At 35.6% G+C, this 125,806-nt stretch overlaps 14 protein-coding genes across 15 annotated transcripts; 7 read left to right on the top strand and 7 right to left on the bottom strand.

Moving 5' to 3' along the window:
• Window positions 1-5,220: 5,220 nt before the first annotated feature.
• LOC110718430 lies at window positions 5,221-7,211 on the bottom strand. The gene is made up of 3 exons (XM_021897263.1): window positions 7,119-7,211; window positions 6,495-6,960; window positions 5,221-5,897 (listed from the first exon to the last, which is right to left on the bottom strand). Exons 2-3 carry the CDS (start codon window positions 6,937-6,939, stop codon window positions 5,557-5,559), a joined length of 786 nt encoding a protein of 261 aa, XP_021752955.1. The 5' UTR covers window positions 6,940-6,960; window positions 7,119-7,211; the 3' UTR covers window positions 5,221-5,556.
• An 18,831-nt stretch (window positions 7,212-26,042) lies between these two features.
• Window positions 26,043-27,165, bottom strand: LOC110718939. The gene is made up of 2 exons (XM_021897876.1): window positions 27,012-27,165; window positions 26,043-26,368 (listed from the first exon to the last, which is right to left on the bottom strand). The coding sequence occupies exons 1-2, from the start codon at window positions 27,163-27,165 to the stop codon at window positions 26,043-26,045; spliced, it is 480 nt and encodes a 159-aa protein (XP_021753568.1).
• A 2,661-nt stretch (window positions 27,166-29,826) lies between these two features.
• Window positions 29,827-34,693, bottom strand: LOC110718585 (50S ribosomal protein L17-like). The gene is made up of 6 exons (XM_021897446.1): window positions 34,437-34,693; window positions 34,284-34,338; window positions 34,080-34,130; window positions 30,834-30,925; window positions 30,645-30,722; window positions 29,827-30,146 (listed from the first exon to the last, which is right to left on the bottom strand). The coding sequence occupies exons 1-6, from the start codon at window positions 34,490-34,492 to the stop codon at window positions 29,996-29,998; spliced, it is 483 nt and encodes a 160-aa protein (XP_021753138.1). The 5' UTR covers window positions 34,493-34,693; the 3' UTR covers window positions 29,827-29,995.
• Window positions 34,694-35,340: 647 nt separating this feature from the next.
• On the bottom strand, window positions 35,341-35,997 carry LOC110718938. Its single transcript, XM_021897875.1, has one exon. It carries the CDS (start codon window positions 35,995-35,997, stop codon window positions 35,341-35,343), a length of 657 nt encoding a protein of 218 aa, XP_021753567.1.
• A 1,041-nt stretch (window positions 35,998-37,038) lies between these two features.
• Window positions 37,039-43,456, bottom strand: LOC110718584 (triosephosphate isomerase, chloroplastic-like). Its single transcript, XM_021897444.1, has 9 exons — window positions 43,123-43,456; window positions 42,446-42,472; window positions 41,439-41,508; window positions 40,898-41,021; window positions 39,309-39,393; window positions 39,074-39,206; window positions 38,786-38,959; window positions 38,193-38,275; window positions 37,039-37,366 (listed from the first exon to the last, which is right to left on the bottom strand). Exons 1-9 carry the CDS (start codon window positions 43,336-43,338, stop codon window positions 37,310-37,312), a joined length of 969 nt encoding a protein of 322 aa, XP_021753136.1. The 5' UTR covers window positions 43,339-43,456; the 3' UTR covers window positions 37,039-37,309.
• Window positions 43,457-44,032: 576 nt separating this feature from the next.
• On the bottom strand, window positions 44,033-47,543 carry LOC110718583 (transcription factor bHLH121-like). The gene is made up of 5 exons (XM_021897443.1): window positions 47,354-47,543; window positions 46,327-46,518; window positions 45,281-45,408; window positions 44,717-45,196; window positions 44,033-44,562 (listed from the first exon to the last, which is right to left on the bottom strand). The coding sequence occupies exons 2-5, from the start codon at window positions 46,433-46,435 to the stop codon at window positions 44,437-44,439; spliced, it is 843 nt and encodes a 280-aa protein (XP_021753135.1). The 5' UTR covers window positions 46,436-46,518; window positions 47,354-47,543; the 3' UTR covers window positions 44,033-44,436.
• Window positions 47,544-51,988: 4,445 nt separating this feature from the next.
• On the top strand, window positions 51,989-57,751 carry LOC110718581 (U3 small nucleolar ribonucleoprotein protein MPP10-like). Its single transcript, XM_021897441.1, has 14 exons — window positions 51,989-52,128; window positions 52,455-53,210; window positions 53,372-53,427; window positions 54,004-54,184; window positions 54,273-54,383; window positions 54,500-54,637; window positions 55,557-55,625; window positions 55,720-55,761; window positions 55,897-55,965; window positions 56,637-56,708; window positions 56,815-56,868; window positions 56,986-57,127; window positions 57,221-57,283; window positions 57,379-57,751. Exons 2-14 carry the CDS (start codon window positions 52,479-52,481, stop codon window positions 57,390-57,392), a joined length of 1,743 nt encoding a protein of 580 aa, XP_021753133.1. The 5' UTR covers window positions 51,989-52,128; window positions 52,455-52,478; the 3' UTR covers window positions 57,393-57,751.
• Window positions 57,752-57,878: 127 nt separating this feature from the next.
• LOC110718582 lies at window positions 57,879-61,492 on the bottom strand. The gene is made up of 6 exons (XM_021897442.1): window positions 61,334-61,492; window positions 61,072-61,146; window positions 59,347-59,451; window positions 59,004-59,259; window positions 58,627-58,704; window positions 57,879-58,524 (listed from the first exon to the last, which is right to left on the bottom strand). The coding sequence occupies exons 2-6, from the start codon at window positions 61,108-61,110 to the stop codon at window positions 58,388-58,390; spliced, it is 615 nt and encodes a 204-aa protein (XP_021753134.1). The 5' UTR covers window positions 61,111-61,146; window positions 61,334-61,492; the 3' UTR covers window positions 57,879-58,387.
• An 843-nt stretch (window positions 61,493-62,335) lies between these two features.
• LOC110718429 lies at window positions 62,336-64,293 on the top strand. Its single transcript, XM_021897262.1, has 3 exons — window positions 62,336-63,311; window positions 63,780-63,845; window positions 63,935-64,293. Exons 1-3 carry the CDS (start codon window positions 62,456-62,458, stop codon window positions 63,970-63,972), a joined length of 960 nt encoding a protein of 319 aa, XP_021752954.1. The 5' UTR covers window positions 62,336-62,455; the 3' UTR covers window positions 63,973-64,293.
• A 1,058-nt stretch (window positions 64,294-65,351) lies between these two features.
• LOC110718580 (protein XAP5 CIRCADIAN TIMEKEEPER-like) lies at window positions 65,352-72,386 on the top strand. Its single transcript, XM_021897440.1, has 12 exons — window positions 65,352-65,696; window positions 67,885-67,950; window positions 68,029-68,093; window positions 68,202-68,311; window positions 68,600-68,678; window positions 68,760-68,836; window positions 68,926-68,987; window positions 69,081-69,212; window positions 69,312-69,365; window positions 70,355-70,420; window positions 71,363-71,437; window positions 72,028-72,386. Exons 1-12 carry the CDS (start codon window positions 65,526-65,528, stop codon window positions 72,076-72,078), a joined length of 1,008 nt encoding a protein of 335 aa, XP_021753132.1. The 5' UTR covers window positions 65,352-65,525; the 3' UTR covers window positions 72,079-72,386.
• Window positions 72,387-73,552: 1,166 nt separating this feature from the next.
• On the top strand, window positions 73,553-77,881 carry LOC110718579 (translocon-associated protein subunit alpha-like). The gene is made up of 8 exons (XM_021897439.1): window positions 73,553-73,787; window positions 74,096-74,266; window positions 74,368-74,418; window positions 75,365-75,453; window positions 76,259-76,336; window positions 76,484-76,687; window positions 77,255-77,326; window positions 77,445-77,881. Exons 1-8 carry the CDS (start codon window positions 73,730-73,732, stop codon window positions 77,487-77,489), a joined length of 768 nt encoding a protein of 255 aa, XP_021753131.1. The 5' UTR covers window positions 73,553-73,729; the 3' UTR covers window positions 77,490-77,881.
• Window positions 77,882-79,914: 2,033 nt separating this feature from the next.
• Window positions 79,915-81,603, top strand: LOC110718578 (proline-rich protein 4-like). The gene is made up of 2 exons (XM_021897438.1): window positions 79,915-80,280; window positions 80,368-81,603. The coding sequence occupies exons 1-2, from the start codon at window positions 80,136-80,138 to the stop codon at window positions 81,279-81,281; spliced, it is 1,059 nt and encodes a 352-aa protein (XP_021753130.1). The 5' UTR covers window positions 79,915-80,135; the 3' UTR covers window positions 81,282-81,603.
• A 1,290-nt stretch (window positions 81,604-82,893) lies between these two features.
• LOC110718576 lies at window positions 82,894-108,495 on the top strand. Of its 2 annotated transcripts, XM_021897434.1 has the most exons (32): window positions 82,894-83,269; window positions 83,350-83,523; window positions 85,291-85,386; window positions 85,999-86,068; window positions 86,507-86,640; window positions 87,298-87,438; window positions 87,539-87,696; window positions 88,426-88,597; window positions 88,670-88,768; window positions 88,988-89,065; window positions 89,164-89,223; window positions 90,629-90,786; window positions 92,070-92,271; window positions 92,729-92,848; window positions 94,112-94,197; window positions 94,289-94,399; window positions 94,559-94,657; window positions 95,179-95,264; window positions 97,227-97,375; window positions 98,284-98,427; window positions 98,519-98,626; window positions 99,352-99,462; window positions 99,885-99,992; window positions 100,243-100,353; window positions 101,283-101,464; window positions 101,617-102,088; window positions 103,082-103,189; window positions 104,240-104,298; window positions 104,934-105,318; window positions 106,148-107,689; window positions 107,841-108,048; window positions 108,141-108,495. In XM_021897434.1, the coding sequence occupies exons 1-32, from the start codon at window positions 83,138-83,140 to the stop codon at window positions 108,239-108,241; spliced, it is 5,964 nt and encodes a 1,987-aa protein (XP_021753126.1). In that variant the 5' UTR covers window positions 82,894-83,137; the 3' UTR covers window positions 108,242-108,495. The 2 variants fall into 2 exon arrangements, with proteins under 2 accessions (XP_021753126.1, XP_021753127.1); XM_021897435.1 differs by lacking the exons at window positions 82,894-83,269; window positions 83,350-83,523 and having other exon boundaries at window positions 85,340-85,386; window positions 86,003-86,068.
• Window positions 108,496-111,789: 3,294 nt separating this feature from the next.
• On the top strand, window positions 111,790-112,689 carry LOC110718577 (peptidyl-prolyl cis-trans isomerase 1-like). Its single transcript, XM_021897436.1, has one exon. The coding sequence runs from the start codon at window positions 111,881-111,883 to the stop codon at window positions 112,394-112,396; it is 516 nt and encodes a 171-aa protein (XP_021753128.1). The 5' UTR covers window positions 111,790-111,880; the 3' UTR covers window positions 112,397-112,689.
• The last annotated feature ends 13,117 nt before the right edge of the window (window positions 112,690-125,806 follow it).

Raw genomic sequence — 125,806 nt, 5'->3', positions numbered from 1 at the left:
ATCCAAAGATATGGGCGCTTGATAAGAAAGATCCATTCCAGCGTCCAGAAGGTGGAGAAAGTGCTGCTGATTTTGTTTCACGTCTTTTGAAGGCCATTGGAGAAATGGAGGTTATGTTTGAAGGGTAATTTCTCCAAATCATTCCTGTTATCTTCTCTTTGTTTGAGCACTTCCTATTTACTATATTATTTTAATGTTCTTTTATTACTGACATTATTCTCTCGTCTTCATCTAATTGAGTATTATTTGCTTGAATATAGTGTCTTAGAGTGCTGAATTCAATTTCTTATATGATATAATAAGTCACTGTTTATACTTCAGGGTTACACAAATATATGAAACTAATAGTCTCAGAAATTTCATAGACGTGCAATATTGATAGTAAGCCATGGTGATCCCCTCCAAATGCAGACAATACTCAAGCTAAGGCGTCGCAAATGTTGTCTCTGGCTCCGTAATCTTTTACTTGAGTTACATTGCCCTCTTTCACAAGCTACTATTGTTTATTGTGATAATGTCAGTGCTGTCTACCTTTTTGGCAACCCGGTACAACACCAGCACACCAAACATGTGGAGATGGATATTCATTTTGTTCGAGAAAAGATTGCTTTAGGTCAAGTTCGGGTTCTACATGTTCCTTCTAGATATCAGGTTGCAACATTTTCACAAAAGGCTTGCCACGAGACTTATTTTTGGATTTTAGATCCAGTCTTAGCGTACGACCTCCTCCCGCTATGACTGCGGGGGTGTGAATGTGTGATAGATATTATAGTATGATAATATTTGTCACAGATTAAGATAATATTTATAGATATTCTGTATCCTTATTGTATGAGGGTTACGATAATTGTAACACTCTATATATATTGATCAATGGTACACACTCCAGATTGAGGAGTTTTCTTGAAGTCCAACATAAAAGATTACGTAAATATAAAACGACTTCAACAAAATTTCAAGTCTGAACAATCATTCAAATATACGCGCGATGTCAAAGTAAAATGCCTGGAATTCACGTAATTGTGTAATGTTTCATTAAACTTAAATACTATTGAAACAACCAAACAATATTAGTATTCTAATAATTGTCTTGTATTTATAATTGTATCAAATTAGCAAACGATATTTTTCCAACACAATTGGCGATTTTTTTTTTTTTTTCCTTTTTTCAACGGCAGTATTGGTTATTGTTTTCCATATGACCATACATGATAGTGGGCTACATCACTTACTTAAGAAGTTTTGGATATACTGAAATGTTTTACGAAGTATAATTGTACGAGTATAAAATAAGATGACTTCAAACTTTCAAACACTAGAAGAAAAAGTTAAAAAGGTACCGGTTCAAAACCCCCCTTTGGCACCGGTTTTAAACCGCGGGGGATTTGAAGGATGCCAAATCCATGAAAATTTGGTACCGGTTCAAAACCGGGGCCAACTAAAGCATTAACCGGTGCTAACTACATGATTACCATGGCGCGATTTATTTATTTTTATTTTATTTTCAATACTTTTGGCACCGGTTCAAAGCAAGAACTGGTGCGAAAAACCCTACTTTAGGCACCGGTTCTTGCTTTGAACCGGTGCCAAAAGTCTCAAAAAAAATTTTAAAAAAACTTTTGGCACCGGTTCTGGTTTAAACCGGTGCCAAAAATACCCCAAAAAAATAAAAAATAAAAAATAAAAATTTGCATTTTTTTCACTTAAATTGATATAGAAACATTAACATACATATAAAGTTACATATTTTTATTAAAAATGACTGTAATATTATAATTTTCGTCCAAAAAAAATTAAATAATCTACACTTATCTCTGATCGACCTTTCTTGCATTTCATTTAACTAGCTGTCCTGATCTTGTGCTGGTGGCTGCTCTGCTGGTTGTGGTTGTGTTTCTGCTCTGATGGTTGTGGCTGTTCTGCTTCTGTGGCTGTGTTTCTGCTATGTTCAAGCTGGCTGGGTGATTCGTTTTGCTTCTATTCAGGCTATCTTGTGCTGGTGGCTACTCTGCTAGCTAATGTGTTGTTGTGTGTTCAGGCTGACCTGCTGCTCTGCTGTTTGCTGTGCTGTTGTTTCTGTTCTGCTGCGCTGCTGTGCCTGTTCAGCAAAAAATAGATGGTGAGAATTGGAGAATCACCTCAATTGTCAAGGATGTGATCACATTCATACTATTACCCCGCCAAAGAGAAAGGACACCTTCATTTTTTATTGTTCTGCTAAAGCAATCCATCATTCCTTTGTAAGGAGTCGAAAGATGACCATATTTTAGCATCTCATTCTGACATTGCATCAGGCTATAGACCTGTTCAATAGGAGCCACAGCTGAGGCTGAAATAACCTGAGACATTCCTTGTAGGATGGCACACGACCCAGGATTTTTTTCCCTTGGGTGTGCTTGCTTCTTTAGAGTAATCAGTGTGGCTCTCAGGCTTAAGGGTGAGGTAGCAAACTAAGGGAAGAGCAAGAGACGCTCTAACCTGAAACTCTGAAAATGACAAAAATAGGACAATTCAATATCAAGAAAGTAAATCAAGCTCCCTAAGGTAGGATGTGCATATGCAGTGAGCTTGAAATTTCTCATAACAGTCACGCCTTGAAGTATAGCACTGTTCAAAAGTGGAATCAACAACAAAACTTGATGACAGGTAAGGTATGGAGTAATCAACAGGCACTAGAAATATGATGGAAGGAAGCAACTAAATCATATGTAGAGAACTAGGAATCAAAGAAAAAGAGATTAAGGCTCTGTTATATTAAATTTTCAATATGTATCTCAAAGAACACAAACCTCATCCTAGATTCAAATAGCAGTCCATGTATTAGTATGTTTCAGTCTCTAAGTTCATTTAATCTTCCTATATACTCCCTCCATCCCATAATTAAGTTAATGTTCTATCTTTTGCAAGGAGATTAAGGCTCTGTTATATACTTTTATTCACCTTATCTTCATTTATATCAGGTTTGATAAGTTCGGATCAGTGCATAAAAAGGCTCAAGGCGCACCAAGGCATTTCAGAAATCCCTGCACCTATGGACTATAATATAAGGTGAATGAAATTCAGATGAAGAGACCTAAGAAGAGTAAAAGGAGGAGGTAAAAAGTGGTCGGGTGCTGGTTCCAATGGTAAGGACTAGGGAAAAGATGTAGAGGGAAATGTACCAAAAGTAGATGGATTATTGAAGAAAATCCTAAAATGAAAGGTGTAATTTGGTGTGCACTTAAAATACAAGACAAATCCAACAGAGGAAGTACATATTTAGTGCCATATTAACACCAATTGTACCATTATGTTGTATAAATAAACTTGAATGACTTCTTTTGTACATGTATGTATACAGGGTATATTATTAGTTAATTTTGATATGAAAGTGGTACAATTTATGAGAAATTTATAAATGTAAGCAAATTTTTTAGCAAATTAAATTTAAAGCTATATGAATAGATTAATAGTGTGTGTTATTGCTAGTCCATTTTTAGTATCATTGCCCATAAGTACATAAAGAACAACCATGTGCTACTTTATTTTTTGGTGGGTCTAATAAAAAAAGTTGCTACTAGCTTTTAGATGATACAAAATTGAAACTATTTCTGCCATATAATCAAATTGTAATGTGCCAACAATGCATGGGTTCATTATTATATGGTTTATTAATTTATGTATGGGTAGTACTATTTGACGTCTTCTACAATTTACGAGCAAAGTAAAGATACATACTGGTCTAAAAAATCGAGGTGATGCAAAATAGAATCGATCATGAATTAAATTGGTCAGTGCTTCTTTCTTCATAAATTTGATGGTCTATATATATGCTTCTCTCAATTTAAATTAAGCAGTGATGAGAGACCATACTTTTATAAATTAAATCACATTATTATATTATTTATAATTATGAGATGATATGATGTATGTACGTGGGTGACAACAATTCTTGACAACTAATTTAAACATAATCAATATTTTAATTGAATATTTAATTAAGTTGATTTCAAAATTATTGTATATTATAAACTAATGGAGACAAAAAGAAAATTTAAAGTTCTATAAAAAGGATATACGTGTACAACTTTATTTCCTTAAAAAAGAGTAGTGAGATATACGTAGAGCAACCGTACCATAATACGCGACTACTAGCTAAGCCACCTAGTATGACAATGCAAATCAATAAAGACTTCTAATAGTAACTTTACCCTAATTATTATTTAATTAGTGATTTTATCAGAAAATTAAACTCAAGTATTCTTTTCTTCAATCACAAGTAAATTTTCTTGGGGAAACAACATGATACACACCAAGTTCCTACCACCAAAATACGTAAAATGACCTAGAAAATGGTCCAATTGGCTTGAAACGAAGATTGGTAAGACAACAAAACCAGAACCACTACCACCACCACGGCGACTCCCCAAGGGAAAGAGGCAGCCAATTGATACATCGATGTTGTTTGCGACCCAAGTTTCTTTGTATGAGAGAAGAATTGAGAATAGAAGTCCCCATTCATAAATAAGAACACTACCAGAACAACCAGTATTAATGGAATTAAAATCATCGAAAATGACACGTTACTTTCGAGCTGAGCCTTGTAGTCACCATTGGATGAGAAGGATAATAAAAAAATAACGATAGCAAAAACGGCTAGTAAACGAAAAGGAAGGGTTGATATGGACAAAAGTGTTTGGTTTGTCCACCCTTCATCTCTCCATTCTTGTCCCCTTCTTCTAATTTGTGTACATGACTCCATTTCTATAAATATTTCTAGCTACAAATTGGTCTTTCTTTTTTAATTTTGTACAACGTAATAATAACAATTTTGGCGAGCTATATATATACACTAAGATTAATGTACAAATACACTTTTTGTACATGAAAAAAATAGGGGGTGTGTCGTATATTTTTTGGGATTACAAGTTGGTTTTGGTATAAATGCGTATTTGAGTATAAAAGAAAACCCTAATGGTAGAATTCTTGCCTCAGCTTTTGTTAGTGATTAACTTTGCCTATACGCAAAACATTGATACCGACATATAGGCATCATAGTCTGCTTTATTTGTACTTACGTACGTATATATTTCCATATTATACTAAGAAAAATAAAAGGCATTCCAGCATGAACATGGTATTAGCATGGCAATAATTGTTACTTAAAAAGAATATAAATATCGAATGTAGACAAAGTCCGATAACATGGACATATAAAATCAAGTAGATCATAGGAATATAATATTATAAACGTAGTATTATGCATTTATGCATTTGAACCAAAAGCAATAGGAAAAACAATAATATACACAAAAAGCAACCTGTATACAATGACACTAGACAAATTATACAGTACAAATTAATTTATATATAAGCAATGGATAAAACAATAATATTATACACGTTTTCCAAAGGAGATATGTAAGAAACTAAGGAATCTAGAATGGATCGCGGAATTAATATAAGCAGCGCAGATGATTAGAACCATTCGGTATTTGTTACAAGGTATCCCTTGAATGTAGGTAAAAATATTCATCTCCTATGATCAGATGACAATATGAAACCATTCAAGCGTCTTCAACCTTGGTGAAATAAACCTTGTGTTACAAGATGAGCCGCGGTAGAAGCAATAATCGTGGTTGGATCACCAAGAAGAATGGAGAACAGAGTGCTCAAGAAAATCTTGAGTATCTCCAACCACTTGTTCCTAGAATATGCACCACCTTTCTTGGACTTAGCTATAAGAGGTAGCTTCATTTTCTGATATACTGCCAAAGAAGAGTCTCCTCCAGTGGTTGCATTAAGATTGGAGGAGGTGGAAGAGCTTTGCATGGCCATTTCCATAACGCAAAAGACATGGAAATTATAGTCATCATATTTAGATACATACGACCATCCAGGAATTTTCTTTTTCGCACCTGTTATATTAGATCTTGTTAAATTCAATTCATCTCCATATTTTAAAAACAACCATTTAACGACAAATGGTGTATTTAAAAATAGAGGAAGCATAGTAACATTTTTCCTTTTATTTCCTCTATTTTTTTTTCTTTTTCATCCTAATGGAACAAAGAAGTAAAATTTCATGGAAGGTGCCGGGAAAGCGATAGATAACTAGAAAGTCTAAATTATAATCTAGAAATAATCAAGTATAAAATGACCTACGACTCAAAAAAAAAAAAAAAAAAAAAATGACCTAGTCAACATTTGTAAGTTCAAAAGAAATTGTCTAATTTTATTTTTAAAGATCCTGTTTTCTAGTTCTAGACTTCTAGCAAAATTCACAAGAATAACATATAATTAAGTTACGTACTACATACTCCGTAATATATTATATACCCTTTTGTGCTACTAATTTAAATTATTGATCCATACAAATATATAGCTAGTATATGAATTGAACATATACGTACAAAATTAACGAATAAAAAGAAGTAGCACACCCAATGATAAATTATATACGGAGAATATACAATATAAAATATAGTCAAAGGGGGAAAGAGTAGTGTACTAACCGTTGAGCAGCTTCCTTTTACACCAAGCACAACTAGATGGTCCTTGCTTCTCAAGCCAAAAAGTGACATCTCCAATGCTAATTTTACTCTCTAGCTTGGCACATCTAGGGTGGAAATCGAACCCCGTCTTAGAGCAATGATACACGAACCCCTTAACCGCCATCCCACACGCGTCACAGCTCCTACACTTGGTGCAATCAACCCTAGTGCAATCAGGTCCGGGGAGGGGTCGTTCGAGAAATCGATATTTATGCTCTTGAATTTTTAGCTTAGGGGGTGCAAACATGCATTCTTGGTGTAAATCATAGTTACAACCTTCACATCTGTATCTTAGCCCCATGCCTTCCATTTTGCACCCGTCACATGTGTATGCACCTTGGCGATTGACCGCCACGAGTGGATGCTCTCGGTGACTTGGATGAATACTCCGTTTGTTACTCGTCATGGTTCAACTCAAAACTTAATCCTAGGTAACACATATAAAAGCTAAGATTAGTAATATACTATATCGATCAACTCATACTCAAAATCAAGAAAATAAGGACAATTTTTAAGTACGTACATATAATATATATATACTAGATTAAGATTAAAAAGATGTATAGGACAATATTAATATAATACCTTTTGTAATAGAGAGTTTGTATCTTCAAGACTTCAATACCCTTTTGAATTAATGAATTGATGATACTCTTATGAATGCCTTAATATAACTATATATAGAAACCTTTTAGTGATTTAATTAAACACTTAAATACATAAAGTTTATCAATTAAATTACGTATAGGTCTGGTTTACAATTTCCCTTAAGGTTCACCGACATTTACTTGAAATTTCCCAAGGACAAAAGTCAAATACGTGTATGCAATGTGAATAAATGTCATTTGAAATGTTGCTAGATAGTATGACGATCGATCTTAATAAACATATAATTATTATCCAAATTTTATCATTTTTTTTAATTATTAACTTTGGTTTTGTTAATGGAAGATATGACAGGGAAGTTACGAGGTTTTTAATTGATCAAAGAAGTTGATGAAATGTTGTTTTCAAAGAGCGAGGGGTTTAACTATGTGATATCTCTTTGTTAGATAGCTACTTCTGGAAAAAATAATAATAATTAAATTTACATTACTGTATTATTTCTTGAAACACATACAACGCACTCCGCGCGTACTTATTATACTACATCTGACTCGATCCGATCAGATCCGATCCTTATCTTCATTTACATTTATTTTTTCTAGCTAATTAAGTAATTAAGCTCCGCTTATAACGTTTTGACCGATCCCTTAGATAGTGATTTGAAGTAACCGTGTACAGACGGTTTAGACCTTGTCCTATAAATCAATCACTACTATATACTAAAGTAATCACCAAGATTATCCCAAAAATACATGTGTCGCGCAACTTTGCGGAATTCACACTTTACCTTCTGCTTCAAATAAATTAATCCAGGACATCTTTGAACGCTGATCAAGACTTAGTATATTGCAGATTCTTTCGAAATTCTCTTGAAGCTTCAAATAAAGTGTGAAGTTTCCCTGGCAAATGGTGCTCCCACTTGATCCGAGACCCTGATCCCATATTTTTCCAAGTAATCCTTCTTGGAAGGGATAGTGGCTTGGCTGTCGACTGCCGAATATTGCGGGACATTGACTAAACTGTTTGAATTGGTTCAGTTTCGATTATAGGACTTTGACGAATTGGATCATCGATCGTTGTAGTTGTAGTCGTAGTCGCAGTCACAGTTGCAGTCGTAGCTAGGTTGGGATGCGAGCTTGAAGGAACTGAACGATTATCATCCGTAGTACTAGGAAGTGCGAGGGAGAGCACAAGATCAACCGTAGTAGTACTTGGAAGTGCGAGAGAGAGCGCAAGATCAGCCGCGACATTATGATGATGATCATCCACTTCTTCAATTGCAGCAATTAGGTTTCTTTTTCTGTTGATATCTTCTTGATAGTCGACATCATGATGATCATCTTCAACCGCCATTCTTTTTCGGTTTTCCATGATTAATTTTTGACGTAACCAACTATTTTGTAGAATCTTGGATTTGTGTATGTGTTAATTATTGGCGAAAGAGAATGTTTTGGTTGTTGGATTTCGTTTGGTTGTTTATTAGTGTCAAATGGGAAACTAAGGTCGGTTAGTCAAAAAAATATTTGTACTCATATATAAACTAATGTCAGTTAGAAAATATCTATACTAATATTTAAAGTAAGAAAAAGATATATACTCATGTACAAAAAAATAAAATAAAAACTGGTGTCTTTAGCGTGATTATTCATAAGAAAATTACACCCATTTCAATAATCGAATTAAAAGACAAAATAACTAACCTCCAATTAACAAGCTTAATTAGCTAATAAAGTCTCTAGCTAGTGTTGTGCTCATTTTGTTATTTAAATGCATTTTCTTGATGTTATAATCTGTGATGCACAGACACGCCACCTGACAGGAGAGTCCGAGTCGACACGCGTGTCGGACACGGACACGGGTGGGACACGGGGCGACACGTGTCCGACACGCAGAAAATCGTGTCCGTTTTTTTTTTTTAAATTTTGATACTTGGACACGGACCGTGTCACCCCAAGACACGGCCCGTTTTGTATTGGACACGCGAAATACAATACCCTCACTGACTCATGCTCTGCCTCTCCCAACTTCCCAAGTCTCAAACTCTCAATCCTCTCATTCTCTCACTAACTCATACCCTAAGTACTTTGTAGCTCGTCGTCGTCGCCCGTCAGTCGTCACCGCCGGCCGTTCGGTCTCACAACCGCTGTCACATTCAAACGTCTGTCTCTGATCTGCTAGCTGCGTCTCTCACCGAGTCACCGTTCGTTGCTGTTTAGGCTTGTCACCTGCTGCTCGTGCTAGGCTGCTAGCCTTCTCTCACCGTTGTTCGTCCTCAGCCACCGCCCACCAGGCCACCAGTCTCCAGCTCACTGTCGTCTGTCGCCTGTCGTCCGTCGCGCGTCAGCCACCAGGTATGGTTCTGAGGTTCTCTACTTTGTTTTTTTTTTTTTAAATTCAATTAATTTTCTAATTTTCGATTGCTCCTTCATGTATACATTCAATTAATTTTCTGAAATTCAATTGCTCCTTCATGTATACATTCAATTAATTTTCTGAAATTCAATTGCTCCTTCATGTATACATTCAATTAATTTAACTTTAACTTGATTAGAATCAGGAACAAGCGTGCATAATTGATCCTTCATGTATACATCCTGTATACTGTAATGAAAATGAAGAACTGAAAATTTGATTTTTGATACTTTGATGTATACTGTATAGTTGGCTAGTTGCTGGACTTGTTGGACTTGTTTAATTAAACTTTAATGCATTTGATATAAGCATGAAAAACTGAAATTGTATTGTTGTCTTGTTGAAATTCTCAGGAATGTCTTCTAGTTCCTCTGCTTCATGCAATGTCAGTGGTAGTAGTAATTCATCTGAGTCTATGAAAGACCCCTACCCTTGTGGAAGTTTGTGGTTAAGGGTGATAAAACATCGGGTGGTGGAGGAAATTATAAATGGAAATGTAACTTTTGGAAAATATGAACCCGAGATGGCCGAGCTCTCACTTGATGAACCCGAGATGGAAAATATGATTTTTGATGATGTACTTGGTGATGGTCAAGAATGAAACTATTAGTACTTATGTTTATCTTATTTATGATTTGTAAAACTATTATCAAGACATGTATTTGGTTTTATGGTTTCTTGATATGTATGAGATTATGTTTGTACACTTTGTTTATTTACTTGTTTAAACAAAATTGTGTGTTTTGAGGCTAATTATTTAGTGTTTTATTGAATAGGTTGTCAAATTCTCGTTTTTTTGATATATTATATGCCTTGATATACGCCGTACCCGTGTCCCCTATTTCAGGATTGCCGTTTTCCCGTGTCCGTATCGTGTCCGTGTCCGTATCTGTGCAACATAGGTTATAATTGGCTCCTTCATTGATAATTGAGTTAGTTTTTCCGCTACTAAATTCTGAAATAGGCTTAACGTTTGAACACGTGACGGTAACACGTCAGTAGTCCTCTTACATTTTATTAAAAATATTTACAGGTTTGTAAGAGAGAATTATTGGGGTGTTACAAGATTAGATACCGTGATTATGATGATTAGGAAAAAAAAAACATATATATTCACTTAAATAATGATTTACAATTTGCACCAAAAAAAAGTAATGATTTATAAAACAAAATTGTACTCATAATTATTTTCATAGCAAAATACATGGTTGTTTCTCACTGAATTATATTTGTTCGAATCCTAACCCTACACCTCCTCCTACTACTACGGATGTCAACAGAAAAAGGAAAGCAATTGCTATTGAAGAAGATGATCATTAACCAGATCTTACTCTCAGTCTTTTTCCTCCTACACAGAGTTCGAATCCTAACCCTATTCCTCCTACTAATATAGATGATGTTCGAGGTCCTACACATGAACCCGACGACACGACAATCAAGTTGATCCCTTCAATGAAGTTCTTGGAAGGACAAGGAATCAAAACTGTAATTGGTCATGTCGAGTGCATTAACTTAGTTGCAAGATAATTGCGACTTGTTGTAATTTAGTTGGATTCGTGACAAAGTCATAAACCGCTAGAAGTCCACTAACCTCGAATCGTTCCAGTTTAGGAGCATTAACCACAAACTTGCTGTGAATGGACAACAACGACGATTTATCCATTTCGATATTCAAGTCCTTCAAATTCGGGGCAGATATGTGAATAAAGTGATCATGTTCGTTTAAATGAAGAGACAAAAATAAATACTCTAGTAAAGGGCAAGACCTAAAAAGAGTATCCATAAGACGACGTTGTGAGTCGAATAAATTCATGTGAAGCTTCTTCAAATTAGGAAGATTTACTCGGAGATTATCCTTAGGAAAGTAAAGCTCAACATTTGCAATTAATTCCAGTGTAACAAGTGATTGAGTTTGAAGAAAACTAACGGGTACATGTGGCAGGTCGTCAAGCAATCGAATAGGATTCGAGTCATGAAAAATCACCATGATTACCTCCGGGTTACGATGGGAGACAAGCTGAATCCAGGGAGCAACACAGGCTATGCAGTCCCTTAACTCTGAGTAAAACGTCGTCGTGTCATCAGTCTCTTGATCTAGTAAAAGGGTGTTAGGGAAAGGGAAATGAAGGCGAAAGGTGTGGAGTTTCGAGGAGGAGAGCTGGAAGAGAATGTGATTGACGGTACTCTTGAAATCCCGGAAACTACGAATTCGTTTCCTACACATCAATGGTCCAAAGGAGACATGGGTGATTTGGGTCCAGAGATAGCGCCAACACGGAGGTGGCAGCCGCGGAACCGATTGGAACAAGAGAGAGTATACTGATCAGAAGACTATCAGGAAGGAAGCTTAATCTATCTGTTTCACTACAAGAGAGAGTATGGTTAAAGCTCATGATTTCGGGCATCTTCCAAAATGTGCCCGGCAAAATCTTCTTCTTCCTCGGGGCATCGTGGAGACGAATTATTTATTTATTTTGACAGGGACGAATTATTGATGTTTAGGGTTTCAATCTAATAGATAAAAGCAGTACTGTATATATATATAATTTTTGAAAAACTGTATATATTTATAGTAAAAAAGCTATTAAATATTAAAAGCTCAATTTAATAAGATTTACCCCGTCAAAATAAATAAGGTCTCAAAGAATTTATCAGATATAATATTGGATGAATAAAAATCACAAAAATGTAAATCTAATATATATATAAATAAAGTAGATATTTATTAATACAATGTAAATAGTAATTAGAAATACTAATTTAAACATAGGATTTTAAAATTAAGCTAAAAATTACCCGCCCATTGATGATAAAAAATTAACACAAAATTACTAACACAAAACCGCTTGATGGGGTTTTTTTATTGATATGAAACTTTGTTTGTGTCGTATGATGTGTCAATTTATAATGCTAGGTATCACAATTTTATTTTGGAATTACACATAAGCAAAGATATATTTTCGACCAATTAAAAATTAGATTTCTATTTTATTTTGGAATTAAAAAATTTGTTTGCCACCTAAACAAAAGTGACGAATAAGATTTAAGAATTTTGCCACGTAAGTAAAAACAACGAATATTGATTTATTAGGATTTAATTTATTTAAAAACTAAAAATTATCTTTTAAAATAATCATCTTTAGATATAGGATTTATATACCAAGCTACTATTATAAGATAAATTTTGATAGTGTTTATGATAAGAAATAAAAATTATTCCTTAATTATAACAAAATTAAAATTTGTGATATTTACCATTATAAATTGACGCATCATATGACACCAACAAAATTTCGTATCAATACAAAACCAAACCAAGCAAATTTTGTGTCATTAACTTTGTGTCAGTTTTATTAGGTCATCAATGGCTGGGTATTTCTTAGCCTAATTTTTAAAACCCATGATTCAATTTTCCAAAATACTATTGTTTGGGCGATTGGGGACGATGAAAAAATTCCAATGCATAGATTTAATTTTGTACAATTACAATTTTTAGATTAATTTCACACAATTATTCACTTTCTGGTAAATATTGCAATAAATTCCAGTGTAACAAGTGATTGAGTTTGAAAAAAACTAACGGGTACATGTGGCAGGTCGTCAAGCAATCGAATAGGATTCGAGTCATGAAAAATCACCATGATTACCTTCGGGTTACGATGGGAGACAAGCTGAATCCAGGGAGCAACACAGGCTATGCAGTCCCTTAACTCTCAGTAAAACGTCGTCGTGTCATTAGTCACTTGATCTAGTAAAAGGGTGTTAGGGAAAGGGAAATGAAGGCGAAAGGTGTGGAGTTTCGAGGAGAAGAGCTGGAAGAGAATGTGATTGACGATATTCTTGAAATCCCGGAAACTACGAAATCGTTTCCTACCCATCCATGGTTCAACGGAGACATGGGTGATTTGGGTCCATAGATAGCGCCAAGGGTGGGATAACACACGGAGGTGGCAGCCGCGGAATCGATTGGTGAAGGAGTGTCCTCGATCAAGTAATGTAATTACTAAATATAATATAGGATTAATTAAGGAGATTATTTATTCGATTATTTTAGGAATCGTAATGTTTTGCTAGAAACCAACTACGATTTGCAGGCCTATTATTTAATGGGCTTGCTGCTAAATGTAATCGGATCCTATGAGGTCACACATAAAAGCACAAGATGAAAAGGCACACCAAGCCCAATAAAGGTTAAGTGGGTGGTTGTGTGAGGAATTATTAGTGAGTTGGGCTTGCTAATCTTGTAACCTGAAAACTTCTATATATTAGGCCTATTACTGTGTATGAGATACACAATTACAGAGAGAGCAAAAACAAAGCATAATATTTCTCATATAACTGCATCCCTAAAAAGTGAGAAGAGTGAAAAGTTTCTTCCTCCTTCTTCCGTACTAGCATACGTGGGATTCATCTCGGGTTTTGTGGACCAAGTAGTGGAATCACAATTGAGGTTCTGGATCTCCGAAGGAGGACAATCTAAGGCAAACTAGGAGTAAACGCATCAAAGGTATATCTGACTACTTTATGTGATTTGTATTATTTATATGCATGAGATCCTGTTTTAGATGTTTAGGAAATGTTCCTGAAATTCCGCTATCGCATCTAATATGTTCCTACAATTGGAAAAAGAGAGAGTATGTTGATCAGAAGACTATCAGGAAGGAAGCTTAATCTATCTGTTTCACTACTATAATCATGGTTAATGCTCATGATTTCGGGCTTATTCCAATACGTGCCGGGCAGAATCCTCTTCTTCCCCGGGGGCATCGTGGAGACGGATTATTTATTTATTTTGACAGGGACGATTTATTGATGTTTAGGGTTTCAATCTAATAGATAAAAGCAGTACTATATATATATAGGGGAGGGATCCCGTAAGAACCCCTCCTTATATAAGAACCCTACTTATATAAGAACCAATCTCAACCGTAGGATTAGATTGATATGAACGGCCACGATTAAAACAAATCACAAACCCTCAAACTCAAATAGCTTTCACTTTCTCTCTCCTCAATCTAAACGTTTGTGAGTTTCTCTCTCCTCAAAAGCGCCAGAAGCTGCACTTCGAAGAACTTTCAACAATTTTCGTTCATTTTCTCGGTTAAAATCAACAAATTAAGAGCAAATTTTGGCAAAATAACTCTAGATATCACAATATCCCTGCTAATACCACCAATGCTACCATGGTTGATGCTCTTGCTTCGCTTCCTACAGTAAGTTTTCGCTGAATCTCGTTTTCTAGGGTTTGATGATTGTTATACTTTGAACTAGAATCAATCGAAACTAATCTGGAGATGTTAGATTTTTTTTTTAATTTTTTTTTATATTATATATATATATTTTTTTTGTTGATCGGTAAATGTTTGAGTAATCGATGAATTATTGTGTGTTTCAAATGAATCTAGATTTCAATAGATTTGTAAAGACTGAATTGAACTGAATGTGTAGATGTTCTAGAAATTGATTAATTTTAATGTGCTAATAATCGAAAATCGCATACTATAATTGTATGAATAAGAATACTAATCCAGATTTACTTTAGTTGGATGATTATGTAATGTTATGCTGATGGATACTGTAATAGCAAGTTGGTTTTCATAACAGAGTTTGGGATTAGATCAGTTAATTTATGCCGATGTTGAATTTGACTAATCTAGTTTCTATTGATTCATTCAAGTTCAATAGTTGAAATTATTTATTAATTGATTAGATGTAATTTGCAGTATTAGTATACTTAGTTTAATTGATTAGCATTATTATATTTCGTATCAATGTTCTAAATTACATGTTCGATTAGTTTAATTGATTAGATTGGTCTTTTGTAAAAAAACGTGGAAATAATGTAGCACATGAGATGGCTTACTTCCAACCTCAGGAGCTTGGCAACGATTGTGGAACGATGTAAAAAATTTAAAACATCAGGAGAAGAAGAAAAAAAAAACTAATTTAGAACATAGGAAAAAAATAATTTAGAATATAGGTAAAAGAATATTTAGAACATAGGAAAAAAAAAACTTTAGAACATAGGTAGAAAAAATAGGAAAAAATTAGAACATAGGTTGAAAAAATTTAAAACATAGGAAAAAAAAAAAAAACTTTAGAACATAAGTAGACTGAATTTAGAACATAGGCAAAAGAATTTAGAACATAGGTAAATAAATATTTTAAACATAGGAAAAAAAACCATAGAACATAGGTAGAAAAAAATTTAGAACATAGGAAAAAATTAGAACATAGGTTGAGGTCGAGGGTGAGTAATGGTGGTGCGGTGGTTAGGAGCAGCGTGGGGTGCTGTTGAATGGTGATTTGGTGGTGCGCGGCTGAGTCTGAGTCTATTGAGGAACTGCATAGGGTGTTGTTGTCCAGTGCCCAGTATTGGAGGTACGATCAACTGGGCCAATGCTACGATTGTTTGGGGTGGATATTTGTAAAGCTCCAATTGTGATTAGTGCAAATGTGGTGGCCGAAGCGGCGGCCGGAAATGGATGTGGCAATGGGAAGAGGTCAAGGGAGGTGGAGTTGTTGACCATGGAGTCAAGTAACAAGAAGCAGATGGTGGTTGCTGCCTTGTGACATCTAATTAATTGATTTTTTTTTTTTAATTATTCTAGTTGATTAATTATTTAATGTGGAGATAGGTGTAGGATGCAGGTGGTGCAAGTTGAAATATGTAAATTAGTATAACAACCCACAAAAAAAAAAAAGCAAGAACAAGAAAGAAAAAACACAGCTGAAGAGAGCTAGTTATGTTTTTATGTAAACTTTGAAGAAAAAAAATAGTATGAAAGGAACGAAAGTTCAAAAGCAATGGGAAAACTGTCCGTCCTTCTTTATGTGCATGATATGTCAATCAAATTTTTAGATCACCAGAAAAAAATTTAAAGCAAATATTTAGACCATAGGTAAAAATTTAGAACATAGGCAAAAGAAAAAAAAATTTAGAACATAGGAAAAAAACTTTAGAACATAGGTAGAAAAAATTTAGAATATAGGAAAAAAAAATTTTAGAGCATAGAAAAAAAAAATTTAGAACTTAGGTAAGAGAATATTTAGAACATAGGAAATTTTTTTTTTAGAACATAGGAAAAAAAAAACTTTAGAACATAAGTAGACTAAATTTAGAACATAGGGAAAAAAAATTTAGAAAATAGGTAAAAGATTATTTAGAACATAGGAAAAAATAAACTTTAGAACATAGGTAGTAAAAATTTTGAACATAGGAAAAAAAAAATTGTAGAACATAAGTAGACAAAATTTAGAACATAGACAAAAGAATTTAGAACATAGGTAAAAGAATATTTAGAACATAGGAAAAAAAAACTTTAAAACATAGGTGTAGAATATACGAACAATTTTAGAACTTAGGAAAAATTTGGAACATAAGAAATGATTTGCATCATAGTAAAAGTTTAGAACATAGGAAATTAGAACATTGGGAAAAAAAATTAGATCATAGGAAAAAAAATTGGAACATATGAAAAAAAATTTGAACATAGATAGAAAAATTTAGAACATAGGGAAAAAGTTTAGAACGTAGGAAAACTATCTAGAACATTAGAAGAAAAAAAAAATTAAATCACGGATTTTTAGAACATAGGAAAAAAGTTTTAGAATATAGACTAGAAATGTAATTTAGAACATAGATAGAAAAAATTTAGAATATTGGGAAAAAAATAAGAGCATAGAAAATAAGTACATAAGGTGAAAAAATTTTGAACATAGGATAAAGTTTGGAACATAGATAGAAAAAATTTAGAACATATGGAAAAAAAAATTAGAAAATAGGTAGAAAAAATTTAGAACATAGGATAAAATTTAGAGCATACGAAAAAAAAAATTAGAATATAGGTTTAGAACATAGGAAATAAATTTAAAACATAGACAAAAAATTTGAACATAGGATATATATTTAGAACATGGACAGAAAAATTTAGAACATAAACAATAAATTGTAGAACATAGGAAAATAGTTTAGAACATACATATATTTAGAGCTTAGATTGAAAAATTTAGAGCTTAAGCAATAAATTTTAGAACATGTGCGACTAATATTTAGAACATATGTTAAAACCTATTAGCTCAATTGGAAGAGCACTATGCAAATGCATAGAGGATGTAGGTTCAATTCCTACCTAGGTTATCTTTATAAATAACTAAAAAAACTTCAAAGTAAAAAAAAATAAAAAAATCCCAATAAAACAAATTAAATTAGCACTAAGTTATATGAGCAAAAAATTGGCTTGAAATGATTAATAACTATAGAAATTTTTTTACAAGTGAACTCTCACCATATAGTTCTCGTCTCCACATTACACAAATAAACCTACATGGGATTTGAACCCACATCTTTTGTACATTTGCACAATGCTCTACCTATTGAGCTAGTAGGTTAATGTACAAGTTCAGCTAGACATGGACTTGTGCCCATTGTCAGTGAGAATTAGATCAACAAATATATCCAAATAAATAGGATAGTAGTTCAAAATCTCCTCTGGTCGTTATTTGTTAATGTACATTCTTGATGGCCAAGGTAAATCAACACCTCTACTCGTCCTATTCAAATGGCTATGTTTTTACAGTTATCCAAAATTCCAGACTACTTTCAGTTAACAGAAAATCCAAATTTTAAAATGCAGAATAAAAGTAACAGAATTTAAGATAGATTGAACCAGCAAACAGAGATTATTCCCTACTCCCTATGTCAGATTGCTGGGGCCATGGATCGGTGATTCCAGTGGCAGTGACATGCATCTGCTATCCCTATGTCAGATTGCTAAGATAAAGTAGCATTCCCAACTCCCAAGCCCCCAATGCCCAGGCCAGGTCCAAGGCGATCCCTGAGGTTGTTGTGGCTTAGGCCATGCAGCTTATTCACACTGCTTCCATTTTCAGAGATACAAGTGATCATATAGGCCGGCCTATGAAGCAATTTGGGTTAGTTTGTAACGGATGCACGAGGTACCTTATGAGAAGCTCAGTATAATGGGCTGCTTAGTTAACTCTGACGTTCTCAGGGCATGGTGCTGCTCTTACTTTGGATGAGACTGTTTCTCTGATATTGTTGTATGGATCATTGTGCAATTATTAGGAAACTATGGAACAAGATGTGCCTATATATGTTTCATGAATTTTTTGTAAGAACATGTAATTTCTCTGTGATCAATGTGTTTAACTTAGTATCTGATTGAGGCAACCTGCTATGTTTTCAGAACATTTTTGCAGGAAGCATCAGTCTTTCCAACACATTTGTCTTTCATACAAAGAAAATGAGGATTTTGTATATACATATTCATATTAGAAACGGAGAGGATGCATTTTAATCCACATGAAATCACAATGCATGGACCCACTTGTAGAAGCTGGTAATACAGGTTTCTGTCACATACATGATACATTGCATGCATAAATACATACAGTTTACTTGTAAATGTAATATCAACTCTCCCTTGCTTCTAAATGCTGTCAAGTAAAGATCAAATTACAATCCGATGTGTAGTTTAGAGACAAAGTCAACTAAGTTTTTGTAAGGTCAAGCTTCTTTTTCTGATGTATTCTGCATTCTAAAAGGAGTTCAACAAGCAACGGAACATGGCATTTGCGCTTATCATTCGGATGGGAACATATAGAGAAAACTTCAGAACATAGTAATGAAACTTTAGAACATGTAAGTAAATTGAAATTAAAGCATTAAATACAATAAAATTACATGAATGAGTAACACAGGAAGAAGGATAATTAGGTTGAACACCATCTAAATCCATCAATATGCAAAAACCTAATTTAAAAAACACAAATTATAGCAAAAAAGCAACCAGAAATTAAAATCCATTAAAAATCAAAAATCTGGAAAAAAAAAGGATAAAATTGAAAACGTAGTTAAAAAAACTCAAGCAAAGGAAAAAAACAGAAAAATCTGGAAATGAAAAATCGAAGAAGAAAGAGAAAACTAGAAAACGAAATTGATGAAATTAATGAAAAAAACTCAAGAAAATTCGCAAAAAAAAAAACAGATAAAATCGAAAAAATCTAGAAATGAAAAATCGAAGAAGAAAGAGAAAACTAGAAAACAAAATTGATGAAATTAATGAAAAATCTCAAGAAAATTCGCAAAAAAAAAAAAAACAGATAAAATTGAAAAAAAACTGAAAAAAATCGCAGGGAAGTCGCAAAAAAAAAAAACCAGATAAAAAAAAAACTGACATTAATCTCATGAAATTCGCAATAATAAAAAAAATGAATGATAAAATTGCAAAAGGATAAAAAAACAAACAGATAAATTTCAATTTTCAACAAAAATAAAAAAATTCGACAAAAATTCGCAAAGAATAGAAATCAATAAATAAATTCAGTAAAAGAATAATTAAAATTATAAAAATTGAATAACAAACCTTAATTTCTTGAAGGAATTTTGCATCCAAAAGTATGAGAGGAGAGAGAGAGAGAGAGCTGTAATGTATGAGAGGAGAGAGGGAGAGCTGTAATGTATGAGAGGAGAGAGGGAGAGCTGTAATGTTCCAAGTAGAAAAAAAAGGGAAAGAAGAAACGTGAATGAGGAGAAAGAAAGGGGAAAGTACAGCGAAAATTACTAAAATGTCATTACTAATCATTCATTTTGAGCGGTCAGATCAAACTAATTCTACGGTCCAGATTAGTTCTTATATGTAATGGGTTCTTATATAGAATAGGGTTCTTATATGAGCCTTCCTCTCTCTCTCTCTCTCTAAAAATCTTTAACTAAAGAACGTACATAAGGATGGAATTAACTAATTTAGAAAAGTAATGATAATCTATAAAACGTACATAACGAAGAAAAAGATCGAACGTACAATCAAACCTTAACGTGTCCATTATTGCTGAACTAATCTATAAAACTATTGATGATAATGAAATTAAAAGATGGAGTTAGACGATAGGTAGTGTGACGGACTAAACAAGCAATCGGTAGACTTACTCTTAATCGATCATCCTCTAGTTGTCAAGTGTCACGGGTATGATCTTCTTGATGATGATCAATGTCGGGTTTGGGTTCACTTGAATCATCATCAGTAGCAGTAGGTTTATCATTTGTTCCTGTTTGATTGAGTTGCCCAAGTAATAACCAGAGTACCTCTCAGAAGTGCACATTCGGTCTTTGTATGCTTGCAGAAGTAATGGAGTTGTTTGACCGAGCAATGACCAATTAAACCTCCAAGAAAGAAGAACAGCCAGTTAATCGACTTCTTCTTAGCAGAAATTGTTAGGATTGGTGAGTGCACAGCGGAAGCGAAGATGTATTTGATTGAGAAGTATAAATTGAATTGATAATTGGCAAGATAATTAATATAAATGAACACACGATTTTATGTAACAACGAGCACTTTTATTCCACTATTTAAAAGTAGGAGAGTACAAGAACCCTTGAGGGTGATTATTACAAGAGAACTCTCACTATAAGAAACTCACAAGGAGTATTATGATAGTAGTGGAATATTTTTGTAGAAAGGCTTGTGTTTGGTATGGCTTCTTGTGTTGTGTTTTTGTTCTGTTGTTATATGATTGAATGCCCTTGACCTATATTTATAGGTGTAGATGGAGCTTGGAAGATTTGTGTTGAAACTTCCACATATGTAGATATTTTTTAACTCTCCACATAAATCTAGAATTTTCATTGGCATTTAATAATTCTAGATTTTTCCTCAATTCTCCATCCTTTTTGTGTCCATAATATTCTAGAAAATTCAAGTAGGATATTATTTCGGAAGCCTCTAGAATATGGATAATACTTCGACCAAAATAATGGGCTTATAAAATTTGGGCCATACCCAACAGAAATAATGGGTATGCAACTATTTTCAGCGTGACAATGTTCGCAGTTTACTCCATCCTTCATCTCTAGCAACTCTGAAAACATCGCAGGCTGCTCTTAAACCAATGTCATCATATCATCGTGTTAGCTTGTTCGAAACTCGTGTTTAGGTCTAACGTTAGTTTGTAACATCGCAGGCTGCTCTTTAACCAATGTCATCATCTTTGTATTCTTGCATTTGACTTCACCAGAAATCATGTGGATATCGTTGCCTAATAAGTACGCCTTAGAATGAACCTTAGCACGTCTATCCGTCGCCCAATCGTACGGGGTTGTATCGTTTCAGGTTTGCTTATTTTGACCTTTTTTTGAAGAGTTCGCCGTGGTGGAGTTGGTGGTTTCCGGCTCAACATAACAATGAATCACCCTGAGTAGTAGTAATTGTTGCAGAACTTGCAGCACTTGTAGTATTAGGATTTGGATTTATAAATCATTACCTTTTTTTGGTGCAAATTGTAAATCTTTACTTAAGTGAATATATATGTTTTTTTTTTATGTTCATATGATTAATAAGGTAACTCTAATATATGTATATAATATATATACTAATTTAAGCTTGTGTAATCAATCAGTATTATTGTTGAAATAAAATTAAACAAATAATATTAAAATAATTTATATATTAACAAATTACGTGAAATTATTTATAAAATAACCAATTACATGTAACTACGTAAATATTATATTCAAGGTGTTCTCTTTTTTCAATTTTCTTTTTTTTTTTTTTTTTACTTTGGTTTAATAGGTTTCTTTATTTATTTTTTTCATGTTCATCCTTCTCTACGCTGTTTTACAATATTTTACCTAATCATCCTAATCACGGTATCTAATATTGTAACACCCCAATAATTCTCTCTTAAAAACCTGTAAATATCTTTAATAAAATGTAAGAGGACTACTAACGTGTTACCGTCACGTGTTCAAACGTTAAGGCTAATTCAGAATTTAGCAGCAGAAAAACTAACTCAGTTATCAATAAGTTTCAAAACCAATGAACAAAACCAAATTTAGTCTTACAAGTTGGAACCATTAAGGCCCTTATTCAAAACCAAAGTTTTATTCAAGTTGGAACCAAAGTTTATGATGTATTACTTGGGCAACTCAATCAAACAGGAACAGATGATAAACCTACTGCTACTAATGATGATACAAGTGAACCCAAACCCGACATTGATCATCATCAAGAAGATCATACCCGTGACACTTAACAATTAGAGGATGATCGATTAAGAGTAAGTCTACTGATTGCTTGTTTAGTCCGTCACACTACCTTCGTCTAAATCCATCTTTAATTTCATGTGTGATATCTAGTCTGTCATCTTCTTGCTTTTGAATCGTCATCATCACATCAATTTCATTAAAGGTGGCTTGTATGGTCTTTATTTTTTCATCAGTCTTGGTCTTCATTAATTAATACATATGTACATGTGTCGTAACGCTTTATTAGTACGTATCACCTTGGATGGACTGTCATTCTTTATTTCAAGGTCGATCATCATATTAGATTCTTAATTTATTTGGCTTAGTGATCATATATGATATTGATTTATGCTTTTATTTGATTCTCCTTCATTTTTTTTATTAGGGTATTGTTCATATAGTACGTTAGGTACTGTTTTATTAGTAGCTATTGTAGGTTAAAGCTAAGGGCTCTAAAATTTGGGCTCTTATCATTGATGTAATGGTTTTTTTTTGTCATTAATAAAATTTCTTTTATGTTGATTTATTACGCCGTATTTCTTTTTCACACACTAGTATATATATAAGATGATGCTTTTATTATATTCCAATTCTCTACTGATCATAAAACATTACAGCAAATTTAATGTCATTTTATTAATTAATTAATTTTGCAGCAATTAGTAACAAAGAGCAGCACTGTTTCACTAGTGCCTTAAATGTACTAGCAAGTTAAGTTATTACAAGTAGATAATAATCCTAAATTACTTTTTCTTTTTCTTTTTTGTAATTAAAAAAAACATAAATGATTGATTTCCAACCGAATTTATTGGTTAAATAATAACTATAAAATTGGATAAGCAAACTAACTTCAAGAAATTCCAAGATCCTTATTATTAACTAACTCCTGTGTTAGCTATCAGCTAGTTACTCAGTAATTAATTAGTTAGTAATTGAGTTTTGTTTTTTTTTTTTTTTAAAAGGGAAGTTAATTTATCGTCACATTGATTTAACCATGTAGACTAGCATATGAGTAACATTATCACATTATTAACACTTCACTTTTAATTTACTCATGCGTTACATGCCTTTAATTTTAAAAAATGAATTTAATAATAATTTGATAATATAATCGTTAAAAAAATATTAATTTAATAATCAAATTGAAAAATCAAAACATAGCCTTTTATAGCATCTCCAAGACTCCAATGGTAAACTTGCTTTGCCACATCACAATTTCAAGTGATAACGAATATAGATGACAAGATGCACCAATAGTAAGCTATACCCCTTTAATTTTGTTTTCTAACATAATTTAATTTCTAATACGGAGTAGTACATAATAGAGTCATATAACTCATATTTTCATCTCATCATATGACATTAATACATTAGATATTCTAAACAATTTTGTACGGAATCTGTGCTTAATAAAAAAGGCTGCTGCCCGATTCTTCTCTCAAATAAAAAAAAAAAAAAAAAAAAAAAAAAAAAAAAAAAAAAAAAAAAAATTGCTTTGAAATTTGTGTTGAGTTGTACATCAATTAATTTAACCCAAGGCCTAAGGGACTGTCTTTTTAACTTATATTTAATTAATTTGGTCGGATTTTGAATTAAATACCCAAACGGTGAAAAAAAAAAAATTAGAGTACCTAAATGGTGAAAAATATAAGAAGTTAGGGCCTAATTGTGTGGTTAACTCGTAAAAGTGAAAAATAATAAGTATTCCCTCAATTTCGTAATAATTGCAACACTAGGTGTGCGCTTATTGCACAAAATTTTAGAGAATTATAGGATGGGGAAGGTGAATTTTATAACATAATAAAACAGTAGTGGGTCTTTACAAAGTATTGCAATTATTATAAAACGGATGTAAAATAAAAGTGTTGCGACTATTACAAAAGAGAGGGAGTAGTGTAATATATGGGGTTGATAAAAGAAAGAAATAATATAATAATAGCAGATTATTACCAAATATTCCTCGAAATAGGCCTTGTCTCGCGTTAACAAAATCATGATCTATTTTGTGCGAGGAAATTTTAACTTTTTGTAAATTGGTTGGATTTGTAACAAAGTCATAAACCGCTAGAAGTCCCTCAACCTTGAATCGTTCTAGTTTAGGAGCATCAATCACAAACTTGGTGTGAAGAGATAATAACGATGAATTATCCATATCTATATGCAAGTCCTTCAAGCCACAAGATATTACTCCAAAAGCTTATAGGAGAAGCCACAAAAATCATGCCAAATACGGACCCAAAAAATATGACTTTACAAGTCTATGATAAGAACCCATAATACATGAGTTTAAAAGCAATATATGGGTATTGCAAATTAGGCTGGAACCATAACACGATGATGATTACAAGCAAAGAAGCAACATACAACTATCATCTTCTAATCGACCACCACAGCTACCGTACCCTTGTTGGGCAACCAATCAGCGAGCCACGGTCCATTTCTTCAATTACGTGACACATATCAAAGAGAACTACATCTTTTCAGGCCAAGTCAAATGCAAGGTACTTTATCGTGTCTATTTCAAATTATGCTACCAACTTAAACCTCATGAACCCTTGTTCAAGATTGGTGATGATAATAATAAATCTCTCTTCTTTGAATTCAATTCAAGCATGAACCAACCATAGTCCCCAACTCGATGATCCAATTGCTTTTTGTTTTTTTTTTATACAAATTTCAGCAATAAGGAGTCAATAAGGTGGATAATGTGATGATCCAATATTTTTACTCCGTAGTATTTGTGTTCGAGGGCTAGCTGTTTGGGCTTAGGATCGATCTTTACGGTTCGTACTACAATTCTTTACTATTTCGATTTGATTTGATTACCCTCAAAATAAGAGGAAGTCTAGTAGGTTAATCTTTGTGATAAACAAAAATCGTTTACTCAAAATAAGAGGAAGTCTAGTAGGTTAATATTTGTGATAAACAAAAATTATTTATCACATGACATTTTGGTAAATAAATCATTAACTTCATTCCGTCATCGTTACTATAGGGCTTTGATAAAAGTTCTTGACTTATTTACACAAATATCATGTGATAAACAAATATTGTTAACCTCAAATATCAAGTTGTATTTACCCTCAAAATAATGATAAACATAAATAACTAGTTGACTTTTTCCATTGTGGTATTTAGTACCTTTTCAATTGTTATTTTTTTTTTTTTTTTTTTGGCAAATAAAGTACATGTGGAAAATTATGCTAATAAGAGGAAGAAGCATTTGACACTGGAAAAATTGTATAGAGATACGGAATATGTATTGTATGGAGTATATAATATAAGAGAAAAAAAAAAAAAAGATACATTAAAAAGAAGATACAAAGTATCGTATTACATACCTAAAATACATTATTCATAGAAATATAGACTATACATAATACACACGCTATTTAAAAAATTATAATTCGAATCTAAAAGTAGTGTGATAGATAATATATAATATATTATCCCGTGTTGTGAAAAAGTCCTTCAATAACCAAATGAGCCATGGTTGAGGCAATAATAGTAGTTGGATCTCCAAGCAGAATGGAGAAAACAGTTCCTACAAAAATCTTGAGGATTCTCAACCATTTGTTGCTCTTACAAATTTTCTTGGACTTTGTTTTAAGAGGCAGCTCATTTCCTTGCAATGCAAAAGACATGGTTTTCCCAGAAACTTCATCAGAAGAAGAACTTTGCATGGCCATTTCCATCACACAATAGACATGGAAATTGTAGTCATGATCCTCTTCAGATACATATGACCAACCTGGAATCTTCTTAACAGCACCTACAATTAAGTAATTAAAAATAAAATTAAATTAACAAACTAAATAACTAATTAATTGATTGAGCTATATATATGGTCTATGGACAGTGATGTATGTGTACAAATGTACAATAGTCAATAGGCCAAGTTTATTTTATATGCTACGTTTTGATTTTACACAAATCATTTAATAGTTCAAAACACTACAATTATTGACTCATCACTTAGTAAAACTTCTTACCTAATAGTATATTAAGAGGTTTGAGATTCGAATCTTGTCAATAAAGTTACTTAAGGGTGGAATCCCTCAACCCGTAAATGTTGGACCAAAATAAAAACTATGAGGATTAATCGAGGTCTACATTAAAGTGTTTCTTCTTACCATTAAAAAATTAAATTATTATAATAATTACAATCCATGCACAATTAAAAGATATGTGAGAGCTGAGGCTTGGTGAAATAAAATCACATAAAAGTCAATGCAAATTCACAAAAAGAGACTAGCTTAGGACATGTACTTTGAAACAGAGAAAGTAGTTGTAATTTATTAGTAATTTACCAATTATACTTGCTATCCTATTAATTTAATTAATAAAAATAAATACGAGATTCCTACAAGAAAAATCTAATAAAAAAACCCAACTAGTATGGTTAGAAAACTGACCTTTGACCAACTTCCTTTTGCACCACGCACAACTAGATGATCCTTGCTTCTCAAGCCTAAATGTGACATCCTCTATTTTAATTTCAGTCTCCAAATTAACACATGTAGGATGAAAATCCCAATCAGTCTTAGGACAATGGTAGACGAAGCCCATAATTGTCATTCCACACGCATCACAGCTCCGGCACTTGGTGCAATCAACCTTCTTGCAGTGCACCCCACGGCGAGGTTTTTCAAGAAAATGACATTTTTACCCTTGGATTGTTGTTGTAAGGGGTGCAAACATGCATTTAGGGTGTAAACTAAAGTTGCATCGCTCACATTTGTGTCTTTGCCCTATGCCTTTGGTTTTACACCCGTCGCATGTGTACACCTTTGGACTGTCGACTATCTCAAGGGGGTGCTCTGGGTGGCTCCAATGAGTTGTCATGACTCAGGCTCAAATTATATCTAGTAACAAGAAATTAAATACAATTACGTGAACGAAAATAGTGACAAAATAAAATCTCTTACAAAAGAATGTACATGCAGGTACCTTAATCTTGACGATGTATGAGTGTTATGAGTGTTGGTTATCCTTGATGATTTGTAGAGTTCTACAAAAGAATAGATGATAATTAATTAGCGAATACATACACACATACATAAAATGACAAATCAAAATGGAAATTAATTGACCGCAAAAACAGAAATATATCTATGAAATAAAACACACCTTTATTATTTCTGAAATTGCAACCAAGAGTTGAGTCTTGTTGATTTAAATGTGATTTTTTTTTTTTTCCTCCGATGGAAGTTGATTTGAATGGGTTCGTTGATGTTGCAGTATATTTATACACGTTACCGTAACAATGTAAGTCTAATTATCTAGTGATTTTCCGTGACTTTTGGGAGAAGATTCCGAGTTCAAACATACAGTTCACAATTTAATGGACCCCTTAACATATAAAATTAGATGGACCCTCTCTTATGTATTCCGTTGCTAGTTGTATTACTTATAAACTCCATAGTTTATAGTATTAAGTATTAGTTAAATTAATGACGTGTACTTTCTATGAAAAAAAATCATATAAATAAATAAATAAAAACCTTAAAGACACATACTTTAGGTTATGTTAGCGTAGTCAAATACAATTTCTTTTATATATTGGTTGATTAATGCCTTGATTCTTGTTTGTTAAGTATATGCATGAAGAGAGAATATTCGGAATAAATTGCCACCAAATTAACCAAATCTTGGTCTTCTTACTCCTACCGACTGGAGTCTCACTTCTTTGTTTACTTTATTAGTCATTTCTTGATTTTTTTTTTTTTAAAAAAAAAAATCAATGCTAATAACGTCTCAATGAATATATATATATTTTTAAGAATATGTATTTAAAATGTATTTTAGAACAAAAAAAATTATGTTTGCATTATTAAAAAAAAATCTAGAATACTTATTACGAGTAATAATTACTTGTATGCAATAAGCATTTTGCAAAAGTGAAACAAGATGAACAACAAAAAGAAAGAGTTGGAGTATAAATTATTACTGTATATGGTAGATTTTCTTGATGAATTTTATCACAGTATCAAGAAGCGTTAATTTTCCAAAATATAAAGTTAATTAATAGCTAGTAAAATTAGACACTGAAAAAAAAATACTCCGTAGTTCGGATAGTCAAAATAAAATGCGTTAAATTTTACACGAACCAATGGCAATGTTTTGAAATAGACTATTAATAATGTTATGTACATGACTCGTCTTAGCAATTAACGGAGGGGGGAAATTTCCAAGTCAATTTAAAAAAAGAATAATTCCTACGACATTTGGTTGGGTTTTAGGTTTATTAGCTTCAATCTCTGAGCTTATTTTGAAAAAAAAAAATCATTTAATTTGATACTAAAAGTTATTTTTTGTGCATATATTTTTGGAAAATTTAACATAAACAAACCAACCTTTGAGCAATTCTCCCATAATGTACCAACTTTTAAATCTTCTCAAATCAAACACAAATTTTATTTTTTTCTCCCAAAATAAACCCAAATGACTGATGACTTGTACAACCGGTCGTTTTTTAAATTTTTCTTTAATTTTTTTTTAACTAAAAACCTTTATAAAAAACCAAAAAAAAAAAAAAGAATCAACCCCTCTCCCTCCTCCGATCTCCCACGTGAACCAATCCCCACCACCACCAGAACCCCCTATAACTACCTCTTCCCCGCCGGAGCAAACCCCCTTCTCCGTTGGTCCCATTCCCCTTGCTTCCGGAGCAAACCGAACCATTCGACCAAATCGCTTTCGGGTAGGAAAGAAGTGGGTTTTTGGATCTTGGTGGTAGTGGGGTGGGTTGGTATGGTGGTTTCGTTGGCTGTTATGGTTGCTGGTGGTGTACATAGGTGGCGGTGCAGTGGATGTAAGTGATGGTGGTGTAGGTTAAGGTGTAGGTGGCGAAAATATGGCGACATTGAAGGTCGCCGACGCCGGGGGAATTGGTTGGCGTCGGCCGCTGGTAGGGAAAGGGGTGGCTAGTGGGGAGAGAGGCTGGCAGTGGTAGGGAAGGGTGGTTTTAGTTTTTTTTTTGTTTTTTTTTTCTTTTCTTTTATAAAAATTGTGTACGGCATTAATTTATTCAGATGAATTGGTTATTCGTCTATGTAATAGGGATATAAAAAATGCTAATTTCAAATTTGTAAAAATTTAAAAAATATAGCATTTCTCTAAAATGAACAAATTTGGATATGTGGACGTATCTTTAAACAAAAGGGTAACTAACTATACCCCTTTAAAAAAAATAAAAATTACGTACTATTATCATGAAGATTAAGCTAGTTAGCATATCAGGGCAAAACTATTTATTACCGACTAACCAGCCAAATATTTGTTCATACACCAAATATCCACAATGATACAAAAACTGGAGTTAACATATAGTGTTGCAGTGTTGAGCATGAAATAAACAAAATTCATATATTGCACTATCACAAAATCACAGATTATACTAAATATCAGAATTAGAATTCTTCTCCTCTTTAGGTGGTGCATATTGTCTGGTAAGCTTTGACTTTGTCCAAGGATCCATGGGCGCTCTCTGTGGTAATTGTGGAGTTGGAGGTTTTGACTGCCTAAGTTCATTCTCTCTGTCAATAAATCTGTTCAAAATATATAGAACACAATGTCAGATAAGACACACATGGAGAGAGGCAGTGACACTTAACAGAGGAAATCAGGCCTACATTTACAGTGCAACTCACATGGAAAAGATTGGGGAACTATGAGCAAAAGAATTTGAAATACTATAGCTCAATCCGTTTTCTACCATAGGGGAAAACTATAATATTCCACAATCCAGTCACCCAAAATAGAAGCTATAGTGCAGCTTTAAGTTTACGGCCAAAATTATGAATTCCGAGCTTAGTTTTTTTATAAGCACAAAAGTTCACAATTTCAAAATTGTCCATCTGGCACAGCTGTACAGGGCATCGACGTCTGGATCACTGGAAACTGATTTCCAAAGACGCTGGCAACTACATTTAAGACAATAAAAACCAGCAACTACGAAGAAAGATACTACAGCACACATATCTGTTATTAATAACCAACTTGATGGATAACAGTTTCAAGACCAATTCAAAAGAAACAAATCTTACTCAATATACGCCATTGGGGCAGCATCACCCACTCGGATACGTGTCCTCAGCAGCCTCGTGTAACCTCCAGCTCGGTTTCTGCAAGTCATTTCAAATATCACCCAGCAATACAGGTTAATAGTCTTATAAAATTCTACCCACCAGCAGCCATTAAACCACAATGTTCAGCAGCCCAGATTTGAGATTTACTTGTATCGATATGCTAACTCGGTAAATAACTTGTGAATAACATCATCGCCCCTGACAAAAGCAGCAGCACGTCTAGCAGCACAAAGGGAGCCCTGAAGTGCATAAAAAAATCAATTTGTAGGTTATCAAGGATTCGATGTATGTATCTAAAACAGTTTTAACATTTCGCCATAATAAGGCTTTAAAGAGTTTCAGTTAGGTTCTTCTATCTCATTAGTAACTATAGCACACTGGTTTCATGGTTTGAAGGTTACGAATTCAGAAAATCTAAAGATGCCAACTCTCAAAAAATCATGTAATAAAACTAAAGCTAGTGCGTTAGCATCTAAAATCAGAACTTTTCACGAGAGGGTGACAATCAGATAAATATCTAAATCTATGCCAGAGTGGTCTTGCAAGCACCATCATGTAAGAACATAAAACTTGTGTCAGAAACAGCCTGTCATGACACAGGCTCATGCAAGACTATGGAACATTGAAGCGTATGGCCATGTGAGTGCTATGGAAAATAAGAGATAAAGTAGTAACATTGAAATCCATTTCATCACTAGAAGCCAGAAATAACCCAATCTAGAGTCTCCATCCAGCTTTCCTGCATCTCTTAATTCTTGTTCACATTTAGGCTTGCAGTATTACCCATACCTACCCTTCCTAGCTTCCTGTTTTCCACCTTGATGGCTAATTGATCACTGATGACGGTGCATGTTTTAAGGCAAATGGGAAGCAACTGCAGTGCCACTATGTTGATTTCTTATTAGTATTAAGCCACGTAACATAAAAGGATGAGCAATGAGAAACCAAGAATACATTGACCTTTCTTTGAAAAAAGGAAATGGTGAAATACAATCAAATTATCAATCAGTTTAGAAATTATAATAGAACTAACTGTGGCGAATATGTACTAAACTAAGACAAAAAGAAGGGCAAGGATTCCAAAACTCAAAGTAAAGTTCCCCACCTTTTGATTAACAAAGGGAAAGAAGCACACCTACGAAAGAATAACAACAGAAATTGGAGAGCTTGAATAGCAATTTGCGTGAGAAACTTGAGGTCACTGAAATTTCTAAGATAGTTAAGTTTAATATATATATACTCTCGACCTTAATGGAAAAGTTATCTGGTTTAAGTTTCTAATGGAGCTCATATTATCTATCCCAAAGACTTGATTGTGATACAAAGCAGTTCTACAAAAATAAAGTATGGTAATTACACTGACAATACTATAATGAGGAAACAGCGTAGCAATTTGAGCTCTGATAGCTTATTCCATATATATGGGCTATACTACTTAAAGTTTCCAGGGAAAGGGAACTGAAACAGTGTTCTTTCAAGAAAATATTTACTGGATATAATGCTATAAAGCACCCTAAAGGAGCTTCCAAAGCGCCACATAGCAAATATGCAGCAAACAAAGGAAACCCAAGCAGTTAATTACAATTGTCATGGAATGTAGTATATACTTGCTTGCAGGATTGCTAGATTTTTATCTTGGCCATTGAGAGCATCAAAAAGTGAACTTTGTGGTAGGTAACATACACAGGACTTATAGCATGACCATCAGAACCTAATCCTAAGCCCCCTTCAAGCTGCGGTTAGAAATAGCAAATTGTTATGTGCTACTGGTACATTTTTGGGCTAACGTATTGTAGGTACCAAATCGTGTTCCCTCTCGTACATTAATACAGTAAATAACTTAGATAGAAGTCCATAGCACTGGTTTCTCATAGAAGCATTTTTTGTCAGTAAAAGGAAAACAAGCACAGTATGCATACAGATCTATACTTGATATTCTGAGAGCTAATAATGAGGTATGAATGTGTAACAAAATGCTAGCTGACAAATGCTACCAGTAATAATCTCACCTCTCAGAAGGTTGAATCTCATTCTATTAAGGCAGAATACCAAAAGATGGTTCTAATCATGAAAACAGGCAGCTATGTTACTCTTAAAGTCAGTCTTTATATACCTCAGGTATCCCATTTCTAACACTTGACATCCCAACATAAGTATGGGCCACTCGACACAAAATGCAATTCTTTTATAAATCTAGTGAATCCTACACTTACAGTTACACCCTTTAATCCTCTATATTCTAGTAGAAAACAAACAAGCAAGCTTCAACATGTCCATGGTCTCTTGACTCTCTTCAACCTAAGTTCTTTACTTATTTTCATCAAAGTAAGGCATCTTTGTACAACGACAAAGTATAATGCCCAAAGGAGAAGCAACTACAATGAACAAAGAAATGAATTTAAAATACAAGTAGTATATTTCCTTCATAAACATCTTAAATTCGAATATATCTCTTTAGTCTCTTCAACCTAAGTTCTTTACTTATTTTCATCAAAGTAAGGCATCTTTGTACAACGACAAAGTATAATGCCCAAAGGAGAAGCAACTACAATGAACAAAGAAATGAATTTAAAATACAAGTAGTATATTTCCTTCATAAACATCTTAAATTCGAATATATCTCTTTAGTCTCTTCAACCTAAGTTCTTTACTTATTTTCAACAAAGTAAGGCATCTTTGTACAACGACAAAGTATAATGCCCAAAGGAGAAGCAACTACAATGAACAAAGAAATGAATTTAAAATACAAGTAGTATATTTCCTTCATAAACATCTTAAATTCGAATATATCTCTTTAGTCTCTTCAACCTAAGTTCTTTACTTATTTTCATCAAAGTAAGGCATCTTTGTACAACGACAAAGTATAATGCCCAAAGGAGAAGCAACTACAATGAACAAAGAAATGAATTTAAAATACAAGTAGTATATTTCCTTCATAAACATCTTAAATTCGAATATATCTCTTTAGTCTCTTCAACCTAAGTTCTTTACTTATTTTCAACAAAGTAAGGCATCTTTGTACAACGACAAAGTATAATGCCCAAAGGAGAAGCAACTACAATGAACAAAGAAATGAATTTAAAATACAAGTAGTATATTTCCTTCATAAACATCTTAAATTCGAATATATCTCTTTAGTCTCATCTAATTCTCAACCTTCTATTTCTCAGTAGATAAAATAGAACAAGCTATCGAAACAGTAAAACCCACCAAAAGACCAATAAGCCATCATCAGTTCATCACTAAACTCCCCCGGTACAAAGTAAAAACAATAAAATCCAATCCAACTAAGAGATGCAACCTAAAAATCATTTCACAAAGGACAAGAATTCACATTGATAATGAATGCGTCAGATTAATTGAAAACAATATATTTTCTTATCAAATACTTACATCTTTTCCCAATTGAACCATGTTATCAGCTAATCTTCGAACCTCTTTTGCCTGCAAATAGCGAACACAAAAAGTACTCAATATTATTAAATTAAATTCCCAACATGAAATTACTCAAAATCAGCTAAACCCCAGATCATAAACCCTAACAAAAACCTTTTTTTCTGCAAAGATTTAGTGAAAAGTGAGGAAAGAGTAACAAACCTTAGCAACAGTAGTTTCAATTCGCTCGTGTTTCACCAATTGAGAAACCATTGTCCTACCCTCAAAAAAAAAAAAATTAAAATTATCAAACATTTTTTCTCGCTTTAATTAATAAAATCAAAATGAAAAATTGAATGATGTAAAGGGAAGAACCTGAGCATAGACAAACGGTGACCAGTAGGTCGATTGAGCTTCCTCAATTTCGTCATTTTTGATGATTTTAGGAGAGAGAAACTACGAAGCTCAGAGGTAAACGATGAAACTGAGCAACTGAGGAAGAAGAGTGTTTTGGAGGGTATATTTTTTTTTTTTCGGGTTAATTATTCGTGTTTTTCGGGTAAAAGGCCCAAACTACTAGTACCGATCTTTCTACTGTATTTGGTAATTCAATGCTACAAATTACTCATGAGTCAGCGGTCAGCCTACAATTTGAGTCGTACTTTTGTGTTTATTGTCAAACCCTCGTTGGTGGATCGAAATGGAGGAGTGATAGGATATTTAAGAATATTAGGTTATACTACGTATATTCAGTGGCGAAATCAGAAATTGGGGCGTTGGATTAATGAACTAAATGAGGAAATTAAATTTAGGGCATTGGATAAAAGAACTAAATGAGGAAATTAAAATAAGTTGACTTCTCCAATTTTATAACACTTTAGTTTATTTATGTTTGCACAAAATCCTAATGACTATTCCAAACACGTATACAATATACTACTTAATCATAAGAAGTGAATGAAATGACCTAATAGTTTTGAAGGATTAAGTGGGATCCAATCATCTTGGATCAAAACACATAAAAAAAAAATGCAACGTATATACCAGTGTATTAAAATTACGCCTAAAATGTAGATGAGAAAAACATATTTTAATTAATCAAATCACTTACCCAAGAAAAAATGCAATACATGACATAATTCTTCAACATGAAATCAAATCTAGCAATGTAATCGAAAATTAAAGGCCTAATTACTACTATAAAACTCGATTACCCTAATTACTACAATAAATCTCGATTAGGCCTAATTATTATTAAAAATAAACTTAATCATCCAGATCAAACGGACCATTTAGGATCAAGCTGCTTGCATAATTCGAAATAAGAAAGGTAAATCAACCTATCCTTAGCACCAGTACGATGAAGTTTAGTATGCTTGCAAAAGTACTTCAATTGTTCCAAAGTGCAACATCCCAAAAGTTGTCCTAGTACCAAGAACAACCAATTGATACTTCTCTTCTTCTCCGAAATCAATGGCTTACAAGCATCTACCTCTCCACAAAGCCTGCACGTTGGAAGCACAGGATCGGTCCAAGCACGAGGAGCGCGATTATGCCACTCGTCTCTCTGTGTTGCTATAAGTGTGCTAATTTCTTGGAACTTTTCTTGAATATCATAATCTAAGTCAAAAGTTTTCTCACATTTCTTGCATTGTACTTGATCATTTATGGTTCGTCTCCCATTTTGTAATAAGTACTGCATTGAATGGACCTTGGCTCGGTACTCAGTTGCCCAAGGGTATGGTGGTGTGATTGTGCCGCTCTTGGCCGCCTCCCGTGCTTGTGAAGGTGCGGCAGAGTTGCGCCGGACACGCGGTGTGTTGGTCGATGAAGAGGAGGGGTCTTTGTTTGAAGGGATTGATAGAGAAAGATCAAGGAGAGAATCATCATGTTCTTGTTTTTCTTGGATTGCAGAGTTTGAGTTCTTTCTCTTCATTTTCGAGGATGGTTGGAAAATATCTGATTAATGAAGTTTGTTGTAGAGAAGAGTATGAAATGTCATCTTTTATAGGAGTAATTAGAGATTTAAATCTGTTAGATACTTCATATCTTTTTTAAATCAAAACAGATGCTGTTTTTTAGTGTTATCCTTAATTTCTGATATCAAATTTTAAGTTAATAGAATTAAATTTAGATTTTAAAATTTAAAATTTAATATCTAAAATATTCTAATTTCAAATTTAAAGTTGTACTTTTTTTGAGGAACAAATTCAAAGTACTTAATTAAATTTAAATCTGTAAAACTTAATAAATTATTAAAATAGAAAAATTAACTCTGTCTAATATTCACGTCAATTCATGTGTATCGTTACTTTACACTTTTTTATAAAAAAAAAATGCAAACTCTTTATCAACGTAATTTCAAAAAAAAATTTAACGTCTAAAATGAGTATTTTGAATGAAATTTGTGAAAAGTTTTTATAACATGTATGTTTGATTATTGGTTGAGTTACTCGAGTATTAAAAAATCTATGTAATCGGAGTATATAAAAAGAAGAGGTGTTTTTGGTTGGGAATTTTTGAGTGGACCATTTTACCCTCTCTAAAAAAATTGTAATAAACGAACATGCATATCAAGTTCTTTCAATGGAATGTGCAATAAATCAAATCTTGATGCAAGCAAATTTGACAACTGAAAAATATATACCAAGTAGTTTCATTGTTGTGATATTCATTAATAGACTTAAGTAATTTTTTATTTTTTTTTTTTTTATATGATTGAGTAGAGTTATGAAGTTTGTTGTAGGAAAAAAAAAGTACGAAATATTCTTTTTATATGATAATGGAACAAAATAGAGATTTGATTAATTTTAACCAAAATTTATGCAAGCGGTTAGTAATAACGAACATAACAAAACATTTAAAAAATAAAAAATAAATAAAAAATCTTTGTTAATCCTGTAGTTTTTAACCAAAATTAATGCAAGCTGTAATATAGCATTATTTGTGGAAATACGTATAATCGGATTATAAAAAGTAATGCATCAATAAGGTCTTTGCACGCTATTATTGATTCAAAGCATTTCAATGACAAGCTTGCTTATTAATTAATACACTGTAAAGATACATCCACTTCTCAAAATTTTCATTGAAAATCCCTGTTGACCATATTATTCTCGATCATGTATAAAAACTCCCAATAAAACATCCAACATACACAGAACAGGTCAATAATAGAATACATCTTCGTTACAACACGATTCATCAAGAAACTCTAATAGCCATTGCAGCCATATTCATAAAAATGGTCAGGCAGCAACTTTCTTCGCCGTTACAGAATTAATGATGGTGGCGAACTCAGGACCCTACACAGTCAAAAGTTGCTGATCAGAATCCAATATAAATACAATGCCATATAAATACAATGCCATATAAATACAATGCCTTGAAAAGAATCCAATATAAATACAATGCCTTGAAAAGATCAATATTATCAGTTAGAAAAAGAGGAAACCTTCATCAAAACAGTTCAAAAGAATTACGGGGTTAAAGCTGATGTTGCAACTTATTAAGAATGTAGTAGTAAAGAGCTGCCTTATAGGATGTTTGTTACAGCCCCTGACCCAAAACAAGCTACAGGCCTGGAAAAGTGATTGCTAAGCTATTTTTTTTATAGTTGTGGTTAGTAGATGTGATTGGCGATAGTGAGTGATTGAAGAGAAACAGAAGGACAAAAGTTATGTAAATGTGATTGGAACCTTGGAGGTAGTACTCCCAAAGTCCCAAACCCAGGCCATAATAGACTAATTTGGGACAACCTAACCATGAAAGTGTGTAAACTCATTGGGGCAGAAAGGTCTACTACTCGTCTTAAGCATGATATGGATACATAGGTGGTTGGTTAACACCCAGGGTGGTATAACTTGTGCAGGTTAAGATGTGCATACTCTTAATCCAAAGGCCCAAGCCAATTCAAAACTAACGTACAACATATCATATTACTGTACATAATGGTCATAATCTATAGACTCGTCATTTATCTAGTGTATTTCTCATCCTCCACTTGCTAATCTCCAGCAGATCCAACCAGAGAGCAGCTGATTTCCTTAATAATGATGATAAAAATTTCTTGGAAAATAGTGGATCATACAACAGGAGAGGGGAAGAGAGGGATGGAAGCAATGCTGTTACCTTCAAAGAAGCTCCTCCCACAAGAAAGCCGTCTATATCTTCTTTTTTTGCAAGCTCTGCACAGTTGCCTCCGTTAACAGACCCTGTAAGTGCATAAATGAATGTCAGAAAATTCAGTTGCATTTCATAAATTATCATAATCATCAAATTCATTTTAAGCTGCAGGTCAATCTTATCGCCAATTAGCTGTTAAACTAAATTGCGCTGAGCAATGACTAACAGAAAATAGTGATCAGATATTCAGATCATCAGATGATTAACAAGTTTACTGTGGAGACAATACGCAGGATCTTAAGTTGACATTTAACTTCAGACACATTACTTTATAAAGTGGGCCTAAATCAATGCCCAAACTTTTGAAACTTTTGCCCCCCTTCCCCTTTCCCCCAATCTGTCTCATATGAAGGTGTAGATGAAGATAGCTGCCAAACAATTCCCCATTCTAGATATGGGCTCACTTTCTTTTTAGATCAAGTGATTACAGGATAAATGTGCCACATGACCTCACATTTGATCCCTAGACTGCATCAGACACACCAGGACAATCAATTTGAACATAGTTCTAGGCAGGGAGAAACTGGCACTTTTAATACCTCCATAAATGATGCGTGTCTTAGAAGCAACTTCCTCAGAAACATTCTTTTTAAGCCAATCTCGAACAGCAACATGCACTTCCTGAGCCTGCTCTGGGCTAGCTACTTTACCAGTACCAATAGCCCATACAGGTTCATAAGCAACAACAACATTATCCCAGCTAGGTAAGGCATCTGCACATGTGAAAAACACCATGTATTTGCAAAGTTATTAACATCCTTCTCTAACATCAAAGCTCACATATATAATAGATATTACACAATGGACGAAATTAAATGAAAGTTTGCCTGCAAAAGCCTTCATTTGCTGGTAGCATACATCAAAGGTTTTTCCTGCTTCTCTTTCTTCCAACAGTTCCCCAATACATGCTATCACTCCAACACCTTGGCTCAGAGCATATGCAGCCTTTTTACCTATAAACTGGATGCAATTGATCTTTACTACAGAGTATGGTAATAGACCTTTATAGAGTACCATAATCGTATTCTGGTATCACTATTGCATGTCCAGTACAAAGTTTACCTCGTCTTTTTCTCCAATAACGTGCCTTCTCTCAGAATGCCCAAGAATAACCCACAGGCAGCCAAGATCCTTCAATTGTTCAACACTGAGAGACAGAAATATCCAGGTAAAATAAAAAAAAAAAAAACTGTCTAAAAAAGAGAATAACACAGAATCCTCAACAAAACCATAGCAAAGGACACATAATGTTAAAAAAGGTGAATTGAAACCCCATACACAGGATCACTTGAGTAGATGAATCAGATACAAATCATCTCCAAAGAACTTAAACAAACAAATGGCATAGTATAAGAAAAATTAGATGATAAATCACTTACAACTAATATTTATTTTGTTTTAATCATGACAATTTATGCCCCTCTAAAATCAGGGTTGTATTTTATTGATCATCATAAGCCTAATTTAGAAATTTTCTGTTTGTGCATAGAAATCATGATAACAGGACATATTCAATGACCTGAATTGAATAAATATACAATTTCACATGCATAGAATTTGTGTTTGTCATGATGTTAACATAACCAAAGCATATGGGAAAGCTTAAAAAACAAATACTACTTCCATTACATATTAGTTGCAACTTTGGAATATTTTATATCTCACAAATAATACCCAAAGTTGCAACTAATATGTAACAGAGGTAGTATAAACAGCCATATATTGCCACATTCAGCTATTTTGACAAGGGTATCCCTTAAGTCCCAAAGGTAAAGTTTCAACTTGAGGCAAATTAGGACTCAATCAAACATCTCACAATTTGTCATCCACTTTTAATTAAACATGTAGCAGATCAGAATAAAGAGTCTAATAAAAGCAATATACTTGCAACTGAAGAGGAAGGCTAAACCGCTAAAGAGCCTCCACACAATTGTACCGAGTCCCCCTACCCTATCTGGAGGTATTTTTTGTAAAAAAAAATGCTATTGTATATACGTTAAAAAAACACTCATCGGGAAAAAGAGACAAGATTTTGGTATACCTAGCCAATTGCAAACTACTGTGTACCTTTATTAGTCACAAACCTCAACCTTAAAATTCAAGAGAGCATTGAATACAGATCTTAGTAGAAATGTAGAATAGGTGGTTTAATCTCCATTCACAAATCAATCTTGGAAAACCAACCTACTTAAAAGCATGCTCTTAATGAGAATCTCACTCACATAATGAACCAATAGAACCACACGATCAAACAACATTTTAATGTAGCAGAAGAACATTCTAGTGATGTATGGACCCTAGGGAATATGGCAATATTACCCTCAGGCCTCAACCAATCAACACAAGACAAGGTACTTTAGCTGCCACATAATTGATAGAATGCTGGAGGGCAACATGCTTGGACGTGATGTAGATGATACCACCTTAGGCCTCAACCAATCAACACAAGACATGTTACTTTAGCTGCCACATATTTATAGAATGATGGGAGGGCAACATGCTTGGAAATGATGTAAAAAATGCCATCTAACTGTTGTTATAAGGTGAATGATTTCCAAGAAAATTTGAAATAACAACAAATGGAAAATGGTAGAAATGGATGCAAAGACTCAAAAGAAATAGGATACAACAAGAAGTGAATAATAGCTCACCTGATTTCTCCTGTAAAAGCTCCACCTTTGCTAATCCAACAATTTTGTGCTGATACTTCGATTCGGCTGGTCAGGGAATTTTTAACTTGATCAATGTAAACAAATGGAGGTGCCACAACAACATCTGCAATATCCCCCGGGAGTTCACAGATGAAAAATGAATATCTCACGTATTATTGAAAGCCTTGTGAAGTTAGATTTATGCAACAAATCTTATGAGCACCCCTCAACAGTAGCAACTTCAACACACACACACACACACACACACACACAGCCATGCCCTCCATCAGACATTCCTACCCTATGTTTTAAATCTCAAACTACAAGCCTGTAACCATAAAAAGGCCAGAATAGAAATCAGCTACATCAAGTTTAAGTAATGAACTAACGATAACTCTAGATACAGCAATTTGAAGGGAGAAACTAAAGTATTAAAGTATACTGTATAAAACAAATATTCAGCAAATGAAACCAAATCTGAAGTTACCCTAAAAAGTTATAAATATAGCAGCATGACAATAAAACATAAGATTTATCTTACCAACATCGGCCTCCAGTGTAGCACTGTTCAAGTCTGAAACAAGCTTAGAGATAGATTCTTTGGTCCCATTCTATTAAAACAGAGAGAAATGCAGAGCTTTAGAAACCAAAATATATATAAAAAAAGAGGAGAGGACTAAAACTTGAAGACAATTAACAGGCTAAAAACCATAACTGAGATTTAAGGCCAACAAAGCAATAACAAAAAAAAAAAAAAAAGATTGTGTATCCTCAACTAAAAATATTTTTGATAAGTAGCACTTGTTATCTAATCAGCTACTTTTGACATTAGGATAACAGATGCAATGAGTTTAACGTACTAAAACAAAATGTAGTTTCTTCACTATGCCAATATAGGTAAGCAAGCAGCAGTACTATAAGCTTTTGAAATTAAAAGTTCCATCAATCGTGTAGTAACTACTTTTGACCAAAACAAACTACAAGTATTTTGGAACTCCTTGGAGCAATGGATTCAGCCTGAGTTCACAAAGCTTCTAAACTCCTTTGGTGCACGGGAAAGTTTGAAGTAACACTATCATAACTGGCCTAATAAATAGGAGATCTAGGACACTATGCAAAGCCAGTCATTTTGATTAACAACTATGTCAGTAGAGAAATAATCAACTTCTTAATCTGAACTACAATTTATCTATGGCCACTTCAAAAAAAATGCCCTCCTGCGGCAATTATACAATTGACATAAGTTGACGCTATAGAGTTGAGAAAAGTTTAAATTGCAATTATCAAGACAAGAGAAGGCAGCAAGGAATAAGTAGGAACAGTAGAACAAGGAATCAGATGTGTCACTATCAGTCCAAACTCCCGAGGCACAAATCAAAAGGAAAGTAAGGGATCATCATAGACAACATTTGGTTCAGGACAACATCGTAGACGGCAAGAATGGACAAATCACGCTACACAATTTGAAAACTGATATCATAGACTAAATCAAGACCCAGGGGAATAGTTTAGCATATTGCAAATAGAGCAAATGATGATAGTACTTACACACTTCCAGTTGCCACCAACAAAGAACTGCAAAAAAAATAGACCAAAATGTATTAGGAGTCAATTCAGCAATTCAAAAGTCAACTAAACAAAAACTTATAAAACCGCAAATTCTGCTTACTATCTTAAGCAATCATCTTAGCCGATTTCACATGTTATATTAATCTTTTTAAGTAACATTGGTGTTGCATCAATGCCGTAGAACGAGTCATGATTTTGCTATTCTGTAAAAGACACTGGACTAATTCGACTCATATATTGGATTGGTGTAAATAACCTTTGTCAAGTGAATAACTGTCCACTACACAATCTCACTCGCTCACATTGAGGCAAAATGTTCAACACACTCAGATTCTTCAAATTTGTTTTTTCTTTTATTTTATTTTTTTCTCCTAACAGGAAATTACAATTCTGAATACAGTACCAGTATCATTTGCCAGCCCAATTAAAAGCATATAGCAACCAAATCAGCATATTCATGTAATTAAACTCAGAATTTAACACAAAAAATTCACCACATTCAAAATTTCTCACAATCTCACTAATAATAATGCAATCATAAATTCACACAGTATAATGCACTACATCAAATTAATTTGACATTTCTCTAAATTATCAATTCATCCAAATATAAATTAATAGAAAATTGAAAAAAAAAAAAAAAAAAAGTGTGATACCTTCCCAGAAGCAGCCATAGCAACAACACCTCGAGGACCACGGCGAGAGGAGGAAGACAAGCGCAAATGAGAATCGACATTCTGGAAAAACGACGACTGAGTCGAAACGGAACTTTCGAGCTTCAGAAACGATCTTCGAAGACCAGAAAACTGAGTCGACACAACCGAGTTAGGGTTATTAATTTGCGACGCAACAGATGTTGAGACAACCGCCATTATCGACCTTCTTCGTTTTCTCTCTCCTCAAATTCTTCCTGTGAATAATACTGGTGGTAGCTACTGAAAGGAGTGTGGTCAGAGTTTTTAGGGGTTTTATTTCTAGGAGAGAGAAAATGGACCGTCACCTACCCAAAGGACATTTAGTACTCCCATTTTATTTTGTCCGAAAATTACGCGTGTGGTGCACGTGCTGCTTGTGAAAAGAAAGTAATTGGAGAGTGAGTTTACGCGCTATTGAAGAGATGAGGGAGTATTTTGTAAAATTGTAAGTTTGTATTAGAGTGGCCCAAAACTTATCTGTGACTTGCGGTTGGTGTGGTCGTCGTCATACGTCGTCGTTGTGATGGGTGAAAAGGAGAAAGAATGAAGGATTCTGCTTGGATTTTTTCAGTTGTATAGCATGATGTTAGGTGCTTTTTTCATCTACCCGACAGGTATCGTTTTATCAATTGCAGTGTACAAAGTCAAAGTTGATGAGCAAATTTTGCTACTTTGTATTTGGATCAGGTTTGGGTTATATCGAGTCAGGTTGGATAAAAATCATTTAATTGTTAGAACTTTCATATCAAATCAAAGTTGTGTTAATTGGGTCGATGATTCAAGTTTCTCACATTAGAGTGTAAATCGAAATTACACGATTAAATGATTTAATAAATGGAATTCAAATAATAAGATGTACGACAGTACGGAGTGCAATAAACAGATATTACGGTAAGCTTACCAGACACCACCATTTGTCCATTTATAACAAACATACATTGACAACACTGTACAGAAGTAAGTTATAACAGAACAGTGAAGAGCTTCTGATCTGAGCTGCAGCAACACATACAAATTCACTAACTTGCCAATTAATCTCACACACCAAGGTGTAGTATACATTACTCGTGTAATTGCATAATACTTTGTAATGACATGATTCATCTCCAGAAGTGAATTAATAAATCATTAATCAAATAATCTAAGCGCACTAATACACCAGTGTATTACGTTAGGCAGACTGAGATCCGAAAGGACAGATTACAGTATGAGAGGAACTTCCTATAGGAGTATAGAGGTCAGAGCTTTAGGCAATAGTCAAAATTCTCCAGCACATCAATCATTACCCTTGCCACCACCGACTATGCTACTTGATGAGCTATCCTGTACACTATGAGATGAACATCTACTCAAAGAACTCCCTTCTGCAATCCTTTTCTTACGGTTCCCTGATGATGTATTCTGCACAACAACGACGACAAAAACAAAGTGAAATTGATTAGGTGGCATATGAGTCAGATTTAGAATCCGAGGTGTCCTATATTCGGTTGGCAATCTCTTAAAAAACACTTGACAATTATTCATATGAAAAAATTGTGGAAGTGTAAGTTGAGACCTCATCTGTAGTCGATCCTGGCGTTTTGAGCTCCAGGTTTGTTGGGACATCACCAGAGTCATCGTTTTTGTTGACTTGTCTATCATGCTTATCTGATGAAGTTCCAACACCATGTCCGGCTGAAACTTGGGTCCTACTACCTGGCTGCATGCGAGGAGAAACATCTTGGGTTGATGGCTGCTCAGCTGGAAGATTCGGGGCCATGTATGGAATAAAAGTAGAACATGGGTTGGCATACATTCCAGGGTTTGGATTGCCAAAGAATGGATATGGCTGCATAGATAGATGCATTGGGACTGCACCTGAAGGAACGGGCATCGGCATGGGATATGGGTAAGAAGGTGGATGTTGAAGAACCGAATCCATAGCTACCCATGGATAAGCAGGACCAACTCTCTGCTGACATTGTGAACTAAGTCTATCGATGTCTGATTTTAAAGCTGTCTTCTCTTCCCTAAGATCATTCTTCTCTTGCGTCAACTGTAGGAGAGCATGAGATCAGAGAGCTTTCATGAGAGATGCTTGTTATCAAGAAACTATAATTAGTTGAGCAAAAAGCACCACCTCACGAGATTCATCACTCAAAGCAGTATGTTCGGCTTTAAGTTTGTCGACTTCAGCAGTCAAATCTTTGAGCAGCTGAATAGTATCAGTTAGTATGGTAGCTTTGTCATTCTTTGGCCTTTCAGCATCTGCATTGGACCATAAATACTCACCAGTTATACTTATCAGCAGAAATCCAAAAATAACACAAAGTATAGTTGTATATTGAGCAATCCAGGTTCAATCTATAAACCATTACAGTGTATAAATAATAAATTTGTTGTATTGAAAACAGATTACCCCTGCTCTAGACTCAAGACATACCTATCAAGCTATTAGTCAATTTTCACTTCAAATCGTCACATCAGTTACTCAAGGCTTCAGCCTCAATCCATCAACACATCCTCCTCCTCCAACAATCAATGTGTCATTGTCTCATGGCATCTAATCATCAAATCAAGAGTCCCTTTCCCCTCAATCTGCCCCATTGCATGTTTCTGTCTTTCTAGTGTTCTTAAACATCATTGACGGATTTCCCTAACGCAGCGTAATTGATACACTTTTTAAACCGAGGATCACTAGCTTCAATATGCGACCAGCAGCTCTTTCCCAAAGAGAAAGAACTGACAAAAGAGTTTGTTCTTTTCATTTATATTTGACATTTTTGAAACTGTCTTATCTGATTTATATATATTACTCGTAAAGTCGTAATTGACATTTATTTCTCCTAAACTATACAGGTAAAGTAGCTTTTGATGCAATGTGCCTGTTGAATGCTATGGAACAACAGAAAATAGCTTCACCTCTCAGATCACATAATTCTAACCTATGTATATGTATATATATGAAAAAGATTAATGGGTTTCTCCCCTCTGAAAACAAGAACTTTATGGGAATGCCCCTGAATAAAGCAAGCAGCACCCAATTTTCTAAAATGGTCTAGTTTTGAAATATTTCCTTTACAGAAGATAAGAGTCTAGTAATGAGTGCCATGAGCTTATAACAAGTTTAGCATGTAGATACAGAGGCAAAATGAAAATTCGAACAAAAGGTGTCAATAGATTTACCAAGTGTGGTTCCCAACTCAATGAACTGCTCATTCAACCGACACCTGCGTTGTTTTTCACGGCCAGCCTTCTGAAGTTTTCTAACAGCAGTAGGATCATCGGAGTCCATATCACAGCTAAGCTAATTCAAACTCTGCAATGGAACACAGCACAGCACAGCACCAGCAAATTAGATCAGAACCACAGCAGAACCTGCAGGTGATAAAACCATTAAACATCAGAAAAACCATTTTATTTAAAAAAAAATCTACAAAAACAAGTACTCATCATGATACAAGACGCAACTATGCCTTTGCCCAGTACAAAACAAAACAAAAAACATAACCATGCTTCACTTAACTCTAATCTGCATTCTTTCGCCTCATGAAACTTAATTTGAATTGTACCATTTCCATTCCCTATTGACTTAAAAGCATTATGAGGCTCACAGAGTAACAGATAATCCCAGTAGACCGAGATTAATTAGTACCTTCATTTCCTATTTCATGTGATTTCCCCACTTGATCATCAAACAAACTAAGAATAAACGAGGAACGAATTCGACCCTTAATAACACGGGGTGATAGTGCAATTCGAAATACTCTTTGTAATCAATTCCTCCTATCCAAACATAGTGCAACATTCTAATGGCAAAAGAATCAACTGCTTGTTAGGTTTCCTGCAACTTTCTTAACCCTAAAATCAAAACCCATCACACCAATTTCAGTCCTTAACAAGAAACAACCATACCCAGATGCCTATTCAGCTACAAATAGTAACAATTTGACACAATACGCTACTGCCCAGAAAAATTAAACAAACAAATTATCAAATACAACAAAATCCCATCTTTAATTCATCAGATTTTGTAGTTCAAGGTAACATAAACCAGATTTGAACACAATTTCACATTGCTAATTCAAGTAAAACCATGAACTGTACAAATCACAGATATAAGTTCTCAAAATATAGGACATGATACAGAACAACGGAGGAAAAAAAAAAAAAAAAAAAAGAAAGAAAGAAAGGAAAAGGGTAGAAATTTGACCTGAAGATGAGTCGCAAGGAAGCGGTAGTTGAATGGAGTAAAAGAGAATAATGATCATAGTTTATTGATCTTTCTCTCTCTAATTTGGGGAATCGGCAAATGGGAATTGGATTTCCGTATCCAGAAATTCCCATCGGCCGCCCGTTACCCCCAGATTAGTCTTTCCTTTTGTTTTTGCTCTTCCTACCGATGTTTTCAATGTGGGACACACAAGTCACTTGAGTAGGGTACGGAGTATAAAATTCTCGTATTGTATTTATAGATAAGATGATAATTGGATCATTTATACTTCATATTGGATTAAAGTTAAGTATGGAATTATGACTTATACAGGCATTCGTTTTGGTTTCAAGTTAGTTCTTATAAAACTATGTTTATTATGATTTGATGATCAATGTTTATATATTAATTTTCCCAAGTTGATCATTTTTTTCCTCTTAGACAAAAAAATGGTAGAATTTGAGTTTGAGTCAATGTTAATTGTTGAGTAATCTATAATGGACTATGGAGTATTAGTTACTTACATAATTGTCTCTTGTCACAAAGTAGAATAAATTTACTATACTTTAAAACCCAGATTGTTCGGGCATAAAGAAAACTATTTACAAAGTACATGTGTATTTATTAGAATAATGATCCTATAATGATCCTATAAGAGGATGTGTTCTAAACAGAGGGTTGAGAGGTATTTAGAAGTGGCTCGGAGGGACAGGTTGGTCAATTTATGTGGGAATGTGGGATTTAAATTTTGTCATCATAGATTCACTCTTTCTATCTCTCTCTTCCTTTCTCCCTCTTCCTTGTACATTTTGTATACAAAGTATTATTTTATGTTGTGAGACATCTTATTTTGTCTCACAACCCTACATTTATACTTCCTCCCTATAAGAGCATTAATTTTGAAAAATGTTTATAATAATGAAAAATTATGGGATCTCAAATGAACTAAGCGTTGTACTAATTTTCTTCAAGTCAAATATACACTCTACAAACAACGTATTTTGCCAATCGATGCATGGCATTATGTAGTCATTTTGAAAAATGCATCAATCACACTTTATTAGACTACTCTAACACAAATTCGTTTTGGAAAATAACCTAACAACAAAATTGGCTAGGCTACTTTATAATCATAAATGGTCTTTTGCAAGTAATGACTATGCTGGAAAAAACAATAGATTATCATCCAAAATTGTATTCTCGTTGTTTGTAACATGTGGAAATAGTACATTTAAGTCTTCTCCTATTTTTAATATCGTGGATGGAAGTTTAAAATGATATTAGACTCTTGTCAATTAACCGACTTTGTTTTTTCAGTCTTACCTTCCTCAACTTTCTTCATCCTCAAATTTAACCTCTTTCACCCCCTTCCCAATGGGAATCCAGATATTCCACAACTGTCGATATGTGCATCGCTTTAGTAACACACACTTTGAAACTGGAAACAACTCATATATATACCATACTTAGTTCAAGCATTAGTACTTCACACAAGTTCACGCTCTACAAGTTGTCATCAATCTCAAGAATCGTGATGGAAGGGTTATCTATTAGTGATAAACTCGATGTAATAAGCTAATTCTAAATAAGTTAAAGCGTACGAAAATAAAATAGTTGGTTTACAAACAAACACAGTATGTCCCGTAAATCTATATCTATATTTTATTGATAAAACTCCAAGGTAAGGAGTGTTATATCGCCATGTGTCATTTTTTTCTGTGTTTTTGCGCCACATCATATTCCAAGCTTGCCACATAATCGAAGTGTAGTAATGTTTAGTCTTCTTGGAAAACTCTTCATTGGTTTAATTTAATTGAAAAACTTTCATATGTATAACCACTACTCTATTTAAATTTCCTTCTTAATAATTGCACGATAATATAATTTGATTGAAAAGCTTTTCATATGTGTAACCACCCTATTTAAATTCCCCTTGAAATCTTTAGTAATTGCACAATAATATAATTTGTAAGAAATTAATCATTATTCCATTTTTTGTGCATTAATTCATAAAATTGTAGTTACAGAGTACGAGCAATAATCTTTAATAGTATACATTAACATCAAAATTATAAAGATTTGATTCATCATTTGTTCTATATTAACACACACACACACACACAAAAAAAAAAAAAAAAGTCAAACCAACTAGCTTACACAAACAACTAACTGTTGGAATAAAGGGAGGTAAGGGGAAAGGTCATTTGGCATCAAGAAAGAAGAATAAATTGGCCATCACCGTCGCTCGATCGAGCGAGCCTTGCCAGGTCATGCGCATGATGCTGCTAGGTTTTTATGTTTGCTTTGGATGTCCGCCTGATTGGACAAGTGTGGTTCTGTTGGATACCAACGGACTAATTCCCTTGGATTCTTTCCTCTTGTTCTCTTGTTGATTCCTTGTAACCCCCACATTTAAGGAGATGATTAAGGTGATTTAATCTTCATCTTTATGTTGATTTATTCACTCTCATTGATGATTAAGATTCTTCAATGTTCTTCCATCCATCTTTATTAATTGAAGAATCATTTTTCTGATTTATATATACATAAAAACATAACCTTCAAATACAAGCTAAAACACATACTCTATATTGGGCATAAGTTACTTGGCTCCAACCTTCTATCCAAAAGTGTCTTTGTGTGGAAGTGGTGTATTAACCTTAGGGAACGTGCCGACGAATACAATTGTGCACCCCGATTGCGCCGGAATTTCGTTTTCAAGTCAATGAATTTGCTTCACGACACACCGTACTCTTTCCATTGTCATAAGATTAACTTTTCGATCTTATTGTTTACTTCTTATTATAGCCTTGAAATACTTCTTATATTACAACACTACCTACGTACTTAAGATCTCATCTTAAAAAACACACCCACACACACACACTATTTAAGCTCTCAGTGTCAAACAAGACCAAAGTATACTTTAATTAGAGTAATAAATTTATAATAAACCGGGACATCACCCGGGCCAATAACTAGTTATTCTATCTAAAATGATATTTGTATTAGCTTTTATTTTCTTTTGATTGATCATAGTAGCAAGATAGTTGTACTTTGTACGGCTTATACCTTTTGGATAAAAAGAAAATGAAAATATAAACTAATTTTCGACGAGTACAATTTACGGAAAATGACAAAATGGTTTCCTAATCTAGTGTTAGAAATAAAAAAAAATTCCAATCCAGTGTTGTGTCAAAATAAATTCCATATTCTAGTGTCCATGTAAGTTCAGATACACAAAGCTAGTATATTTTTTAGGTTGGTGTGGTTAACTATTTTTTATTATTATTATTTTTTTTTTTTTTTTTGAGGAAACTAACCCATACATAATATTTATCATTACCATTCTTTAAGTGCAATTCCAAATGGTGGAGCTCCCATAGCAGGTCTAGCAATTTATTAAGTATGAAGGAATAAAAGCATCTACAATGGTAATATAAAAGAACTTGCTTGCAATTTATAAATAATTGGAGCTTCATGCTCACCATTGTGGAGCTTCTATATTGGGGTTGTAGCTATAAGGTTTTGCTCCACCCAATACACTTATATTGATTTGTTTAATATTTGTATGTATTTGTTTTATTTTTAATTTTTATTTTATTATTATTATTATTATTATTATTATTATTATTATTCTCAATTACAAAAATAAATAGTTAATCATTGTGAAGGTTGTAGCTTATTTTAACTAAGAAAATAATGATGTGGCAATTGCTAGCTACAAACGCATGTAGTTAGCCATTGCGGATGCTCTTAGGATCATTTTGACATTGTTGATATTAGATCAGAGAATTTGCATTGCTTTGTACAGCTCGCACAACATCATTTGTTTTTCCTATCTACTCTGCTTTAATACTAACAAATACTCCCTCCATCCTTAAAAGAACGGTCATTTTGGCTAAATTTTAGTCCCAAAATGTTCATCCTATCTACATTAAAATACCTTCCAATTTACAATAATATTTGTGCAAAATTATCTTCCCAAGTAAATTTTACTTTTTTCATATACTATTATTACTTTCTCTCTCTATTTTTTTGCAAATTCCATGTAATTTTACTATTTCAATGTACTTTTATTAACTTTCTCATACACTTGTATTTTCCATTTAAGTTTCTTAATACCCGTGAAAACTCCCCAAAAATTATCAAAATTCAGTAGATAAATTGTAGTGTTGGCGATGGCTATTCGAGATCGTCAATTGTGTTGGCTTGCAATAGTGTGCGGAGGAAGGAGGAAATCGAGAGAAACAACGACCCTTCTCTATTAGAGTAAGAGTTGTAAAATATTTTATTTAGTTAACCACACCAACCCAAGAAATATACTACACTTGACCTCTTAGAAGAAAAGTTATTGTATAACCATCTAGGCTAATTGTTAATTATGATTTAATATTGCACATAAAAATATTATGCTACATAGTATTGAAGTTACATACTACATACAAACTATTAAATGCTCTTATAAATTAACAATTGCACAACTACAAATCCGGGGCAACGCTCGGGCTATTCACCAGTACAAACATTATATTCCGTATTTTGTTGAAATGAAAAGAATAGAAATTGGTCTGAAGACAAGTCTTAGACAAGAATAAATCAAGACTGTTGATAATATTTAGATCGGACGGTTGAAATTAATGTTCCTCCGTTTACATTTATAAGCTTTTCACTTATACGCTGATTAAGCTCCCTCTCCTCCATTGTAGCGTACTCAACAACCTCCATTGAAGCGCCTTCTGAGCTTTCTCTCCTCCATTGAATAAGCTTTTGCGGTAAGTTGTTTCTTCCTTTCTCTTTCAATCATCGAATATCAGTCTCGCAATCTAGGGTTTACTTTCACACTGTAGTTTATATAATTGTCAGTATGATTATTTTAGGTTTCTTATTGTCAGTATTATCACTTTAGGGTTATTCTAATTCAGACTATTGAACTATTAATTATAATCAAAGAACTTTTTGAAGGACTATTACGAGTGATTTTGTTGCTAGAATTTTGGTATGGGCACTTTACGTTGGTATAATTAAGCAAGAAGAATTTCATTTGATTTTTGAGTATACTTCGATAATTGAATCAAATTTGGTTGCTAATGTATTGCAGGGTTTTGTTTATAATAGTACTGTAATGGTAGGACGGAAAAGTGATAATAGAGCTGTTGCGGCCGCCCCTCCTGCCCTAACTCAGGGGCAGTCCTTTTCGGAAGCCATTGACAAGCTTAAGTCGACTGACCCGCCGTTATTTCTATCTCCAAATTCTGACCTTTCTGGCTTTGCCCGCTTAGCCTCTCAACATCTGTTTGCTTCCCTCAAACCATACTCACCCAAGTCTCCTTTTGATCAGCTTCATTCGGATGGGTTTGACGTCGAGCAAATTTGGCAGCAAATTGACCTTCAATCTCAGCCTCTGATTAATACTCTTAAACGAGAAATCAAGAGATATGAGGAAAAGCCGGAGCAAATTTTGAAGCTTTTTGGGGTGTCTGGGGCCAATGGGGTGTTGGAGAAAGATATTATGGATAATGTAGATTTGGATTCTGAGGAAGATAGTGAGGAATCTGAGGGGTTGAGTGATGAAGGCGAAGATGAAAGTGAGGAGGATGAGGAAGATGAAAAAGAAGATGATGATGATGATGATGAGGAGGAGGATATTGAGGATGATGGTGATGGGGTTCCAGAGGTTGAAGATGAGTTTTTGAAGATTAAGGATTTGGAGAAGTATCTTGTGAGGGAAGAGGAGAAAGAATATGGGTCAGAGAAGAAGGAAAGTAAAAAGAACAAGAAGAAGGCAAAGAGGGGTAAAAATGTTGATGATGAAGAGGATCAAAGTGAGGAGAGTGAGGAAGATGATGCTGATGAGGTGAACATACTTTTACATGCTTGTTTTATTTATTTCGTGAAATTTATTTTGTCTTTTATGTGTATGTTTAATCCCTGAACGATTGCTTATTTGCGGGGGAGGTATGTTTGAGTTGGTTCCCATCCTTTGGTGGTTGTCTGACTTGCTGTTAAATCGTGTAGCTTCTCATGTATGGCGGAGATGGAGGTTCTGAAGATGGGTCCGAAGATAACATCAGGTGCTTACTGATCTTGCTTTATGTTGTGTTTGTAAAGCTTATGCTGGTTTAAAAATGTATATTTAATATATACAGTTGCTGATATGTGAATATTTGTGAATCTACCTGCTGGTTACAAGACCAGTGTGCTTGAGTATGATGAAACGATTGGAATCTATTTATTGCAATGAGTTTAACAACAACTAGTGTAGACGCCTCCCAAGCATGGTCTGGATATCTTTTTCATATGCATTCAGTAGTTTAAAGTGATTCTGTTTGATGAATGGTTGTTGATTAGTGTAAATGTATAGTTGTTCTTATTTTTGGCATAGGTAATATCAGAATAATTGAAAGAAACAATAAAGACGTATAAATGTTTTTACATAGTCCAATAGATCTTGTTTGTTTTCCACGTTCTTTTTTGTTCAATTTCCTTGAGCATGGATCTTTGTTGGCAGAAGACATTATTTTACTTATGTTCTTCACTGTTTGAGTCAATGCTATATAATTTACATTATTATGATGGCTGCACCTGTCAAAACCTTCTTGTTTGTGCTATTTTGGCTATGCACTCACTCTTCATTTTATGACTTTTAGGTATGAAGATTTCTATGTTCCTGACAAGAAAAGGCCAGTTAAAAAACAGAAGCAAGTTGACAAGTCAGATGACTCAGAAATGGAGGAAGAAAATGCTGATGCTTCTGATGATCTAGAAATGGAAGATAATGATGTCAGTGATGCTGATGATTCAGAGATGGAAGATGATGATGACGAGCAGGTAGTGAAAATTTTCTGTTTTCTATGTAATGCAACATGCTCTGACTTTATCATTTAACATTGAGCTTGGGTTGCTGTCAATTTTACAGAACAAGGGAAATTTGTCTACTTATGAGAAGGAGCGTGAAAAGATACAAGCCAAAATAAAGCAGATGGAAGCAGAAAATTTGGCTCCAAAAGATTGGACCATGCAGGGAGAGGTAAAGTTTTTTGGATTCTAAATATAAATTTTGCAAGGGCGTCTTGTTTAAGAGCCTGCCACTTTTTCAATGATTAGTTTATACTAAATTCTCATCCCTTTGGTTACTCTGAATAGATATCTGCATCCAAGAGGCCAGTAGATAGTGCATTGGAAGTGGACCTGGATTTTGAGCACAACATAAGGCCTCCTCCTGTTATAACAGAAGAGGTGACAGCATCTCTTGAAGAAATTATAAAGAAAAGAATACTTGAGGTATAAGTTGTTGTCTTTTGGTTCATGTATGTTTTTGTTTTAAAAATCTTTATGTTTGGTATTCTATGGTAGATTACCTTATCAATGATTATTGTACTGATTTGACATTTTAGATGCCCAGAAAACCAAGGTTTGTTTGTTTAGACTTCTGCAGAGATATCAGTATAAATTTAGAGTGTTTACAAGAGTTTTGGAAATCATTTTTTTTTTTGTTGTAATCATTTGACTTGACTAAAAAATCATGTAAATAATGAAGAAGGATCTATCTCTTAAGTGGACAGACGATCAGGAATTTTCTAGCTACCATAAAAATCTTTGATAATTGGCTTCTTCATTTTACATGAAGATGAAGTTCCTTAGCAGATACTTGTCACTCTCCCATGGTTACATGTAATTGGCAATTTAGAACCAACAAAATGTTAAGTTTTCCAAAATTAAAAATGGCTGAATATGAGACCATGACCAGTATCCAAGTCCAACAACTGTATTGTAGTTTCAGTAGCATAAATAGAGAATTCTTGTTATCCACATTGTACATTAAATATTGACTACCCTATAAAATCCCCACTAATACTACTGTTATCCTCAAACGCCTACATGTAAAAAATCCTACCCAAATTTTCCTATTATTTGGCCCCAAACACTCATTTATCTATGTGTATCATATTGGATTGCAGACAGCACCCTGCAAATTAAAATTTTAAGCTTCTTATTGGATTGCAGACAGCACCCTGGACCTTTCTTTTCTGGAATATTTTTGACTTGATTTGCTTGTATGAAGTCTGATTGTGTGCTTGACATCCCACATTTTGCCTCTTCATTTCCTTGCTAGTCACTACTACAATTCTCATATTATACAGTAGGCATGCATGCCATACTCAACAGAGCTGATTTAAATGTAGAAATTATATGTTTTCAGGGACATTTTGATGATGTGCAAAGGGCTCCTAAAGTGCCATCTGCAGCACCTAAGGAAACAAAAGAGCTGGTTTGTTCTCCCTTTCAATATCCTATACTGTCTTCGTGCTTCTTACTTTTTATATATAAATGACCTGCGTACCCTAATTTTACTTTCTGTGCAGGATGATAATAAAAGCAAGAAAGGCCTTGCTGAAATCTATGAGGTTAGATGTTCTTTGAGTATTTGACAAATGGATTGTAGAAATTATTTGTGTCACCTAGTATGAGATTATAAGCTGATAATACATCTGGAACCATCATAAAAGATTCTTAGTTTTTACTTAAATGAATTTTTGCAGGAAGAATATGCTCAGCAAACTGGATTTGTTGCTGCACCCTTGTCATTTAATGATGAATTGAAGGAGGAGGTATGTATAATAAATTACCTGTTTAATTTTGTCTGTACAATTGTTTTCATCTATTCTTTTCGTTGCTTAAGGTTGTGGGGTGAGGCAGAATGATTTCTATCTAACCTTCATTTTACATGACATTTCTTGTGTAACAATATTTTTTCCTTTCTGCCTAACAAGCAAATATATATATATATATATATATATATATATTTTTTTTTTTTTTTTGGGGGGGGGGGGGGGGGCTGGGTTGGGAGTAGCTGTGCGAGGTCAAGCTTAAATCGCTGGTTCATGTCCTACCTAGAAGCAACAATGTAGAGCGCTATAGCCAATCTCTCTCTGATTTATATGATTACGGTCTTGATAGATTAGCATTTATATATAGATCTAAAATAAGCTGACGTAGAACCAAATATTTGTATGGGGCGGTGGGGCTTTGGGCTACTGTTTTCTTCACTAATTAGGTTCATTTTTTTAGTATTTGGATGCCACTTTTCCTTGCAAATGGAGGGAGGGGCTTCATTTATGGGAAAAAAATAAATAAAGAATAGAAGTTAGACTTTAAACATAACTTAGTATTCTTAGTTGCTATTGCCTGTATATGTTAGGTTTGTGCTTCTCTCTCTATTTGTGTGCTCAACCCTTGGTGTCTTCAATAGTTGGTATAACTGTATTTCACTTTTTGCCAGGCAAGCAATCTGTTCAAAAGATTGTGCCTGAAGCTGGATGCACTTTCCCACTTCCATTTTGCTCCCAAGCCGGTATGTTTTATTAGCTTCTATCCCACTTATGGCATATTGATAAACTCTTATGTTTGTGTGATGAGGACCAAGTTACCTGTGCTTAATTACTATATTGGCTGGACAGGTTATTGAGGATATGTCTATTCAGACCAATGTTCCAGCTTTAGCCATGGAAGAGGTAAATGCCTGTCTCTTGCTGCATTTATTAAGATTTTGTATTTGATTCATACAAGTTGTCTTGTTTTCTCTATGCGCACTCACAGTTGTCTGATTTATTGTGGCTTTTCTTGAACAGATTGCTCCAGTAGCTGTGTCAGATGCTGCTATGCTTGCTCCTGAGGAAGTATTTTCTGGTAAGAAAGATATCAAAGAGGCAAATGAATTAACAAAGGAGGACAGAAAGAAGAGGAGAGCCAAGAAGAAGAGAAAATTCAAAGGTAAAATTGATACATGTGGATTATGCAGCTATCTTTTCTGCACTTCTCTTTCATGCTAATGCTATATTCTCTTTGATTTTTGTTCAATTTTAGCTGTAAATGCAAAAAAAGTAGCAGATCGAGCACCTGAGAAACCGTCGCAAGCTCTAACTGAAGGTAACCACCTAATTTTGTAGTATGGAGCTTTTTGTTCAACTGAGTATATACGTAGTATTTATAGTTTTTCACCAATAATCTCCCTGATTGTGCAGGCAAGGAGCAGTAGTATCCCTTCAAATTAAGACTGCCCCTTAAGATTTGGGCATTTCTAACAATTCACTGGATGCGAATTAAAGCTGTCACAGACATGGCCACCCTGTTCTTTGATCTTGGAGGCATCATTTATCAACTAGCTGAAGCCACCCGATGCACCAGTTCCTCACCTGTACTAGAGAAGTAGAGAGTATACACCTCAGAAGAAATTCGGATAGTTTTGTTGGGAGCTTCAGGCACAATTTTGGAAAAAAAAATATTAGGTCATATCTTTCTTTTCTTTTTTTTTTTTTTGAAGAAAGGTCATATCTCATTTATCTACATGTATAAGATGACAGATTCTTTTTACTCTATTTAATCAAATTTAATTAATTTTTGTGATTACCGAGTGAAAGCAAAGCGACATTTGCATACTGCAGAGGAACCACTCAACTCAATATACTCTGTAACAAATCAACATACCAAAATTAGGCTTGGAAAACAAAACAACATACCAAAATTAGTGCACGTCACTACAAAACAAGATACTCTGTAACAAAAACTCAATATAAAGATCAATTACATATCCATCTGCCAAAGGTAAAGGCAGCTTTATTCTTAGTATTTGTTCATCAGTGTAGGTTGTAACAGAGGGGAAACATTTGTAGTAACATAGGTTTACCTAAATCAACCCAATCTTGCTTCCTCAGACAAAAGCCCGCAGGCCTACAAAAACTCACTATTGAGCATATTTTGCCTTTTTGCCTCAAGCCAATTACAATGAAACTGAATGGAAAAGGCTACGTATCAAACTATGGAGTAAAATACAGTACTCACTTCTTTGGTACCGGTGAATAATACTAGCGAGTCAAAGTCGCAAGAATCCACAAATACATCAAAATTGGTAAAATCTCACTTGGATGTATCTTTCTAGTGTTCCCTGACATGGTAGCATGACATAAGCTTCCTCGTTTTGCATATTTATGAGCTGAGATGATAGCTGGCTAGTTGCATTGAAAAAACGTAGATCTACTTTTTTATACTCCCTTCAAGTCTTTCTATGGCAACTTCAAGACCAGTCTTGACTTCTCCCTTCTCGTTTAGTTGAGGATGAGGGGTGAACTTCTCCTCATTTGCCTTTTCTACTAGCTTCAAATGGGCCCAACCTATGCCAAAGTTTGCTTGTCATTGACGATACGATACAGTATCTGAGATATGCTTAAGGTGATGGAAACAATAGATACAAAGATAATAGGGGGTAGATTTACCAAGAGGAAAACAAAAGGCTGCCCCAAGAACAGAACCCATCATGACATTCCTGGCACGCCAAAGAAGAGATCCTGGCACTGAATTTTTATTTAAGATGTTAATTGACAAATAGAAGACAAAGCAAGGATCAAATGACTATTGCCTGCAGCAAATCACAAACAGAAACTAATAACAAGCTCATCAGAACACAAAACCCTCCACAATACAGACTGGGCAAATGTTCAATACTTCATGCTAACATGCCTGTATATTCAACATTTTTTTTGCATAATATCCAAAAAAATATAACTTGCAATAAAATGGTTAACCTTATATAATAAAATCTAGACTACTACTGCTACATACTTCAGCAAAAATTAAGGATATCAACTCTTACTTATCAGACCAAATGTTGCAGCAGTGGCTGAACCAGCTGCAACAATGTTATACACATCATGGACTCCTCGTTCCTCAGCTAGCAGATTCTGTAGACCATAAAATGCAGCAGTGAACATCCCAAGGCGCACTCCTCCAACCAGGGATCCACGAGTAACTCGATAAAACCTCTTCTCCATCGCATCTCTCATCAACCGATACTGCTCACGCTTATCTGCGGTACTTCCAAGCTTCAGTGTCACTTCAGCATCCTTACTCTGGAAAAATGTCAAAAGGTCCTCAATTAGAAGAGAAGGATATAATAGAACAGAAAATTAATATTAGATTGAGATTGATAAACTTACAGCAGAAGCAGCTGCTTCCTTGCTGCCACCGTATAACATACCAGCAAATATCCCGATGACAGTTGCTGTTCCCCAATTAACAGACCCAGCTAACTTGGGAGTTCCCTAAACAGACCAGAAACAGATGTAACATTATGAATAGAAGATGCAACACATCGAACTACACAACCCTCCCTCCTCTCCACACCCTCCCAAAGACATATAAGGATGAAAGGACCCTGCATTATTTGATTTTGCGAATGTTAACTTTAATTTAACCACATAAACGAGTGAGTTACGTCCTTCTGTTAATCTATTTCTCATAAGGATATCTTTAGAAATATCTTGGGAATTTGTCAATACGAAACAAAGGGGATGAACCTCTATCTTCATGTTACTTTTCGTGAAATAATTAGTGCTATATTATTACTCGAAAACTATCGAAACTATAAACATATATTTAAATAGCCTTTTATAAGATTCTGCAAATCTAGTCATAAATTTGGGCCGATGTCTATAAATTTCATGCATTAATTCCAGAACCTATACATATCACATACTTATTCCCACTAACAACAGAAGAAAACTTCTTTCTAATACGGGGTACCATTTCATGAGCTTGTTTAACAATATTGTATCTATCTTAAAGCAAAGAAACATTATAATAAAATAAACAGAAACTTAAAGTGTTTATAAACTATGCATCCAACAACAGTAAGATTGAAATTTCTCAACATAATCTCAACAACATTAGACTTTACATATAGAATTCAACAAACCTGAAGCAAAATCTTCCTAAGTGACATTCTCATCTGCCATCCACCACTAAAAGAACCCACTAACCTATCTGCCTCGGGTGAAAAGCTGAGGTCAGGCATCAACTTATTGATCTTAGAATTCACCTGATCCAAGTCTACAGCCTGTGCCCTATTCTGCAATAAATCAAGTTCATCCAACAACCTTCCCATCAATTCCAAATCATCAACAGACCCCTCAATTGCCTTTTGTACCTTCTCAATCTTCTCTGCAACCTCCATCTCCTCCCTAAACCGCTCATAAATTCCTCCTTCACTGTTATACTCATCGAAACCTCGAATTCTTGACTCATAAATGGAAATTTCATATTATTCTTGGCCTTAATAACATTCCCATCATCAGGTTCTTCCAACCCAGCAATAATTCTCAATTGGGTAGTTTTTCCTGGCCCATTTACCCAACTAACCCTACTTTCTCCCCTTTCTTCACTTTCCAACTTACATTTTTCAGCATTGTAACACCCTTATAACTCTTACTAATGTTCTCTAACCTAACCTCAGATTAAACACTCGAAGCCCCATAAGTTGATTGTCTATTATTTCCCCTTTTTCTATCAAATTAACATATTGATAATATGACTAAATTTGAAGGATGAACATATATTAGTTGTTCATCAGGTGTACCAAAAGGCCCAATAGTTAGCTAACACCTTCCAAATCCAACTTTTCGACAACCGCAAAATAATCCCTTCTTCTTGAAAAAAGACAAGCTTAAATTTTTGGATGATTGTTAAAACAATTGCTTACAAAATTAATAGCACCAAAAAAAAATATATATATATATATATATATATATATATATATAATTAACAACTTACATATACATATAAAGACATACATAAAATTCAACCCCAAACCTTGAATTAAAACAATAATGCAAATCTAATATAATCAAATAATGCAAATTGAAACTAGAATTTCTTAAACTTACAGTTGAAACAGCTTCTTCTGCATTTTCAGCGGCTTCCATCACTCGAAAAAATTCGTTTAATCGGTTGCAAATCAGCTAAAAATTAAAACAAATCCAAAGTTAAAAATAAAAATTAAGCTGGGATTAGCCAGAAATATGTATAACAAATTAACAACATCATACTGTACATTTCAGCTATTGTTTTGAAACATGTTATCAAAATCATTTTTCGTTGGCAATCACAACAACATTAGCGCAAGCAAATGAAAAATTTGAGCCATACCTAGAAATTGATGAGAACCGATCTTAGTAGAGAAAATGGTGTGAGTCTGGTTTCGCTCTTACTTCGAATACCTGGCACAGATGAGAACCGAGCTTAGTAGAGAAAAGGATGGTGACGAAATTCGGTGTCAAACCTTAGGTACCAATTAGACCTGGTAGAGAAAAACACGTGTCTTGAAGCCGCGTATAGTCAAATAGGGCAAAAATAAAGGGATAGAGGGAGTATCATAATATCCCAGACTCATAACCAAGTTTTATTTAGTATTAATCGCAACAGTTTAACATCTATCTATTCAAAAAAAAATAAAATTGACATCTATAAAACGGAGTATTTATATATGTAGTACTTAATTTACTATCAATATATTTAAAAAATTATAATTTGTCATGTAAAATGTTTTTAGATTAGTAAAGATATATTATCATTCTATCAATTTTTTTATAATTCTTAATAATACAATTAAGTATATAATTGTAACTATTAAAGGTTAAAGTTGTTCATTTCAAATTGTTAAGATTATTCTAAAATGGAAGGAGTGATTAGAAAAATGTAATTAGGAAAATGAAATGTTGTTAAGAAAGTGATACACTAACTAATATATTCAGATTTAAAATCAATCTATTTTTGAATATCAATATCCCTATTTTGATCAAAATTAAAGTAATATGTAGTATGACCTAACCCTTTTAAGGCTCTAATAGTATGACTAATTTTGATCGTTCATTATGAAATCTAAAAACTCGACATAAATATACACAACTAGATTTGACTCGACCTAAAATAATTACTACGTATTTGTTTAACATCTTCTTACCCGAATGCAATCCAAATCCTATTAGCCCGATTCGAATATTCCTTTGTTACCTCATATGTGCTAAGAAGCCCAAAAATAACATGTCCTAAACTTCTACTACAAAAGATACCTTAATCATTTTGTACACAATGGGAATAAAGTCATTAGTTACCACCTTAAGCAAAGAATCCCATGACTTCCATCACTAAGTACAAACACTTCTAACTAACTGCCATTCAACTACACTTATTACTTCAACTCATCTTCATTTTCTTTCTTTACAGCCTTAAAGCCCTTAATTATATTTTCTGCTCATTTATCTCAACACAATGCGTCAACCTCGATTATCAACCACTCTCTTTGTACTATTAATCCAAGCTTCATTACTACTTTCCTTAAGTTTTGGTTATATGCATGCTAATTCATGTAGATCATATTGTGGCAACATTACAATCGACTACCCGTTTGGAGTCAAATACGGTTGTGGACACCCGGGATACCGAGATCTTCTATATTGTGTCAATGATGTCCTTATGTTCCATATAAGTTCGGGGTCATATCGAGTATTAGACATCGATTATACGTTTCAAGCCCTCACATTGCACGACCCACACTTATCTACGTGCAACACGATTGTTCTCGAGTCACGTGGTAACGGGTTCGTGGTCGAGCCATGGAGGAAACCGTATTTGACTCCAACACCCGATAACGCCTTTTTACTACTCGGGTGTTCAAGAAATTCACCACTCTTCAAAGGGTTTCCTTCCAATAAACATCTACCATGCAGGAATATATCGGGTTTGGGCTGTGAAGACTACTATAGGTGTCCAGCTTGGGGGTCCATTGGGCCAACTGAAGTGGGCTTGGTGTCTGGGCTGGGCCCACCGGAATGTTGTGCGGTGGCTTTTGATGAAGTTGGGTCGGCCCAAGGGATAAATCTTACGAAGTTGGAGTGTCAAGCGTATAGTAGTGTTTATAATTTAGCACCATTAAGAGTAGATGGGCCACACGAGTGGTCGTATGGCATACGTGTGAAATACTCAATTCAAGGGCATGATGCATTTTGTAGATCGTGTGAGGCTACTAAAGGCACGTGTGGTTATAAAGGTAGTGATGATAGCGGGATTACAGAATTGTGTATGTGCGATACTTGGAATTCGACCGCTAATTGTGAATCTATTTCAGGTAAGTAATTAACAACCTAACTTTACATCAGGAATTCTCTCGCGAAAATGAACTTCCTATTGCATTTCATTATTAAACATTAAAAATTCAACAACTTAAACTTTAAAATAGTGCTTGTATTGTGTACTACTCTATTTTGTTTAAATAAAGTGTTGTTTAATGAATGAGGATATCCTTACAAAATATTATTATACCTGAACTTATTTGCTCATTCATCTTATGACATGCAAGTGGTAATTATGTTATGATTTCAAGTTAAAAATTGAACAATCGTATACTTTGTAAAATTATTATTTTATTATCAGAATAGATTGGACTGTTTTATTACATCTTTGATAGATATTGGCTTATCATTTTGCTAATTTTTTTTAATAAAAGAAAAAACATTATTGTTCAATTATATATTTCTTATGGACGTTATAGTATCGTAATTAACTATTTCAAAATCTCTTTATTCTAATCTTGCAGTTGAATCAATGGTAGCAAATAGTGTTATTTTAAGGGGTTCGTTGAGCATTTTTGCATTACTAGCAGGTAAGTTCTTTTATACTTGTACAAGTTTGAAGTCCGTATTTGGTATCATGCTTTACTAATCGAGTAAAAAAACCGCCAACTCTATGCAGGATTTCATTTTCATATGATTTTATGGAGCACAAGTTGAAATCCAATGTAAAACTGAGTATCTTTTAATTAGGTGATCAATTCAAGGAAACATACTTGTCCACAATACCACAATCGATATATATGAACATATTGACTAGAAGGTTGGAGGCCTTGGAGAACTTGAAACACTACAAGAAGTGTAAAACTTGCACGTATATACTATGATATTGTATACTCAGATTCAAATGTGTCATGATATAAGGCACATGCATGCTTTTTTGAGATTTTATTATGACCTACTAAAAAGTTACAAATATTTAATTATTGTGTAATATTGTTAGTGCTGAAACATTGTTGATAGTTGATACAATTTTTTAAGAAAATCTCAATGTCATATGTCAAAATATTAATTGATTTTTGTGCTTAATAATACGTATTAAAAGAATTATTTGTTATGAACAATCAACCTAACCTACATACGAGTATATGGTTTTTAACTTACATATGCTTACGCATTTATGTGACAAATTTATAATATTTCAAAAATAATGTGTAATGAAATACCAAAGCATTGGTTTGATTAAGATGGTTTTCGCTAGTAAGTCAAATTGCAAGCTGCAAAAATTTAAAAATATATATCAAAAGAGCTTGGGTATTAACTATTAATCTCGAGCTTGGGTATTAACTATTAATCTCATTATATATACGTAGTATATAATATTTACAAAATAATACACGAGTATGGTTTGTTTCACTCTACTCCCTAACCAATAATCAAGATTCACAATAAGATTGCTGTGCATCAATGCTTAATTTACTCTTTCTAGTTTCGCTGTTTCGATTAATTATGCCAGTCTTGCTTTTAAAGTTTTAAGTAACTATTTCCATATAGAGTAACTTCAAGAACTTAGCAATTGAAGAAAATAATTAGCACTAAAACAAGCTATAGTCCCCCTATGGAGTACGGAGTAATAATTATCGTTGCAAATGAGGTCTATATGAGATTTTATTTTTATTTTTTTTAATGCACCATATGAGATATGTGACATTTTTCTTTAATAAATTAGCAATAATATTTTATCCGTCCGTCTCATACTATATTACATGTTTACATTTTTATGGTCAATAGTTAAATATTTTCACAAATAATATAAGCTTCAATCGAGTAACAAATAGCATTTGTTTTACGGAGTACTCTGCATTCTTATTTAGAGGTGTCAAAACCACACCCGATGTGAAAAATATCCGATTCAGATTTCGACTCGCATGAAGATAATAATTTAATATGACTTAAATTTAAAAATTGACCCAACCCGACCTAACACGATCCGATCATTCGAATAGACGCCTCTATTCTTATTGCGGATGACTGGATGAGGTCCATTCGAGATTATTGACATTTTCCTTTTCTCGAGACAGGTACTAATACGGACTTTACGAGTAACAAAACAAGACACGATAATTGAAAATTACTTACTTAGATCAAATAAAAGTGTTAACGTGCCCTACCAAGTTCTCGTCTTCTCTGTTCTTCCTCCCTAAGAACCAGAATTCCCCATTGAAGCAAAAATCGAAGATCATTGAAGTGAAAGAGGAGGAGAGAGAAGAAAAATGGCGGGAATGGGAGATGGGTATGTGGGCAGTGCCCAAGATGCCGTCAGAATAAGGAGGCTTGAGAAGCAACGAGAAGCTGAGCGTCGCAAAATTGAAGAGCTCAAGAACAAAACTTCTTCTACTCAAGGCCAAGCTGGTCTTCTTCAATTTGGTTCCGGCACTTCCGAGGTCATACAGTTCACTTTCTCTCTCTTTTTCTGTTTTTTAATTGGTGTGGGGATTGAATTTTCTGTTTGATTTCTGATATTTTGTGTGATTGGAGGGTATTTTGGTTTCAATTTGATTAAATTTTGGGTTTTAGGGTTTTGTTGAGGGTTGAATTGATTGGTTTATTGGAATTAGGGTTGTTGTTAATTGAAGGGTCTGGTTTATTTATATGGAATTGCTCTGGGTTTTAATATGGGATTGTTACTTATTAAGGTTTTGTTGAGCCTAATTTCAGTTTTGATGACACTCAAACTCAAATGATTGTTTCTTTCCTTTGTATTATTCTTGTTGAATTATTGAATGAGAAAAAACTTGGTGGCATATGAAATTGTATTGGTAGATATTGTGGTGCGAAATCGATTCTGAGCTTAACTATTAATTAACCCAAAAAATTGGAATTTAATGTACTTTGAGGATCAATTTTCTGAACCAACCTCCTTAAGTAGTGCCTCATCTAAGGAACATGAGTTTTGGATGAATCATGAATGTAGTGATTTAGGGTTTCAACCATCAATCTCCTTACTTTATGACATGGACCAATCGCACTTAGGACCGCTGTAGAGCTGAGTGTAGTAAACAAAATTGATTAGTTACTTTCAAAGAAAATTGAAGATGATAAGGATATGCTGATATGGTAAATCATCTTCCAGATACAGGCTTCATTTACATTCTTCTATCTCGTGCTTCTGAGTTCATATATTATATAAATATTATGGGTTAAAATTGATAGGGGGTGTCTCTTTTAATGGATAGGACATGGAGTTTTCTGATGGAGTGCTAAGTTGATGAATGAGTGGTTCTGGGTAATGACTTGAGCTTAGTTTAGTCTCTTCGAGAGAAAAATGTGGTATTAACCAATCACTCGAACGAGTGTCCAAAGATGTGTAGAGAGTGATATCATGTACAGCTGGTTAAATTTGTTAGCGTGGTTGGTGCATAAGTCAATTTAAGGGAATTTAATGATCAATCTCAATAGTCCTGTAATTGTTAGGGTTTTAGTCCTTTTAGATGTTTGTAGTCTTAGGTTTGTGGTTTTCCATTACATTTGTACTTTCCATGTGAGGGGGTTATTATTATTTTTAATTTTTTTTTCAAGACATCCTCTAGTTTTCCTTGTACACTAGATGTTAATCAAGAACTATCCCATGCTTCATAGTGATGGAAAACCCGTTTTTAAGGGGCTGTTGATTAAGGAAGACTGTTCCTTTTTTGAATATTGGCTGTCTTTCCTTGGGCTTGTGTTTGTCAAGAGTCAAGACACAATGCAAAGGATTTTGTTGGTCGGATTACTTTAGGAAGCTTTTCTCCCATCACATTAAGTAGAAGTATTGTGCCTAATAATTGGGTTATAGAGAGTTTTATGTCGAAAGCTGTGTATCTATTTATCTTACCCTAGTAATTAGTTTTCCTAATTACTTAGCTTAGCTCTAAATAACCTTTTGCTCTGATTGATGGCTAGTGTATTTGATGACCTATGGTATTCGGACTCTTCATCTTACCTCAAGTGCCCCTGTTATATGACTTATATCCTCTTTACTCCTACAGTCCTACATGACTATGGACACTTCATACTTCATTTTTGACCAAAACATGGAAACATTCATACTATTATATTAAGCTGACAGTGACATACTCATGCATGGGTATGCGAGTTTAAGAAAAATAGATGGTGCCTTCTTATTTTTTTCTTCTTCTCTTTTCCCCCTTCCGAAAAAAGTATGGAGGCTTACCTTTTGTAAATCTAATTGTGGTCTTGTTTAATCCCTTGTTAAGAACTTCCTGGCCTCTGCTTTACCTTTTTATGTGCTTGTAGACTGCCTGATTTATCATTATCATTGGTCAAACTCATCTTTGATTGTCTCCCATACTTTCTTTTCTTTCTTTGTTTTTGTGACGGTATGATCAGCTTTTGATTTTCTATATAAATTGTTGAAGGTAACTGCTTATCTATATGTGCTGTCTAGTTGTCTGTACTCTATTGCTACTAATTAGCTGAAAATTATTTAGTTTTTTTATGTATGTTCAAAGTTGGCTATTTTTCATACAATGTATCAGTTATTCTAACTTTTAAGTATCTCGCCTTATTAAAGTGAAATAAATTTGTGTCATGTGTAAACATACTTAATCTAATTTCTATCAAATTTTGCAGATTCTTGAGACTGCATTCAAGAAAGAAACTATTGGTCTTGTTTCAAGGGAGGAATATGTCGAGAAGGTAAGTCTATTTTGTCTCCCCAGGTTTGAGAAGGTGACCTTGTCTTGTACTGACACATGTATAGTTTTGTATCTGTAGAGGGTCAATATTCAGAACAAATTTGAGGAGGAAGAGAAAGAGAAACTACTGAAGCTACTGGAAGAGTGAGTTGAATTCAAAATGATGTTGGTACTTAAAGAGACACTTTGTGGTTTCTGTTCGTAAATCCTTACAGTTGTGCACCTTGCCTTCCTTTTTGTCTTGTTTTGTAGGGAAGAAAAGCTTCAGTTAGAAAAGCGTCAAAAGAGGAAGAGAAAAGTGAATGCCCGGTTATCATTTGCTGAAGAACTGGACAATGGGTCTGAAGAAGAAGAAGAAATTAGTGAGAAACCTTCCTTTATAATCATTAAAGTTTATACCATCCATCCAGTGCTCTCTGTGTATTTTATTTACTATAACGCCACATTATGTCCTAAGGAGTAAAACAAATCGTGGTCAGATTCTTTACCATGAAGAGAATTACAAAGAACTCTAACAATGGCTTATTGATAATTTGAATGTTTGTAATATAATGTGCCATTTTAAGATATGTCTGCCAATATTTATCAGTGGATATAATTAAAGGTATCTAACAATACCTTTTACTGATGCTGCTGCTTGCTCGTTACAGATAATGAGGAACCAGTCAAATTAAAATGTGGAAAGCTTGGCAAAGATCCTACTGTTGAAACTAGTTTTTTGCCAGACAGGTCTAGCATCTTCTTACAGACTTTCATACTGTGCATGTCTTTGGGAAGAATATGAAATTTACTATTTTGAGATGCTTTTAGTGAGAGAGAAGCAGAAGAACAAGCGGAAAGAGAGAGGTTAGGAAGACAATGGCTTCGTGAGCAGGCAATGATAAAAAGTACATATGAATCTTTATATAATAATTTTGCATTGACTACACCCATATATTTTACTCATTGCTTTCCTTTATTTGCTCTTGAATTTCAGATGAGCCTCTTCAAATCACGTATAGTTACTGGGATGGAACAGGTCATCGACGAGTAATCCAGGCTAGTGAAATTCTTTAAATCCTTGAATCTGCGACCGGCAGCATCTATAATGCTCTCTGCTTAGTTTTCTGAACATAATTTTGTTTTTTTCAGGTGCGCAAAGGTGATGCTATTGGGGCATTTCTTCGGGCAGTTCAGCAGCAGCTTGCTCCTGAATTTCGTGAAGTTCGGACTACTACTGTGGAAAATCTGCTTTATGTGAAAGAGGATCTAATCATTCCACATGTAAACTCTTTTTGTTTATCCTTTTCTGATTTTAAAAGTTCGCTATTTTTCCCTGCCCTTGACTTTGTTCCATACAATTCTGATTTTTCTGTTTTACAGCAACACAGTTTCTATGATCTGATCATAAACAAGGCCAGAGGCAAAAGTGGACCGGTAATTTATTCTTTTTTAATTTTAATTTTTTTTGTTCTTCTGTTCTTTACTCGATTTGAATTATTTTGTGCTCATCATCATTTGAGCTTAGCTGGAAATGATTCCAAGAAAACACAAGAGAAAGAAGAAGTTTTGATATTAACTAAGCTGCATTCATTTTTTATTTTATTTTAATGTTAGCATTAGTCTTGTCAGTAAGGGTAATATATTGATATGGTGAGAATACTTTGCATGCTCCAATTATCAGAAGGGTGAAATTGATTGATAATCTATCGTTGTGTGGACAAAAATTGAAGCATCTAGGGTTATATCAACTTGGTATCTCTTTCTTTATTTATGAATGGTTTTGTTGGAGCAAAGTAATACATAGATATGTGCTGCTGATCCTTGTCCAGTTGGTTACTTTCCTATTTGGGTCCTGGTGACTTGAATCTTGATGTGATAGTTTGTACTTCCAAGCTCTAGTGAGTCTGCCAAGAAAGCATAGCTTTCTAACCCTGCCTAAATGTTTTTTTTTTTAAAAAAAAAAAAAAGTTTTACTTAGTTGGTTGGAACTTGAGCTTTGTGTTTCCCGTTAATAACAATTGAATAGGGACTTGATTTATGATGGTAGTGGGTGGTTCAAGAATTGCCTTTTTGTTCTGATGTTTGGAGTTGGTGTGGTAATGTTATTCCTGAAATAACTGGTAGGCAGCTCTATTGTGTTTTGTGTTAGTTTTTATAACAGATCAATTGTGACTTTGTGAATTTGACTGGTTAATGTGTAATGGATGTTTTGATGATTCATGTTTATCTAACTGAATAATAAGGTGAAAGGGAATATTTACAATTTGGACCCCCCAAACCTTGTCTAATTAATTCATAGGGGTTAATACTGAGTTGATCTTGTATTTAACATTATGACTCTTGATGATTTAAGGCTGTATCACATCAATGTTACTTTATTGTTTTCTCATACTAATGATTTCCCCTCCTTCTGTAATCTACAGCTTTTCCATTTTGATGTACATGAAGATGTTCGAACAATTGCTGATGCAACAATTGAAAAGGATGAGGTGAACTTCTCTCTGACTGTCACTTTTGTGTGTCTTAGCTTATATTGAGGACTGCTCCTGAAGTGAGAATATAACCAATGATATACGCATTAGGGATAGTAGTGATAATAGTTGCGTTGAACTAACTGCCAGGCTGTAGATAGGGGTGGGGAGAAGTTACATTTAGTGGCTGGAGTTGATACTTGGTTTCTTAGACTATCTTGAGTTGAATCATTGTGCTTTTGTTGCCTATGTTTTGATAAGCTCACTTGAGCTTCTGAATCGTGCAACCAAAGTTGGGCCCGAAAGCATGAGCAACCAATTAATCACTTATAAAACAAAATCATATCAAAGCTTTGTGAGATGATTTGAGGGGTTAAGATAAAACTGGGATTTTTATCAAGATGAATGCAAGGCAAATTCAGTTCAGCTCAGTTTTGTGGTTCTGCGTGGACCATGTTGATGACATTATGCCATTTGCTTTGGAATTGACAATGTACACTTTATGTTTATACTCAGGTGGTTTAGGAATAATACTCCTGTCCCCTTTTGTTCAACACATTGGGTGAAGTCACTTTTTTGAATATTTGGTTGGGAGGAGTTGATGAGAGAGGAAATTGAGAAACCAAATGTAGTGGGTGTGGTCAACTATATCCATATGTAGTATGGGGCAAACTCAAACGAACAAGCTAAGATGGTAACTAGGCAAAATATTAAGGGATGGGGATTAGTTGTAATTGAAGTTGATTACTTCCCAGTGCTGCAGTGCTTATGTTACGAAGTTGCTGGATGGACCTTCTCTTACTTGGGGTCTTTGAGATGATTGAATAGAATCACCATGCCTGTGCTTTGGGTTTTTGCCCCTCTTCAATAGTCCGATTTCAGTAAATCACTAGCATTTGGTTGCATGTTACAACGAAGTGAATTAACATTATATTCTTGTTTTGCATCATTCCCTTGCAGTCGCACGCTGGAAAAGTTGTAGAAAGACACTGGTATGAGAAGAACAAACACATTTTCCCTGCATCAAGATGGGAGGTACTAACTCTACTGAGCAAATTATTTCCCTTGTCTCCTCAAAATATGTGGTTCTGCGGTATTATGCTTGTGTTCAATTTCCTATCAGTGAGCACATAAATGTCAACATGATTGACTCTGGGTTGATGATGCTGGCCTCTTAAGTATATCTACTTTGAATTGAGTTCAAGTTGAAACAAGTTTTAACCTCTTACAGTGCCACTTCTCTTCCTTCTGTCTGTAATCAGTGTTCACCTTGTTTGAACCTCTTAAGCATATGACATGATTTTACAAATATACCCTCTACAATAGCTGTGCTATGTCTATTGACTCTATCCTCTTCTATCACTCAAGTTAGGACATGATAGAAAATCCAGTTACTATAAACCAATGCTTTTTTAGGAAGACGACAACTTTTTTGGGACATTTGCATGTAATATTTGTGACTATTAATTCTTTATGGGGGATGCATCTTTTGCTGATCTGTATATGTCCTGTTGCACTCTACTTTCTTTTTCTGTATATTACTACTAGTGTTTACCATTGAACAAAGTAGGATACTCCTCTCTTCTGATCAGTATCTGTGGACCTCTTTGTGTTATCATTTGCAGATATATGACCCAGCAAGAAAATGGGAAAGATACACGATCCATGGAGATTAATCGACCCAAGAAAAAGATTCGACCTGTAACAGAGACATTTGTTTTTGAAATTTATTTTAGCATAGTTCTGTATCTAAACTTACATTTTATTGTATTTTTTTTGCTGCTAAGAGGAAAGAACATGATTTTTGAAGTTTAGTTGTCGTTTTCTCTGTTCCCGTTCCTTACTGAGTTTTGAGACGAGATTATAGATTAATCCATACGTGTAAGTTTTAAGAGAAAAGATGAACAGACTTAGATCACTATGAAAAATATTTTGATCCAGCTGACTTTGTCGAGGACAAAGTGATGACATTATTTCACTCTAATTGATCCAGCTGACTTTATTGAGGATAAAGTGATGACATTATTTCACTCCAACTACTTTCGTCGTGGTTCCTTAAAATGGAGAAGAGTTGTTAAACCACTGTAGTTGTGCCCAACACATGTTTATATTGCTATGCGTGTAATGCGCAACTTCTTTTTCTTATAGATAGATGATTAATCAAAACTCACTTTATGCGTAGTATTAGTATGAGACACTATAGATAATTTGGTACTCTTGAAGAATTTCTCTGTTTTTTACTGAATAATTGAATTTTACAAACTAATAATTGCTCCGTACTCGCTTGATCGTTGTAAAGGATATGGATCGTTGTAAAGAATATGGATTACTCCGTATGTAGTTTTAACAAGTGGCATTTGAATTAGGGTATGTTAAACTCGTAAAAGTATTTGAGCCTTAATAATTTAATATATCATGTCAATTATTTGAAGATTAACCAAAAATTGTATATTCTTACAAATATTTAAGGACTTATAACTTAATGATGTATATTCTGAAATAATAATTAGGTTTGATTTTGCACCTTCTTAATGATATGGTGTGCATCCTACATTTATAAATCTCAAGTTTTTTAATTTTTTTTTTTGAAGTGCCGTCTTGAACATTTTTGGAGCTCAAAGCAAAACCTAAACAAGGATCCCTAAATAACAAAGTTGAATTATTAATTTGAATTATTTGACTATTTTTCAACTACCGAAAACCCATAGATTGAATATTTTTTTTCTTGTAAGAATCAGATTTTATTCAAAGAGTTGGGCCCATCTAAAGGGGGCTTGAGCCGTTGCTCAAGGTGCCTTGTGGTGTATCAGCCCTATTTGGTTGGTAAGAAGAAGTATTGTATAAGATCAAAATCCCTTACGGGATCAATCCAGTGGGATCAATCCAGTCTGAATTAAGGGTGTGTTCTATTCACCTATTTCATGTCTGAACTTATCTTATTTTATCCATACTTTCCTAAACTATCTTAACTTATTAGATTTTTTTTAATTAAAGTTTTTAATACGGAGTAAAAGTTATTAGATATTATTATAACTTATTTTGAAATTTTCATTGTAATTTGTATCTATATAATCTTTATCAGATCTTATTTATCCTAAACTGAACGGAACAAAAAAAACCCCAACTAAATACACATGTGCTATAATATTGAAAAATCTATAGTACTCCCACAGTCCTACTCCTATTCCGATTTCAATTTTCCACCATAAAAAAAGGAAAAAGAAAAATAACTCTCCTTCCCCTGTCCTTCATTATAAGACTTTCATACTCCTTGCCTTCCCAAAGATTTTTCATCTAACACTCTCTTTCTCTCTCCTCTCTCTAACAATGGCGATTAGGGTTTTTTTCCTCGCTATACTCCTCCTTGCTTCTCCCTTTCTCCAAGGTAATTCCTTTTCTCATCAGATCTCTAATTTCATCTGCTCTAAATTCATACTTACACTCTGATTTATTTACCAATTCTCTTCTGTAATTTCTATTGCATGCATGGATCTGAATTTCTGATTTTTTTTTTGGGATTTAATATTGCACGATTGAAGATCCAAATTTGCAATAATACTATGTGATTGTTTTGCCTTAATTTAGATCTGCATGTGTTGAATTTATTGACCCAGAAAATTAAGTTTGATTATTTTCAAATTTTGGTGTTGATTGTAAAAATTCTGAATTGTATTTGTGGGATTTGATTGTTAGTTGCTAGATGTCAATCGGAGCCTACGGATGATCCCATTGGTGATTCCATCGCCGAGGAGATGAGTGATCTTGGAGTTGTTAACGATGACACTCAAGTTTATGGTGATGAGAGCTTAAGCTCTGCTCCTGGGGTTGAAACAGCTTATGTTTTCCCCAAAAATAGTGGCAAAGGTATGATCTGGTTTTAATTGTTCGAATTTCAGCTTCGTAATGTCTGCATTGTGTTTTGTTTTTGGATTGTTGACCTAATCTGAAACGGGTTTGTTTTGCAGTTGTGACAGCTGGGGAAGAATCGGAGGTGCTTGTTGGAATCAAATATGATGGTAATTTTTGAACTTTCGTACTTTCCCTCGGTTTCTTCGCCTTAGGGTTGTTTGCTTAGTGTGGTTGGGAATTTGATATTTAATTGCTAAATGCTTTCATAAAGGAGATGATAGTTGGCAAGTAGTTTTCTTGGAGTTGTATGTACTTGCATGTGATGTTAAATTTTTGTGGTGTTGTCAAAGTTTGTTTCTTTCACTGTTGAAATTCAGTGTTTTAGAACTATAATACTAGAGTTGTTGCATGTGATGTTTATGCATGTGCTCTTGTGAAATGTTGCTGTTTCACTGTTGAAATTGAGTGTCTTTAGAACTATAGGACTATAATTGCAGTTACCAACTTTTTTTTTTTTTTTTTTTGGAGATTGAGAGATTTCTATTAGTTGTCATGTTTCTTTTTGAGTATTGCCATCAAAGAGATTTTGTCGGATACTTGGAAGTATGTGCGGGAAACTGGTGATGGTTTTATCTTTGTGGCAACAATTCATCGATTAATACACGTATAAATCAGCATAAAAATGTGTTTTTTGTTTGTGTGTGTGTGCTCTATGTTACCAAACTTACAATTATAAGAATATGTTTCTGCTATTGTAAAAGTAAGATAAAGTTTACATTTCGGTTAAAAGAAAAGTGTATTTTTTTATACTATATAATTCTAAATGCAAGGGAACAAATAGATTGAGATGATTATATGAGGATACTAAGAGCATTTTTTACTGTGATGTGAAAGTGGCCACTATTTTGGTATTTCTAAATAGAATTAAAAGCCTTTTATTTTTTCCTCTTATTAATCTACTATTTTCACGAGTGAGAAGTGAATTTAGTATATCTTGACTTCGTTACAAAGGGTTGATGATGGGGATGAAGTTTCTTCAAGCAAGAAATTTAGGATTTTGATTTTACAAAGTGAAGGCATTGAGATGTTATCTCACTATAATTTATTTTACAGGGGATGCAAGTTTCAGTGTTGTTGCAATCCATGCTAGCGTTCATCTCCCTTATGATCATCGTTTGCTTGTTCAGAACCTTACTGCACAGGTATATAAAGCTCTTTAATTTTCATGTAAACATGGATACCTGACCATCAGAAAAGTGAACTTGCTATTTAAGATATATGGTTCTTCCTTTTTTTCATTTAGACCATACTTGCTCCATTAGTATAATTTAGCAAATCAGATTGATTTTTATGTCATCTGAGTTTGGAAGCGTTATTTGTTATCTTAGGTTATGGTTATCTGGTAGATTGTCCTTTATGATATCATGTAAGAGCTAGCTTGTTTAGCTTGTAAAAGTTTGGTGCATGATTCATGCTGTGATGAAGTTTTTTCAATTTAACTTCTTTGTCATGCTAATGCCTGGTGTTTTTATTTTATAACTATATTTAAAACTTTGTACAATCTATTGGCTGCATCACTGTAGACCACCTATTACGTCATTTTGTCTATTTGTTTTTTCTCCTTGCCGATATATTATTTTGCTATTGTGTGTTGGGAAAGAGGAATGGACATGTAGCCTGGGTTGCAGATATCCAACTACCTAGGCTTAGGATGTGATTTTTTTGGGTAAAAAAAATATTTGTTACTTGAACTGTTCTGGTTTTTGTTTAATATAGTTTTGAGACTGTGCTCGGTAAGTATGTTCATTCCAGTGAAGCTTGCAAAGGTTGGCTAACTGATGTAAACTAACTGTCAGGCTGTCACTGCTGCACTGTCTGCATTGATTTAAATGGTTCATCTGCATTTACTTTGTCCTGTATCTGGTGTATTTTATTTTATAGCTGTTCATCTTCTGTTTCTCTAATTTGCTTCCAATTTATGCTTAATGGTCTCTTCTACAATATCAGGTATTCAACAATGCCTCAGTTCCTTCATCAGCTCAAGCCACTTTCCCCTATGTATTTGCTGTCAGCAAATACTTGCAGGTACCTGATAATTCTGATTGTCAAGTTCAGACTTTATTTTATTAATGGCTGTCGCTTGTAAAGGCTTCATGATAAATAAATAAAAAAAATAAAAAATCAATTATCTTAACTTGATTGTAAAATTAATGGCAAGACTTTCCATTGCAGCCTGGATCATTTGATTTGGTAGGATCTATCGTCTATGAGATTGACAAAACTCCGTATCAGAGCACTTTCTTCAATGGAACCATTGAAGTTACTGAGGCCAGTGGCCCGTTGACCATTGAGACTGTTTTCCTGGTTATGCTTGCTTGTGCCCTTGTTGCTGCCCTTGGTTTGTGGATACGTGGTCAATTACAACGCTTCTCAAAGGTATATTCTTTCTCCATGTTTGTAATATTTTGTGCAATTTTTATATTCTTGATTTTGTATGTCCACTTTTTTTTTTTTACTCTTTTCTTCAAACACACTCATATGTCCAAATTGCTCATGTTGATTGTTTTGTGGGGTGTTAGGTTTTGTGGCTTGCTGGATAGTGGACATTAGATATCCTAGTATAAATATTTAATGCTGGATGACTTGCTTTATGATGTCTTGTTCTGTTTTTCTTTTTACAATTGGCATGATTAAATTACTTGTTAAACTTGAGTTCCATTATGGTACATCTTATTATCTTCAGCAAGTAGCTGATTCTGTTATCAAAACGGAGATGTGATAAGTAGTATGGTTGTAAGTCAGTGGTTGTAAGTCAGTGTTCTGTTTTTCTTTTTACCATTGGCATGATTAAATTACTTGTTAAACTTGAGTTCCATTATGGTAAATCTTATTATCTTCAGCAAGTAGCTGATTCTGTTATCAAAACGGAGATGTGATAAGTAGTATGGTTGTAAGTCAGTGTTTGTAATCTTTACATATGATATTTATTTACATCTGTCTTAGAAATCTAAGAAAGCACCCAAGGTGGAAGTTGGAACTCGATCAACTGATGCATCATTGGATGAATGGTTGCAGGTATGTTGGTTCTAAGCTTAATTTTTGGACTTTTATATTGAAATTTTAAGGATTAATTAAAAATCTTAGTAGGTTCTCTTTGAATGATTGCTAATATCCAGTCTTTTGTGGCTCATAGGGTACCACATACACCCAGGCCAACAAATTGAAGAAGAAGAAATAGATTGGTCTGCTGCGGTACAAAAAACTGTTGGCTTTTATAGGCCCGTGTAACTCAAAACTCGGCATTTGATTTTGTTAGAGCAGAAGAGACTACTTTTTTAGTGTAGAATGTGCAAGGGAATTTTGATGGGAATTTAGTCTATAATGATATTTGCTTTAGCTCACCCATCAGTTACTTGTCATACAAATTATACAGCTTGGAAACAGGATTTTTTTTTTTTTTTTTTTTTTGTAAGCATGTAGATCTTCACAAATTAGTTTTAATTATCCACTTTTCGTTAATATTTAGTGCTGTGATGTTCCATTTTATTTCGAACTCCCTTGTCAGTATGCTTAGCTGCATGGGTTCTTGACTCTATTTTATGTGAGTTTTGATCGACATGGAGTAGTTCATTTGTCAGGATCAATATTGATATGATTGATCTTTCTATTTGATCTAAGCTTTCTAGTAGTAGTAATGATTGTTGATGCCTATCATCTCACTGACTAATCTTGTGATTTCGGTGAGTCATTTTCTAAGTTTCTTTAAGCATGCAGATCTTCTCGATTTCGAATCCAATTGCTTGTTTTCCTACCCGGAAGTATAATTGAGTTGTTTCTAACTTCGTACCATAGTAACCTTACTATCACTTTGAGTATGAGTCGATTAACAGTGGACGAAGGGATTACTATATTGTTGAGTTGTCGGACTACTAATAGATCTGAAATAGGAAAAGTTAACTGTTGCGTGAAGTAGTATCATTTGAAACTTTATGCTGTCGTATAAGCTATCTTACCTCTTCTAAGCTGCACAAAACCAAATCATATTCGTATCCAATAATTAAACGTTTTAGGTGAATGTAGCAGTACACTTTTTCTATAAATGTGATGATTAATTAGGGACAATACAGTACTTTAGCTCTACTTATAGAGTAATTGCTGCAAGAGTTAACACTTAGTAAATGCCATTCTTTTATGAAGTGCTTCTTTAGCAAATTGATTGGAAAAGGAGGGTCCATGAGAAAACTCACAACGAATAAAATTAACTCATATTGTATTTAACGATGTAATATGTGCTTTTACAAAAACACCCTTTACAATAATTGTGGTGTTATTATATATAAGATCTTGCTAACAAGTGCCCTGGGTACACTGAATATTACTCGATCATATTGTAAATTTATTATTTATTATTGAATGGTGGTACACTGATACTTGAATGGGCGAAACCTAAGCAGGGATGATATTGAATTAAGTTTTCCATGCTTTATTATCCACACTTAATTTCCCGGCTTGATGACGCCCTTCTTCAGCTCACCTAATAACCATAATTTATAATCTAACTACTTTATATACAAAAATTTAATTTTGGTTTGAGGCTATAACTGACTAACAACTCAATATCTGAAATTCTGTACACACTATATGGTATTAGCTTAGTTGGAAATTAGAGTTTAATTCACAATTTTTAGTTAATGTCCTTGAGAAGAAAATATCTGCCATGCCTTTCCTTTTAGATTTGCGGTCATTACCTTTTGAATTGGATTCCTGAGAGTAACCTTTGATGGCCTAGCACTAATAGTAAAACCGAAAAAGTTGGTCGTTTTGCCTTGTTGTACACGCTTGCACACACCTTACTCTAAAGATGTGGATGCCAACTAGTTTATTGGGTTAAAGTCTTTTAGGGTAGTATCAAGATTTGGATCAAATCCCATCTATATCACTACCCCTTTGTGGCTTACCTTGTTGTACATGCTTGCACACACCTTACCTAAAGATGTGGATACCAAGTAGCTTAGTTGGTTAAAGTCTTGGGGGTGGTACTAAGACTTGGGATTAAATCCCGTCTACATCACTGTCCCTTTGTGGCTTTCACAGTATTTTATTGTTGACAGTAGGCAGAAATCTAGTTTGCTGCCACATTATACTGTACAATGTACTTCTGTAATAAGCTTGTTGATTCAGACCAGAAATATTAAGAGATACAGACCATACAGTACATCTGCCATTCAAAATATTACCAATATTAACTCTAAGAGATTAAATACAATTTCATAGGATCCTCACTAAATGCACCTGATCAGTACTTCTGGTATGCCATGCATATCCTCGGACCACGGATTATTGAGTCCGTACCCAAAGGATGATACATGTACAGGCGTGATAAGAATTTTCCTGACCAAATAACATAGGTGCATTTGGGAAAATTTGATTGTATGTGGATCCACATCCATCAACTCTGTTAAAAGCCAAACTGAAGATTTTTTGTGTAGAAATGACCATAGCATTGATGAGTACAAATAAGTAGGTGTGCAAAAACTAGTTAACCCAGCCAACCACAACTCTTTGGACATGTGCTGTGATAGATCATAACTCATTCAATAGTGAAGAAGACCTCTTTGCTTTAGCTATCTATCTACTTAGACGGCGATTATTGGCCTTAATTCGCAAGCTATCTAGGGGAACCCTGAAGAACGTGATTCCTTTAAGAAAGTTGGTTGTATAATCTCACATCCATACCATATATAATAACTCCAAGGCCTAGCATTTTTATTCAAGTTGCATGCCAAGATCTTCTGGCAGGCTTATCAGCACTTAATCCTGCATTTGCCTGCTTATCAGACCAGTTTATCCGTTCTGTGAGCGCGTGTAAAGTTAGGGGTTCCCAATGAGGATATCAATCCCGGTCCTTTTTACCCTATTGTTTGCCACAAGCTTCTGTTATGGCGATCAGAAGACTGCAGAGGTAATTGGAGTTAGTGAATGTGCTGACTGTCAGCAGAACAATATCAAGCATAGCCATGCTTTTGAAGGTATAATTAAGTAATCGCGCTGTCTTTGTATGTACTTTCAGCTTCTATTATTTCTGTTACTAATATGATCACGGTTTACGTATGCAGGACTTAAAGTTACAATTGACTGCAAGCTTGCAAATGGCAATATGAAAAGAAGGGCAGAAGGGAAGCTCGATAAAGAAGGGAACTTTAAGGTAGATCTTCCACATGACCTTGTGGAGGATGGGAAGAAGTTGAAGGAAGAATGTTATGCCCAACTTCACGGTGCATCAGGCATACCATGCTCGGCTTATAATGGGATCGAGTCATCGAAATTAACCTTTGTTTCTAAATCTGATGGCAAACACACATTTAGCCCAGTTGGAAAACTGAAATTCTCACCAGTAACTTGCACATCTGCCTTCTTGTGGCCTCACTTTAAGTACCCACCTTTGCACAAGAAGTCCATCCCTAAGTTGCCATTCACTTTCCCTAAGATCTCTTGCCCCCCATTTCTCAAAAAACCGTTTTTCAAGAAACATTTCTTCAAGAAGCCATTTGTCTCTATCCCAAAGCACAAGAAATCGTTCCCACCTGTCCCTGTATACAAGAAGCCATGCCCACCACCCGTGCCAGTATACAAGAAGCCACTCCCACCACCAGTGCCAGTATACAAGAAGCCACTCCCACCACCTGTGCCAGTGTACAAGAAGCCACTCCCACCACCCGTGCCAGTGTACAAGAAGCCACTCCCACCACCTGTGCCAGTGTACAAGAAGCCGCTACCACCCCCCGTGCCAGTATACAAGAAGCCACTCCTACCACCAGTGCCAATATACAAGAAGCCGCCTGTTATCCCGGTATATAAGCCAAAGCCTCTTCCTCCTATTACCTTTCCTAAGAAGCCATGTCCTCCTATTAGTATTCCTAAGCTCCCTCCATTTAAGTTCCCGCACTACCCCAAATTTCCTCCAAAGGTTTTTGAACATCCCAAGTACAAAAAATGGCCTTCTTTGCCACCATTCACTCCTCATCCTTGATTGAGAGAGACCATTTGCTTTATTTGTAGCGCTGTGATTTATTTCATTTCATTACAGGACTATATTCTTATTGATGCAGTAATATATATAATGTGTTCTTCATTCTGCATTGATGCAACAAGGAGCGTGCTGGTTCAGTTTACACTCCAAAAGAGGCAGGCAGCAGGCAGTTTCCCTTCTGGAGTACTAGAGTGATTATAAGTCTTCATTGTTTCTATTACTGTTTCTTATTTACGTGTACAATGTTCTAGCTACACCATATCTTTTGTAATATCTATTTTGCCAATAAAATTGGTGACATTATTGGTTGAATTTGTTATTATATCTCTATAAGCAATGATTTGAGAATTGGTTCTATGAATTTCAGCAAGAGATCCTAAAAGAGAATGGTAAGTTTAATTGGATATGCTAATTAATGTACAGTAAGTGACAGGAAATCAGGATTAGAGGACAGTTAGTGACATTAATATCGAATTTTAGAGACCTAATAACCTATCTACTCAATCAGACTTCATCACAGGATACTCTTTTAATATACTGCTCAGTCCTTATTTCATTTCGAATACCCTTGTTGTTGGGTCGTGGCATCTACACTTAGACATGACTCACATGAGTAATTGAGTATGTATACATTTTGGACTTTAAAACGGACTTTTTCCATAAGATAACAAGTTTATGCATGCATGACTACCCAAGCTCAAGTACCGCGTATAAGAGCAGCAACTCTTAAATAAATTGCAGATGAAACCAAATTATCAAATTCACTAAGGCTTGCTGTGAAGGATAGAGTGACAATTCTGACAGACGAAAGATGACTTCAACGTTGATAAACGAAGTTGAGTTTGCAGTAATGCTCATTTTCAAGTTGATATACTATTTGCCTTGAGAAGATAAAATATTAGGCATTGAGAAGATCAAATAAAAGGCAAACTGCCATAGATCAAGCTGATGTCAAGCTTATGAATTTCATCATCTCTGATTTTATTAGTACAGCCTGATCCAATTCATCCAAAGACTAGTGTGGCTGCATGTTTTGCCAAACTTGTACAAAGCAGTAAAGCCTATTGCAAATACCATTTTATATCACAAGTTCAAATGTCCTCTTTTCTCAGCTACATAAAAGTCAAGTCAGTAAACCAAATAGTGTAGCAATTAAAAACTTGCTTAAATTTCGGCTATGAAAACTGATGTCTTATACGTGGTCTTACACATAAGATTTCCCAAACAAAATGTTTAAGATGTATTATAAGCGGTTTTATAAAGTCCATATTCTCATACTATTAGGATTTTACACCTACATAAATTTGTGAATTGTGAATGAGACTTCTCAAACTAGGGATTGAAGAGATACACAATTATACTCATTTGTATTTGGGTTAACTTAGCCTTATCTAGATTTTCATAAACCATACTTTTTTCTGTTATGGAATTTATGTTTGTATTGTGTTATTTTTTATAATGCAAAATACATGAAAATTCATACAAAGTAATTGGTTAAATAGGAATTTTATTTGGTACTAAATAATTACTGATCTAAAATCCTATGAGAGTAATTTTTTTATACGCTGAAAAAAAAAACGAAATGATGAGGAAGAAATTTGATCCAAATTCTCGAGTAACTAAAACGTAAATTCTTTAACCAATTAATTTAATCGATATTGGAGAAAAAAAAAAGTTTGGACATTGGGCTCATACGACCAGGTCATACCGTCTTTCCCTTCTTCAGTTCTTCAGTTCTTCAGTTCTCTTCTCTTTCTCTCTTTCCACTTTAAGCATCAAAAGCGCGGGCTCTAAAAACACAGAACCAGAAAAACCTCTGAGCCCTAACTTCACACAGCTTCTTCTCACTCTCTCCAATGGCGGCCTCCTCCATCGCCGCAACCTCAACTAACTCTCTCGATTCTTCTCTCTGGTTTGACTCCTTCTCTCTCCTCCTCACTCACCTCGAGAATCTCTCTCCTTCTTCCTCCGACCTCCCTCCTTCTCTGGTACTTTCTCTCTCCTCTTTCACTTTTTCTCAAATTCTTCGAATTTCGTGCCCTAACAATGGTGGTTTTTTCATCTGTAGGTTGAGAAGTTGAAGCAGAATCATGCTTGGTTTTTGAATACAGTCACTCAGTTTAAACCTCCGAGTGAAGCGTCGAAATCGGCGTTGAATTCTGAGCAAGTTAGTGTTGGTTCGCATAAATTGAGTATTAAACCTCAATTGAAGGAATTGGCGTTGAAGCTCAGCTCCACTGTGGTATGCTTTTTCGATTTTTTATTTTCAAATTAATTTCTTGTTTTTTTTTGCTTCAATGCTGCTAATTTGAATTTGTTATTCTATTTTTTAAAATTAATTTTATTGAATTGCTAATTTGATTCCTTAAAAGAAAGTGTTTTCTTGATTTTTCGCGGTAATGTTATGGATACCAAGGGTTTCAGTAGTTTGCTAGATTAGTTAATGCTTCTTTAGTGATGGTGGCATCAATTTACTTAGAAGTACATTTCTCTGTATTTCGACATCGTGTTTATTGAAAATTTATAGGTGTGATGATTCATCAGGCATTGTAATTTTGATCGTAGATGTCAAGTGTAATTGACATTTCTATCTTGAACAACTATAGAAGAGGTGCTTGATCCCTAGGCTAGATATTGTAAAAAGTATAGTTCCTGATTCCATCTTAATCTCTCTAAAACTAATCGATATTTCTTTGTCCGGAAATTAGTTACACATCCTATTTTAGATGCTTGGAAAAAAATTGTTCGGAAATAATAGTAACATATCCTATTTTAGATGCTTGGAATAATTTTTTTTTCTTCACATTTTTAAGATGACAATTGGTCATGCTTTGATTTTGCATAATTCTCCATTTGGAATGTTGGAGGTACACAAGTTACACAGCCTCTACAAAGGTTATTTTGTTAAATTCACATTAACTTCTTACCTAAGTTGAGTAAGGAGTCTAAGGACCATATGACAGTTTTTTCCAGGCAAAGAGAGAGTAATTGTTAGGAATACAACCCACGTGCAAGTTGGGACTTGTTGTCCCACATTGAAAGTGTAGAAGGAGAATGACTAAGAGCTACTCAACCTATCACCAATTGGTTTTAGGACCGAACTTACTAGGATTATATGTTGTCAAAATCTCCTTTGGCATAGGGCTGGTGTAAGGCCTATTTAAGATTATATCATGTTTGAACTTGTCATTATTTAATAAGTAAGGATTTGATGTAATTAAAAACTCTTTGTAATATCGTGTCCTTTTACTGAAGTTAGGCCCTGTTTTGTTCACTTTATTCAAATAATATTTTGTAAAAGAAATTCAAGTTGTGTAAAATTATTTCCAATTCAGCAAAAATAAATTTTCATCAGAAAAAAAAAGAAGAAGTTATTTTAAAGAACATTAATAAAAAAGAATTAGTAAAAATAAGTTTTAAAAATAATTTAGGATAAGTAAAAATAAATTAAGTTAAGATAAAATAATTTCACTTCAGCAAAATAAAGGTGAAGAAAACAAGGCCTTAGAGTGGCATATTGGGAAATCCTGTCATTATTCACCAATAAAAAAACTGCTACTAATTTTGGAAAGGTGACAAGTTCAATTGAAGTGTATATAGTGACTGTTCACTCTAGATGAAAGGCAAAAGCTTATGGAATAAAGGTTTGTAAGTTGTTACTGTCTTCTTTGTTTTGCGTTACTTCCTTAGCGAGGAAGGATACAAAGGTACGATCTATAGAACTGATCCTACACAAGTGTGGTCGTGTTTTGCGTTACTTCCATTTATTCATCTTGTGCTCTTATTTGTGTAGGTCATGCAGTGGATATCTACTTGCTAGTCTTAAATTTTACAGTTATACTGTTTCTATTACATGCTAAAATCAGTTGCTTTCCTGGTTTTCTTGTTCTGTCAACCAGAATAGTACTCAGAGATGATAGTAGGGTATTTCATGCTAAATGCATTTGCTGAAAGATTTATATTTTACTTAAAGAATGAGTAATAATCAAACACTCTTAATTTTGTGCAGTGCTTAGATGAGATACAGTCATATATTCTTGTCAAAAGGTCGATGGATAAGAAAACTGATTTTGTTGATGGTGCCGTACAAGGTTTTCTTCATGAGGTCTGTAGTTTTCCTACCTACTGTATTAAATTAATATGTTAATGCCTCATTTTTTATTTATAACTTTGCTGGTGAATACTTGGTGCACTTAGAATATGGATTATTGACTCTAGTGTAGCCTGCTGATGTAGATATGTTATGAGTTATGTGACAAACCCTCCTACACATGGGCTATACCCCTTGTGTGATTTAGCAATGTTCATTGTTACTTGAGCCAAAAAGTTCAAAACAAATAAAGAAGAATCATGACAATATATTAGAGGCTTTCACCTCTTATGTCTTATTGAGTGCTGGTAGAAATAATGTGTTTCATTACCCTAGCTGTGAGGGATTCTACGCAACCTTATCACCTAGATAATATAGAATGCAACACTATTTTTATTAATTATTTTTCAGCAGATTGTGTCTTATGAACTGGTTGCTTCACCTACCTTTTAGTTATAATATCATATCTTGTTTTTATGGTTGTGCACTTCTTCATGTTTATGTAATTATCAATGAAAAAGCTGGTGCAAATTTTTGAGGCCAAAATGTCATGCCTAACAATTACAGTTACAGTAAAGCAGGATCATATCAGCTGACTACTTTGTCTTACTGTTGTCTCTTTTGAAGATAGTGCTGCAATATTACACTCAAAGGCAATGCTTACTTAAATGTGCTCGCCAAATGATTATTCACGGATGTGAGTTTACGTTCTCGTGCTACCTTTGTGCTATTATACTATATTATATACTTCCCTTGTCCCAATTTAGAGTGTTCACTTATCAGGGCAGTTAATTAATGAAAATAATGTTGGAGTTTGATCATCAACTGTTTGGGCTAGAGTGGTGTGAGAGATTGGGATGCCTTTTTTAAATTGTTTGAGACTCCTGATTATTTTTATGACTTCTCTCATAGCAGTGGAAAGAAAGAAGTAATAAAAATAAAAGGGAGTACAATTAATCATTAATTGTCTATTCACCTCTCTCTCTCTCTCTCTCGATTTGGTATCCTTCCTTAATTTCCTTAACAATCTGCCTCATTTGTTCTGTAGCTTTTTTGTTCATCTCTTCAACATTTGTATATGAAATCCACGAATAACTTCAATGTGGTTAATATTGATTTCTGAATCCTGGTTCAGTGAATGTTGGATCATCTGTTGAAGAAGGAAAAGCCATTTGGCATGAGGTTTCCAAGCTCATTTCTGATGGTCTAGAGAGCAAGTTGATATCTATTCTGGATGGACAACTATCATCATCTTTTCCTCAGCACATGGTATGTCGTTGCATGATTGTTTTGTTGCATGTTATGGATGTCCAGTTCACATTTTAAAATTATAATTGTGTCATATAAATTTTCGAATGATGAAATTTTTTATAGGTATAGGCCATATAGCTGTGAGATTGTCATATTAGCCCTTTTCTAGGTTGTGGTTTGGGGACCTATGACTAGGTCTTTCACTATTGCCTTTTGTATATTGTACATACATTGGTGATTAATTTGCTTGGTTGTTATTAGAAGCAGGTGTTGTCTTGAGAGGTTGGGATGGTCCGGTGGTTATGATGAGTTTGATAATTGGTACACATGAGAACACTTTTGTTCCTGTTAGTATCTAGTAAAACTTTTGTTGTATTCTTTGATTATAAGTCTTTACTTTCTATATTCAAATTTAAACCAAATCAGGACAGAATATTGGTCAGTTATGTGTTATTATGGGAGACAATGGATTGGCTATGCAGTTGATAGTGCGGGAATTGTAGCATATGCTCATTTAGAGAATGAATTTAGGTCTATCCTAGATGGATACTTGTATAGAAGGACATCATTGTGAAATTAGGAAATTAATTTCCTGATCTTAAGTTTACAATTCATCAATAATCTATTGCTTGGATTCTGTCTCATTACTGTGTTCTTGATGGCAATGGCATCCAGGATGTTGATCTTTTCATTTTATGGGCTGAAGAGATTCTAATTGAAGCCAACTTGATCTTGGACATTCTATTTCTTGTATATTATGAGTCATTCTCTACTTGCAGTGCTTCTAAATGGAAGGAGTTATGCCTGCTGTATAAGGTATATTATTAGTTGGTCCTTCTGTTGTTTCTCTTACTGCTCAATGTAATTGTGGAATATATACTGTCACTTTCTCACTTACCAAAGATTGGCATTTCAGGATATGACAGCTGGATCTTCAAACTTTGTTAAGCTGGGGGTGTCTGCTGAAGCTTGTAAATATTGTTATCGTGCTAAGATTCAGATGCTATTGATACTTATAGAGGCCTTGGACTTTGAAAGTCTTCTTCAAATGATACATGATGAAATTCCCTTTAGGCAAGTTTTCAATTTGATCCAATTAATATGGTATTGCCTTCTGCTCTAAAGATTGATAGACCACCTAAAATTAATATTGTTGCTTGTGCAAATATTGTATGTTGCTGATTTTGTCACCATCAAAATTAAGTAAAATGTCTGGAGTGGGACTTAATTGTTTCAGCTATTGGCATGACTGTCTATACTTTGGTTTACTGTAGTGGTGAATTAAAAAATCCGAAGTGTGTCATTGCTCTCGAAAATGTTGCCCTAATCCTCCTCTGGCTCCTTTTCCTTTCCTGAACTGCAGTTTCTTTAGTATTGGGAAAATTGTCCTGCATAGCATTGCAACAATTAGAAGCTCGTTCTTCTGTGTCTAACACTCAATGGTGGAAGGAATGGTACCTTATATTTTTATATCCACTAGCAAGGATATGTGTACCCTTGCACATGTTTTTGGGGCTTGAAAAATATGTTCACATGACACATTTCCGCTGGAGTAGCTTTAATTTCCTGTCAAACCTCTTCAAATAAACTTTCTCTGTGTACAATAACGCGGTTGAAAGCTTAATTTGGGTCCATATCTCCTATGGACTTAGCTGCTGTAAAATTTTCTATTGCTGTGCCCAAAGACTTGTAAAAATTTTAATTGGTCAAGTTTCCAGCGACTGGCTCCTTTTGTTTGTCTTTCTTTTGCATTATTTACAATTTTATGACAACTGACAACCTTCTTTGTGTTTTGTTATTCAGCAAGGATAGCTCTTGTGTGTTTTCATCAAGTGATATCCTAGAGATGGATTCTGTAATATCCAGTTTTGATATTTATGAAACCAAAGAAGCGGGTCCTCTGATCCTTGCCTGGGCTGTTTTTCTTTGCCTGATTGTATCACTTCCTGGAAAAGAGGAACATAATGAGCTAACGGTAAGCTTATCTGATAATATAGTTTTCTTTCACATATCATATGTATAAGCACATGTTGTATAATTTATTCAGGAAGTTGACCATGTTGGGTATGTTCGTCAAGCCTTCGAGTCTTCTTCATTGAGCATTTTTATGGAAATTCTTCGAAGTGATGTGTTGAAGGATTCAGATGTAAGTTATACCTGCTGATATTCATCTGTACATCTAGCAAGTATAGTTAGTGATTTTATTCCTTTTGTTATCTTGGATATGTTGCTTTGCCATTTTTACTGTAAGTCTGCAACTATATCAACTATTGTGCAGAGACTTGACAATTGATCTGTAGTACTTGCCGAAATCAGTTACCATTATCATTTTATTCCTGATGGGTTCTGTATGTCTTTGCTTAAGGGACCTCTGGCTGGATACCGAAGCATATTGAGGACATTTGTTTCTGCATTTATTGCATCTTATGAAATTAATACCCAGGTAATTATTTATCTTTTGGTGATGAAGGGGGGCATCACTTAATGTACTATGTTAGTTGTTTACTTTAGCTTCACCTATATGGTTTCATCATTTTGCAGCTGGAAGATGATACTTTCAGACTTATATTAAATATCCTATGTGAGACCTACCGTGGAGAGGTATGTATTCTACTTTTTTTTTTTAAATGTTTCCTGAAATTTATCATTGGTAACTACATTTGTGAATACATTACTTCCCGGAAGTATTTGGTTGATGGAGCGAGGTTAATTCCTTGTATTTTAAACTTGGCAAATACTCACGTTGTTCCACTTTACTTGCCCCGTTTGACCAAAAAATCTCTCATTTTTGGTCAAATGGGCAACTAAAATGGGATGGATGTAGTAGCATTTTTGCACTATCTCTTTTGGAAGTAGATGGATGTGTCATTAAATTTTCTTAAATGAAGGTTCCTTAATTTCATAACTTTTTTTTATGTGCTTATTCAGGGATTTTTTTTTAATATTTTTTTTAATAATATACTCCCGCTGTCCGGAATGATGTGTATCAGTTTCTATAATGCCGTCGCTAATTACTTACAACACTTTTTACAAAGGCATGAACCCTCAATATCTTTCATATTTCTCACTGACTTTCAGACCAATATACTTGTTACTTTTTATAAAAACATAAAAATAAATCCCCTCACTCACATCTTCAAAAGTAATGACACATTTCCCACTAACTACATTTAAAAAATTACCCAACTATCAACTACCATCCAATAGAATATAGCGTCAATTAAATTGCCTAAATCCTGTATCACTTAAAGGTGTTGCGAGTAGTTTGGGAGGGAGTAGTATTTTAGTACTGTATGATTTGGTTTTTAATCCAAAAGGGTCAACTTTAATGGTGTTAACCATGTGCTCGTTATTTGATATAGTCCCATCTATTATGTGCATGCTTTTTATAAAGTTGATATTTGCAAACTAGCAAATGTGTAGTTTAATTTTAAGAAATTTTTTGCACCTTGAAATTTGGCATAATTCCACTTTGGTGTCCTGTGTTTTCTCTAATTTCATACTGGTGCCCTGACATTCTTTCATGCAATTCTTGTTTTATACGTTGATTCCACTACAAATTGGATTTGTTGTGTTTGATGAATTTGCCGAGATTTCTTTTCTTCTTTTAAATTTTTTTAGTAAAAAACCAGAATATAAGGAAGGGAAATGATTTTTTTTTCTTTTTTTTTTGTAGTTTTTTTTTTTTTTTTTTTTTTGTGTGTTGTTTTTAAGAAACTTGGGATTCGTAAGAATTTTAGATGACGACAATTATCCATTGAATAATGAAAGACACGTGATAAATTATCTAAATGGAAGTTATAAAACTGTTGAAGAACTTAATTTCATGGCATTAAAGTGGGGAAAAAAACTTTGAATGTCAGGTTACCGAAATGGAATTAGTATAAACACAGTGCACCAAAAATGGAATCATGTGAAACCTTAGGGTACACCAAAGTTAAACTTGTAATCGCTGATTTCGTAGATAAGTGCTCTTGTTTGTAATCTGCTTTTAAAAATGCTGCAGGAGTCACTTTGTGTTCAATTCTGGGACAAGGGCAGCATAGTCGACGGTCCTGTTCGTTGTCTTCTTTGCAATTTGGAGGGTGATTTTCCATACAGAACTATCGAGCTGACTCGCTTTTTAACTGCAGTCTCTGAGGGGTGCTGGCCTGCAGAGTGTGTGTGAGTAAAAGATTTTGTTTTTTTGTGTTATAGTGAATTGTTTTCTGTGAAAATTTCTTGAAGTCTCAGTGGTTTGATTTTATCGCTGACCCTCTTCCGTGTTCCTAGTTGTATACAGCTTCGTAATGCTTTTATTGTGGTGATTTATTCGTTTTTTTCGTAATATAAACACGAGGAAGCTAGATATAGTGACACTATATTCATCCCATTTTTAATATGTTTATATAATTATAGTTATTGCTCACATTTTGCAAACTTTAGTGCTGAAACTCAAAGCAGGACATTTAATTTAAATTGGACGGAGAATTAATTTTTTAACCTTATGAGTGAGAGAAGGAGGTAGAGGGAGATCGAAAATGACTTGGTTGGAAGGAGTTAGGAAGGATATGAAGCAAATGGATTTGCATGAGAATGAGGTATTTGATCGTAAGGGATGGAGGAGGAAGATTATTGGGGATGACTATACGAATATTCACTTTTGGTTTATGTAGCTGACCCACTTATGGGATTAAGGCTTTGATTGATTGATTATGAGTGAGAGAAGCATTAACTTCAAAGGTTGAGGATACACTGTCCTCTAGAAACTAAATTAAGTACCAAAATGTAACTGAAATCTTTTTTCTGATGATCATGTGTCCAAAAGGATGCTAATTATACTAATCTCCCGCATACAGTCATACAGATGATATTAGGAACATAATTAAGTATTTATTTAGATTTTGACGTTCCTCTCTTACCAATTTACCCACTTGGTAGTAACGGAAGTTGATTGCCGCTGCCCTCCCCCCCTTCCCTCCCCACTCTCTTTCCTCCCCTCCCCTCCTCTCATTTTTCCCATAACCAATCAACAAATTCACATATTATTTATATAATTCTTAGAATGATGGTCAATGCACCCTTAGCACACTTATGATATCGTTCTCATAAGAGGAAACTAGCTTACAATGCAGAAACTAGTGTCACCTAGTTTTGCCTCTAGTTTGATGCAACATGCACATTGTGCAATGATGCATATATTGCATTATGGGGTCATCATGCTCATAGAGTCATAGATTATCTTAGGCATTGGGAATTTCCAGCATAAGAATCCATAATTGCACACAAAAGCTTTGACTTGTTCTGGAACCTTGTCTTATAATGAGAGTGGACACATTGAAAATTTGTGGATTCAGTTTTTATTGTCCAATTATACTCTTAGGCATAAATGATTTGACAATCAAAGTTGGGACATCACTGTCTCATAAGTCATAACTCTGGATTTCTCATCTTATATATGTTTGCAGGTACAATTTCATGGAGAAATCTGTTGGAATCTCGTCTGTGGTTGAGATAGATAGTGATTTATGGGTTGGTGGAGCATCTCAGTTAATTGAGACTCAAATCCCATTGCATGTTCCTACTGTTGAAGGTTTACTTATTCCAAGTAAAACCCGTGGTCGTATTCTGAGAATGATTGATTCCAAAACTGCTCTTGTGCGCTGGGAGGTAATTAAAGTATCTTCGATTTGCCTCTTGTTTGCTCCATTTGCTCTCATGACATAGAATGAAAGAAAGTTCCACCTCAGTGCCCCTTGCATCTTAAATTTCTTTATTCTGGATCATTACAATTAGCCTATAACAAATTATAAATAATAAGGTACAAAGGTGCCTTGTTTCGAATTCATTTTCCCTGTAAATTAAATCATTTTCCCTTACCATTACTAGAACGTTGATTGGTTGATATTTGGGAACTTGTTGGATGGTAGACAATTATTATGATGAGTTTTGTTATTGTATAATATTGTGGGACGTTTTTTTTTTTTTTTTTATCTTTTATTACTTCATGTGTTTTTTATTTTTTATTTTGTAAGGCGGTTGATTGAGTGCTTGTTTACTTGCTTAAATTTTGGTTTGAACTGGAGTGTTTTTCTGTGGCATTAACATATGCTTCATAAACTTGCAGTACAAGCAGTCTGGGATGGTTGTCTTGCTTCTGCGTTTAGCCCAGATGCTGGAGCTGGATGGTAATGAAGAGGTTCTTGTGATCCTTGACCTTTTTAGTCGAATTGTATCCTGCAACATGGTAAGAAGCTATTTGATACTCTTGTTGGCATGCTGATTGCTAAGTGAATTAATTAGCCTCTTATTTTTGGAGTTGGCTGTTTCAAATGAAATTATATAATAAGATTTTAATCCTTCATTATTGATAGAATTTTAAATTGGTCATAGCCTCATAGGTGAATGTTGCTATACAACACCCTATAACACAATTTTACTCGAAAGCATATCTATTCCTCCAAAGTTTTGTTGGTCTAACTTGCCCTCTTGTCCAGTTAATTACAGTGCTTGGCTTTGGATTTAGTAACCTCTAGGATCTGGATGTCAAACTCTTGTTTTTCTACATCCTTGATTTTCTACCAAGGCCCTTGCCTAGGGTGTGAGGGTCAAATAAATGCAGACCTAAGAAAGGTTAAATCAAAGCTTGTATACTTGGTTAACAATAAGAATCTTAAACTTATGCTGATCTTAAATGTGCAGCTATACTTTTTGGACCAGCCTTTAAAATTATATTATGGACATATTTTTTAAATTTTTTTTGGGTATTAGATTAAAAAGATGCGATCAATCAAAGAACAACCTTGAAGACCAGTAAAGGTCGGTTTGAGATTGAGAGTATAATGTACTGATATGCACTCCCCCTTGTGTGTAAGTAGCAGGATGTTATCCTTTACTACGTAGTGCTATTGCAGAGCTACTGAGATAGTGCTGTTGCTCAGAGCCCTACATCATATAGCCAGGACTTAGGGTATGCACTACCTTAAGGAGTTTCGAGTAGTCAAGCTGAGGTGTTAATACCCTTCTACTTGTGGCCTCTGGAATGAAATCATCCCAATACAGGCAATTATTCCACATGACTATCTGTTGCTAATGAATGCTTTCACAGTATACATCAATAGTCTGCACTGTTAACATTTACAGAATAATGATACTAGGTGAAAAGATCGTGCTGTAATAGTGAAATCAATATGGTATGATGAGGTATCACAATTTATTAGTATCTTGTATACAAGAGGAAACAGAGAGTTTGGACTTCCGAATATGGTAGGCTGTTTATCTTGTGCGTGTCTGATAGTGGTTATGTCTAAGGCTCTAAGCTGCTTGCTGGTCCCTTAGGCCACATATTTGAAAAATAATTAAGCCATGTGCAGTAGGAACAATATTTACTCACCTGAAATAGATAGACTTTGTATTTAGCGGCATGAATAAAACATCGCATACATCTTTACACTACATACCATTTCCCTGCAACATCCTCTCACACTATCCTGTGCTTAATCATATGCAGGATGTTTGTTTTTCTATGATGAATATTGGCAAGTCACTTTATCTTCAAACAAGCTATGGTGGTGAGCGTATGGAGGGTGGTATCTGGTACCTTTCAGTCCGAGTTTCATTTTGCTTTTGTTTATTTCTCCTTGTCTGGTTTTTAATATTTTAATATCAAATCTCCTTTTTATTGCAGGATTGACATGGTTGAAGTCTTGTGCAACCTTGTCAGGAATCTGTCACCATACAGTGGCAGTGTTGTAGCCATGTCCATGACTGTTAATATTCTTGCAAAGATGATGAAAGGGTAATTTTCTCAATTGTTTTATGTTTTGGCTGATTGTCTATTTTTCTGGAAGCATGCTTTGAGCAAACAAAGTTTGTAGATTAAAAAAGAGTTCTTTTTTTTTTTTTTTTTTTTTTTTTGAGAATTAATTCCTTTCCTTTTGTTGTCCTTCTAATTCAGCTCACCATCACATGTTAGTGCTGTGGTTTTGAAGATGAATATATTTGATCTGTCCCTAAAGTCTAGCATATTCGATGATCAAAACAGTAGTTTATCAAGGTTAGTGCTTATCATTTGCTCATTATACTGTCTAACTTTCAAGTGAAACGCATATGTAGTATTGTTGTTACTTGCTTTTGAGGATATCATTTATTTGTTTTGTGTTTGCATCTATTCCAACTCCTCAAATTGCTTATGGTTTTGTTGGATTGACCAGGTTGTAGTACCTAATTCTATCTTGTAATTGAAACTTCTGTCTCTTACACAATTTGCTTGTGATTACTATAAAATCTCGTCTATCGTAGTTTTAACAATGGACTGTTGGTATCGTCATTTTCATCCTAATATGTCAATTTTATGGTAAACTCCAACAACTCCTATCATAAAACTGGCAAGATTTCTGGGTGTAGCAAATTAAAACTAAGACCTAGTGTTTGAGCATTATAATTTCCAGTAAATCGCTTCAATGATAAATCAAGATATCGAACTTGACATATCAAGATATCAAACAAGTGGTGATTGACAAATGGACATATCAAGATATCGAACTTGACATTCGATGTTTTCTGTTTCTATACCAGTGGTTCATGGTTACTTTCTGGAAGACTTGCAAAAATGCTTTTGATTGATTGTGAGCACAATGGTGGTTGTCCCCTGACTATTTCAGGTATCTACATTGATTTTGATCATGCTTATTACTTTTGCTCTTTCTCTTTTGCAGTCACTCATTCACATACATACAGAATCGTACTATATTTTCCATTGTTTAAATTGAATTTCACTATAGAGTTTTGGCCCTTGATCATGTGGGGTATTTAATCAGCTTTGCAGGTGGCTGCACTATGTAACTATTTACTATCTCTTAGTTTCTCTACATGTATCTCTTCCTAGGAAAGGGAAAAGAAAGTTTCCATAGTTTTCTTTCAGATGTCCCTTGCACTGGTTCATCCTTCTCCTTTGAATAAATGTATCTAAACTTTGTATGTAATTATGGTTGGGGTTTTAGCTTGCATTCTTCCATTTCTAGCTTCCGTTTGCTAGATATTGGGGTTAACCAATGCCCAAGTCATAGCATTTTCTTGTTATCCCTACTCTTAGTTAACTTCCCTTGATGGTCACCTTTTTAATTTCCTTAGATTTTCCAAATGATACATTTTCGTACTGTTCTGAGCTTATGGTGTCTTGTTTTGTTGTTCAGAAAGAGTTGAATATTGCTGGGAAATTATTGTTACCTATTTGCCTATTTTCTCCACACTAAAGTCACAGAATCGATTTTGTTAACTTGTTAGTGTACACTTGCCTCTTTAGTTATGCTGTTTGAAGTTATTGTAGATATTTCCTGGTCCTGCGAAAATAATCCTCATTATAATCTAAATTTATCATTTCACTTCTTTCTCTTCTATGCTGCTTCTTACTTTATCATCACTCTTCATTTGTGAGTTTGATTGTGGTGTAACCTAAGTAAACATGTACCACTTACATAATGAAATTGGATTAAATACGAAACATTATTTTAGCTAAGTTTTCCTTTTCTTACTTTCTCTTAGCCACTGACTTTTATGTGCATTCAAATGTGTAAGAAGCTGTATGTTATCAATTAATGAAGAGAGTGTTAATTTGTATTGCTTTTATGTTCCACGGAAAAAATATATTTCTCAAATTATTGTGTATGTCAGTTAAAGGTACAGTCGTACAGGCAATAATTATATAGAAGATGAAACAGTACTCAAAAAGGAAGGGTTGTCATTCTTTTCAATATGCATTAAGTGCTCATGCAACAAAATAGTTCAATCATTCATATAAATTGTCTAAAGTGCTAACATCTAGTGATTGTATAATGCAATTCAAATAAAGTGTAAAAGTGGTTTGCATTTGATTAGTCAATCAACTTAGCTACAATCATACCTATTAACATTTTTAAACTTTGCCTACAAATCTGGAAACCCTTTGTTCTTTTCTGCCAAGCTATAGTTTTTTAATTTTGTCATAATATATAAGATGCTGTTGATTTAGTTGTTACATCTTGAGGTCCTATGTCAAATTATCGAGCTCTGTCTGACAATAGAATAAGGTGTCTTGAATGGGGTTAAGGGTCTAAAAAAGACATTGTTTATTCTGATTTCCTCCTGATGTTCCAAAAGTGGAACTTTGGTAGATGTTTTGGTGCAAGGTTTATTGAAATTCTTGCTGCATCATCAAGATATCCTTATTTTGTCAGTGTATACTTAATTTTCTGTATTGTCATTTTTTACTATCTGTATTGTTACAAATGACTTCTCAAGAAACTAGTTAAAAATTCAAGGGCTGGTTGGAAGGAGAATAGGTATGAGTAATTTCTTTTCCCTGCCTCTCATCCTACCCTGTTTTGCTTCTGAGTTTGAAAGTGGTGTGTGAAAAATTTATAAATAACCGCCATTAAGGACTAGAGTTCTGGAACCATCCTGGAATTTTCTAGCTATCCTATTGTTCATCACTGGCTTCCTACATCTGTCATCTATCACACATTCTTGTACCTAATCTTTGTTTGCTCTCGTTTATTATCTAACCTTTGCCAGTTCTATTACTTTGTATTTGTTATACTACTATAATATATTGCAGAGGTTTCACACTACTCTGTTTGATATTGCAGTTTTAGAATTCACCAAGCAACTTCTTGGAGCTGGGGTAGAAAATGAATTTTCCCATGCTCTCGTCATGTTCTGTCTTCAGTATGTCTTTGTTAATCATGAGTACTGGAAATATAAGGTGAAGCAAGATCGATGGAATGTGACTCTAAAAGTATGTAATATTTTTCTCTCTGATACCTGCTAGTTTCCTTTTGCCTTATTTTGTATGGCTAAGAAGTTGCATAATCACTGTCAAAAAAAAAAAAAAAAGTTGCATAATCAATTGACTTTTATAGTTATTTGGATATACTGCATGATAAATAAGATGTGGTCTTTTAGAATTTCCAATACATCATCCTTTGCTCTCATCTTCAACTTTATGATGTGTTTTGGTTTGCCCTATTATGGGACATGCATATCAGCACCTTCTTTTTAAACAAATGTCTCAATAACTATTAGTTATGGAGTTTTGCGATAAAATCAAATATCCTGTAACAATCCTAGTATCAAGTCAATATTTGTAGTATCAAAAGTCTTGAAATAGGACTATAGGAGTCCATGAATGTAGTTGTAAGTCAGGAGGCTATTATATCAGTAAATGACTCTGTCAAAAGCCTGGTACCGTACATTTACTCGCATGCTACATTCATTGTGATTATGTTGATAGACATTAATTTCCGAATAGCGGATTGTGTTTAGAGATTATTTGCAAACAAATGGATTATGTTGAGAGACTTTAGTCTGTATAGAAACAGATTATGGTGTTTCTTTCTAAAATGTATCTGATGATAACTGTCTTGTTGGTAAATTTTCTGTTTAGAGCTCCCCTCACATCATAATCATGTATTTGTCATGCATCTGAGAGAGAGGGGATGGGTTCAAACTTCAAATGCCTGAGCACATTGGATAGATATGATTGCTCTAGGGCCACATCTGTGGATGTTTCTTCTGCAGAATTGGACAGTAGGCCAATTAATGGCTTTTTTTTTTCCTAGAATATTCATTGCTGTTTTAGTAAAAAAAAAACGAAACTATTTCCTGATTCTTTCCTGTGTCATCTTATTTCTCCTTTCTGCACAGGTGCTTGAAGTGCTGAAAATGAGCATTATATCTATCCCTTACCTTACAAAGCTTGGTGGGTATATCAAAGATATCGTACTTTCTGATTCTTCCATGCATAGTATGATACTTCGAATTATTTGTACAACATCACCAGCATTAGAGGTAACTGTGACTCATTTTAATTTTACATTCATCCTTGTTTCTAGGTTTTTTACTTTTCTATTGTAGAGTTAGATGTTTTTTTTATGCTCAGAAACTCAACGTCAGCAGACTTTATGATTGGAGAGAAATTGATGGGTTGCAGCATGCAATATGCTCCATGTTGGATATTCTAGTGAACATTCTCTCCAAGTTCCCAGAGGTACTACTTCTCTCTTTGCAATATAGATCTCGTTTGCATTATGAATGTTGAACAAAATCCTCCCTGTTCACAGCCCACCCTGACTGCCTAACTACAAAGAGGGGACAGGGTAAGGGGAAGGTATTCTGAAGTAGGCTGTGTAAGTACTAAGTAGATCTGCTATTAGCCTTTGTTTAAGTTTGTTATTATATCTGGGTACAATATGGTTGCTTTTAGCTTTTGTTTAAGTATGTTATTTTATCTGTGTAAGTACTAAATAGATCTGTTATTAGCCTTTTTGTAAGTTCCTTCCAAAGCTACTCCTGCCATTTTTAACTATTTGTTGTACATTCTTTTCGTTGTGTTTTTAAGTATTTGTTATGCTGTTTTTATTTTATTTTTATTTTTTATTTTTTAATAATACTTTTTTCTCCAAAGTACCTTTTGCCTCCCCCTCAAATTGGCATTTATACCCTTGATAAACTATCTACCCTTGAACTTTACTCTACATTTATACCCTTAAACCACCCTTGAACTTCAGCCATAAAAAGCATGTAAAATGAAGTGAAACAACTATATGCATAGGAGGGACTCAAGGGAGTACGTAAGAAGCCATAGGTCATGGTATTACTTTAATTAATGCTTCACATATGGCTGTAATTCATTTCAAGGTACATCTTGATTTATTTGCAACTATTCATGGACAATATTGTATTTACCTGCCATATTCCCCTGCTATTTTACAGGATGACTACTCTGGCTTGCCAGTCTTCTACCAAGCATTGCTGTCAAACTCTACTAAGCCGATTCCTGTTGTTGAGGCCCTGGCATCCTTAATCTCGTATTTCCGAAATCCTGTATGCTTCAAGTCTTTTTTATCATAAGATTTTCTTCTTTATTAAATCTAATTAGGGCTATTGAAATTGAAAGGAATATTAACTATTAATTTCTATTGTCATATACTACCTCCATTGCCAGAAGTTTTTTACGATTAGTGTTTGCACACATATTAAGGCAATTGGGTAAGAATGTTGATGTGTTTAGTGGGTTGGAGAAAAAGTAAACATTGTGGGGAGAAGGGGTTAAGGTAATAAAATGAATTTTTAAAAAATAGAATTAAGCAAAAGTGTGAAGAACTTTTAGGGATGGACTGAAACGGAAAGCATAAAGAACTTTCAAGAACAGAGGTAGTATGAGATAATTAGGATCGGAAAATTTGTATGTATTTCTGTTTTAATTAGATAAATGTATAGAGTATGCTGATTGGAGGACTATGCAGGCTATACAAGTGGGAGCTACTACAGCACTTTCACTGCTGTGCCGGACTGCTGATCGTTTGCAACCTTATCTATCTGGAAATGCAAACTTCGGTCTCGGTGCTAAACAGGTTGAATTTTATATCCGGAACATTACTGTTCAATCAAACTCTATGTGCTGTGTGATTGAAATTTTAAATCAATGGGAATCTTATTGTCTACCTTTAACCTGAACGCAGACTTTGTGGCTGTATACAAGTCATTGTCTGTAAAAGCTTGATATGTTGGTCTAGATAAATTTTTATTTAATTGCATGGTTTGCCTAAAGAACTAAATGAGGAGATTCCATGTTTTGAGCTTTCTTAAACTGTTTTGCCTCAGGTTATGCAACTAAGATCTGCCATTGAAAGTTTTATTCGTGAACAGCCTGAAAGAAATGAACCCCTCTTTGTAGCAGCTATTGAGCTACTTACTTCTGCGGCAACTCACCAGGTTTGTTGCATTTCAGTAATTTTCAATGAGAAACTGTAATGATCCCAGAGTATACTGTTGTTGACTCTATATGAATGAACTGAGTTGTGCTTAAATGTTTTTTAATTTTATGCCGGAGTAAACTGTTGCTGACTCTATATGAATGGTCTAGCTATGTCTACATCGGCTGCCACTCTCTTTTTTCTTTCATACCTATAGATGTGTTTGGGAAGTTTCTTGGACTATAGTTTAAGTAGGTAAAACAAGAGCTATGCTGTAGTAATGGTTACCAAGTATGCAAATACAATCCAACTATCAAGATGGAACCCATGGATATGGAAGTTTTGGAGTTGGAATAAAGATGCCCGTATTATGGAGAAATTAGTGTTCCATGGACTACTTGAGGCACATGCTACTTAGGACTTGAAAACCTTTGCAGGTCAAACGGAGCCAAACTTTAGAGAACTTGGGCTTCCGTATTTCGTTATTATCAGATATTTGATTGGAGAGAACTTGTGCTTTTTGTAAACATGGTTAGAGTCATATCGTCTTGGGTTTAATCGAAGCTTGGTCCACCATATGAGATACTCAGCTTTAGACAATGCTAAGGCGCTAAGCTAAAAAACTCTTTTTGATAATGTAAATGATTATTTTTGTTATGTTAAATATTTTATAATTATATTCAGCATTGAATTTAGGCTGCCATGACAGCTGTTTCTATGTAGTGCAGTACCCTGCTTAACTGTAGTTCCAATTTTCATCTGAGTTTGTTGGTCTGTGCAATTATATTCCCCCTTATCATGGTTTTAATGCTCTTCCAATGAGAATGAAAAGCAAGCATGTAAGTCTCTACTCATGTTGAGTTTTATGTTACCACTTATCTGGTACCACATCTTACTTTCTTCCTGCTGTGGTGTCTGTTCACGTTGTTTACTATTCTGCTTGTGCAGCCTGCTTTTCTCGCTGCTTTATTTGCTGGTGAAGAGATAAGAGCTGACCATTCAGGGACTAATGGTGATCTAAATGAAAAGGGATGTTATTCAACTTCCCAGGCTTTGAAATCTGACAATGCAACTCATCTAGTGGATATGCTTGTGCTTTATGTTGATAGATCTGTTACACTTATTGAGAGGTAATAAGATTGATGCATTGTATATCTATCTTGTCAGTCAATATAATTATACCCCCCCCACCCCCCCCCCCCCCCCCCCAAAAAAAAAAAAAAAAAAAAAAAAAAAAGTTATTCTAAGTTAAATTTTTTCCTCTTCTGTATCTTACATCCAGGAATGCCAGAGTTCTTTTGAGTTTACTGAATCTTATGAAAGCACTGTGGCAAGGAGCTGCTCAGTATTTTGATATTTTGAAGGCCATTAGAAAATCTAAGATGTTTTGGAAACAGTTGTCTGAATCTGTAATTCTCATCAGCCGTAAAGAAGCTCCCTTGCCGATAAATCTTTCTGAAAGTGAGGCCCAGAAATTATCTTATGAGTATCAATGTCAGTCTGCTGCATTGGACATTATGGCTTTAGAAATATTCCTGCAAAAGAAATTAATGCATGTCAAGTCACTGATGAGACAAACTGATCAATCCTTGAAAGAAGGAATTGGTTGTGTTGGGAATAGTGCACAAGGTTCCGCAGAATCTGAGCAGCTAGAAGATATCCTGTTATCTTGGTCTGATACCCCTTGTTTGAGTAATCTTCTAAAATCTTCTGCAGCTTGCATGTATGATACTGATGTTTATCTTCAAGCAAAGGTTAGTTTATTGTATTAGCTTGTTACATTATAGAGGCTTCATATTTACCTAGTCTTCCTTTTTACTCATAAGATAGTTTAAAATATTAAATCTTTGTTGCTATTCATCATAATCTGCAAGTGCATATGCACTATTATTATCTGTTTCTTTTTATTTGGCCTATTTGGTATCTCCAATTTTCAGGATAGATCAACTTAAACAATGAAAGGTCATTGATAAATATGAGAAAAAAAACATATTCATTGGAATGGTAGATTCATCTCGATGTTTAGTTTCAATATATGCAGTTTCACCAAGATTGCAACACCTCTCATTTGATGTTGTGAAAGTATAAATTGAGGCGAATCTAACAAGATCCATGTGACTTTATTTTTCCTTAACCATAAATCATAAAAGTTAGTAGAAGTAGAGTATGTGAATAGTGCTAAGTTAAAGTGTTGCAATTTAGTGAAAAGGAGGAAGTATTTTTTTTTTTTTTTGAATTCCTGGTTAGAGATTTTGATGCTGAAATATGTGCATTAAGCATTGTGCCAAAAGGCAAATGGGACAAACTAAAGGAACGGAGAGACTGAGAGAGTATCTTTCTATTGGGCGTATTTAGTTCATCTCAGGTTTATATAAAAGATACCATAGTGATATCATCGAATATACTAGCTTTTTATAGGTGCTGTCCGTTCTCTGTCCATTTAGTTTAAATATTGCTATTTATAAACTGGACTATCAATCAATCAATCTATCAATCAAAGCCTTAATCGCATAAGTGGGGTCAACTACATGAACCAAAATTGATTTTTCCGTGTAGAAACTGGACTATCCTCGAGCAATTTTTTTTATGCTTCACCTAATTGTTTTCTAAATGATGTACTGTGTACCAAGGATAGCTGTATTCTTTTCCCTAACCCCAGGTTCCAGAATGATAGTGGTTTCTGGGATGCATGCTATATTCTTGATTTCTCTCTATATTTTACAGTTTATTATATGTCCTCCCTGCAGATTGCTTTTGGTTTGCTTGTTTCACACATAATTGGGAAGTTGGCCACAGGTGATTCTGGTAGCATGTCTTTATCTTTCATAGCAGAAGTTACTGCATTGTCTACAAAGGTCAGTTCCTTTCTCTTTCATGCTGAAGGTTCCAGTGGGTTATGTGGACCTCTTTACATATACATCTCCTTCATAATTGTGTATTACATCATGAATTTGTTTACTAACCTTATTAAGTTTACTGTTCATAAAACTTGTACTCAGTACTCCTTGCCACATGTCCCTACATCCCAAAGATGTATGCATATGTTGTCTTGAATATATCTGTGGACAGAGGATATCTTGTTTAGGGAAAGAATTTATGTGTTAACTTTGTCCCAAAAAAAAAAAACCCGTGATGATGTTCTGTTCCAAAAATATGTGGCTTTTAACCTGTCAGAACAAGAGAACTACGTATAGATTGAAATGTTAACTTGTTTTTTTGGAATGTATGAGATGTGATTGTTTTCATCTCATTTTTCGAGCTCTTCAATTATATGATGTGTACCTATTAAGCTCTCATGGTTTTTTCGTGAATTATGAAATTGTGCTTATTTGTCTAGTATGTTGTGAAAAAGAGTGACAGTTTCAGTTAGTATTAGGATTATATTTTCATGCTTAAGATCTACTACTACTATTAGTATGAAATTAGTATCATTAGGTTTTGATAAAGACAATCGACCATTTTTGGTTGGTGATGAATGTTGTTGTATAAAAAAAATTAATAAATGTAAATGGGGTTGTTTGGGATAAAATCACTTTTGGTGTTGGGCTACTTTTGTAACTTGTAAAATTTAATCTAATTCTATAATACTCCGTATGCCATGCCATTTGAATTGTCTCCAACAAATACAAAAAATTTTAAAAAATAATTAAAAAAGAACCTGTATGATTATATACTTCTATGTTTTTGAATAATAAGCAAACAAATTTATAGCCATGAACAAGTATTGTTAATATTTAAATCTTGAAAACTGTGAAAAGTAAGTTGCAAGCAGATTGTGATGGAATAATATACTATAGAATTTGATGCGTTCCCTTTTTGTGTGTATGCTCATATTAACATATTATTCGCCTTCTTTCCTCTTCTGATGCCGTAGTCTGATTATTTATTATGGTAACTTTCTGCAGTTATTCAAGCTACCTGCGTTTTCTGAATTGTGCACCCAATATGCTCAGCATGGTTACAGGTATGAGTATCCAGTCAAATGAAGGATGAAAACTATTTGTGAGATTGTAAGAATTAGTTCAGTTGAGAAATAATAAGATGGTTTATATAAAACATCATTTCTGAAGGTTGTGCACCCAATATGCTCAGCGTGGTTACTGGTGTGAATATCCAGTCAAATGAAAGATGAAAATTGTTTGTGAAAATTAGTTAAGTTGAGAAATAATAAGATTGATTTTTTTATAAAATATAAGTTTATTATGGTAACTTAAGGTTATTATTGTTTATGAGGAATATAAGTTTTTCAGTTTGTGGGATGAATTAGATACCTACTTTTACAATTTTATTTTTTATTTTTAAAAAATGCTTGTACGCCAGTGTCATATAATGTGTGTTTCTGCCAAAAAGATGTGATGGCTGCTTGTGTAACTGGAGGCCTGGAGCTACATCTGTGTTTTAAAAAATTTGCATTCTGACTGGATCTTTTGGCTATGTGATGCATATCCTATTCTTTTTATGTCTTTTTCTGAATGCCTTTTTTGCATTTATTTCTAAAATTAAATTCTTGCATGCTCCATCCCTGCTATTTGTTTCTGTCTTTAAGATCCTTAGTGCACTTGTACTCTGGTGTAATGGGATATTATTCTTTTCATTCAGTGAAGGAATCCACATAAAGAACTTGATACTCAATGATCTCTATTATCATCTGCAAGGAGAGTTGGAGGGGCGTGACATTGAGCATGGTGCATTCAAGGAGCTTTCCCAGTTCTTATCTAGCTCAAATCTTCTGCAAGCTTATCAGAAGAAGTGTGTAAATGACTACTCGGCAGGAGCCAACAATGCTTACCTATTTGATCTTTGGCGCCTTCAACGTGACATTGGCCTTCATATTTGGGATTGCTCGGAATGGAAAGCGTCAAAAAAGATAGCGGAGACTACATTGCTTTATGTGCAGCGTGCCAACTCTATGCTGTTGATCCTTGGTTCAAGACTCCCAGCGTTGCGAGCTCTTGTAACAATTTTAACCCTCAATATGGGGGATGTAAGTTTTAACTTTCCTTAGTTTGCTTATGTTATCATTATCTGAGTTTTGGGTAAGATCTGCATAGTCATAAAAGACTTGATTAGTTCTTTAGTGTGGTTCTCAAGGATAGCCATCTGGAATGTGCATGTGCCCACTTCTCTGTCAGTACTCAGTAGGCTGGATCTACCGGAGCATTTTATCTTCTATGATTTCAGTTTATCAATTTGGTTGCATTCTGCAATTACATGTTTGCTTTTATAGTGTCTATTTTACAAACATGCATTGAACAATCCTCAATCCTTTTTCCTAAAGGTTGTCTTTTCTATTTCCAATTGGTCTTTTTGATTGCCTACTCTACATTATGTGGTTTATCACATATTGAATTTAAACTAGGTGATATCTTCAAATATGAGATGTCTTCAAGACCTTTCTGAACTTCTATAAATCTTCTTGATTCAGTAGGATATTGCAAGTAAGATCCTTTCTTAAGCAGCACATGTTCACTCTTCACTCAAGATGTTTCCTTTCGGTATTATAAGCTGTGTATCATAGAAAAATTTAACAGGTGTTTAGGCTACTTTGGTGCATGACTGCATGAGAACCGATGTTGCATCCCTGTCCAGATATTCTTCAAATATGTCAATGTCTAAATTATGTCTTTGAAATTCTTAGTTATATGACTTATATCTATCCATTACTTGCTGATTTATAGTTTCCAGAGATGGTTCATTCATGTTGACTATTCTAAATTGTCGTTTTGGATTGTTGCTATGCTGCTTGAAGGGTGCATTGGATGATAATCTTTTTTCATTTCTCTGATCTATGATCTTTGTCTTATTTAATTCAGTCGGTGAACAAACAGAAGAGTATGTTGAAGAAAATATCCAGGGACAGACTTCTTTCCTGTGTAGATCATGAATGCAATGAGTTACAAACAACTTTGGGAATACTGACAGCTGCATCCGATGCTTCACCTCAGGAAGTTCTTAACTATGTAGCTGCTCAGACGGAATTGCTTCTTTGTCTTGTTAGGCATATTGACAGTGGCATGCCTTCACCTACTTGTTTGGTCATACTGAAAACTTGCGGTTTTGGTGTGAAAAAACTGCTTGAGTCTAGACTATTTGGTAACAAGGTTAAACAAATAATTAGGTCCTTATTAATGCTGCTTCATTTGGTGGTGGATCTCAGTTCTCACAGTATCTCTTCTTCAAGCACAAATGGCAGTGAATCTGAAGTCTCTAGTGAAGTGGTTAATAATTGTTTGGCCATATTGCCAATACTTTGCAGCTGCACTGAAATTCCTGATCAATCTATCACCCTTGCAACCATTGACCTAATAATTAAGAAATTATTGGCACCCAGCACGTGGCTTCCCATCATCCAACAACATCTTCAGTTGCAGCAACTCATTCTCAAGCTTCATGATCAGAGCTGCTTTGAATCTCTTCCAGTTATAATGAAGTTTCTTTTGACCCTTGCAAGTGTGAGAGGAGGTGCCGAGATGATTGTTGCTTCTGGTTTCTTGTCATCTCTGAGAGTTTTGTTTGCCGAAATATCAAATGGCTGTGTGGCTAACTGGGTTAAGCCTGAGAAATCCACAATGGTGGGAGCTGAGATGGAAAAGCCACAGTTTATTTGGGGATTAGGCTTGGCTGTTCTTACAGAAACAATTTGTTCTTTAGGAGAAACTTCACTTCGCAACGAAGTGGTAGATAACATGATATCATACTTCTTCTCTGAAAAAGCGTATCTGATAGCTTATCATCTTAGTGCACCTGACATCCCATCTGTTGACCATGACAAGAAACGGGCAAGAGCTCAGAAGGGGAAGACCTCTTTATCTGCTTTTAGAGAGATGGAGCATACTCTTATGCTGCTTTGCATCCTTGCCAAGCATAGAAACTCATGGGTTAAGGCCACCAAAGAAATGGGTTCTGAGCTTCGGGGTAGGATTATCCATCTTTTAGCTTTCATTAGTAGGAGAAGTCACCGTCTTGGAGAGTCATCTGGCCGGCCTGCGCCCCTTTTATGTGCTCCTATTTCCAAAGAGGAAAATGATTATTACAAAAAACCATCATTTGTAAATAGCAGAAATGGATGGTTTGCTGCTGCTGCTCTTGGGTGTGTTCCAGCTGCCAGTCTCCCTGATGAATATTCACCGACTGCTATTGTGGTGAAGGACCAAGTAAATGGAAATGCGGAGTCAGGGAGATCTACATTCTTCTCAGATACTGTTGCTGTACAGATATATAATATCACATTTCTCATCTTGAAATTCTTACTCCTACAAGCTAAAGATGCTGCTGGACGAGCAGAAGAACTGGGTTTCATTGATCTTTCCCATTTCCCAGAGCTTCCAGATCCAGAAATATTACATTGTTTGCAGGTAATATGTTCCTCCTGTTGTATAGATTTTACATCAGTTAACAACCACTTTGATTAGAAGGTCCATTTGTCTTCATGCCATAATGCCTTTTCATTACATTTGAACCTTGGATTCTGACTTCTGATCGTTTTATGGCTTTATTGAAATCCAGGACCAGACCATTGCAATTGTTACTGAAGTTTGCGAAAGCAATAGATCTAAACAAATACAACCTGACACCCAAGCGGTCTGCCTTTTGTTGCTTAAGATTGTGGAAATGGCTCTGTATTTGGAACATTGTGTCTCTCAAATCTGCGGAATTAGACCTGTGATGGGGCGTGTCGAAGATTTCTCTAAACAAATGAGATTTTTGGTCCGAGGTAAGTCACTTACAAGTCATTTCTGCAGAAGACTGTTTATAAACCTTAGTTTATCAATTTTTATAGTGTTAATCTAAATATTTTGGTTGCAGCTACCGAGGGACAAGCGTTCATGAATTCGTCAATGAAGCATTTGAAGCAAATTGTATCATTTGTGTATCCAGGTTTGTTACAAAACGAAGGAATTTTGTAAATTCCGCTACATAGCAAGATAAGTGTTTTGTCCAAAACTTGTACAGAATATTGTAAAAGTAGTTCCCTTTATGTTTCTATAGAATCTTCTGACCTTGGTTGCATCTGGTCACCAGCGCGATTCCTAGGGGGGTTAGATAGAGAGTTGGAGAGAAGTGCAAGTAAGAAAAATTCCATATACCCACTACGAGAGATACTTTTTCCATTCAATTTGATGAGGCAAAAACTATTCAAGTTTGAGCTTGATCATTCACATCTCTGGGCTCTTATATTGTTTACCTTTTCAGCTGTAAAGATAGTAGAGGTGATCGAAAAAGCCCGGCAATGATGGCCGTCATGGTCCATCCCGGAGTTGAGCCTGAGATTTGGCCTAGCCCGGCTCTTTAATCAATAAAACGAAACAAAAAATCTTCTATTTCACGTTTATATTTAACATGCCTCAAAAGAAAACATGACAATATTTATCTAGAAAATGATGGGCGTTGCCAAAAATAAGAATGATAATAATGATGGGAATTTTAATCAACAAAAAGAAAGAGAACAATGATGGGTATGTAGGTGGTGTTGAAAGGTTATCCTCAATAAAATCTTTTCCAATTCAACACCCTTGTCCAATATGTTAGGGTCACCTAAGAATTTGTAATTTAACATGGAATGTTCAGCTTAAACGTGAGGCTAATTATAATAAGGCAAAAGCTAACGAGTGCCCCCAGGGCGTTAGATAAGATAACTAAATGTGGAAATATTATAGCAAAATTAACATTAATTACACCGATCGACGCGTAATTTTGTCATGCATTCCAAACTTAATACTAATTTAAGTAATATATCAATTCCTTATGTAACACCCCAGGACGCTTGTTAGCAAGATCCTTATAATAATGTGCAAATGTAGGTCTATGTCTATGACATTTATGGTATTAATTAGTGTAGACATCTTAACATGTTTAAGGCAGCAATACATGAGACTATCATCATCGAAAGGAAAAACATGAGAATGATTTAAACCCCCCCCCCCCCTCCTTACATTGGAATTATTGTGTGGATAGAACATGGAAGGATGGGAAGCAAAAATAACAATCTAAGTCCAATTATTTATTTATTTTTAATCGTTGACTATTTTTTATTTGGTGTTTATAGAGCATTAGAGTCACTAAGGCGGGTGATGAGAATCGATTTTAAAATCTCTTGGGATTGGGAGGGAAGCTCTAACAACTTGAGCTTGCCCCCTCTCTCTTTTAATCATTGATTATTACTTCATATTATTAATTTTCCGTTCTTAAATTCTAACACATGAAATTTCTTAAATCATAATCTATTACTTACTCCGTTTCACTTTGTTACTCCTCATTTGGAATCAATCACTTAAAATAAGAAAAGGAGGAATCCTAATAATTTGGAATTTGATTGCAGCTTTATAATTAATGTTTTGTCTTTTCCTGTTGTATTTATTTTATTTATGGAAACTAGATTAGTAATTGTGATGCACGATTTTGAATTTAAAAAAATCAATAAAGAATATAAAATACGGAGTAATGAAGGTATTTATAAAGAGAAATATCACTAATACATTTTTGGTTAATTGATGTTCTCACTTTTATTTATTTATATTAAGAATTATTTTCCCATTATTGAATTTGGAAGGGAAAAAATATGGAAAAAATGATGTCATAAGAAATTTTGGAGGGAAATTTTTTCATGACAAATTAACATGTGTACCATGATGATGTAAGCGATTTTTATTTTAGTTATAGTTATAGACTAGATTAGTACTCGTATGACACACGATTTAGAATAAAAAGTGATCAATAAAGAATATAAAGTACGGAGTAATGAAGGTTTTTATAAAGAGAAATATCACTAATATGTTTTTGGTTAATTGATTTTCTCACTTTTATTTATTTATTATTATTAAGAATTATTTTAGTTATAGTTATAGATTAGTTGTAAGAATTATTTTCCCAATATTGAATTTGAAGGAAAAAAATATGGAAAAAAATGATGTCGTAAGAAATTTTGGAGGGAAATTTTTTGATGACAAATTGACATGTGTACCATGATTGATGTAAGCGGTTTTAATTTTAGTTATAGTTATAACAATCTGAGTCCATTTTTTTTTTAAATCATTGACTATTTTTTATTTGGTGTTTATAGAGCATTAGTGCCACTAAGGCGGGTGATGAGAATCGATTTTAAGATCTCTTGGGATCGGGAGGGAAGATCTAACAACTTGAGCTTGCCCTCGCTCTTTTTTAATCACCGATTGTTCCTTCGTATTATTAATTTTCCGTTCTTAAATTCTAACACATGAATTTTTTTAAATTATAATCTATTACTCACTCCGTTTCATTTTGTTAGTCCGCATTTGGAATCAATCACTTAAAATAAGAAAAAGAGGAATCCTAATAATTTGGAATTTGATTGCAACTTTGTATTTAATGTTTTGGCTTTTCCTGTTGTATTTGTTTTATTCAAGGAAACTAGATTAGTACTCATGCGACGCACAATTTTGAATTAAAAAAGAAAAATCAATAAAGAATATAAAATATGGAATAATGAAGGTTTTTATAAAGAGAAATATCACTACTACGTTTTTTATTAATTAATTTTCTCACTTTTATTTATTTATTATTTTCCCAATGTTGAATTTGGAAGGAAAAAATATGGAAAAAATGACGCCATAAGAAATTTTGGAGGGAAATTTTTTCATGACAAATTGACATATATAAGATGTAAAGCGGTTTTTATTTTAGTTATAGTTATAGATTAGCTGTAAATTTGTAATTAATTCACCTATAATAAATCTTGATTGAAAGAATTTGCCATGTCAGCAATCCATTAGTACGTATATTAACCAATCAGAATTATTTGCCTCTTTAAACATTAAATTAGATTCATAGTTATGAAAATTAATCACCCTATAATAATGGCAGGAATAAATTTTATATGGGTATATCATTTTGAAACGCTCAAAATATTATATGGGACTAACAAAGTGAAACGAGGGAGTATTTTTTTTTTTTTTTTTAATATCAAATCTATTACTTCATAATATAAAGAATTACCAAAATTACAAATTTTCTGTACTTTTCAAAATGATTTTGTAACCATTGAATTAAGACGATATTAATATAACAATGACCTGAAAAAAAATATATTTCAGAGAATCAGTCAAATTTATTTTTTCTCATTTTTTTAAATAAAATATTTTTAGGGGTTTTTTTTTGAAGAAAAACACGGAGTATTTTGGGTTTGAGACTGGGAATTACATCCGTTACGGCATTAACAGTGCTTTTTTTTTTTTTTTTTTCATTCAAAAAAAAAAAGCGGAAAACCGGATCTCACACATACCCCCCCTTCCACAAAAGCACTGTTTACCGGATATCCTTCAAATTATCCTAACCCTGGCTCAGTTCCAACTTAACTCTAGTTAATCAATGCTCCACAAATTCCAACCACGTGTCCAATATCAACGGTTAAGATGAACCCATGATCAAAATCCCAAACTTACCCTTCTAAAACCCCTCTATATAAACCCCTTCTCTCCCCTCCACCCCACCATCTTCAATCACAACAAACCCTAAGTCAATCAAAATAATCCAGAAAAACCCCCAAATTCGATTTCTCAAAACCCTAGAAAATGTCGAACCCAAAGGTCTTCTTCGACATGACAGTCGGCGGCGATCCCGTCGGAAGAATCGTGATGGAGCTTTTCGCCGACGTCGTTCCCAAAACCGCCGAGAATTTCCGTGCTCTTTGCACCGGCGAGAAGGGCGTCGGCCGCAAAGGCAAGCCACTCCACTACAAGGGCTCCGGATTCCACCGTGTGATCCCGAAATTCATGTGTCAAGGTGGTGATTTCACCGCCGGAAATGGAACCGGCGGCGAGTCAATCTACGGTGAGAAATTCGCCGATGAAAACTTCAAGTTGAAGCACACTGGTCCCGGAATCCTTTCCATGGCAAACGCTGGTCCCAACACCAACGGGTCGCAGTTCTTCATCTGCACTGAGAAGACCGAGTGGCTCGATGGCAAGCACTGTGTGTTCGGCAAGGTCATTGAAGGTATGGATGTTGTTAGGACCATCGAGAAGGTTGGATCTGGAAGTGGAAAGTGTGCTAAGCCTGTTGTTATTGCTGATTGTGGTCAACTTTGAGGAGATTTGATCGTATCATCATCATCTCTCATCTTCGACTATCGTTTGGTCTGATCTTAGATCTTAGATCTGATCTTCGTCTATCTACCTATCTAATCAATTAGTGAAATAATATGGTTGTTTTTTAGGGTTTTAGGAGAAGGAAAGTTTGAGAGAAGAGAGATATTGTGATTTTTATTCAGTTTTTTTTTTCCTGTGTTTTTCGTTTGTATTATGGTGTTGTTTGATGATGATCATGTTTCTCTTCATAGGGCATTTGGGTTAATAATGGAAATTCTCTAGTTTAATCTTCACTTGTTTTCATATCATTATTTGTTACATTAATGACTTGCAATCAATTCTCGCTTATCTTATTGTAAGACCTGAAATTGAATCTCGTTTATCTTTGCATTTGGATTTTTAATTGTGATCAATTCTTAATGAAAATGCAAAAATGAGCAAAATGGTGGCATAAAAAAAATCAAGTGTCAGATGGGAGTGAAAGTGGATCTAACGGTTGGAAATGAAGGAAGAAGACAAAAAATGGGAGGAGAGAGAAAGTACGGAAAATATGACAAGTAATGAAAGAGTAGCAGAGTGGGTGTGGTGTAGGAAATTTGGATGAGGATTTTTATGGGTGGGTCACGTGACTTTCTTATGATTTGACACGTATTATTTAAAATGAATAAAATATAATATCTGTGAAACGCGGTACTATTTGGCTGTTTCTGGAATGATCTATTTCTTGGGCTTGGTAGTTGGGCTGTTTGCATCACTTGAACAGTCTAAAGTATAATAGTCCAAAATCCGAGCAATTACAGTGTATTTAGACTGATGTCCAATTGTTCAAGGAGGTTATGGAGAATTTACTAATTACAATTGATGCATAATTTTGTCATAAATTTTGAGCTTGAACTATTTAAGATTAATTGTGGGTACTTTGGACTAAAGGTGTCCTATGGCATTCACAAAATGGGATCTTTTTCTGGAGTTTTTTCTTTACTACTCATATGGGATTAGCGAGACCTTAATGGAATAAAGTTAATTTATGAAGAATTGAATTTAGTTTTTGAAATTAACTCGCTTTTACAATTCTTAGTAGGAACTTGTTACACAAAACGCCATAAGTAATAAATTGAAGAGTGTATACTCGTAATTAACAAGTACAAAGTGATGAATGAAAATTGCTAGATATTGTTTCCAATTGCAATTTTTTTGCTTTTTCGCTTGATAAATTCTACACTAGATTCAATATATAAACCACGGTAGCAGTTTCCAAATTTACGAAGGTATTGGTTAAATACATGTTAGATTATATTAGTATTTTAGATTGCGTTAATATTGTACGTATTAAAAGGTACCATCGAACACCCTAAATTAGTTATATTATGTGTATGATATTTACAAGGACGTGAAAAATTCACTAGATCATCCAAGCTCAATCCCTCACTTGTTCCTCCATATCTAATCTTAGTCATTTCACCTAAAGTTTATCTAATTTTAACTACTACGTACTTGTCTAGTCAAGTGAAAACTATGTATACAATAGATAAGATTGAGGGTAAAAAAAAGGGGGGGGGGGTAAAAAGAGGAACTCATTCTTTTAAGAAATGTTGATACTTGATTCATGAAACACGGATAGTAGTGGCAAATTAAAATTGACAACCACAGCTTTAGCATTTGGCATATCTATTGGTGGAAACTTTTAGTCAAAAAGATTTTTTTAAAAAAGCTTTGATTCTTTCCCTTTTGTTAAAAAAATCAAAATGAAATAAATAAATAAATAAAGCACTGGTAGCAAAATTCCCTTCACCCACTACCTAAGTTCATATTGATTATTTTCCTCAATAAAAAAAAATAAAAAAAATAATAATAAAAATAAAAATCCCACCTGATAACTCATAATTGGCATCTAGGAGAGAGTACTGAGTACTAAACACTGCTAACAAAAAAAGAAGTGGTTTTCTTCAACATATAAGATGCTAAAGTGGATTTAGCTTGATTTAAAGAAAAAAAACGAACATTTTCTTCATTGGTTTTAGCTTGATCCAATATTATAAAATATTGTTGAATATACTCATTCCAAAGTAGGCTATTCAATTTCTAAAGGACGAAAATTATAAAGTTTAATTATTAATATCGTCCCAAACTATAATTTATTGTTAAAGCAAACTATTACTTAAACTGTCTAAACAAAATCGTATAGAAAATTATATTTAATAATTGAAAACCTTAGTGACATAGCTAACTTAGGAGTGTACTAAGAAGTGTATTTTTTAAAGTTTTGGGCTTGAGTATTTGGGCAATGACATATGCATGGAAAATTAGAAATATTGTAAAGCATTCTCCATTTATGCTGAAATTGAGGCATTGACTATAGTTTTCTACTCTACTACGGAGTAGGTTTTAAGCTATTAAAAGCTTTTTTTTTTTTTTTTTTTTTTTTTTTTTTTTTTTTTTTTTTTTTGAAAACAGCTATTATAAGCTTAAAATATTGAAGATAGTGGAGTATTTCAATTTGATTTTTTTTTTCAAAGGAGGTACTTACACTACTTAGACCCCAAGCAATTAAATAAAAACTACTCCGTATGATAATTTGACAAAGCCGCTTCTAGAAGTGATTTTATGTAAACGGGTCACACACACCCAAAAAAAAAAAAAAAAAAAATCTTGTTTGGGGTAAAAATACCCTAAACACGTGGCCCAATGGCCTAGTGACACGTGGCATCCAGCCGTTGGTCAGCAGGGCTCCAATCCTCTGCTGACACGTGTCCTCTAAACCCTAAAAGGGAAACCATCCCTTCCCCACTATAAATAGTGGAAGGACCCTCATTAATGGGGGGCTGGAACATTTGTTGTTCACATTGAATACTCCTCAAAAAGAAAAACACTTACCCCGAGCAATATTAATTGCAGAATTCTCCCATTACGCGAGAAGTAACTTCTACATTACGTGCATTCTACCTCCCGTATCTTTACTAACTTGATCGTCGGAGGCGGAGCTCCTACCCCCAGGAGTCTTCGTGATTTTGCAGGCACAGGCGTCGAAGGGCATTCTTGGAATTGTAACTCTCCCGCAGGACACATCAAAAAACCCCGAAACATTTGGCGCCGTCTGTGGGGAGAGTACTTCTAAGATGACTTCTGATACTGTGTCACCGAATCAGGGCAAACGGCCTGTGGTCGAGCCTGAGGTCCAGACGGACCATGAAAGTGGAGACGAAATTGAAACATATGTGGCCCCGGATGGGTCTTTCAGAACGAAGCACCCTCGTGCTAAAGATAGAAGAGAACGGGAAATCAGCCAAGCTGCTCCCAGCAACCCAGCCGGGCAACCGGCTGGAATTGCCCAAACGGTGGAGGGCTCAGCCCCCGTTACAAGAAACGAACTCATGTCTTTCATGAATAGTTTCAAGGGTGAGATCAAGAGCCTCATCCGGTCAGCTACTCCAAAGAAGGGTCAGCCGGCCAAGAAGCCTTCTGGAAAGAAGGCGGTCAAAGAACGAGTTCCTACCCCTCATCCCAAGCCAAAGGAGGGGGAGGGCTTAAGGTTTGATCCAAGCAGACTCCGTTTTCCTCAAGGGGAGCTGCGAAAGGCCATCCGGCACGTACAGCCGGATGGCTCCAAGAAAACATTCTCAGACGCCCGCACATTTCTCCAAGAGAAGCGAGGTCAGGCGTCTGCGTCGGCCTCAACGTCGACCTTCCCGGACAGTTTCCATGACGTCTCACACAGGCGTACGGGAACGAACCTTGGGAGCCAGACGGGCGAAGCTTCTGCCCGGTCTGGACCCAAAGTGATCCAGCCTGGCCTATTCGGCACACCGAATGGGTTGGGTGGATCCCCTTTTATGTCACCGGGTCTTTTCGGTGGGCAAGCGCAGCAGCCGTTCCAACCCACGGACTGGCAGCTGCGCCTGCTAAATTTGGGGGAACAGCCAACGGCGTTCTCACCAGAGATAACCCAGGCGGCACAGCCGCCTAAGATCAAGAATGTTTTGGTGGGGGCCTATGACGGCACCACCAACCCAGAAGACCATCTAATGGCCTACTCTAACCTCATGTACCTCCAGGGGTTAGATGATGCCGTCTGGTGTCGATGCTTCCCGGCTACCCTCAAGGGCATAGCCCAGCGGTTGTTTGGTAACCTACCAGCCGGTTGCATCAACAGCTTTCGAACTTTGGCGTACTTGTTTACGTCAAATTTCTCAATGAATATTCCTGCCAAAAAGACTAGCCTCGACCTAGGGGCAATACAGCAGGGCGACCGGGAGGGCCTCCGGTCATACGTCAGACGGTTCAATCTGATGAGAATTCAGATTCCAGGACTATCAGACGAAGTGGCCTATACAGACTTCTTTCGAGGTCTGAAGGATGGGTCGACCTTTAAGTTTGACCTCGTCCGGAAGAGGGTTGCTACCTTCCAAGAGGCGTTAATTGAAGCTGAAGCCTATATACAGGCGACGGAGCTTTGTGCTGTCAAGCAGCCGTCAGATTATAAAAAGTCTGACAAAAAAGAGAGCCGGCAACAACATCAGCCGGCAAGAAAGGAAGAAAAGAGAAAAGGGGTCTGGGCAGCTGACCGATCAGGACAGCCGGCCCAGAAGATCAGGCGGAAGTCAGAATCGTATGCTCCCAAATACGAGTTCGCAAAAGATTGCTCCACCATCCTCCTGGAAATCAAAGACCGGATGTCTCTCGACAAACCGGCTGAAATGAAAAGCCCCGTGAATAAACGGGACAAGAGCAAGTATTGCCAATACCACGAGGATGTCGGCCACGACACCGATGGCTGCTATAGCCTCAGGCGGCTATTGGACCGTCTGGCAGATGAGGGGGCCCTAAAATCCTACCTACCCAAGGCTAAGGGTAATATCCAGGCCAAGAAAGGGCAGGCGGAAAAAAACCGGCCCAGCAAACTCCGAGACGGATGAAGAGACCATCTTCACAATAGCAGGCGGTTTTGCCGGAGGGGGTCCTACCATCCGGGGCACCAAAGACAACATCAGGAAGCTGGTCAACTCAGTGGATGAGGGCCAGGCGTCGAAAGACATCTTTCCTGAGGTCCTTATTTCTGAAAAGGACCGGGGCAAGGTCAGGCGGCCTCATGATGACCCCATCGTCATCGAATGCAAGGTTGCCAACCAGAAGGTTGGCCGAATCCTAATAGACACCGGGAGCTCGTCTGACCTAATCAGTTATCAGTGCTTGACCAAGCTCAAGTACACATCCGGTAACATGCACCAGGCTCCTCACCCACTAGTCGGTTTTGGGGGTGGAGTAGTGCATCCGGTCGGAAGCATAGATCTTCCGATCCGGCTGGGTGAAAAGGGGCAAGGACGCCACATGATAGTCAGGTTTTTAGTTGTGGAGGAGCTGTCCGCCTACAACATGATATTTGGCCGTCCTACCCTCAACGCATCTAAGGCTGTCATCATCCCGTCCCTCATGTTGGTCAAATTTCAAAAGGATGATGGTACAGTCGGTGCCCTAAGCGGGGACCAGAAGACGACAAGAGAGTGATATCTCTCTGACGTCAAGACAACTATGGGTGCAGCCGGCCAGGGCGAGCCCATAGATATTGATAACTGCGACCCAGCAGTCCCGGCTCCAAGGGCAGCCGGTATGAAAAGAAAGGCGGACCAACTGGCACCCGTCAAAAAGGAGAAATAGCAATCACTAGCCGGGGAAAGGTCAGATGACCAACGACCTCAGCCGGCTGGTGACTGCCTTGATGTCATCCTAGATGACAGCCGTCCTGAAAGAACAGTCAAGGTCGGGACGGTAGCCTTCGAACGGTTGGGAGAAGGCTTGCTCCAACTGCTGAAGGAATTCAAAGACATCTTTGCCTTTGAAGTGGAAGAGATGCCAGGCGTCAGCCCAGATCTTGCTGTCCACAAGCTAGCCGTAGATCCCAAAAAGCAGCCGGCTAGGCAGAAAAAGAGGGATCATGGTGGAGAAAGATCTTAAGCGGCAGCGGCTGAGGTCAAAAAGCTGTTGGATGCTGGGTTCATTAGGCAATGCTACTACCCGGATTGGGTGGCAAATGTTGTTCTAGTAAAGAAGCCGAACGGTACTTGGCGGATGTGTGTGGATTACACAGATCTGAACAAAGCATGCCCAAAAGATAGCTACCCGCTTCCAAAGATTGACAGCCTAGTCGACTCAACAGCCGGCCATGCGTTAATGAGCTTTATGGATGCTTATTCCGGCTTCCATCAAATACCTCTCTGGAAGAAAGATCAGGATAAGACGACTTTTGTCACTGATCAGGGGTTATTCTGCTATACGGTGATGCTGTTTGGGTTGAAGAATGCACCGGCTACATTCCAGCGCATGATAAACACCGTTTTTATCAACCAGATTGGCAGGAATGTAGAGGCGTATATCGATGACATGATAGTCAAATCCAAGCTACAGACGGATCACCTAGCAGACCTGCGAGAAACCTTCACCACACTCAGGCGGCACCAGGTCATGCTTAACCCAAAGAAATGCGTATTTGGTGTTGAGTCTGGGAAGTTTCTCGGATTCTTGATTGACCAAAGAGGCATCGAAGCTAATCCGGAAAAAATACAGGCGGTAATTGGCATGAAGTCTCCCCGCACTGTAAAAGAGGTCCAGAAGTTGACCGGTTGTCTGGCGGCATTGGGGAGGTTCCTCAGCCGGTCAGGTGACAAGTGCCTCTATTTCTTCCAGGCAATCAGGAAGAGGTCAAGGTTTGAATGGGGTGAAGAAGCAGAGGCGGCATTCCAGAGGCTTAAGCAGCACTTGCATTCTTTGCCAAGGCTAGTGAGCCCCCTACCCCGGGAGGTTCTGTACATGTACCTAGCCGTCTCTGATCACACCCTTAGTGCCGTTCTCCTCGCTGAGAGAGACGGCATTCAGCTGCCGGTGTACTTCATCAGCCATGTCTTTAAAAATGCTGAGCTCCGGTACCCCATGATCGAAAAATTTGGGTTGGCCTTATTCGTAGCAGTCAAGCGGTTGAAGCCTTATTTTTTGGCACATCCGGTTGTGGTATACACAGATCAGCCGCTCAAGCGTACGATGACTGCTATAGAGTCATCCGGTAGAATGATCAAGTGGGCTGTTGAAATACAAGGCCTTGAGATAACTTTTGAACTCAGGCGGGCGGTGAAAGGTCAGGCGTTTGCCGACTTTATTGTCGAGATGACTAGGCCGGTGCACCCGGAAAACCCTGATCAGGTCTGGAAGTTATTTGTAGACGGCAGCTCTACGGTGAACGGCTGTGGTGCAGGTGTTATCTGTCATTCCCCGGAAGGGGATAAGTTTGAATATGCACTACGGTTTAAGTTCCAAGCCTCCAACAATGAGGCAGAGTATGAAGCCCTGCTAGCCGGATTGCGCATGTGTAAGGCAGCCGGTGCAAGAAAGGTCGACGCCTGCTCAGATTCACAGCTGATCGTTAGCCAATACCTTGGTGACTACGAAGCCACCCATCCGGCTATGATCAAATATTTGCAGGCGGTCAAAGAGGAGGCTGGGTCCTTCGATGAATTTCATCTGCGACAGGTGCCCCGGTCTGAAAACAATCAGGCGGATGCCCTCTCAAAGTTGGCATCATCAGCCTCCGGTGATGCTCCTAGGACGGTCTTTTGGGAAGTCATTGAAAAACGAAGTATTCAGAATGATCCCATTGGAGTCTTGGACAGAACTGCTACCTGGATGGATCCCATCCGGTCCTTTTTGACGGATGGTACCTTGCCGGATGACCCTTCAGAAGCATCAGCGCTCAAGAAGCGTGCTTCAAGTTTTGTTATGCATCAAGGGGAACTCCTCCGGAAGGGATACCTGCAGCCGTTTTTGAAATGTGTAACCCCGGATAGGGGGAGAGAAGTTTTGGAAGATCTGCACGCGGGGTTTTGTGCCTCGCATATTGGCGGCAGGTCCCTGGCCAGAAGAACCAGACGGCAAGGGTACTTCTGGCCCACTCTTGAAGCGGATGCCATGGATCTAGTAAAGAGATGCGACAAGTGCCAAAAATTCGCTAAGTTGATACATCAACCGGCAACAGAACTCACGGCAATCCATAGTCCGGTTCTGTTTGCTAAATGGGGCATGGACATTTTGGGACCTTATACGCCTGCATCAGGCGTCCGCCGCTACATTCTTGTAGCAGTAGACTACTTCACCAAATGGGTTGAGGCAGAGGCGGTAAAAGGGATTAAAACGAAAGACGTGATTTCTTTCATCTGGAGAAACGTCATCACCCGGTTCGGGGTTCCAATGTCCATGGTTTTCGACAACGGACCGCAGTTCGAAACGCCTGTCCTGAAGACCTGGTTGGGAGACCAAGGAATTTCCCATTGTTTTGCATCCGTTGGCCGTCCCTCAGGCAAACGGTCAAGTTGAGGCTTTTAACAAGTTGATCTCAGACGGGATAAAGAAGAAAGTAGAAAGAGCCGGTGGACTATGGGCAGAGGAATTACCTCATGTCCTTTGGGCTATCCGGACAACCGGATAGGGGGCAACCGGTGAGACCCCATTTCTCATGACATACGGCACTGAAGCAGTTCTTCCCATTGAACATTATGAGCCTACTCTACGCATTATGTTATATGATGAGGAGGCTAACTGGGAAGCCATGCGGTTGGCATTAGACGCTCTTCCAGAGCGAAGGGGGAATGCTGCCTTGCGTCATGAGATCTACCGTCTGCGTATGACTAGAGCCTACAACAAGCGGGTTCGTAAAAGACCTTTGAAAGAAGGAGATTTTGTGCTTCGCAAAATGGAGGCAACCGGTAGGGCCAATGAACAAGGCAAATTAACCCCAAATTGGGAGGGACCCTACCGGATCTTTGAAGGAGTACGAGACGGCACTTACCGCCTGGAAACTGCAGACGGAAGAAAGTTGCCTAGAACTTGGAATGTAGATAACCTCAAAAAATACTACTTCTAAGTATTGTACATCTTTTGAAAATTTTCAAATGATTAATGAGAATTACATTCAATTTTGTATACAACCGCCATGTCTTGTGCCTACCACAAGCGGCACCAGTAACTAATTTTTTCATCCGGTGACACCCATACGGGTGAATTCATCGAAGAGAACATCTCCCATTTGGGTGGTAAATTGTTCTAAGCGATCACACAGGCGGACAAATCCGCCTGACGATCCTTCGCACCAAAAAAGGGCAGGCTAGCAACCCCAAACTTGCAGCCGGCTCACTTTTTGGAAGGATAGCCGGTACTCAATACCGCCGCCTGACTCTCTAAGAGCAGGCCTAAAAACATTTGGTCTAGGCCATAATTCATTCAGGGGTATGCTTGCAAAAGCCCAACCGGTGAATGGACATCCTAATCTGGCGTGATTCTTTTGCGAAGTCCCGACCGGTAATTCAGTATAAACCGACTGGCTCCCGAATCTAATGTTGGCACTTAGTGTATATTCGAGCTATATCATATGGATAGTCGCCTGGCTTGCAAAGACCCAGACCGCTATCCAGGGGCAATTACCCAAACGCCATCCGGTTTGGTTTTGAGTCGAAATTTCTTCGCCTAGTTTGCGAAGACCCAGACGGCAGTGTTACCGGTGGGGTCTTCTTGGCAACCCTAGCAAATTTCTTTGCTGTTTGCGAAGGCCCAAGCGGTAGTGTTACCGGCGGGGTTCTTTTGGTTATCCTCGCAGAAATATGTATAAAAAAATAACAAGAATTCTAGTATTGAAGTGCAGAAACATAAAAAGCATTCAAAAGCCGGCTCAGCCGGTGAAAATGTTAATATTCAAAATAAAAATTATTACAGCTTAGCCCATCTCATCCGGTGCTATTACAAGATAATGCAAGGCGCGCAGGCCGGGAAGTAGTTGCTACTCCAGGCGAACAGTGAACCGGTCCTCTTCCGGTTGGTTCTGGGTTGGATCAGGGTGAGCGCCTGCGTCGGCTTCAGGAACAACTTCTTCCTCTTCAGCAGCCTCCGCCTGCCGTCGCGCAATCTCCTCCCTAACCCAAGCGTCATAGGGTCCGGGCCCCGGCTCATTCGCCTCCTCGGCCAGAATGGCAAGATCAGAATATTTGAAGGCGAGTTCCCAGACGGTGAAGTCCGCCTCCGGGTGGATGAGGGAAAACGCCCGTTGCATCCGGTTTGCACAGTCATGCTCATTCTCATTAATGAGCCTCTCCTGCTCCGACTCCAAGGTGGCCTTGAAGTTCTCATTGGCAGCAGCCGCCTCTTTGCGCAGGCGCTTTCTCTTTGGCAAGGCGGCCATTTTCAGTCTCCTCCTTGCTCAGCCGTTGGAGGGGCTCTTTCTGTTCCTCCAACTTTTTATTGGCATCATCCAGGGACGCCTGCAGTTGGTCAACTTGGTTTTTCAGCTGATCAATCTGCTGTTGGAGGGCCTTGGTCTTCTCCGCCTGTTCCATGCGTATAGATTTAGATTCTAAGCCATGCATGTACAAAGAGTAGTCAGCAACATTATGGGCGTCATCAACAGCCCGTTTGCTTCTCCTTACCTCTTCAGACTTGCGGGTATAAGCTCGTTTGAGCCCCTCTACGCGCAGCATAGCCTGTAAAAATACAGCCGGTTAATACTGCATATTTAAAAATGCACGTCAAGAAAATTACCGCATGGTTGTTGGAGCATACGTCGGCCAGGTCGACCAGCACCCGGTCGGCATTAAAGGAGTTGATCCCAGGGATCGCCTCCTTCTCGTCCCTGGGGACGGCTTTCAGCATGGCCCGGGCATATTGTGCCCCGTCCGGCCAGCGGGGAGAATTATCTGCACCAGAAACAGACGGTGAGAAACTCGCATATGCTCTGCCTATAGATTGCCGGCTGATTGGAGAATCCCCCGGCTGCGATCGAGACTGTGAATAAGACTTGACCCGCATGGGCAGGTCAAGCAATGTAAGGTCGAAGTTACCTTGGCGGCCCGAACGGCCTTCAGAGGGACCGGTTGCGGTCCTCAATGGGATGGCAGAAAGCACATCCGCAGATCCAGGCCCGCCTGGGACCTTTATTGATTTGCCGCCGGTAGTTTGCCGGTTGGCTGTCTTCTGCACCTTGGATGCAGACTCTTGTTGGGTCGGCGGAGGCCTGACCTGTTTTTGAAGGGACCGGGGCATCTGCTTCCCGTCCTGTAAACGAGAAAAATATAAGTTATGGGATAAAAGGATTGAAATAAACGAGAAGGATCAGACGGTTATACCTTCCTCGCCGCCTGGGCAGCAAGTTTTTCCTCGAGATTGGCTTTCCGGATGTCGGCAGCCGACCTAGCCGGTGTCTTCTCGGTGGGCAGCATTTTCTTGGCTTCTTCTGCAGAGGAAGGCACACGGTTAGAATAATAAATAAGCAAGGAAATAAAAGCATCCGGTTCGAAAGGAACCGGTTGAGTTCCGAATACATACGTTTTTTAAACATGCTGCTTAGACCACAAGCGGACAAGAAGCATTCGTCCCTAAAAAATTCATGTTTGGGCACCCAGTTTCTAGGTACCCTTACTATCTCTCCGGATGAGAGGGTGTCAGGAACTAACTCAAAAAACCCGGAGTCAAGGATGGTCTCTCTATCATCCTCCGGGACAGGGGGCAGGCAGCACTTGGTCCCCAAGAGTTCTGGTTTCCGGTTGTAGATCCGGAATTCTCTGTTCTCTGCCGTAGTTGGGGCCTTAACCAAGTAGAACCGGTGCTTCCAGTCCGACCATTTGGATGGCTTGTCCAAGGTCATAAGGTATTTGGGCTGGGTGGTCAAGGTATACCAGGCTCTCCAGCCGCCTGGGCTCCTACTCAAGTAATGCATGTGGGCAAACGCCTCCCAGCCGGGGTTGAGGCCCTGCATCTCGCAGGCGGCGATATACCCTAAAATATTTACCCATGAGTTGGGGGTTAATTGCCAGAGACCTAGGCCATACCCCCTAAGTATGACTTTTATTGTGTCGTGGAGAGGGAAGCGGACTCCGGCCACGAAGGCCGCCTCGTAGCACCCGAACCAAGCGTTCGCGTTTGGTTGTCCATCCTCCCACCATATTGTTCCCAGAGCAGCCGGGATTTTTATTGTATAGTCACCCCCCAGCGGCCGCCGTTTGATAAAATCTGGCAGCGCAGCCCGCATGAGCTCGCGGTCCTTAGAGGAGACGACGATCATGAGAGGATCGTTCCTATTATCCCAAGAAGGCCTCTCCGCCTCCTCGCTATCCTCAGATTCGGTTCAGTAGCTGCTACTGCTACTTTGAACGTGACCGGCATCAGAGCCGGCTGGGGAGTTGGAGACCTCCTTATCAGAGCCTACCTGCTCTCTAGTCTCCTGGAGGGGAGCAGTCTCTTCGTTTAAAATGCTATCACCCGGGGTGCTAGGAGCGCCCCCGGGTGAGCCTCTCTGCTCTACCTCTCCTTGCTCTACTTCACCGCCTGAAGCTGGGACCTCAGGCGGCTGCTCATCTGAGCTCCCACTTCTGTAGTTGGGATCTCTGGCAGTAGACCAGATTCTGGCCATTGTGTCCTGCACAGACACAGAGTCGGTCGATATGGGTGTTGAAAAAGGGTTGTCCCAAAGGACAGAGGCGGCAGACCCAGTTCTAGACTCAGCCGTACTAATAAACCGGCTGAGTTCACAGCTAGGTTCCGGGTATGGGTATAAGGGGTCCATCTACTTATGGGACCAATGAACAAAAATGCGAGTAAAAGACTCAAACGGAAATACATGAAAAAGCTAGAAATAATAGAGACGGTACCTAGAAGAAAATCTGGAAATTCTTTGGGATGCTTGCGAAGACGCAGGCGGTTCAAAATCCGGCTGGGTTTCTCTGATTACCCTCTCGAAAACCTTTGGCTAGCTTGCAACGACCCAGACGGTCTGTAGACCGGTTGCTCTCAACGAATCTCAACTCCGAATGCTCTCAACTCTCAAATTGCCGGCTGCTCTCAAATTTTCAGAAATTTGGCAAAGTTTGTAAATGAGAGCTCGGGGGACATCTTCTCCTATTTATAGAATTTGTCCCAGAAGGTGAAAAGTCGTGACTCTTCGCCTTCTGCTTTTCCATCCTTCAAAAAGAATCTGAAGAGTTGTAAAAAAAAAAAAAAAAAAAAAAAAAAAAAAAAAAAAACTAGTGACACGTGGCATCCAGCCGTTGGTCAGGAGGGCTCCAATCCTCTGCTGACACGTGTCCTCTAAACCCTAAAAGGGAAACCATCCCTTCCCCACTATAAATAGTGGAAGGACCCTCATTAATGGGGGGCTGGAACATTTGTTGTTCACATTGAATACTCCTCAAAAAGAAAAACACTTACCCCGAGCAATATTAATTGCAGAATTCTCCCATTACGCGAGAAGTAACTTCTACATTACGTGCATTCTACCTCCCGTATCTTTACTAACTTGATCGTCGGAGGCGGAGCTCCTACCCCCAGGAGTCTTCGTGATTTTGCAGGCACAGGCGTCGAAGGGCATTCTTGGAATTGTAACTCTCCCGC

Source organism: Chenopodium quinoa, unplaced genomic scaffold (genome assembly GCF_001683475.1).
Source record: "Chenopodium quinoa cultivar QQ74 unplaced genomic scaffold, ASM168347v1, whole genome shotgun sequence".
Taxonomy (NCBI): domain Eukaryota; kingdom Viridiplantae; phylum Streptophyta; class Magnoliopsida; order Caryophyllales; family Amaranthaceae; genus Chenopodium; species Chenopodium quinoa.
This window is presented reverse-complemented; position numbering and strand designations above follow the sequence as displayed.

Bases quoted from the DNA above. Each gene is read 5' to 3' on its own strand.
- LOC110718577 (XM_021897436.1), top strand. From the start codon at position 111,881: ATGTCGAACCCAAAGGTCTTCTTCGACATGACAGTCGGCGGCGATCCC.
- LOC110718583 (XM_021897443.1), bottom strand. From the start codon at position 46,435: ATGGACTCCGATGATCCTACTGCTGTTAGAAAACTTCAGAAGGCTGGC. The intron at 45,409-46,326 runs GTAAATCTATTG...GGTCCAATGCAG, and splicing joins TGAGTTGGGAACCACACTTG to ATGCTGAAAGGCCAAAGAAT. The intron at 44,563-44,716 runs GTCTCAACTTAC...GTTGTTGTGCAG, and splicing joins CAGGATCGACTACAGATGAG to AATACATCATCAGGGAACCG.
- LOC110718585 (XM_021897446.1), bottom strand. From the start codon at position 34,492: ATGACGAAATTGAGGAAGCTCAATCGACCTACTGGTCACCGTTTGTCT. The intron at 34,131-34,283 runs GTTTGTTACTCT...CGCTATTTGCAG, and splicing joins TTGAAACTACTGTTGCTAAG to GCAAAAGAGGTTCGAAGATT. The intron at 30,926-34,079 runs GTAAGTATTTGA...TATGCACTTCAG, and splicing joins TGGTTCAATTGGGAAAAGAT to GGCTCCCTTTGTGCTGCTAG.
- LOC110718582 (XM_021897442.1), bottom strand. From the start codon at position 61,110: ATGGAAGCCGCTGAAAATGCAGAAGAAGCTGTTTCAACT. The intron at 59,452-61,071 runs GTAAGTTTAAGA...TGGTCTGTTTAG, and splicing joins CAGAAGAAGCTGTTTCAACT to GGAACTCCCAAGTTAGCTGG. The intron at 59,260-59,346 runs GTAAGTTTATCA...ACATTTTTCCAG, and splicing joins AGGAAGCAGCTGCTTCTGCT to AGTAAGGATGCTGAAGTGAC.
- LOC110718579 (XM_021897439.1), top strand. From the start codon at position 73,730: ATGGCGATTAGGGTTTTTTTCCTCGCTATACTCCTCCTTGCTTCTCCC. The intron at 74,267-74,367 runs GTATGATCTGGT...TTTGTTTTGCAG, and splicing joins CCCCAAAAATAGTGGCAAAG to TTGTGACAGCTGGGGAAGAA. The intron at 77,327-77,444 runs GTATGTTGGTTC...TGTGGCTCATAG, and splicing joins CATTGGATGAATGGTTGCAG to GGTACCACATACACCCAGGC.
- LOC110718576 (XM_021897434.1), top strand. From the start codon at position 83,138: ATGGCGGCCTCCTCCATCGCCGCAACCTCAACTAACTCTCTCGATTCT. The intron at 86,641-87,297 runs GTATGTCGTTGC...AATGGCATCCAG, and splicing joins CATCTTTTCCTCAGCACATG to GATGTTGATCTTTTCATTTT. The intron at 99,993-100,242 runs GTTGAATTTTAT...GTTTTGCCTCAG, and splicing joins TCGGTCTCGGTGCTAAACAG to GTTATGCAACTAAGATCTGC.
- LOC110718938 (XM_021897875.1), bottom strand. From the start codon at position 35,997: ATGAAGAGAAAGAACTCAAACTCTGCAATCCAAGAAAAACAAGAACAT.
- LOC110718581 (XM_021897441.1), top strand. From the start codon at position 52,479: ATGGTAGGACGGAAAAGTGATAATAGAGCTGTTGCGGCCGCCCCTCCT. The intron at 53,211-53,371 runs GTGAACATACTT...TAAATCGTGTAG, and splicing joins AGGAAGATGATGCTGATGAG to CTTCTCATGTATGGCGGAGA. The intron at 54,185-54,272 runs GTAGTGAAAATT...TCAATTTTACAG, and splicing joins AAGATGATGATGACGAGCAG to AACAAGGGAAATTTGTCTAC.
- LOC110718430 (XM_021897263.1), bottom strand. From the start codon at position 6,939: ATGACGAGTAACAAACGGAGTATTCATCCAAGTCACCGAGAGCATCCA. The intron at 5,898-6,494 runs GTTAGTACACTA...CTAATATAACAG, and splicing joins TAAAAGGAAGCTGCTCAACG to GTGCGAAAAAGAAAATTCCT.
- LOC110718580 (XM_021897440.1), top strand. From the start codon at position 65,526: ATGGCGGGAATGGGAGATGGGTATGTGGGCAGTGCCCAAGATGCCGTC. The intron at 68,094-68,201 runs GTGAGTTGAATT...CTTGTTTTGTAG, and splicing joins CTACTGAAGCTACTGGAAGA to GGAAGAAAAGCTTCAGTTAG. The intron at 68,837-68,925 runs GTACATATGAAT...CTTGAATTTCAG, and splicing joins TGAGCAGGCAATGATAAAAA to ATGAGCCTCTTCAAATCACG.
- LOC110718578 (XM_021897438.1), top strand. From the start codon at position 80,136: ATGAGGATATCAATCCCGGTCCTTTTTACCCTATTGTTTGCCACAAGC. The intron at 80,281-80,367 runs GTATAATTAAGT...TTACGTATGCAG, and splicing joins GCATAGCCATGCTTTTGAAG to GACTTAAAGTTACAATTGAC.
- LOC110718429 (XM_021897262.1), top strand. From the start codon at position 62,456: ATGCGTCAACCTCGATTATCAACCACTCTCTTTGTACTATTAATCCAA. The intron at 63,312-63,779 runs GTAAGTAATTAA...CTAATCTTGCAG, and splicing joins TAATTGTGAATCTATTTCAG to TTGAATCAATGGTAGCAAAT. The intron at 63,846-63,934 runs GTAAGTTCTTTT...AACTCTATGCAG, and splicing joins CATTTTTGCATTACTAGCAG to GATTTCATTTTCATATGATT.
- LOC110718584 (XM_021897444.1), bottom strand. From the start codon at position 43,338: ATGGCGGTTGTCTCAACATCTGTTGCGTCGCAAATTAATAACCCTAAC. The intron at 41,022-41,438 runs GTAAGATAAATC...GGGATATTGCAG, and splicing joins TACACTGGAGGCCGATGTTG to ATGTTGTTGTGGCACCTCCA. The intron at 39,207-39,308 runs GTAAACTTTGTA...AATTGCATCCAG, and splicing joins TTATTGGAGAAAAAGACGAG to TTTATAGGTAAAAAGGCTGC.
- LOC110718939 (XM_021897876.1), bottom strand. From the start codon at position 27,165: ATGGGCTTCGTCTACCATTGTCCTAAGACTGATTGGGATTTTCATCCT. The intron at 26,369-27,011 runs GTCAGTTTTCTA...ACTTAATTGTAG, and splicing joins CAAAAGGAAGTTGGTCAAAG to GTGCTGTTAAGAAGATTCCA.